General features: G+C 38.9%; 4 protein-coding genes across 5 annotated transcripts in view; 2 read left to right on the top strand and 2 right to left on the bottom strand.

Moving 5' to 3' along the window:
• The window catches only part of GLDN (gliomedin), a 17,126-nt gene extending 8,878 nt beyond the window's left edge, over positions 1 to 8,248 (bottom strand). Inside the window, exons 1-5 of the mRNA XM_064668805.1 lie at positions 7,805 to 8,248; positions 4,212 to 4,263; positions 1,992 to 2,009; positions 1,248 to 1,355; positions 562 to 708 (exon numbers count right to left, since the gene is read on the bottom strand). Of these exons, the coding sequence (XP_064524875.1) occupies positions 562 to 708; positions 1,248 to 1,355; positions 1,992 to 2,009; positions 4,212 to 4,263; positions 7,805 to 8,230 (751 nt within the window). The 5' untranslated portion in view covers positions 8,231 to 8,248. The remainder of the gene's footprint in view (positions 1 to 561; positions 709 to 1,247; positions 1,356 to 1,991; positions 2,010 to 4,211; positions 4,264 to 7,804) is intronic.
• A 17,023-nt stretch (positions 8,249 to 25,271) lies between these two features.
• LOC135420872 (aromatase) lies at positions 25,272 to 46,479 on the top strand. Its single transcript, XM_064668795.1, has 10 exons — positions 25,272 to 25,385; positions 32,966 to 33,133; positions 34,681 to 34,831; positions 37,226 to 37,380; positions 37,973 to 38,149; positions 38,838 to 38,952; positions 40,388 to 40,502; positions 41,103 to 41,265; positions 42,547 to 42,788; positions 44,715 to 46,479. Exons 2-10 carry the CDS (start codon positions 32,989 to 32,991, stop codon positions 44,964 to 44,966), a joined length of 1,515 nt encoding a protein of 504 aa, XP_064524865.1. The 5' UTR covers positions 25,272 to 25,385; positions 32,966 to 32,988; the 3' UTR covers positions 44,967 to 46,479.
• Positions 46,480 to 71,629: 25,150 nt separating this feature from the next.
• TNFAIP8L3 (TNF alpha induced protein 8 like 3) lies at positions 71,630 to 118,001 on the top strand. The gene is made up of 2 exons (XM_064668793.1): positions 71,630 to 71,901; positions 115,025 to 118,001. Exons 1-2 carry the CDS (start codon positions 71,703 to 71,705, stop codon positions 115,585 to 115,587), a joined length of 762 nt encoding a protein of 253 aa, XP_064524863.1. The 5' UTR covers positions 71,630 to 71,702; the 3' UTR covers positions 115,588 to 118,001.
• A 2,432-nt stretch (positions 118,002 to 120,433) lies between these two features.
• AP4E1 (adaptor related protein complex 4 subunit epsilon 1) lies at positions 120,434 to 140,322 on the bottom strand. Of its 2 annotated transcripts, none has more exons than XM_064668791.1 (21): positions 139,905 to 140,097; positions 139,507 to 139,578; positions 138,525 to 138,648; positions 137,296 to 137,369; positions 135,807 to 135,928; positions 134,839 to 134,998; positions 134,175 to 134,341; positions 133,497 to 133,570; positions 132,424 to 132,546; positions 132,229 to 132,338; positions 131,813 to 131,952; positions 130,412 to 130,524; positions 130,154 to 130,272; positions 129,150 to 129,452; positions 128,277 to 128,391; positions 127,768 to 127,903; positions 126,609 to 126,861; positions 125,323 to 125,898; positions 123,944 to 124,128; positions 123,091 to 123,248; positions 120,434 to 122,632 (listed from the first exon to the last, which is right to left on the bottom strand). In XM_064668791.1, exons 1-21 carry the CDS (start codon positions 140,064 to 140,066, stop codon positions 122,472 to 122,474), a joined length of 3,447 nt encoding a protein of 1,148 aa, XP_064524861.1. In that variant the 5' UTR covers positions 140,067 to 140,097; the 3' UTR covers positions 120,434 to 122,471. The 2 variants fall into 2 exon arrangements, with proteins under 2 accessions (XP_064524861.1, XP_064524862.1); XM_064668792.1 differs by having other exon boundaries at positions 122,323 to 122,632; positions 139,507 to 139,574; positions 139,905 to 140,322.
• Positions 140,323 to 144,179: the final 3,857 nt, after the last annotated feature.

Below are 144,179 nucleotides of genomic sequence, written 5' to 3'. Positions count from 1 at the left end.
CTGAGTACAGAAATACAGTGCAATACACACTGGAATGCTGGCTGTTGGAAGCTGAACCATAAAGAATTTCACAAGGTGTAGGTCATCAGTGCATTTTATCTGTCTGGATTACAGACACATTAGAGAGCTGTAAAGCACTGCTGCCCTTTACTCACTGTATTCTAAGACCTCAACTTCAGATGCTACATTGCTATAATTTTACACAGTTTATATTTGGCTGCTTCATGTATTCCTGAGTGGATATCTGACCCTCATTTTCTAATAGAGAAATAAAACCACACTGAAAGAAAGAGCAGGAGCTGTCTGGAAGTGTATTGGAAAGGGTGGAGTTCACAAACACCTCAACCTAAAGCCCAAGCAGAAAAGTTTTTGTGAAGACTTGCATTACAAAGAGAACAATCTCCTGGGCACAGCAATACTCAAACTTCACTGTGTGTGTAGACCATATTTATACTGGTTGGCCCTGCTCTTGCACATCACATTCATGCTTCAGAAGTGGAAGGTATCTTTTTCTGTCAAGCCCACTGTTGCAAGAGAACTCCCAAGAGCACTTCTTCATACCTTCTAATATCACATCATTGCTTGCATCCCCCTTTTCCCCCTTGGCTCCTCTTGCACCTTTTACTCCTGGCATACCATCCTTGCCAGGTAAACCCGTTTCTCCAGGTTCTCCTTTCTGTCCTTGATCACCTTTTGGTCCTGGTAGACCTAGAATTAAAAAGCATTTTAGTACCAAGAACTCTACTCCAGCATTAAGCACCAATTAATACATATTTTTACTGCAAACCATATTCGCTCTAGTTATTTTTTTTTCACCTGTATTTAGCTGGGTAGCTGTAATTTGTTTGGATTTCAAAGAAATGTTGTAACCCAAACTCTGGCTTTCTTTTTAAAAAGTCTGAAGTCAAGGGCTGTGATGTTGGCAGGTTGAGGGAGTAGATATATTCTTACAATAACAGCAATTACTAGTGAGTTCAGAATATGGATATTCAATTAAGTGAGTTCAGTAATTTTAGTGTGCAATATTCTATGGTGTATATATACCATCTTCCTCACTGTAGAGTAAGTCTGAATAATCTGCCAAAGCTTAATATGAGACAATGAATGTTACAGAATTCTGTAACATGCGCCTTCTTTGTAAACTTTGAAACCCTTCTCCCTGTACAAAGGTCTACAAGAAGGAACATCTGAATATAGCAGTAAAAAAAAAAAATGATTGTTTTTTAAAATAACCATTTAAAAAATACCTATTTTTCCTCTTTTTCCATTTAGTCCTGGTTCTCCCTTTTGTCCTGGTATGCCTGGGACTCCATCTGATCCATTGTAGCCAGGCAGTCCATCAAGTCCAGGAGGCCCTGATGAAACCAAAGAGCACAACTGAATTTTCACTGCTAAATGCAATTTATCCTTAAATCTACTATATTTACATGCATTATGTTTTTATATATATACTTGAAACCTGGAAAAACGTAACTCATACTTTTCTGATACAGAGAACTACTCTAAGCAGACTCACAGGTAAAGCAGCACACAAAGAAAGCAAGTACACATTCATACAGCAACACTTCAGTGAGAACAGGGAGAGGGAATTAAATAAGAAAGGAGAAAAAGCTATGGGGGAAGTATGTAGCCAGTAATCAATATTTTTAAAGAGATGTTAAATTACAATATCTGTTTATTCTGAGTTTTTTAATATATAGCCTCCTCTCTTCAGCTAAATGCTACTTAAGCACCCTTAATTCCATTTGGTTTTGATTAAATATTCTACTCCCTTCACTAGAAAATTATAATTTCTAAAACCTCCCCTGCCTCAGAAGGGGCACGAGCTGACCTATATACAAAAACTATAAAGGCAGGCATTCAACCTTCCCTCATGCTACATAGAAAAGGAAAAGTATGTTGTGAAAGATGCATTTCTACATTTCAACATTTTGTAGCAGCAACTGTTTTAATTACCTCAAAATGTTACTGAAATTATCCAAGTATCTTACCTGGGGGACCCGGAGGGCCTGCAGTAAGAAAAAAAAAAAAACACAGGAAGAAATGGTGAATTTAACCCACCAAGAAAACAAAGCAATTCCAAATTGAACTGATTAGCATTAGATCAGAACAGTAAAAGGGGAGGAAAACTCCTCAAATTTCAAAATTAACATCTAGCTATTTAACTGCTTTGTATTATAAATAACTATCTGAGCATTAGCAGTAGCTCAGACAGTGAAAGAGAATCCTTCAACACAATTACATACACACATTCTGCTTTTTTTCAGATTTCAGTTGATAAAGGTTTGACAAAAAACCTCTACAGTGAAATCTCACTGTCAGGGGCTTCAGTGCCTGCACAAAGCCATGGATGCAAGGCACTTAGCAGTCATTACATTTCCTTCATTTAAGTGTTCTCCAACAACCTGTTACAGCAGATTAGTAGCTTTGCAATACTGCTGAATGGGACGATTAAAAACCTTGTTAAAAATACACCACATGCCACACTGCTCTGTGTTTTACAGATATTTCATTGCCAGTCAGGACTCAGACTATTTAAATTTTAAAAAAAGGCAGGGGGAAGGGAATGTTTGGGGAGGGGAGATTGTATCATTCCTATTAACTACATCTAAATCCCAATCAGGCTTTTCACATGTGATTGTTCTCCAGCCTGGATTGAGCTTCCCACAGAAACTGCTTGGTGCATTAGAACTTCAACTCACTTCAGGTATTCAGCAACACTGAAACCTTAATGTCTTAATGTCTCTGACATAGCTCAGATTAAGGGCCCTAATGAGAAGCAAGCATAGCAGGCAAAAGTAAAGCAAGACTAAAAGAGAAAATGTTTCTGATGTTTCTGTAACAAGATTTATCAGATACTCAGTACACATTAAAAAAAAAAAAAAGCTTTAGGAGAATACAAAGAAAGGTGGAAGTTGCAATTAAAGAACCAAATTAGTTCTGTGAACATTGTTATCCAGCCAAAGTACTCTTGCTTCAGCAAAACTCTCTACAACAGAAAATAACAGTAATTATTAGATTTCCCTAAAGATGACCATTTTCAGCATTAATTACAAAGTAAAGTGAAAACCATCTTACAATACCATTATAACAATTATCCCTTTTAATCAGTACAGGCAGTAACATCAGTTAACATCGTTGCCGTTTCTCTAGCAAATGGCCATTTTTTCCACACTACAGTGTTACATCCTATTAGTGCATTCACTTACTTCCTCATCCCCAAAACTGAGGCTCTTTGTATAAGCAAAAGATAGATAAGAAAGGTGCTTGAAAAGCAGCAAATGACACTAGGGCCTATAGCAGAGAAAGCCGAGCTTTTAATGGTGTTCAGAGACAAGAAGATACAGGAGGCACTCAGTAATGTGAATTTACAAGTCCTAAGCCCAAAGAAGCAAACTTTTAGACTGTTTGTGTTTCAGTCTTTTACAATCAGAACTGACCCACAACTTCAGAAGCAGTATTTGACATCTGTGTGTACTGTGTAGTTCTCATTTGTGTTGAATCAGTGGAGTCAAATGGACCTTATAGCCATTTGATAACTCAAACCAGACAGCAAATGAAGCATTTTCTTTAACTCATAAAAAATTGACTTCTTCCTAATCTTCTACTTTTCAAAAATAACATGACTGATTCTGTGATAGACTTCAAAGCTGGACAGTTGCTCTTAAATTGGCTGCTCCCTGAACTCTTCACCAAATCACATCAAAACTTCTCACACCTTTTCTTGCCCCAACCATGAGCTGCTCTACTCCTCCCTGGTAAGATGTGAAACATCCTGTAGCCATGGGGCCAATGCAGCTGAGACAAGGTGCTCATCCAAGTCCCACTGCTCCACTGCAGTTGCAACAACAGGAGTGGGTTTCTATACCATCTATGTTCATCCCATGTTAGGTTTCAAGTGTGGCATACACAAAAATACCATGATTAAACCTCAATTAGTATTTTAAACACACAAGTCTGAGAGATTTGTTTATGAAAATTACATGGAAAAGAAATAGTTCCAAGTAACATCAGCAGAGCTCCTTAAATTCCAGCATTTGTATTAAATGAGTACAGATAAGTCCCAAAGTGGCACCTAGTATCTTTCTTTTTTAAATTCTGACAGAGTAAATAGCATTTGACACAGTTATTGACCTCAGGTTCTTTGAAAACACTGTATTTCTGAGTTCCTGAAGGTCACAGAGGTGCAATGCTTAAGGCAATAAACATACCTGTTAAGCATATCCCTTTTGTGCTGTTACATAAATCCACCATCACTCGGACCTAATATTGCAAAGAAAGTAAAGTTGAAAACAATGTATTTCATAAAAGTGTCTGGTTCGCTTTACCTACAGAAATAATTTCAAAAACAAAGATACAACTGGCCACTTTGTTAATAAGAATAAACTTTTCAGAATTACCTTAACACTGTGACACCATCCACCTCATCAGATTGTTTCTCTCACAGAAACCTCATATTAATCCTTACTGAAAATATGAATAAAATATTGGCCAGACAACTCCATATATCATCTAGTCATCAAATTTCACACATTACTGTAAAATATGTATTAAAACATGTATTAAAAGCCAACATCAGCCAATAAAAATTACATTAATTTTATTTTATATTTGCATCAAACGATGGAAACTTTTTCAACATGGCACATTAAGACAGAAAGGTGTCCTATGTTCCAAATAAGTGATTTCCTATCTTTGTATAACCAAGATCTGCAAATTTGAAATGGACCTTCATCCACTCAAAATAATTCACCACAACCATGACAGACTTTATAAAACCAAGCTGGAAGACACATTCATAAAGGTGCTCTTAATCTAGAGTAGAATAAAATGTATCAGTTAAAAAGTCGTCATTACAAAATACACGACTCTTGGCTGGGCAAATATCCACTTTACATGTCCTGCATGCTGAGAGTCAACACTCTAAAATATTTTGCAACTCATCAAAACAACCAGCAGGAATAAGGATACCGTGAACATGAGCACTGACAGTGCCTCAGCTCTTTTGTGGGAAAGTCTAATGTTTATAGCCAGGAAATAAAAAGGTCATTACTTCAGGGCTGTGCAATATATGATAATTTATGAACCATTTACCAAGAGTTTCACATTTATTCATCTTTGTACAACTACTCTATTTACAAATAATGGAATGGACTAGTCCCAAAGGACAGAACAAATAAGTGCAAGGCAATCTAAAAGGCAGATTGAAGTTTAATCCTAGAAAGGTTATTTGCCACTGTCAATCATAATTTTTAAAATTAATGCATCATTAGTTTCAACTGACAAATCTAACAGACTCAAAGAAAGGACAATTATTTTGATGGCAAGGATTCTTTTCCTGAAAAACCAAACCATACTTGACAATGAGTTCCTGTTCTGCCTGATACATACTGTGAAGGTACTGGATTCCAGACTGGACTGGAAAAGCTCTTACATTTAGAAATTTAGACTCAATTTAAATTAGCTGAAAAGTGCTAACTGGTTTTGAATATCAGGCTTGTTCTCTTTCCCCTCACACTCCTCAAAAATACTTGTCTCCTACCTTCTAATTTGTAAAAGATACATTGTCCTCTAATTCTAACTGCATTTTAATTAAAATAGTTCTGTTGAGGTTGATGAAGTGATCACAACTTGCTTTGGGGCCCTCCAATTATCTCAGCAGCACTACTTTTACCATTCAGTGCAACTCAGGTGACAATTAAAAGGACATGGCACTCAGGAAGTGCAAATAGACTATAGCAGAACCTCCAGCTTAGCAATGAGAGATGAGCAGACTGTTCAATCAGCCAGCATCATCACTAAGAAAAGCTACAGATGAAAGTACCTTATTCAAATGCTAGAAATTAAGTTTTCTCACAAAGAAATTGTGAAAAAAATTAAAAAGAAAAAAGACTAAACTATGAAACAACTACTCAGATAATTGGTAGCCCCCATAAGCCACCACTTCTTGCACTGTCTTAAATCACACTTTGAAACCTACTGGACTGTTACCTTTGTGTCAGTCTTTCTGCACCAACAGATTTGCCAATTTCCTATTTTTTTACAAAATAAGTATATGTAAACACAAATACAGAAACAATAGGCCCAGAACCAAAAATATACTCATGTTATCAAAGCTAAAATATGGGGCTTGATGCCTAAGGTTATTTTAAAGATCCTTGAGCAGTGGCCACACCAGATCTCCATGAGCAGTGGGACACTGACACCTGCAGAAATTGGTGCTTCCACCACAAGACAGAACCCGCTCAGGCAAAACCTCCATTCAGGGCCCACATTCAACAGAGGCTGGAACGTTGTTCCAAGACCCACCAGTGTAACAGGGGTCATCTCACCAACTCTGAGGAACTTTGTCTCACAGTACAAAAGTAGTCAAGCCTTGAAATTAACTTAGTGGGAGTTATATTCAAAACAGAAATGCAGGAGTGGGAGGAGGGGGTGCTTGAAAATTTTTCTAAGGGCACCTTTTTTCCCCTTGAGCAAGTGAGTCTGCGCACAGTCACACACTCCTCTGAGCAGCAGCCAGAAAAATGTTTGATGGGAGCTTTGTAAGAACAAAAGGCATGACCACCAACCCCAGCAACTCCCTACAGGATACATTTAAATGAAGCACATGCACACAGCAGTAGTCACAGTGGACATTTAAAGGCACAAGTGCATATTCTGGTCACATGCTGTTAAAATACACACCACGTGCTTGGTTCTATTTGGAGAGGGTAATAAAATTCATGTAATCTGTGTGTGGTACCTCATGACAGTGGAATAGCACATTTAATGGCCACTGTCAAATTATCCAGGCATCCAAGTGCCACTAAAAATCCAAAAAAGTCACTATCAAAACTCTCTGCTCTACAGTCTCGTAAGCTCTAATATTAAAGGAGTAGTTATCACTGTGAACTGATAATTACAATAATTTATTAACAAACCATGCCAACAAAACATTACTGAAGAGGTATTTTCTGCACATAATTTTTAAAACCAGTAATATTAATGACACAAGTAAGAGCCTGAGTTAACCTCTCCTGCTTTTTTTTGTGGGCCTATGCCTGCAGCCCTTACTGGGACAGAATTTCCATTAAGGTTCTCTCAATAGTAATATTTTTCTTGCATTTCTTCTGACTCAGAACGTAAAAGCTTTTCAATCTATTTAAAATTTTTCAGCTATGTGACCTGTTTCCTACTGAGAAAAGATAATCTTTTCACTGACGTGCAAAAGACTATGCCAGTTTTGCCAGAGAGAAAGGACATACAGTTCTCCTGACCCATCAAATACCACCCTAAATTTAACCCTTACTGAAAGAGCACTATCAATTTCAAAGAAATCAAAATCAAATCAAATGAAATTTCACTGATAAAGTGATGTCCAGTATCTTGCAGTGAGATGCTGAACAGCAGAAAACACAGAGGGGTTCTGCTTGTGGTGTTAATTTTAAAAACCTGAAACCTTGGAAACTGGTAACTTAGAAGCTGACTTATTGCAACTAAATTTTTCAAGTTACGCGAAATCCAAAAGTTCCCTCCATTTGTCTGTGTAACTTCGACTTGTAAAGTTTAACGGCAACCTCAGCTCTGTGGCCCATCAGCTCTGTCGTCTCAGCATTTACAGACAACAGTAGGAACCACTGGCGCGAGATTCCAAGCACCAGGTGGGTGTGTTCGCTCCAGGTAAACCCCGCCGCGGCAGGAGCGGGACGGCCCCGGCAGAGCAAACCACGGGGCTGGCGGGATCCTCCGGCTACAGCTGGGACAAGCGACTGTCCCAAATCCCCCATCCCCCGGCGGCACCCCAATCCCGGCGGGGCCGTACCGGCACCATGGAGTAGGTCAGCATCATCAGCATCTCGTCGCTCTCGGCTCGCACGGTGCCGCGGCCGCGCTCCCCGCGGCGGCTCCGCTTGGTGCGGGCGGCGGGGGCGGCGGGGCCGGGCTCGCCCGGCAGCCCCCGCACGGAGCCGTTCCCCCGCACCGCCTCCAGCTCCCGCAGCGCCGCGCCGAGCTCCCGCCACTGCGCCAGCAGGAACAGCGTGCCCGCCGCGCTCAGCGCAGACAGCAGCCCCACGGCCGCCAGCAGCGCCCGCCCGCCCGCCGCCTCCATCGCACGGGCACGGGCGGACCGCCGCCGGCGCGCATTTATCCCCAGGGATGCTGCGGGAGGGGGCCCAGGGCAGGGGAAGGGGGCACGGGGCCACCAAGCCCGGCCGCCACCGTCCCCTCCCACACCAGGGCTTGGCATCCATCCCGCAAAGCCGGCCAGGACCGGGAAGCTGCTCTCGGTCACAGCCCGTGGTCAGGCGCGACTTTTACATTGCACATGGCCTTTTCCAGCTATCAGGATTCTCCTTGACTTCATCCCCCAAAGTGGTGGTGCAAGCAATGACACTGCGTGGTAAAAGCCCCTTCGTTACACAGATCCTGTCACTCTGTAGCTCATACCAACACTTTGCTATATTAAGATCATATTGACTCATTAGGTAAGAATATCGCCTGTATTTCACTAATAATCCTTTACCTGTTGCTTTAGTTATTCAAGTACAGGCTTTTGCCCATTTACTCCTTCTAACCCTTCTGTGACATGGGATATCTCTAATACAACAAATTTTGCTACCGAATAATTCATAGCCAAGATTAATTATCCAGAATTTCACTGTTATAAGGAATAGCAGAATTAGACCAAATATAAAGACTTCATGAACAATATAGAAGTTTCTGAAATCAGAAACTTTCTTCTAAAAAGTTATATTAAAAGCTGACATTTAAATTTCAAACCAAAGCTGAGTGTTTTCTTACATCGGTACCACTTCAAATCGACCTCAAGAAATTCACAGCTTTTGAATACCAGCTTTCCTACAAGAGAGGGTTCTTGATCCTCAACACAACAGTTGTCTGCAACTGATCAAGTACAATGTTTTGCCTCCATTCTAACTAAGCTGTTGGCCTGTAATTCACACTGATCCCACAGTGGACTGATGGATGAACTATTAGGTCAAATCAAACATGAATTTCATACACATAGTTCTGCTGCAGTTGGTAAAACACAGTAGAGAAGCCAAGAAAACAATTCCATCGTATCAAAGTTCTCATCTCTCTGAAATAAAAAATTATGCAAAAAGTGTTGGTGCCCTCAGGCATTGATTGCATTGGAGACTCTTTCCTTCTGAAACTGTCACAGTAGGTGTAGGTGGAGCAGGGTGAAAGTAGGGGAAACAAACATCATTCCACCCCATCCCATGAGATAGAAGAAAATCATCATACATCCAAAGGTGTAAGGCTCACCAGCATAGAAGCAAAGAATAGTCTGGGTTAAAAGGCACCTTTAAAGGTCACCCAGTCCAACACCCTGCAATGGGCACGAATACCTTCAGCTACACCAGGATATCACAGCCCTGTCCAACCTGGCCTTGAATGTTTCCACAGATGGAGCATCTACCACCTGTGTTAGTGTTTCACCACTCTCATCATAAAAACTTTCTTCCTTATATCTAGTCTAAATCTACTTTAAGATATTCTAAAGAATAATAACAAAACCAAATATGTAAAACCTCCTGAAAAATCATTTGATGCCTTGGCAGACTACCCTGACACTATCACAAAGTTCTACCTATACATAAACAGCCTTTCTGATGTCAATGAAGGTTATAAGAGTAATTGTTTACTATGTATTATGGTTTAACCACAGCTGGAAACTAAGTAACACACAGCTGCTCAGTCACTTCCCTCAATATCTACAATGAGCAGGATGTTCCATGGTATGGAAAATCCCTCTGGCCAGTTCGGGTCAGCTGTCCTGGCTCTCAGCTTCTTGTGCATCTGCTCACTGGCAGAGCATGAGAATCTGACAAGTCCTGAACTTCAGGTAAGCACTGCCCAGCACCAACCAGGATGTCTCTGTGTTATCAACATTATTCTCGTACTAAATCCAAAACACAGCACTGCACCAACCACCAGGAAGAAAATCAACTTTATCCCAGCCAAAACCAGGAGACTCTGCTATTGATGTCCTAGCTTAACATAGAAGTGCATAATTAAGTTTTGCTTATAATATTAATCTTGTGAAGGAAAAAGAAGAAAACGAAATAAGACCTTGCAGAAGACAGTATATCTTAAGCAAGCTTAGTTTATAATTCAGAGATATAACAAAACTAGTAAGAAACTATCATACCAGCAAACTAAAACTTTCTTTACAAAAACAAATAGAACTGCACTCTGGAGACCATACAGCATAACAAACAGTAATTCTTCATCTTTATTGTCCATTTCAGAGCATAATGATTGAGTAAAATAGAGTATAATAATAATGAGCTACAATTTAGGGAATAACAAAAGCAACACAGCACTCTTGCTTCCCCTTCTGTCTAATCTTGCAAGGTTTTCTCTGCATTGCAATCAAAAAACAATTGACCATTTTTCATTAAAAAACCCAGGCCATTGGATCATGAACATCCTATCCAAGGCTGCAGTAGGGAACCTGCTTAGATGGCAGAGTAGCAGGATTCTTTCCCAGACTGTTAATTGCTCCAGAGCCGCTCCCTATAGCACAGGTTAAATGAAGATGTGTGCAGTGCTGTGCTGTGCTTGGTTTGCTAGGATGCAGTTACACCTCTGGCAAGAAATTGCCCAATTCTCGAAATTCAGACACCAGTTAACAGCACGATTTTATGGCAAAGGCATTCCCACGACTTCTTAGGAAGTTCTACTGCTGCTCCAGTGGCAGAAGCAGCTGTCCTACTGGATTGTGGACATGCCTGTCCCAGCTTTCTACTGAGTCTTCCCCCATCCCATAGAAACAGCACTTCATTCAAATATCTCATCCTCTGCTACCACCCAAAAATCCTATGTCACCTTCTGGATCTCTTGTCCCCTGAAATTTTGGCTCGTCCATATAACAATTGTCATCAGCTGCAAATCAGCTTCCCATTCAATGGCTCTGTTCCTTCTTCATGATGAAAATCAAAGGTAGAGTGATGAGCAGCAAAGCAGAATTGAGGCTTGGGAATGTTGCTGATAAATCCTATTTCCTTACCAAAAGGAGAGAAAAAATATACTCAATAGCAATTTAAACCTATGTGAGAAAACTGTTATCCCCTGTGTCCATCAGGTTTTTTTTCAGATAGGCACAATGCCAGCAAGTAGCACTTCAATAATTTCCTGGCATTTCCAGAATCTGTGTCTCTAAAGGATACCCTAACACAAGTGTCCCTCATAACTGACATGCAGTGAAGCAGGCATACAAAGATGATGTAAATCTGTCCAAGTAACATGGGAACTAGAAAGGAACTATCAATATTCAAACTGCAGATACAACATCATGTTTACGCTTTTCACAATTTCAGCTTTCTGCAGTTGAAATGAATTTTTAGGAAATACAACAGAACTTTACCACAAGAGATATTTTTGTATCCAAATTGCTCACTATGTGTATAATAAAGAATATCACTTGATTGTTCTGAAGCTCAGAATGTATTCAGATGGTGTCACACTTAACTAATGTTCCCACTGATGTTTTACTTTGTAGAAATTGTTATTACTGAAATCTCATCTATTTTGGCAGCTGCCCCAGTGATAAAGCACACTGGAGATTGGCACCTTATTTTGAGTTGGTAACTAATGCTGAACAATGGACTAAGTTGCTGAGGATGATGCTTTTACAAGACAGTTAACCAAACTGCCTCTGATCATGGCATGACAAGATTATACAGATTATAATCTTTATGAATGCTGTTAGAAAGAAGGTAATTTCTTTTCCTGAACTAGTTGAAGTGGAAACAAGGTCTTTTAAAGCTCTCACAACCTCCCATGATAATTGACAGATTTTATCTAATACCCCTTCTTCTCAGAAAATATAATAAAGGTTTAATACGTTCATTTTACAATTGCAAACCTACTCTCCTCTCCAGACCTACAAAGTAGAAGGGGAAGATCATTCTTTACACCGTCAAACTGATGAACAGTTAATGTTTTTCAGTAAATTTCTTGTGCTTTCCTTTGCAACAGCTGATACTGGTAACTGCTGCACCCTTTTGTTCAGGGTGGGTGTACTAAGGAAGGCAAGTCATAGTAAGAGCTGCAAATGCCCTTTCTCCTCATCCCTGTTATCACTGCTCAAACCATGTGATGCACCAGCAGCCGAGCAGCTGCAGAGCTGCTCCATCCAAATCACAGTTGCAATTCAATATTGGCACTGAAATCAACTTTGTTTCTGCAGCAAAGACTTAGCTTTAAAGCGTTAAGAGGCTCCTGACCACATGCAAAAAAAAGAGGCTTGATTTTGAAATTCATATTAGGTCACAGTATATTCATGTTTGGGAAAAAATGGAACACGTAGGTTTGAAATGCCTTTGCAGCAGCTGTAGGTCAGACAGAAGAGCAGACTTGGTGATTCAGAGCACACTAAGCTGTGTGATCAACATCACCCCACAGAATTACTGCAGGCTGGTGGCAGTGACACACACCAGAATGCAACCCACGCCATTTCTGCACGTACATTCCACACGGATTCTGGCATATTGGATACAGGCTTCCTTTTCAAGGGAAAAAAAATAACTATTAATAATAACTAGAAGAAAATAAAAATATACAGAAAATAGTAAAACTCATAATTTTATATCAGAGATGTGTTTTTTTCTGGAAGAAGCCTTGGATACTCCTATGGAATACTGCAGAAAGGTTAAGAAAATTAGTTTTGTATGTTGACATGAGGTGAAAGGTATTAATAAGAAGAAAGGTGTGTGTGGAATTATTTTTTTATTACTATACTTTGGCAGGAAGGCTTAAACACTAATTCAATTCCAGCAAATGGATGGGCCCTAAACAATTATGTATTATTACCAAAACAGCAGGCAATAAAAACAGTTACAAATTCAAAAATAAGTGAAATTAATGATTGGAATATTGAATTAGATAGGGCAACAGCCTTTCAAGCAGTACTTCACAGACAAATAAAGATTCTGCTTGAAAAGAGTTGGAATTGCTAGATAATGTTTGACTACTACTATCTGGAAAAACTGGAGTTATGCCCCAACTCCTTAACATGTTTTCCAGTGGTACAAGAACATAAAGCTCCTCAAGGAATCAACAAAAGACAGCTTAAGAATTACCTCTGATTTCAGGAAATTCCTACTTAATACAGAGTTGCAAGAGTAAACAAGTTTATGCAGAGCAAAAGATATACCAGCTGTTATTTTGGAATATCCGGTCTTAAGATAAATCATAAATTAAGACCCAATGAAAAAATGTTTCTTACTAGGTAAGCCAAGTTGGTGTTTAAAGTTCAAAATAAACCCCATAAATATCTGCTTATGGTGCAGCACAAAGAGCACTATTCAATGGCATGAGCAGAATGTTTCATTGTCTTTGAATGAACATTCAATAACATTGGAGGAAGATGCCTTAAAGATGCATCATTAGGGCACTGGCAGCTAAAGACTGTTTTCCCAGAAAACTGCTCAGAATTCCTCCAACACACATTAGGAAAAAAGTCAAAGCTGTACCATAGACAAAGATGACTTGAGGAGCAAAGAAACCTATGAAAACACCATGGCTGCAACCACCCATTCATAATTTAAAGTATGAGAATAAAAGCAACTGATCAAAACACAGCACAAATGGTAAGTGGCTCAACAGATCTATCAGATCTTTGTACCATCACTGAAATCTGAAAACAATGAGTAGAACTGGATAAATCCACAGACAGCTACCCTTGAAAAACAGTCTTTGCTTTTTGCCAAGGATCCTGCAGTTCAGTAAGGAACTGAAACCCAGCCAGGAACTAAATACTAAATATTCATTTTCAAACAAACCATCAAATTAAAATTTTTCTTCATATTGAGAGGCAAAACAACAAAGAATATTTTTTGGTAAAGTTATTCCAACAACAGAGAAAACAAATTGGAGTTTGTATACTATGGAAACTCTCTTACATCATCCACTGTTCAGAATTCTCTCCAAGGAGAAAGAGTGGATGTCTCTGTGACCCCAGTATACCAGACTGGAAGAAGAAAGATAATTGTATATGGAGCAGAGCAACAGTAAGATTGCCTCTTTACTTCAGAAACTTCCCTCTACATTATGTCATATGTGCATTGCATCCATTCCCCTTCCTATTGCACAGAGCTTTAGTCAGCACTTTGTTAGATTGCACTGCCTGTGGCTCTTGGTAATTTTCAATCAGGAAGCATCAAATACAAAGAGTATTCCAGCTTGTTTCACCTCAACTCTTTGTCATTCATATTTACTACTGTGGTTCACAGAGAATTAAACCTCTTTGAGCACTTTTAACATTAGGAATCAAGGCAAGAAGCAAGAGATAATATATATTAGATTTTTATTATTACTCTTTAACTTCAGGTAGGGTTTTTTAACTAGAAATTATCTAGAAGCACAGTTTTCAGAAAAGCTGCACAAGTAACAATAACAGAATGTAAAAACTATATTTTCCATATTTTGCCTTATTTAGGGAGAAAGTGTGGAAGGCACTCAGGCTTTCCCACGTGAAGGAAGGGGCACGTTCCCTTCCCCCAGGCACCCTTGTTTCAGAGCTGTGCATGTCTTAATTTTCAGAGCAGAAAATGTGCAAGTCTATGCAGATCTCGAAATGGCACATGGCTATGACACACCATTCAAATTGTTCTGGGAATACAGGATGGAGGGGGCACTGGCAGAATACTTAGTTCCTTTACAGGCATTGTAGCTGCAGCCCACGCCAACAAGTAAGCAATTTGGCACATTCCATGTCTGGGAAGAAGCATCTCAGATTGTGCTGTCTGAATATATGTTCCTTGTCTCCACAGTGAAAGATCTGGAGATACCACAAAAGGATAAGAAATGCCACAACTCATGACTCAAAAAAGAAAACCCCACTAATTTTCTAAACAAGTCAGAAGAAGTCTCAAGAAAAGAGTAATTTTTATAAGACTTTTGAATGTGAATGACAGACTGGATGCTACAGGACTGCATTCTCAAAGGTGCTGAGCATCTGCACTTTCTGCAGGTGCAGAGGCCCTCTTATATGAGGAACAGGTTGGATGTAATAATCAGATCTAGCAATATCCTTGATAGCAGTAAGAAGTTGCACTGACAGGTACATTTTACATTAGAGACAACAGCAAAATCTGGGCAGCTGAGCTCAAACTTTTCTGCTCTACAGCCTTTTGTGCTACGTGATCTTTTAGACTTAAGGTAACATTTTTTGCTCTGTAACCTCTGCTATGCTATTCAGTGTTTCCATAAAAGAACCAGCAGAGAGATAATTATAGTTGCCAGTCTTAGTTCAGCATCTCAATAACCAAGACGCAAAATGGATATACTTAGAGTTTAACAAAAAATTATTAACTAAGGACTTAATTACAGGACAAAGGCAACTGACACAGCAACACAATTCCTGTTGATTTCCACCTAAGTACTGTAATTATATTTTCTAATGTAACAGCCAATTAGTAGGTCATTCAGGAATTACTTTAGTGGAAATCACTGCAAAGTGAGTATATGATCCTCATATTGGTAATTTGAATTCCCTTCTTTGATAGTTTATATCCCTGTGGTATGTAATTGCATGCTCTTTCTGCTTTTGTTCTTACTCCTAAATCAAGATTTGGATCCTTCTGTAAAAAATAACAAATAGATCTAAAAAAAGTATTTTCCTCTCAGAAACACTTCCCAAGCTCTTTTTTATTGCTTGCCTTTAATCAGGGCTGTTGCTGCTGGTTGGTTTTTTTCTTGAAGAAAAAAAAAAGAAACTGCCTCACAAACAAGAAGTGCCCTGGATATTTATCCCGTCTATTTGTTTCCTCTGTTCCCGCAGTTTGATTTTTGTGTGGTTATTTCTGCACTGCAGCTTTGAAAATTTTGCATTGCTCCTGCATAAACTGGCATATGCACAAACTGCAATAAACCCTCTTTAATACAAGCATGTCCCACTCTGCTTTTGGTTGTTTTTTCCTGTTTGTTTAAACAAAGGAGGTGTATGGGATGCAATACTGTCTCTCTGTATGGATAAATATGATGCAAAAAAGTAAAATGGGTGTTAAACTACTACCAGATAGTGATTTCTATTTTCATGTAACAGACTTGATTATGTTTTCCTTTGCTGTTTTCCACTCAGTTTTGGATTATGTCCTGCTTGTCACCTGTTACACCCACAAACTACAGTTGGGGGGGAAAAAAAGAAGGTCACCACATTTCCTTAAAAAAGGTTTTAGCCTGTTCTCCATAACATAAATGAGCACAAAATTTAGTGTATTTGAATGTAGAGTTTACAACTAATGTTAGGATAGGTTTAATCTCAATGCAATTATACATGATTCTACAACTCCTTCAGGTGGGAAGGCTGGATATCAGTGCTTAAGTTACTAAAGGAAGTGTAGCAGTCAGGCAGAACTGTAGCATTTCCCTGGCCAAATCAGCTACTAAGAAAAAATAATGAAAAATTGACAGTTCTACAGTGATTCACCACACTCCATTGCTCTTGTAGCTGAGATGAGATGCAGTCTGATTGTGGGCTAACCCTAGGATTTATTTTTTTTTTAATATTCCATTTTTGATATTATTTGCAGGCTGTTGAGTGTTTTTGCACAGCTAACTGCTGAAAAAGATTTAGCATGCAAAGCTGCCCAGTTTGCCTATTTAGACACTAATTTTAAAGTTCATGCTCATATGCATTATGATTTACGTGCTACAGATTTAGATCAGTGGTTATTACAGGTCTGACAAGTAGAGATGAGGATTATTTAATATATAAATATTTATGTGAAACAAAGCCACAATGACTGGTTTGGTTATCCATTAAAAAAGAACATTCATAGTCTAGAACACTCTAACCTGATTTTTACTGCTTATCACTCAAGCCTTTGATCAACTATTTTTCTAGTTTTTATGGAAGATCTGCTGGACCTGGAATCTCCTGAGCCTGAGATTATAATCTAAGTCATTAAGAAAAATACAGACCAGCAGGCAGAGCACTAAACTAACACAGTTACTCTGCTGCCAAGCTGCCAGCCCTGCCAGCCTTAGCTCAGCTATTACTGTGGACTACTGCACTGCGCAGTGATGTTGTGAGACTATTTACAAAAGCTTAATTCAGAACTGCTAGTAATTCTGAGCATTTCAGGTAATAAAATAACTGAATTCCTCCAAATACTGAGGAGGATTTTGCACCATTTCCATTATGCCACTATCTTAGACATAATCTTCTGCAAACATGTGTCTTCAGGTGAATAAATTTCAGTACTGCTTCAGTTTGAGTTTAGCTTGGTATAAGTAGGTTTCTAGAAAACACAGTGTCTTTTACTTGTGTACACACACCCGTAATTGTAAGCAATTTTGTAATGGACAAGTTAACATTTCATTGTAGTTGATAAAGATAATTACAGGTGATTCAGAAGTCTTTCCTGTGCAGGCTGTGATACATCCTGCTTGGTTTGCATTTCAGAGTTTATCAGAAAGGCCCTGGATTAAGCACACTTTCCCCATGTAACTTTAAAGTAAAAAATAACTTTTTTTACAGATCACAATATTTGTGATATATTCTGCATTGTGAATTCTGAGCTCAACAACCAAAGTCAATTTTGGTTGTTTTGCTACATAATCACGAGTAACTATTTTGGTTTTGACAGCAGTTTCTTCATCAGATGATTACAATTATCACACTGTGTTGTATAGCACGAAGATATAATATTCCATCACTTACATGAGAGGGCCTAAACATATAATGTGTGTTTCTACAAAACTGACTTTCAACCTGTACAAGGTGAAGCCTTAATAACACAGGAGGTTAAAACAATACATTTCAACACAGAGAGAATTCTTTTAAAGGAAGATTTTCCTCTTTAAGTTGGATTCATTAATGCTTATGGTATTTTTTTCTCCACAGACCATCTCAAAACATTTGCTTCTTGTATTTGCCAAAACAGCACAAATGGAAAAAAACACAGCATTTTATGAGAAGCTGATAAGCCACAAAATACTTCATAACTTGGTCTGACAAACAGACAGGATTATTTAGCAATACAAAAACACTTACTGAAAAACCCTTTTGTATAAACCACGAGTCCTGTGCACAGAAAATAGTTTTGGAAACCTGTTGCACCACGAGCCTACAAGAAGTAGTTTTTGGATGATTCAAAAGCAGGTGCAAAGAGGCTGCTCTGAAGCATCTTCACTTCAGAGCTTGAGCAGCACTTGAAAAAGCAGATTAGAGGATTCAGAACAACTAGAAGTAGTTAGCAGTATTTTCATTTGATTGCCACATACCTTTTTTCCAAGCAAAACTTTAATATTGTATTTAGTGCTTTAATTCTACTGAGGAAATGCCTACAGCACCTTCAGCACTAAATATGGTCTGCTCTGCACTCTTGCAGTGGCTGTTTTGACTGGCTGGGATTACATACACTAGAGGTTTGGCTATACTTTCCTTTTAGCAGAAGTTTAACATATTTGTTTTGAACTTTTCATGCAAAACACTTGTTAAAAAAAGAAACCCTGAAACATCCCACAATATATCCAACTGACCATTAGAAAGAATTCTATGTGAAACAACAAAAGTCCAGTGGACTCACGTTCCTGCTATAATAGCCAAATAACAGAAATATGCTTGGGAAAATTAAGTGGATACTGAAGCATTTTTCTAAAAGTGGTACCAATATACAGCAGGTGTATTTGAGCTGCTGAAATCCCCACAAGAACATGAAAGTATAGTGACCTTAGTGGAGCCATTGCCTCCCTTCTGCATCTGGAATGATCCCAGGCAGTAGGGGGGTAGTGACAGCAACTGACCAACTACTTTGAATAAATTAAAATGAAAAAATGGGAGAAGTAGTTTAGAAGTGTAAAAGTTTGATATCCTCTTTATTGCAGACATTGAGTAAAAGAACACTGCTTGAGACTTTCAGAGACACAGCTGTGGCAGCAGAGCTAACTCAAAAAAAAAAAAAAAGAGAGAAAAACAAAGTACTTAACTGACAAAGAATCCTGTAACAATCTGAAGACTCATCCTAAACCACTCTGAATAGCTCACACATTTTTCCAGGACAAGAGAACAGGTTGTCTCTCAAAGCACAGTTCTCCACATCCTATCCCGATGAGTTGCTCTCAAATTAGTCTTATGTCCATGGAAAACGACAGAAAATCTGAGGTGTCCTCACTAGTTCCTGCACATCAAGGACAAAAACCTTTACACATCTCTTTTTCTCACCAGCTGAAATGCCAGTTCGGAAGGAAAATTGTAGACAAGTTGACCAGCTAACAAGCTGAAAGTGTAGATGCTCAGGCACTTAATAAATCCAGAGTTAGTTTTAGATGGCACATCCATGACCTGTTCCTATAATGCTGCATTAGAGCTGCTTCTGCCTAGGACAAGAACACACTGTCCTCATCTTCAAAATTGGTAGTACTTCTTGAACTAACAAGTGTAGTCTACCATAGTCTGAAGATTTGAACTCGTGTAGGTAGACTAATAGGAGAAAAATATCTATATTGTTAACTCTTTCCATTTTGACTTTGATTAATTTTTTTTAATGCTATTCTATCAATCTGATATGGACAAAATGAGAAGAGTGATTTTGGGGGAAATGGGACAGATGCACTTGACCCCTTAAGAGGCAGTTTGGTTACAGACACTGAAGGAGGTAAAGACCTGAACCAAAGCTGGACCCAGATCTCCTCCAGCAAACCCACAAAGGAGGGGAGTGACCCAGGGAGCACCAATGCACATTTACACATAAATGGCAGGTGGTTTTTCCAAGGCTCATTATCAAGAAACAAAGCAAGCTGTGGGTATAAGGAGTCTCATGCACACCTTTCCACTGTGAGCAATTTGACTACAAGCCAAACACTTTATTCCATAAATATAGGCCTGGCTGAATGGCAGGAATCTCCCCTTGAGCTGGGACACTTCTCAAGGTTGCTTCTCAAGACAGAGAGACCTTCTGCTAAGGACAGATCTTTGCTTGAGCCCAATTCAAGCTTTCTCTAATTGAGACTACACTCCAAGCAAGTCTCCCCTTGAGCAGGGACATGTCTCAAGATTAGAGTTTCCTCACCTAAGACTAGGAGATCCTTCCTTACAGGTTTGGTGTGACAATTACCCTCAAAAGCCAAGCTGAAGTAGCCCACTGACTCCTGTGCACCTACACACAAATGTATGATTCAGGGAAAGAATGGTTGTAATGAGGCACAGAGAACACCAACATCATATGAGACCTGATTTTAAGAAAATAAAAACACACGTACGTTAATTAAGAGGCTGCATTTGGTCATATCTCTTACAGTTTTGCCTGCATTTGTTCCAGAAAAAAGAAGTTACAGCAGAGATCTTTTTGATTGTTCAAGCGCACACAGAATATCTTTTATAAGGCACCCTCCATCAACAACAAATGCAACCAAAGAAACCCAACAAAAACATAAACACCAAACCCCAAGTCCCCAAAAGTGACACTGTCTGAAGAATTGTACCTATCTCCAGGCAGTATAGGCAGAGAGAATTTCAAGAGGCACTTATTGACTGGTTTGTACCTGGCAGTGTGAGGAGCTTCTCCTGAAGTTTTTCTTTCTTTTAACACCCAGGAAAACAGCTGAAGTTATAACAGCACTTTACTGAAACTTCGATGAGCGCGACATTCCAGATGTTGAGCATCCACACATTCCAACACCCTCTAAAGTTTGGGGGTTTGGACAATAAGCTAGAAAGTGAATTGTGAAGATCTGTTAAACAGTTGCCAAATCAGGCTGCTGTTAGAACTGCAAGCAGTGTAGATCCCCTGAAGGTGGGCATAAAAGATAAAATGTGGGCAGTATAAATGGATTCAACCAACTACATTGATGTAAGAGTACCTAGGGGACTTTTTTAAAATGACATTATCTAGAGAAGCCAAACTCTAGTTTGCATTAAGAAAATTTTGCTGGGGAGTCAAAAAAAGATCGTCTCTGCATTGAGTGTAATGTTAGAAAAGCCAAACAGGCCAGCTCCTTACAAGACACTGCAAAAGAAAAATGCGAGCACAAAATGTGAAATGAGTGATTTCCAATACTGTGTGCTACTAAATCCCTCAAAATACACCTGCCTATGTACACACTGTTCTTTGAACGGGTGAGTTTATGGCAATGAATAGATATATTCTTGTAAATGGATGAAAGAGTAACTCACAGAAACACTGATGGAGGAGATATGAACAGATTTCAGAGGGCAGTGGATGCTGGCCAAGTGAAGGAGCTGCTTAGAAGCAGCACTCAGGCATCCACCAAGGCACTGCTGCAAGTCATGAAGACAATGGCTAAAAGCAGATTGCCTGCAAACATTCTGCTGTACTTTACTAGTTCTTACTACTTTAACAGTGGGCTGAAACAGACTCAAAATAAGCAAAAATTGCAAGCAGTTCACTGATACAATTTCAAGGGATTCATAAGCTTTTACATATATAGTGTATGTTTTGTTGGACAATTTTGCTCACCAGTTCAAGACCCTGACAGTTTGAACATTAGCTGTTCCCATGGCTGATACACACTTCCAAATTATAAAGTAGTACAGGAATTATCTGAAGACAGATACTTGCAGTAGTCTCAGCTCTCTTAGTACGTGACAACTGACTTGTTTAGAGGAACAGAAAACAGCACATATGGGAGGTTAAAAGAAACAGTAGGAGTAAAATGGCTGGTTAAATTACTATGATGTCTTTCTTCAAGTTCCTTGAAAAGACAGGTGGCCATCATTGCAAACACAGGGACGGCTGAGAGTGTCCCTTCAAATTCCTGTAGCTTTGTGTAGGGAAGGGAAGGCACAGAGAGGACAGCATACACATTTGTCCACTGTTTAAACTCTCCACTTGGCATCTGGTTTTGGCCAATATCCAAGATGGATCACCAAGCTAAATGGATCTTTAGCATGACCTTGTTCTGGTAGTCTGTGTTCATACAGATGTCTTTGTTTACTTTAATCCTAAAACAACATGGAGTATATTAGGGACAGATTTACCAGTGGCTATCCATCCTTGGAGAAAGGCAGGCATTTCTCTCATACCCTCAAGACTGCAGTGAAACCACCAGGACATAAAAAGAATTAAAATCTGAGCCTGATCCCATCCTACTAGTTTCACAATACTGATTCTTACACTGATTTAATTTCTACTGATTTAATTGAATTTCTTTTCTTTCAACCTAGTTAATAGGTGAGATCCAAGTCCTTATTACTAAAACAGAACTCTAATCAATTTTATCATATAAGCCACAGGGTTCCTACAGAGTACCCTTCAGCTCAACTATGAAGAGCAAAAAAATCCTGCTTTATTTTTTTTAATGGTATAAAAAACAACTTTGTTAATTCAGTGAATGCCTACTCAGGCTCTGAAGAATTTGTAGCATTCACCCATAGACCTTTGTAGTGAACAACAAGTCCAATCATTCTGGTTGCATTATGCAAAGTTCCAGGAATTCTTTGACATGAAAGAACTTAGATACATTTTCTCTGTTATACGGAAATAGTATTTGATTTAAAGATATATTCCACAGAAGTCAGTTGGCTTCTTACCTCTGAATCACAAATTCTTTACATCAGTAAGTAGATAAACAACACTGTCAGAAGAAGGAGCTCCAACAAAAACTGTACCAGATTCTTCATTTTAGAAATGTAGTTTTGATTAAATAAATTATGATGGAGCAAGGAATAAAAATGAGTTTGTGTGAGAAACTGGCTATTCTTGGTCTCCCTAAACCTCAAGCAACACTTACTGACAAAGAAAGAAATTGGTTTCACATTCCTTATATTAACTTATTTTATGAAACTTATCATTGTGAGGCTTTTAAAACTAACATGAGTACCTAAGTAATTTAGTGTTATCAAGTGTAATAATATATACAGTAATAAGAAATATCTAAGGATAATAAAGAATATCTAAGGATATAGGTGCTTCCAAATAAAGCTATTATTTGTTTTAATTGCAATTTAGCAATAAGGAAAGTAATGCCTCAGAGGGCTCTTTTACCAATAGCCATGTTACTTTCTAATGCTACAGCCTGACTCAACACCTCTAAAACAACACATCATCTCCAAAGTCACTGAGGGATGGCTGCACACACAAGAATTTGAAGCATCTTAACTTCCTTTATATCCTTCCTAGAGAGAACATAAACACAACGATGTGTTTGGCTTTGGATAAAAATATGTGGGGAACACAAAGGAAAAACACGACAAGAAAACCATCACAGAAAGTTCAACACAAGTTGTTATTCCTCTCACCAGCTCAAACCACAGCAACACTAAATGCCATAGAACAGTTTCAAACCATGGGAAAGAGCTGGAAACTTTCTGTGGTGCCTTTCTTATACTGCTATACAAAGTTTTCTTAGTTTGGTATCTGTGAAACAATTACCCATCTGCTTCAGAACTGATCCTTCATAGTTGGTCCAGATTAACAACTGAAAAGAAACATCCTGAGAAATGGACCTAAACCAGCCTCAACACTGAGTTCCTGCGGAATGTAAATATCCCCAGTCTACAAGCAGAAAAAAACATACATTTGTGACTTGTAAAAACAAAAAAATATTAATGAGTGACTTCGCCCTAAACATTTAGGTAGGCTTAAAAATTAAAACCAACTATCCTCTCTTTTTGAAATAAAGTAATTTTAACACTTTCAGAACATCAGATACTATGCAACCAACAGGTTTCAACTATTACTGTGCCTAGTTCTAAATACAGGACACAATAGAATTGAAGTTCTGCCCATTTTTCTTGTACTGTAAACAAATCCCTGCATGATAAATAGATATGGAAGAGGGTGTGCACATGGAAAAAGAACAAGAGTTCAATTGTCAAATTGAAATTACGTTGGCTTGTGGTTGTGTAAGCTGTGTCTCTTCAGCAGGGTTGCAGTAATGCCACAAGAATTTCTGCATGAATTCAGTCCTTTTTCTCCCCAAACTTATTTAATTAATTTATTTTATTAATTAAAGAAAGGCTTCTCAAAAGAGTTTTCACATTCAATAAAATTCAAGGGCTCTTCCATCCTTCCCCAAGTTAAAAATATTCCATCACTAGAACTATTGTACATAACCTTAAATACCTTCTGCTCCAAGTGAGATCATAGTTCCCTAAATGTAAGACCCTTTTCCCCATTAGATGGTTTTTCTTATTAACACTGTTCTAATTTATTTCATTCATTCTTTTTACATGCTAATGCTAAAGCCTTGAGTGAATTCAGAAAAAGAAGAATGAAAACATTTTACAGAAATCTTTTACATTTGTGTCCTGACAGCAAGAGACAAGGAAGTCCCGTGTCTTGCTGCCAGAGGATGTAGCACAGCCTTGCTGAAAACAGAATTGAGGGACACAATTTTCTAAACTTGGGAGTACTAAGCAAAAAAAAGATGATTTTGACCTATTTCACAAGACAGTCTGTTTGGACTCATAGGAGTAAATTTATAGAAGAGGCATCTGAGCCAGCTAAGGATTTCCCATAACAGACATTGAAACAATTTGGACTTCTCTTGGTGCTTCAAACCAGTAATTAACAGGCACAAGTACCTTATTCATGCTTGTGTTAGTCTCCTCTTTTAATAACATCAACACCTTTTACTATAGGTCTTTGATCATTACTTTAATGTTTCCTGTAATCATTTAATGCAGTTCTTGAAAACAATTGGATTTTCATAAGTTAAGTTTGTCAGTTGCCCAAAGCTAGAGCAAAAAAAAAAAAAAAAAGCATCACAAAGCAGAGAAAACAGCCTTTAGTTTAGTCATTAGTCACTCTGAATGACTGCAGTTTAGTCATTATTAGTTTAGTATAGTCATTCTGAATGACTATATTATCAAACCAACTGGGAACATAAAGGAAACAGCACAAAAAGATAGTCAATTAGTCCTTTCCTGTGTCAGTGCAGGATTGTATCTTCCAACGTTATTGACAACTTTATGCATCCCAATTTTAGAGCAAAACTTTTGGACTTCCTTGCTGTTGGAAATTAAAAATACATTTAAATATGCTAAGCAAAGAATTAATATAATTTCTGCTAGTTGCACCTCCAGTTAAATGACAAATCTCTTTCTTTGTTCAGAGGTAACAAACGTAATTATAAACTTTGTTTACTTTTCTGTTTTACTCTCCAGTCACAGTTCTCATCAGCATTAGGCATGTGTGTCTCTATCACTGGCTATTTTGCAGCAGACACATTGAGATGCAGAGGTAAAATTACAAAATTTTCTTTTCAAAGCAACAGCCCCTGATCTATTACAATAAACAAACTTCCATCTCTAAGCAACTGATCTCTTAGCAACAAGAAGCACCTGCATAAAAGATGCTACAGAGAGTGATCACCAGAAAACCTATTCAGATCTTTAAAAGGAGCACATCAGTAACAAGGATAGCACTCTCCACCGGTTAAAATCCAGAAGTAACAAGAAGACACAGGTAAATTTTCAATTCATATTATAGCATTTTTCTTCAAACAGTATGAGTGGGACAGTACATAAATGGTTTTTATTTTGCTTCTGAGTGGGAAGTGCACCTTCTGGAGCTGCTTTAATCTGAGTTACTGTAATTATCTTTGTGTAAATTACATGCTGTCACTATTTAAAGAGAGATTTATTTTTTTTTTAGTAGAAAATCTGCAGGTCTTCAGCCAAATTCTTGGTATTAAAACAACAGTAATATGTTACGTGTTTTGTAAGTATTCTACAAAGTTTTATTTTAAGGAAAAATAGCACAATGTTCTTGCAGAATAGTCATCCTTAGAAAGTGTCCACTTCATTCAACCTTTCAAACTGTTTATGTTACATTAAGAAATACTAAATCACTTTAGTTTTTATAGATACAAGCTCCCCTGATTAAAACCCCAAACTTATTCATTGTTTCTGTGGTCTCTGATTTGATTCTTTTGACTCTCAAAATTTTGTTGGTGTGTATCACAACAAAGTTAGGGTAGAATACATCTCATGGGATGGACACTGCCAGCTGCTGCTGTATAGCAATGTACAACTGGTTGGAAAGTGAGTGAATTTGGACAAGCCAACATTTCCAAGCATCATTATCACAGCAGGGGAAAAATGGATTGTAAGTGAGGTCAAAAAAAGGTCATCATGTAAAACAAGTCTGGAACAGACTTGGAGAAGTTTTTTATTCTATCATAGCTTGATCTCTCTCGGTACTTGCTGTAGAAAAGTCTTGTCTTTCTTTTAGCTACTGTATCTTAGTTAACAATTATTTCTGGTTAATGAAGTCATTTGCAGGGAGAATGGTTAGAGAGTAGTCATGCATTCCTCCTTAGTCTTGTTTTTTCAAATACCCAGATGCATTTTTCTTAAGAATCAATTTACATACTTTGATAGAATAATTGATATTAAATATCTTACATAATACTTGAAAAAAATTAATTTATATTTCTTAGAGAGTCATCCCTTCTGTGTCAACTAAACTGTTGCTTCAATTGATCAAGGTATTTGCTAGCAATAAAAGTACAATAGCAGAGACATAATCATGGTAGAGAGAGCTGCCTTTTACTTGATAAATCAGAAACAAAACCCCCTACCCAGTAGCAATAAAAACTGATAGCTGCCACATACAGAAAACCCTCCTCATACAGGTCTGCTTTGCCATGGTCACAACAAGGGTGTCTGATAAAAAGCAGATTAGAGAGAAATTTCTTTCCACAACTGGTTAGTTTTGAGTTAATTAGATCTTATGGTGTTCTAAGGAAACTTTGAGGTAGACAGGCAGTAAAATCCAGTCTTACCAATACTGCAGAAGTTTGCTCATCTCCACAGCTCTTTCTGAGGCTCACAAGCACTGACACAGCTGTGCTACTTTAGGAGATGGAATGTTTCAGATGAAACTCCTTTACCATCTAACGTAGATAATACTTTTCATGGACATTATGGTAGCTTCTAAGCAGCAATGAGACTTCTTGTGAAAGGCACTAAAACTGGCAAGTGATTTTTCCAAATCACACATCAACCACTATGTAAATCACAAAAAAAGAGGCACTGCCTTTACTACAGTTATCCAAACAAATAGTAATATTCAAATGGAGTCTTACACTTATAGAAGATATTTTTGATGTTTTTTTTTCCCTGGCAAAGAGTTTATTCTGCATTGACCAGTGAAGTCCCTCTCACATGATAGTAGAAGTGGTGCTAAGAAAACTAATTGACCAAACTGACTCCAGACAACAGGAGTGTCAAAGTTTACAACAGTTCTGCAACTCCAAATTTCTCTGCACCTTGAAACTCACTGTACACTTGGAGGGGTGACAAGAAATCAAGTGTTTTGGACACTAAAACAGATACACTTGTAGCCACCACCAACACTTAACAATGCAGCAGCACTTTGTAAGTGCTACTAAAGGCAGCTGACAGAATTTAAAAACTCAGAGAAGCATCCTCTAGGGATAGATCCTGGTCAGCTGAGAGACAAAGTAATGCTGTCACAAGAAGGTTCACTAAAATGAAGAAAGCCACAATTCCAAATTAGCAGAGGCATCAAACGTAACAATATTTCTTATCTCATGGTACAGACATTTTTTCAACACCACAAAACAATGGCATGTTCTGCATTTTTGTTTCACTTGCCCTCTGACACAATATTAGGCTCCCACCTCCTCCTTCACTTGTCAAGAGCCCCTTTAGATTGCCAGGATAATTGTTACTAAATGCCCACTTCCAAGCTTCTGCTGAAAGCTGTCACCTCTTCCTTCCCTCCTCCTCCTCTTCTAACCCAAACAACAGATAAATTTGTAAGTACTATTTAGATTAGATTTCATAGTAATCAAGTGGTACAGGATTATTCCTCAAGGCTATAATAACCACTCAACACTGCTAGAATACATTTCCATAGTAATTAGATGTGATAGAGCTCTACAACTACACAAATTCCAACCCACTGACTCCAACTCTAAAAATGGTTGAAAAAGAGATTTATTCCCTAATTTTCACATTTTACCATATTTATCTTTCCTTTGAGTTGCAGAAGATTGAGTTGAAAGTAGAAAATAGACCTAAACTATAAGCCAGAGTGCTTTCAGAAACAGAGTAATATAAACACCTAACTTTCAAAAGGCTGCTCTGCACACTGTGATTGCAAATGAACCCATATATAATGTGACAGATGCCACCCGGAGCAAAGATAAGGTCACTAAAACACAGATTCAAAGCAAGTGAAAAATAATTAAGAAAAAAATACTACAAATCCAAGAAAAAAAAACATCACAAGCATAATGCCATATCAGATAAGCAATAAATTGTGATGGAAAGCTCTCTGTGACATCCCCATTGCATGCTGAGAGAATTACAGCATTAGAAGAGACCACAGAATACCAGGGAGCAAACAAACATGCAGTCTGATGCTTACAGAGTAATTTTACTGCTCAGTTTATAAGGAATGGTAAGCACTCTTAAGTTTAGAAAAGGCTTCTGAGGTGTTCTCAACTTAAAACCCCACAGGCTTTCAAGGCAAGACAATCATTCTATCAAGGATGTGATGTATGTTTTACACCTGATGATAATTATCCACTTCAAATTAATTCTTTGAAAGGAATGTAACCACACAAAAAAACCCCATAGACTGACTTTTAAAAATTGTTCTTATAATAGATTCAATGCAAATGCAACAAATTTTGCAGTAGTTCCACATATTCAACAGGTGGGAAAAGAACTTCTGACTTTGCAATAAAATCCACAATTTAAAGGCAACTTAAAAGTAATTGTATGAAACTCCTTCAACATGAGCTCTATGGAAGAGGTCTGACATGCAGCTAAGAATCAGACAGTTCTCATCCTGTGATAAATGTTATAATCCCAATACAGCTAGATACTTTTATGCCTAGAACTAATTAAACTCAACTAATTTTTCAAAGGTACTGTTTTCCTGTTCGTCTATATCAACATTGGCAAACACAGTGGTACAAGGGGAGCAGATCTGTGAAACGAAACTGTTGGTGATGATCCACTTTCTTCATGGTACACATTTCATGGGAGTTCAATATAGGTTTTGTCATTTGAATCTCCATTAAAAGCTAGTGTGTATGAGCCCATCATCACACCATGAGCTACTTCCACCCAAAAATCCCCCAGTTTGTGTGCTCTGAAATTGCTCTGGGATACCTACTGAAGTGTGGGAATGGGGATAATCTGTAGGTTTGCTGTCAAAGCACACTACTGGTGCAAACAGAAATACCAGTGCAGACACCACGAGCCACTGCCCTCCTGGATTATTGCACCTTCAGGCAGCACCCACAGAACAAATACAAGAAAACCACTATTTTTTGCCTGACCAGGCTTTCTAATTGTGAAACCCACAACAAAATCCCTCTGCATACTTAGATGTAGAAGGTTGAACTTTCACAGTCTGCATGAAACCATCAATCTTAAACGAGTGAAAGCAGGCAATATATAGAATCAGCTTCTAGAAAGAGAGGAAAGGCTACAACATTTGATTGGGAAAAATAAAGAATTACTGGGCTTATGTAAGTCAACATTTATTATCATTATTGTTATTATCATTATTATTATTATTGTGTGAAATAAGTCAATTTATTTTCCAAACTGTTTAAACCTAGATCAGTTGCTCCAGATGCTGCTAATACTGGTCACTGATATTTGGGAATTTATAAAAAGGAGCAGATTTTTTTTTCTCCGTGTCTCTCCTGACAGATGAACCACTACAAAGGAAAGAACTCCAGGACACAAGAATGGCTCTTCAACAGTTGTATGATCTCCTCCTTCTCAAAATTATCAGAGATTTTCAGCTCCAATTCTATAATATGATTCTATGAATTTACTCTTTTACTGACAGAGTCATTAACTAAGAGGACTAAGAGGAGTCAATACATCTGTCCCCCAGATATACGGGCTTTTCTCTTTACTGTGGACCTTGTCATCATTCCTCATATCACCTTTAGCAATAACAGAACCTACATTTTTCTAGGATTTTATAGTCAAGACTTAAAAATCAGTAATCCAAAGGGCCCTCTGCTGGCAGATGGTTTCCCAGCTGTTAAGGTCCATGAGTACTATCAGGCCAGACAGGCAATCATCTATTATGTCACTAAAGAACTTTCTTATTATAAATCTCTTTTCCCACACTCAACAGCGGGATTCTAAAAGCTTTTCTTTTTGCCCCATCCTTCTTCTACCATATAAGCAACAATCTGAATCAATAAATCCTTCTGATCTGACACACATCTCCACCCGCTGCCAGGAAAGGAAATGACCTATAGAGGATTTCAACACAAAATTAGCAAGAGTAGTGAAAACTTCTTTCCTGCACAATGGGCACTCTACCTTTGCTCTGTTTCTAAACTTTTTCAGTCTACTCAGTGACTACTTACTATGAAAATTTATTTGGCTGAGTTTTTATTAGGAGTGACTTACCTCATGGACAATTCCTAAAAAATACAACGGGTACAAGTAGGACAAGCAGTTCAGTTGAAATATATTTAAATGAATTTTTCCTGATCCAATTTACTTCTGAAATAAAAAAAATTAAAAAAAATTAAAAAATAAAAATTAAAAAAAAAAAGCAGTCCAAATACAAACCCAGAAATTCTGCTTGGATCATACTCACAAAAATGAAGCAAAGAAATTCTCAGTAGAGGAAGTGTAAACTGTTTGTTGTAAGACCTTGAGAAGCCACTTTGACTAAAAATAAGATTGTGTCAGATCATTTCAAGAGTATAAAAAGGAATCAAATTTAATTCATTGCCTTTAATTCTTTTATCTACGTGAGAGCACAGTCCAGGGTATAAAACTTATAAATATAACAGCAAGGTGTACACTGATGTATTGGACATACCACAGAAAAAACAAAAATTCTTTTACTAAAATGATGAAGTTGGGACAATCTAGAACCTAAAACTCAATCCATTCCTATCAGTATGTTTTGAAAAGACAGAAACCTCCCTCCATGTCTCTGTCAAAACAAAGATAAGCTTCAGCTGTGAATAACTAAAAACTGAGCAAGATCAAAACTCAGGGCTGATTTTCAGAAAATAAAAGGGGGAGTCTCATGCTTGCAAAGTACACCATGCAAACATATCAGGGCCTTGACCTCTGACAGGGTTCCACCTACGGATATAGTATTGACAGATGCACATCTGGAGGAATGAAATTGGTTTATTTCATAGCCCCCAAACGCATAACCAACTACATACTTCTCTTCATAGGGAATAGGAGGCAGAGAAACTACTGTACACACAGCAGACTCTTGGAGATGAAAAAAAAAACAAAACAAAAAACCAGTGCACATCAGAGCCTATCTGTGTCAATGGAGTACAAAGATGAAGGTGATCCAGAGAAAAAGCAAGAAAAAAAGTGAAACTGTACTCTAAATGTAGTTATTTCCTTCTATAATGTTGTAAGCTCATAATAGGGAAAGAGACTGAAGCTGATAAAAGCATTTACATACACACGCAGGCATGCTTTTTTTTGTGATAACAAATAGCATTCAAGGAAATCTAAACTAATAAACACATGGTAAAAAATACTTTTGATCACAAAACCTTTTTTTCACAACATGCAAGACAGTGTAACAGCTGGATATGTACAAGAGGTACGTGAACACTCCCAGAAGAGAAGTAGTGCTATGTATTGGAATAGCATGATGTTTCTAAAAGGTCATCTGGTAGATTGGTAACTTTGGATCACAGCAATCCCAGGAACCTGGCACAGCAATCATCCCAAACACTGGAGCATGGCATTCACCTGCAGGTTTCAAGCCGCTGCTTGCTCCCCTCCCCAGAGTTCTGCTTGTACTCAATACATTGTCTGCTTTGACCATAAACAGTCTCCTTACTGTCTAGAAAACATCTCTTCCATTCTTGACTTAGTTTAATGTAATTATAGCAGGGATGGTCACTACAAAGCAAGTGTAATCTTTTCTGCAACGTGAGACCAAAGCGCAAGACAAACAAGAAAGCACTTGCTGAAAGTAAACTGTATCAAAAAGCTTCCTGATAAGTTAATATAATCCTTCAATTTTGAAATGTAGTTGCAGAAAGAAACAAAACAAATCTGTTCTCGGCAGGGTAAACTTAAGAAGCTGTTTTATTAATAAAATACTAGGCATATGCAAGCAGTATCTTTCTGTTGTTACGAGTCCTCACTCACAGAATAAAATCTTCCTTATCAGGTACAATCACCTCTTATATTTTTTGATTTAAGTCAAAAAGTTGCAAAATAACTTTGAATGAATCCTTCTACTCCCTCTATGCATAACAGACCTGTCCATTTTCTTGGATTTTCTTTCCTGTGCCAAGTGCTGGTTCCTGCATGAGGAAAAATATAGTAACAGACAATCTATGATCCTGTTTGTTATGGCATATACTATATTTTTCAAAGTACTTAGCAGATGAACCATGAAGAAATGCAATACATTACATTCAAAGGTTGACAAAAAACCCCCAACAAACAAAAAAACAAACAAAAAAACCCCAAAACAAACAACACCCTCCCTAACATGTAATACATGTTTCAAACAAAAACCTGGGGTTTATCTGCATCATTAAAAACTACCATAGTTATTATCTAAATTCAAGAACTCTGGCACTACAGGCCTACAGGAATGGAAACAGCTAAGTAACAGAGACAAAAACTTGCAAGTGAACTCATTCACTCAGCACATCCACATGTGCTGAAAGTTTAATTTCTTGTGTTTTGGTTAGAAATTTGAGAGGAGTGAACCTCAGTATTGGCCAGCCAAGTCAACATCAGAGATAAAAGGTCTGTCAGCCAAAGTATCCAAAACTATGCTTCAACATCAAGGTCAGAAAATCTTTGTTATTCCCAAGCAAAAAGAGTGTCTGCTGCATGTCTGCTTCGGCTGGTGATGAAGCCTGTCCTGGCAAGCAGTCCCAGCAGTCGCTTCCATTATAAAATAAAGCCACGTCAAGAGCTAATTTTCTCGTTTATAAGAACTACAAAGGGGTTGAGAGGTACCTACTAAAACTGAATACATCTGACTGTTGACAACCTCTGCCTCTTTCCCCTCTCTCTCTGAAGCAAAGCAGAATCTCTTGGAAAAGATGGTCCTGGAAACTCTGAATCCAATGCACTACAACATCACCAGCCTTGTACAAGATACAATGCCAGTGGCCACAGTGCCCATACTCCTTCTCATGTGCTTTCTGTTTCTCATATGGAATCATGAAGAAACTTCATCAATACCAGGTAAATTAATTTTAGCTGTAGTGCCACCTGAAAGCTGCCAGAGTAATTTTTGTTTCTTTCTCAAGTTTAAGTGGGAAAGTAATGGTGAATAATGATTGTATGACAACAAAAGTTATTACATGCCAGTTTAAATAATACAAATTTTTAAAATGACTGATAAAAGAAATCAGGCTCATTCTAACCTCAGAGCCTCCATAATAACCCTGGCTTGGCCATATAAGTATATGACATTTAGTTTTCATCTTTATTGTGTGTATGCTAGAAAGATATAATAACATTTTACAAACTGCAGTTGTTCATATTTCATCTGCACTATAAATGACTTTTTACATGTTTTAAAGTTTAAATCTTTCTAAATTTTTTTTACTATAAAAACTATTATCTAGGAAATTATTCAGATTTTAGTAGATTATCAATTTTTTTCTCCATGTTTAGCACTGAAGACCCTCCAGAACAGAACAACATCAAATGGCTTCCCTTTCCCTTCTGTAATGTTTTGGGGGCTCATGGTAGAAATCACTGAATCAACTTATTTTTTATCAGATGTAATGCAATCACCTTCTGCACGAATGAGAACAGTGCACACATATCCTGAAGGTGTTTGACAGGAATAACCCTAAACCGGATCAGTGACTCCTGAATCAAATTCTGAGAAAAGACCCTTAGCAAAGACCCTTCAAGGAGAAAGTATTCACAGAAGGTTGTACATTCTATTTGAATGTTTGATTGCACCCACAAGAAGATAGAACTAAGTAAATATGCTCTAAGTTTTCAGGTATTTAAATAATCTGGGGTCTTGTAATTCCTATTAGTAAAAGTTGAAACCATAAGCAACTTTTAAAATTTTTAAACAGTGTACAAACTTTTGTAAGTACTTGAAGTTTTTTATGGAGTCAGATTCATATTTTACAGACCAAAGGGGCAAATATAGCTTTCCCTGAAGAAGGAAACTTCCTTTTAATGGTAATTAGGGGCAAATTTTCTCGATGTCTCCGTTCTTAGTTCCTACTTCAACATGTTTTCATAAGTTCACAACAGTAAAGTACTCTTTCCTTTAAATATCTCTTTTCTCTCTTTAGTTTAAGTGACTTTAAAAGAAATATAACAACTACATTTAATGACACCAAAAAGACACTGACTTTCGTAGATGTTACTGTGACACTTCTAGACAAAATTCAGTCAAGATCACAAAAGGGATTTGTTAAAATCACAAATTAATATATCACATGCATCTTTTCTAGATCATTTCTTCTTTCTAACTGTTGTCCCTCCAAAAGTATCTCTAAAAAGAGCAGCTAGAAGTTGTACAGGGAAGTAATGCCTGTCTTTTGTAGTACACTGAAAGCACTCCAGACTTCCACAGGTATTAAGGGAGGCTTCACCAATGTAGGTGCAAAGTTCCTCAGGCAGTTTCAGACCAGAATTGTTTGTGTGAACTGCCCGAGGCAGGCTGTGACTGCCACATTAAAAAGCTCCTTTCAAAAGGGTGATGCTCAGGGATATTTTCTTGCCAGCTGAGACCAAACTTTTCTTACCGTGTTCCTTAGGGCCGGGATACTGCATGGGAATCGGCCCCCTCATTTCTCATGGGAGATTTCTCTGGATGGGAGTAGGTAATGCCTGCAACTACTACAATAAGACATATGGAGACTTTGTGAGAGTTTGGATCAGCGGTGAAGAAACATTTATAATTAGCAAGTAAATCCTCTACTTTCTATCCTTGATAACTTGAAAAGATTTCTCATATTTTTGCAACCTCTTTGCTACTTTTTTCTAGAGTTGAACTGATGTTATTATTTTCAAAATTTATCCTAACATAAACCTTTTACTTCCTGCTATTCACAGACGCTTTCCTAATCTTTTGTTTCTTTAACAACTCTGCTATTGAAGTTTTGGTGAATTCTCCTAAATTTTTTGTGGAAAGGAAGATTAAGCACTGTGGCTCAGTCCTAAAAATAATTTACTATTTTACTATTCAATTTAATATGAGGATTACATTCTGTTCAGGAACCTAGACTGACTGCAATGAGGGATTAAGTCAAATTTTAGTTTCCTGTGTTCCTATTTCTCCTTAAAGTGGAAGTAATGCTTGAAGGTTATGGCTCCAATTCAACAATTTAATTAAGCAAATGCAGCTTTATGGGATTATGAGTAATTCAACTCCAATTAATGGGATTATTCATAGGCTTCAATTATACACAATATTAAACATAGTGCTAAACTGTAGCCTATCATTTTATTAGCTCCAGTGGATGTTTGCTTTCTTCTTGGACCTTCTGGATGCTTATGAGTTATACTATGAAAAAGGAAAAAAAAGAGTGGTAAAATGTTTACCATGTGTAATGAATAAAGAATCACAGCCTTTTTATCAGCAATATCAATCAACCCTTACTCAGCTTCCACCGTGTAAAAGCTTTTGAAAGACCATCCAGCACAGAGAACTATCACAGAATTTGCCATGTGATGCAAGTCAGCTTTGTCTGTATTTTAACCTCTGCAGAAAAAGTTAATCCTGACAGGAAAACTATTTACATTTCTATCCTACACAGATATTGCAAATTGCAGAGAAATGTTTTGATAATGCTGTGAATGCTTTGAAAATACTACAAATTCGTATTCCTGCCTTTCACTGTCTGTGCTACCAATTCATCAGAAACAAACCAGGAGTGCTGACAAACAATGCCAGAGCTGCATCAGCCTTTACAGTCAATACATCGCTTTTCTACAGATATTTTTTGCTTAAAATCATTGACTGTACATAGAAAACAAATATTTAACTTTTTTTAAAGAATGTAGAATAAAAGTTTTCAGCGGATCATAAATTCACTGCAAAACTAAATATAACCTGAATTCTGTAAAAGTATACTCTTTTCACTAATGGCATCTGAATTTTTAGCATCAATTCTAATACTGAGATGTTAGTGCAGAGAGGGAAGGACTTGTAGTGTTGGTCAAAACACATAATGCCTTTTGGGGGACTTCATTAAATAGTTTCCAGAGGAAAATCTGCTTATACAAGGCCACTTGATGAAACCCTCCCTTAAAACATTGTGATCCGTCTCCTGCGTAGAGACGTGTGGGATGGAAGGAAGCAAAATGAGCCTGCTGCACCTTTTCCTTCCTGGAGACAGCTGTTATAATTCAATAACATCTTCTCATGTTCAGGAAATTACATATGATATCCCTTGACATGCAAAAAACCTTTAAGGTTAACTTTACCTCTGGGTCAGACAAAACTGTAGTGAAAACCCAGCACTGCTGCAGTCAATAGCAAAAGTCACATTTACTTTTCCCAGTGGAAAAAATACACCAAACCCATATAAGAAGTCTGGAATTTGGTCCATAGAGTATGATACCTGACAAAGAAAGTAGCACATCATTTCATTTCAATCTCTCTTCTGATTTTCTTTCTTTTTGTTGAATTTAGTTTTGTTGGGTTTTCATCACATCCCCATTTCTGAAATGCTGGCTCCCTCTAAAGGAAATTGTATCTTAAAGCAACAATGCTGGTCACAACCTGTCTGCCAGCACCTGCAAATCAACCTCGCCAGCTGTAAAAAGAATTATACATATCATGGATTTCTCTCACATATCTATTTAAGAATATTTATCTCACACATATCTTCATACTACGATGCTGCATATTTAAGTGAACTGTGTATATTTATGCTTTCAGTATGTGTCTGGAAATGACCCAATAGCCACAAAAGTAAATATGTTATTTAGTACACATCAAATATTTTACCTTCTCCTCTGCCATGTCTGACTTTGGTCACTGCCTGAGTGTATCTTACATGCCTACATATTTCTATGTATACACCCTATTCAGTTTAAAATCTTGGTATTTTAACTAAAAAATAGTTTTAAATCTGAGCAGAATACATTATTGCTCTAATATAAATTCTGAAGGTATTTGTCATCAAGATTTTTAACTATGTAAAAGGAATATTTCTTGTTAAGCATTATACTGTCTGCTAAATTAAGAATGCAAGTCCACATTTCAGAGAAACTGTAAAATGTCAGAATAAAAATGCTGTGTACAATCTATGAAATGGTGGTTTTGTTTTGGGCTTTTTTCTCATCCTCTCCCAGATCCTCAAGTGTATTCCATGTGATGAAACACTGGCATTACGTGTCTCGATTTGGAAGCAAGCTTGGATTGCAGTGCATTGGCATGTATGAAAATGGGATCATATTTAATAACAACCCAGCACACTGGAAGGAAATTCGACCCTTTTTCACCAAAGGTAAATCAGTGTGTGCTGACACACTACACCACTCTAGCACATTCAATCTTCTCTGAAATGCTGTTTCTCCCCGGGTTCAGTATGTCCCAGTGACATTACAGGGTGCCAGCAGGTTGCTGCACAGGTACAAGGCGGTTTGAGAGCACCCAGGAGTTATAATTTGAGAAATCTCCACCATCCTCCCCACAAATCCCCAAGTTTTCTTCCCTGGCTCAGTGTCATTGCAAGCAAACGAGATGGGACATCCACAGAGCCTGTGGTACAGATGAGGCTGTGGATACCCTCCCCATCAGAAAGGCTGCCCAAATTATGCCAAATATCTTTGCATGATGTGGCACAAACCTGGCATAAAATGTGTGAGGTACGAAGTGCATGGATATAAGTAAAATTCTGGCTTTGGGTTCATAGTCATTTTAACTCAAAATGCATTCATTTTTCTTTCAGAGGATGATAAACCAGTCAAGTTTCAGACTGATTTTATACCAGTCACTGACATGATAACGTTTGCCATTTTACTGACACCACTGTCACCAACTGAGAAGTTATAAATAAGGTATTTTGAATTAACAATCATTTTGCACGTGTGTTTCAGCTCTGTCCGGTCCTGGTCTGGTTCGTATGATAGCGATTTGTGTGGAGTCGACAGTGGATCACCTGGACAGACTGGGGGAAGTGACAACTGAACTAGGAAACATCAACGTGTTGAACCTCATGAGACGGATCATGCTTGACACATCTAACAAGCTTTTTCTTGGGATCCCTTTGGATGGTACTAAAAGCTTTATTTTTATGCCTTACGATGAATCTAAAGTGCTTGCCCAGGGAAAATTCACTGACATCACTCAGAAGTATTGTTTCAAAAAACAGAGGAAGAACAGGCTCTTATATCACCATATAATTAACTGAGAATGATTTATTATCGTTTTAGTTAGAAAAGAGAATTTTATATGACCAAAAATATACATTAGGTTGTCACATACACCTTAATGAATAGTACCATTTAAAGAGATTTTTATGCACTGAGTTGGTACAATCCCAATATTATCTGCATTAAAGAACCTGAAACCTTTCCACCAAACTAAATTATTGCCTTTAAAAGTTCACCTAAAGATTTATGTCTTCTGCTATCTCTTCAGCCTCAAAGCCATATGAGAGAAATAATATTATCAGGATGTCTAAGTTACCCCATTTCAATATTCCGCAAGCATTCTGCTCCTGCTCTCCTGTGGGAGATTATCTGGCTCTGGCTGACACACCAATATGTCCTTTTAGCTAGTTAGCAAGCGTTTTCACAATGATCTATTATACCTTTTCTACAGTGTGCTACAAATATTACCTACCAGTTTTTTATCAAATTCCCATGAACTTAGAGTAGGGAACAGGACCTTATTATTAATTTTTCTGAATTATTTGTGTTCCCTGACTATTGACTTTTTTTTGTTAATGTTCATTTTCAGAAAATGCTATTGTACTGAAGATTCAGAATTACTTTGATGCTTGGCAAGCACTTTTATTAAAGCCTGACATATTTTTTAAGATTTCTTGGCTGTGCAAGAAATATGAAGATGCAGCGTAAGTGTCAAAGTTTTACAAATCATTTACATAAGACTCTTTCTTTCTTATGAAGGAGATATTCCTTGGTGCTTTCCTCTGCCTTTTAGAAACTACAAGATTGTTGCTGAAGTCCCCTGTCCACAGAGCCAAGATAGAACAAGATTTGTCACTGATGCTACAAGCAGATGATCTCAGGGGACAATTTCAAGTGTTTGTCTATTCAGTCCCAATTTATTCACCAAAATATTAGTTAATGCCAACTCAAATGTGAAACTCAGTTAAGATTACTGGTTCAGTTCAGACAAAGAAAAGCCATCATATGGGGTGAAGTTACATTTGCTGCCTAGTTGAGGACAGTCCAATAGTAGGTTACAGCTCATCAAAACAAGAAAATCCATCCACACTCAGGGCACAGTCCCAGAAAGGCATTTATTGGTTCTCTCAACGTGTATATTTGAGTCAACAACTCACTTCTGAATTAAACCTCAGTGCTCAGCGTGATAAACCTTTCCAAGGGGTTTTTCCTTAATAAGGAAAAAGTACATTTTGTCATCTTGTTCTTGGCAAAAATACAAAATGCCTCTTTCATTTTTATGATCTTGTTTGCTGTCTTTTGCCAAAAGAGGACTGGCTCTAAAAAGAACTGGTAATAATTTTTTTTTCATTTTGGATTTGTATTCCACCTAACGAAAGAAATTGCTACTTAGGAAGTATGTGTAATAAATTGTTTCGATAGTGCTATATAAAGATTTTAATGGAAAGATGGAGGTTCCTCCAAAGTAATTGACAGTTCTTGTGAACTAGGCACAAGATTTGCCTTCTCTAACATTTGCTTGCAAAGTTTATTATGGCACTGATTGCTGCTTTATCATGTAATGCAAATAATAGCCAAATGTTATGGCCCAGTTATTACTAGAAAGCCCCTGCAAGCAAATATTGATATTTCAAAAGCTATCCCATTAAAATGGATTTATTCATAAATTTCTACTGCAAAGAAAAAAGATAAAGATTGCTGGACTTAAAGTAATGCAAAGAACCACCACAGGATATGAAGACTTCTAATATTCTTCTGATAAATTTTGCAAAAAGGACCATTTGCTTTTCCTAATACATAAAAGATGTTAAAAATACTGAGAACCTTACAGGGACTGAAGTTTTAAATGCATTTACCCCTACAAACCCAGTCAAAATTTTGTAACAAATGCAAATTAAAGACTTTATTCAAAAACTTTCCAGAATACTTTTTTAAAAAGAATTGCCTTCAAATCTATATATCAAATATATATTATTATTACTACTTTGCAGAGAGCCATATAACCATTCCTAGGAATACTTAATTTTTGCCATTCTTAGATGTTTTTCCTGGTTTAATCTCTATGTTTCCAGTCATACCCTAGTGTTTACTAGAAGCCTGCAGATATTTGTCAATATGATTGATTTCATCTGTTTTCAGCAAGGATCTTAAAGGAGCAATGGAAACCTTAATAGAGCAGAAACGGCAAAAGCTTTCCACTGTTGAAAAGTTGGATGAACACATGGATTTTGCATCCCAGTTGATTTTTGCACAGGTATTGCAAATGTACTCAAAATATCTCTGAAAATCAACTGATTTTTCTGACATTCTCCTGAACACAGGTTTTGCAACTTAAACTTTGTGTACCTCTCTGAAAGTCAGGTCATCATAAAAGGATGCCAATTAGTTGGTGCTGTGGAGTCCCTAACAATGATTTAAATATGAATACTTGTATTTTGGTATCAGGTGCTTGTTGTATTTATTTTAGAATAACATCCTTAAAACTCCTGCATCTATCCCTGAATGTCCTTCAGTCTTTCTCTAACCTCAGTGTTTTATCTTGATGTATTGCCTTTTGTTTGCAAAGGTTTCAAATACTATACAAATCCTGTCTTGCATAATCTCTGCCAGCTCACAAACTCTGTGAAGAAAGGCAACAAACTAAGAAGAATCTGAGCTAAGAACAAACTCCTGCTTTTCTGTAAGATAACACACACCCATCAAAACATGAGTTTTCTATTTTTCTCTGAAAGACAAAAAACAAATGTTATTTAGCAGAAGATAGACTGTCAAGAATTTGTACAGTCTGTGGGACCTTCGTTGGCATCAGAGGTCAGCAATCAACATTTTCTCCAAAACTTCCATTTTTTTTCAGAACAGAGGGGATCTGACTGCTGAGAATGTGAACCAGTGTGTGCTGGAGATGATGATTGCTGCTCCTGATACTCTGTCTGTGACTCTCTTCTTTATGCTAATACTGATTGCAGAGCACCCCACAGTGGAAGAGGAGATGATGAGAGAAATTGAAACTGTTGTGGGTAAGCAAGAGCTGCAAAGTCAGTGATGTAGGACTATAATTTTGCTTCTGCAGTGATCTAATTTCAATAATTCAAAGGCTGAAAATTTTAAGTGTTTTCTTCTAAGAGAAGCTGTAAAACACATGAGCTACCATTATATGTAAAAGATTTTATTCAAGATCAAATGAAAGAAGATGTGCAATTTGTAAAATAAATTAAAGTAGCAATCATCAGCATTGATAGATAATCTGTTAGAAAGAATGTTCTGTATTCTCTCCTCAGCAACAGCAGTGGAAATCAGCATTCACCTCATAACTTTCATTGAATTTGCTTTCCATTTACCTTGAAATAGCAAAAGGGGACACTCAGTTCAAATATTTCTAATCACCAACATTTTTCTGTGATAAAATACAGAACTTCTCTAAGTTTCACTATGACTGTAGAAGGGAAAGACTAGAGACAATTAAAATTATATTCTGCTGTCACCCATTTTGATCTCAAATTGGTCTTCTCAAAGTACTAATTACTAACTATTCAAAACACAATCAAGATATTCCAAATTTGTATTCTTTCCTTTCTCTAGACTTCATTCAAAGCCTGACACTGAACTAATATAGAAACTAATTTCATCCACTCTTATTAGAGATTTACTTCTGGTCTGTTAAACACTGGAAAATGTATAACAAGTCCTTTACTCTTTTTCAAAGGTACTTTTAATAAACCTTATTTTATTGTCCTCATGAGAGTTGAATACTCAGCTTACTCATTTTCCCTATTTCTTTCTGATAGCCTAAGGCAGTAGAATGTTGTTGCCTTTTCCTTCAGTAGATGACCAACTGTGGGTAGCAAACTTTTATCTTGCAAACCTACTGAGCTGTACATCCAGCCAAACCCAAGCACAGGGTGAAAATTTAAGGTCCCCACAAAGTTATCTCCCATCTCCAGACTATTCCCAGGTTCTGTTTGCTGTCAGCTGTTGGAAGATTTATTTGTGTCTTGTTGCTCCCTCATACAAAAGCCAGGGAAGGACTTTCAGAGTTCTGTTGCTGACAAGAAAGGAGAACAAAGAGTCAGTGTATTAACAAGAAGGTGAGAGATCATAAAATAAACTAGGGTTTGTGCTGATGAACATTATTCAGATTTTCTGAATAACTAAGGCTACATAAAACTCCTTAAAAGCTGTTGGATCTTTCCTACCATTTCAGAACTTGAGAACCTTCCAAAAATGTTTGGATATTTCTATAATGAAGCTATTACATTTATAACCAACTAACATCTTCACCATCTGCTTTATTCCTGAAGGTGACAGAGACATACAAAGTGAGGACATGCCAAACTTAAAAATCGTGGAGAACTTTATTTATGAGAGCATGAGATACCAGCCAGTTGTGGACTTGATCATGAGGAAAGCTTTACAAGATGATGTAATTGATGGATACCCTGTGAAAAAGGGGACAAATATTATCCTCAATATCGGTCGCATGCATAAGCTTGAATTCTTTCCAAAGCCAAATGAGTTTTCTCTTGAAAATTTTGAGAAAAATGTAAGTTTTCTACCTCATTTCTTATGGAACATTGGGTATTGTTTATTGTTAGTGTCTCTTCCTCTTACTTTGATCAAGAACTTTGTGACCATAAGGCTGTTTTCCCTTTGTCTAAGTGTCTAGTTACCTATATATCCTGCTTATTATTATTATTATTTTTACCAGATTTAGGCAGATATTTTTCTATCAAAATGCCTTTTAAATAAAAAGTAATGATAATATAGAAAGCAGTTTTTTCCAGACACAATAATTTTGAATAAAAGTTTCTAATTAAATTTGCCAGGCACACATAGTTGCCTGACACTGGACAAAATAAAGAGACACAGACAGCAACTTCACTTTCAAAGAAATAAGTAGATGATCCACTTTGATACACCAAAAATGGACTTTTTAGTAAAAACAGCTGAAGAAATAGTTAAGAAAACAAAGAAACAAGCCAGAAAAACACCTGTAAGTTTTACATATTTCCTATCAAAAAAGCCAAGTGTACCACGTATGCCACACAAAAACGAACACCAATCAACCTGGTTAGCATTTCTAAACTGCTATTTTATTACCCATAAAAAAACTACTCAGTATTAAAAACAACAGCTCAAGAAAAAAAGTCTGTAGAAAATTCAAGAAGGGAGCAAGTGATGAAGTTTACTGAAATTATTATTCACTGTGAACGGATTCCATTTTGCCACCCATTATTTTCATTCTAAGTATTTCTATCAAAATGGATGTCTTGCTTATTTTATGAGTACATTTTGCTACTAAAAATATTTCCCCTTGACCAAATATTTAACCACACATTTTCTATCTGACTTGATGCATTCTCTTTGCCACATAATTATTCTGGCAGGCTCAATTTTCCCACAGTTCTCTAAGTGAATAGCAATCCACAGCATTATTTATGATAAGATGCCATTGTTAGAATCTAAACATTTTTCCATTTTCCCAGGCTGTGCATTTGCCATTGTGCTGTACTGCCAGCTGCTGTACTTGCTCTGTATGATAAACACTTGTATTTACGTATCATTTTTCAAAAAGCACAGCTCGGTTTATTTGAAAAAATTTAAACAGAAAACATTTTTCTCAGTCTGAGAATAAGGAGAAAAGGACACTTTTTTCCAGATGATTTAATATAAGCTAACCTTTTCTACTCAATAGAGTAGGTTAAATAGGAAATCAGAACACAGCTTATATCTTACTTTTTTAAAAGGAAGTTACACAGATGAAGAAAAATAATTTATTTATAGCCAGACTTTCTTTTTAACGCATCTATTCAGTGTCAATAAAAGTAACAGAAACTGGCTGTGCATTCTTCAGTAGTTCTGTGAATCCTGCCTTTCATATTTCAATTGATAGGACAGAAGACAATTTTATAAGTATTATCTCTGTATTAGATTTCAAATAAAATTTTTAACATTACCTTTTATGAGAAATTAGTTCTTGGGAACATTACCTTTATAATGACAAATGTAGTGGGTGTATGGCTTTATGATTATCTTATGATTTTCTTTAGATAAGGCATCAGCCTGTATTTCAGATATTTATGAGCTTTATAATGAACATTCTCTGATAAACTTTTTAATTAATTTTAATGCATTTGAAGAGCAGAAGCTTCACTCCATTTCACAGCTTGGGCTTAAATCCCTGTAGTTCACAGGACAAACAGGCTGCAATACACAGGTAGACTTAAATTGTTTAACTGTGCAAACCCTGCTACCTGAGCATTTCAAACATTCCATACCCCTGTCGGTGTCTGTAGTTTGGCCTGACTGGGGTGGGAGGGCTGTCCAGTGTGAAACAAGGGGTTGCTCCTAAAAAATTATTTCCACAAGTTTTTCAGAATATACCTCCTACCAACCTCCATCATAATTTTGGCTACTTTTACGAAGAAAAACTTGTCTTAAATTTTATTCCTCTTGTTATTCTGTGCAGGTCCCTTCACGCTATTTCCAACCCTTTGGATTCGGCCCCCGGAGCTGTGTAGGGAAGTTTATTGCCATGGTAATGATGAAAGCAATTCTGGTGACTCTTCTAAGGAGGTGCAGAGTACAGACAATGAAAGGAAGAGGCCTTAACAACATCCAGAAAAACAATGACTTATCCATGCACCCCATAGAAAGGCAGCCTCTGCTGGAGATGGTTTTCACACCAAGAAGAAACACGAACGAGAATCAGGGTGACTAAAATGGATCAGCATTAGTTACAGGGCTTTCTCAGCCACTGCCACTAAGAAATACTCATCACTCCTAGTTAAATACTTAGAGTAAAACATTTTGTTGCCCCTAAATGACTACAACATGAGATGACAACTTGTTCTGCCTGTACAGCAGAACCACAGGCCACAGTTCAAAAGATATGCATAATTCCTGACTACTTTTTAAAACCAAGTTGAAAGTTATGCCTTCCCTTTCAAACACTGCAAGTTCAGAGATTTGGGGTCAACAGAAGAACATGCCTGATGTAGGTTTAATTCTGGCATTACATGTGTCCTTTTCCCCCCCACCTCCCCAAAGCTTAGTGGTATTTGACTACTCCAAAAATTCCAATCATCTGTTTTTGAAAACAGCTGAATGAGTAAAATTAAAGTTAATTTTAAGACTAAGAAACACTTTAAAATATTTAGGACATATGTAAGTTACAAAAAAAATGTTTGAAGAAGAAGTCAAACATTTTTTTTTTACCCTGTTTTCCTGTCATATCAAAGACTTACAGTGTCAGACAGGTTTTACCAAAAGAAGTAATTTTCAGAGTACTGGGTAATAAGGGTAGCTGGGATAACTGCTCTATGTTTTAAAACCCAGTGTCCTGCTGCAGAACATCTGAAACATCTTAGTAAGACCAGCTGAGAATGAGGTAATGAATATGAAACATTAACATGAGTGTTACATGGAGGGGTAACGCTCACCCTCACCTCATCTGGTTAATTGCAGAAATTTCCCACCTCACTTCGGTTTAGTAGAGAAGTTTAAATTCTCTCCAAGCTAAGTTGTATCAAATCCTTTCTGACTAGATTTTAATTGCTCAATTCTACTTCAGACAGTAAGATTTGGAGTTGTTGCCCATGTTCCCACACCACAGCAGGGGAGTGTGTCCCTCCCTAATTATCCAAATAGCCCCTGTTTCTTCTCCTGTAAGAGCACTGGGCTGTATCCTGCTCTCAAGAATCTTACTTTATGCCCACTGACATAGAGAGACTCAGCAGCATAAGAAGAAAAAAAACTGTCTGAAGAGGCAAATTTCGCTGGATAAACACTTGCAGTTTTTTAGTGGCAAAGGAGAAAATTCCTGAAATAACAAGCAGATTTCTAGAGAACATTTTTAAAGGTGTTTTGCATACACAGGTTTTTGTTTTAATTATAAACTAGGCTTATGTTTATACTTAGTCCTTAGCAGGAAAAAGCTAAAAAACTATCCAAGATGTCTTGTTCAAAATTGACCTATCTTGAAATCTGTACAACCCGGGCATTGATATATCTACTTGCCTAATGATGAGTTGGTAGTTTGGTCAAGAAGGAAGATCTTCCTGGCTTAACAACAACACTCCTTGACAGAGACTTTGCATTTTCATTAAGCCTGAGTTTTTGTACTGTGTAACACAAAGAAAGGGATTTTCTGGATAAAGTGCCTTGATAAAGACAACCAACCAATGTACAATAGGATCTATATTAATCTTTTCCTTCCAAGTCATTTAAACTATAAAAAGAAGAAAAAAAAAAGGAGAAAAAAAAGGAGAAAAATTGTTCACGTCTTTTACTTTGAAAATATAATTACAATTAATTACATTAATTAATCTATTCCTTCAGACCACTGATCTCAGATGCAGGTCCAGCAGAGGAAGATCTATCCAGTAGCATATAAAAACTGCATAAACCCAACAAATAATCATTTGTTCCAACCCAGGGTAATGAATTAGGCTGATGGCCTAGGATGAGGAGAGGAGCTGCATGTTTAGATCAATTCTCAAAACAGTATGCAAATTTCCTAGAGTAATTTAAAAAAATCAGACTTGAAAGCAGAATAATTTATTGCAGCCAGGTTACTTTTAAAGCTTCCTCCATAACATTTGCATTGTACTCAAAAGTGACAACTATGAAGTGCAATCCCATACCACCTGTACATACAGATGAAATTTGGCATTTGAAGACACATAAAAATAGGATTTAATGTCTAAACTCAATGGTCTTTTACAACCTAAGGGATTCTACAATTCTAGGATTACTATTTTTTAAGGCATGAAGTGACACCGTGGTATGAATCTTTGGAATATCTAATGTAACCCCTATTTTTACATTCTCTGTATCCTTTAAACTAGGATACTGTTAGAGTAGCTGGGAGAAGAAAAAAAAAACCAACAAAAAACCCCAATCATGGTTAAATCCCATTCTTACTCATTCTGTATTATAAAACACTCCAGGGTACTTTACTGGACAAACATTTCTCATTTGTATGAGAACTGCAAAACCAAATCCACTGAAGGGAGTTTTTTTCCTTAGGATTAACTACTATTTTATACACAGGATGCATCTTTGCTTATTTCACACACAAAAGCATTTTTGTAGTGATGATTTACTCTCTGATATTCCCATCTCTTAATTATAAGTCTCTCCCAAGTAAAACTTTTCTCAAGGTTGGAATTAATAAATTCTCATTCAAATTCTGAAATAATTACATGAAATCAAATAGATAGAAAGTGCATGCTGTTCTGATTTCTTGAATGTATTACATTTTGTTGAATTTGTAGGCTGGAATTTCAGAAATCTGATTACCATAATTACTCTATGAAAGAAATGAAGCAGTATAATTTTTTACTTTTTTGTAAGCAAGCCTACAAAATTATTTCTCATTGTATTTTAAGTATATTCCTCTGATATGCTTTGCACATAGTCTTTCTGGTCTTCAGATTTCTACAGTACTTAGTTTTGTCCGCATTTGGACAGCAGACCTGTTAATGAATCCGAGCTGTTAACTAATCTGAGCCATTAGCTCATCTGAGTTCCATTCTCCCTGACTTGATTACGGCTGTTCCACAGTGGTCTATTTGCATGAATATTTGCACTAAAAGGTCCTTTTCCCCTTCCCATACACTGACATCTGCTTGAGAACTGCAGCTGGTGAAGCAGCATTTCAAAGCTGGCCATGTGGATATAAACAGTTTCCATCTTTTCAATGTACATATACCACTGTACAGAACAGAGCTCTGATTTTAAATGGTGTTTTATTACCAGGTACTGTAAAAATGTGACTTTTTAACCACACAAAGTCTACTGCCATCCAGTGACTATTCCATGAATGTTCAATACGTTGACACAGAACAAACTTGATGATTTTGTTTTATACATCACTGTGATTATGAGCTGCTCACAGGGCATAAATGTAGATGTTGTTAGAAAATAAAATAATGATCAAATAAAAGTTGTATGCACAAAACCAAGTCTAAAGTCATGTTTCATCATGTTTTCCCAACCTGAGAATCACAATATAATAATAAAGCATATGAGTGTGTCTGCATGCATGAACTGATTACTGAAGTATTAGATACAAGGATGAAATCTGGGATGTTTTGAAATCAAATTTTTCGTTGATTTTAGAGGATATATTATTGCAAAGATATTTTTCATAATAGTAAGAAAACATAGAGTAATTTAAGTTCATACAAGATTCCTTTCCTAGGAAGGCACTTTATCAAAGCCTTAAAAGAGGGGAGAAGAGGTAGGTTTTGGTGATTCTGAAGATAATAGGGATTAGTGAATGTAACAAAAACCTTGGTTTGGTAATACAAAGGGCTCAGCTATCTGTGAGAAAAGTGTCTAAAGGAATAAAAAAATGAAACAAAGAAAATAATTAAACTGACTACACAGTTCAAGGTAAATTTCATCTCTTTTTCTATTCATAACAAAACGTATGACAAATTCAGTTTGCATTCAAAACCTAATTTATTTCACTGTCAAATAAAAGCTTTCAGAGTGATAATTCTTACACCTGGCTAAGTGACAGAACTGGAAGGTAGTAAAAGGCACATTAAAGGAAAAAAAAATAAATCACAAGAACTCAATATCGCTGTAAATAGGCAGATTTTTCAGACAATAACCTGATCTTGAGACACTCTCAGTGAAAACACTTATCCTGGAATTTTATGAGCTTTGTTAGTAATTTTTAAACATTAATAAAGAATTTTGTTTCATAGATTGTTCACTTTCTGTATTCTCTGCTACAATCCAGTGTTATAGCCTCAGTTAATATCCCATCAAATTCAGTTCTAACTTAAACAGAAAGTTGCAATTGACAGTTTATAGGAGGAAAGGAATATATTACTATTTGAGACAGGAAAACAGCTAAAACGTTGGACCAAATCTGCTCAGATCTGTGGGAAAATAAGTCCTTGTGTAATTTAAAACTGCAATTTGCGATTAATTAACAAATTGCACATTTTAAACAGGTAGTTATCCGGGACTTAAGTGGTTAAGACTGTTAGGGCTCAAAACAACTTTACCTATCTACTATCATTGTAAGCCTTAAATTTTATGGTATCTATTTATAAAAGCACTAGGTTTGCATACTGTTATAACTAACGTTTTCAAACTCAGACCTCTAACTTTAAAACATAGACGAAATCTACTCTACTGTAGCACTCATTCCATTCAAATGCATCAAGGCATTAAGAAGAAAATCACGTGAACTACAGCCACTCCGAAAAACCTACTGCCTTCATAAACCAAGATGCCGTTACGCTGCCCATGTTCTTGCTATCGCATCTCTGGTTGCAGGTGACTTTATTTAGGTACCGGTTGCAGGTATTTGAGCGGGGCCCAGCAGATGGCGCGCACACAAAATTTATCCCATCACAAGCCCAGCTCAGGTTTGCCCGAGTCCCTGATGACGGACCAGAGCTAAAAGCCAAGAGACCCCTGCTCTCATTCAGTTGTTGAACACTGTTTTAGGAAGGCGTGGAGCCGTTCTGGAGCCGTTCGAAGTGTAAATGTGGAGAGAAAACTACCCACCAAGAGTGCAGAAAGAACACAACAGCATTATTCCAGTTGGTACCGGCATTAGGACATTTTCAAATATCACCTTTTGTTTACAGTGTTCTCCCAGTCTAGTCAAGTGGAATCTGTATGTATCATTTAGCATCAAGATCGATAGAACCCTACCTAGTAGGGCCCGAGAATGATTTCTGAGAAACTGTAGGACTTTGCTGGTATTTTAACTATAATTCAGCCTAACAATTAATTTGATGTATTGATACTAACACACTTTCTCTTAATATGATATTTTAATATCATATTTTCCCTGTTGCTTTCTTCATTTAATTTAGAGTGTCTATGGCATTATTCCACAGTCCACAGTAGAACAGAAATCTCTAAGGAAACATTAGGGTCTTTGAAGCAAAGTCGATTTTGTAATTGATCCTTCAATGACTAATGCAGGTCCCAACAGTTCATGCAGCCTCACCACACTTCTACAGTAGGTACAAACTTACTGGGCCAAGAATTGAGCAGATCTTCATAATAACTCTTTATTCTTTAAATAATTGCTGGTCAAATTCAAGCCAGATGCAAAAAAAAGGATGCATTTGGCACAATGTGCACAACTCCATTAAACCACCTGATTAGAGCTGAAAATACCTCCCATTGGATTTCAATCATTTAATTCCTCTTTCATTTTAGAAGGGCTGATTAGCATTTCACTCAATGCTTTATAAACTTATCTTTACCTTGTAATGATATGTAGATGGAGTTGAATTTCATTCTCCATTTAGCAGACATTGAAAGATTCTTGGCTAGTAATTATAGATCAAAATAGCTATATTCAGAAACTGCACCTTCTAGCACCTATACGCATATTTTTATTTATATTCATCTTTTTTCATTCCAACAAATGTTAGGGGATATTTTCCAGTGTTAAACAATAGTTCAAGAGAGACATGAGAAGAGTATAAACCAGTATTATTATAATATTAAATATGGTGCTAAATGCATTAAGAAAATTGCCACTTACTTCCATTTCAGAAAGCACAAATTTTGCAAAAGAATTAGATCAAGCTACTGAATGAATACTAAAGCAGCTGCAAATGGATCTTTTTCTGTTTGATGTGAAAGGTTTTCAAATGGAATTTCACCAGCTCAGACGTATAAATACAAATGAAACTGTATTCATTGGTCTTGTCTTCCTTCTTATATGGACAAGGCAAAGAAGATAAATTCATTCTACAGAAAAGTTATTATCCATTATTTTACTTCACCTGAGGATCTCAAAGCATGTTGTGAGTATCGATTAAGTCTTTGAAATGGAGCTGACTTGCTAAACCCCTGCCCCAGGGAAAGGTTACAGTAAAAAAACCAGTAACTATGTAGCTCTGAAACTTATGGTTTGTGGGCCCCTTCACTCAGACGACCTTCGGTCAAATCCCCAACACACTGGGGCCATAATCCAGGCTAAATGTCTTTGCTTAGATGCCAGGATATATTTCAGAGTCTGCATCTATGAGGATATATCCTTAGTGTGAGGAAATAAGATACAGCAAATATTCCTCTAACACAAATACAACATAACTTGTATGATCTAACAGTTCAACCAAAGGGTAGTAGAGCAGGAACTATGTCAGTGACAACACTGTGGTTCCAACCCAGAGTAAAACTCAGGGACAGCAGAAAGTTTCCCACTAAACCAAAATGAGAAGTGAAGCCAGTTGTTATTGCCAATGTGCTCAAGCCTCTACAGGGAACCTGCGAGGGAAGAAGGTGACACCATCAGCAAGAAGAACACTTCCTCTTCAGAGCTGGGGACAGGGTGTCTTGTTGTGACACTCCACTCAGAAAAGAACAGCCATCAACACTGGGACTCTACACACAACCAAAATATGAGAACACTTCAAAAGGGATCTATAACAGCCTGTTAAAATGTGCCAGTAGTGGTTTATTATTGCTTGCTTATTGTTATTAACCACTTACCAGTAAATTACTGACTCTATATTATGTGTTTCTCTTTGTTGCAGGCAAATATCCCATTTAAAATAACAAGTGCAAGAACCTCAAAGTTTGGTCGGCTTTTTTTTTTTTTTAACAGCTACTTAAAATTACATCAAGGAATGACAGCTCCCTATTTTTGGTTCCAGCTACACACTATAGCTCTTTGTCATAATAGAATGTCACCTGGCAAATACAAAGGTCTGTTGAAATTCTCTGAAATTTGAGTCTTTTATCACTAACCATTTCTAAAAGTGCCATGGAAACTGTAATATGACTCAACAAAGGATAAATTGTTTTGGAGAACTGCATCTCACAGGGTTAAAAAGATTTCCTACAGCATGCTGGTACGAAGCATTGCCATGGGATAGTGTGGTTCATGATTCACGGGACAAGGAGGTTCTTGCAGACCACACAAGAAAGTTATACTCCCTAGTGAGCATTCTCTCCTGGGCTCTCATTGTATTCTTTGGATACTGTGCTCAAAAAACCCTGGTAGAGCTCGAATTTCAGAAGCTCAAGGCTCTGCAATGTAGCTAACACTGCTGACAGTAGTCTGAGTACATGTCGTTGTAAACATTTGTAAAACAAAACAAAACAAAACCCACCAGCACACCAATCCACAAACCAACCTATTTTCTGCTAGAGGGGGCAGTGATCCAGTATGCAATACTGATGTGAAGGAACGCTCTCCAAACTTCAGAAACTATAGAAGGCCCAATTTTGTCATGTTCTTCAAACTTGTCAAGTTATGGATCATCAATTTCTGAGCAGGTTCAAGCATAATAATGGACCTACTTAAATTCCAATATTTATGAAATTTTCTGTTTAAGTCTGCTAACATGAATCTGTTTCCACATTAATTTATTATTAAATCATTAAATTCCCAAATCTCCTCTGAGAATTCAAGGAGTTCTCCACAGTACAGAGCGTAGGAACGGAGCACAAATAGAAAAATCCAATCCAATCCAAAATGTTGCTTCAGTATTCAGCTTCTGAAGAGGCTGATTAATTAGCATAGTGTTTCTGTGACACCACAGTCTTTCAAACAAAATACCACAGACTGGACTTGGATCAGAGTAAAAACCCTTAATGAATATTACTGCCGTGGAGCCTTTGTGAATCCATATATTGGTTCACAGTTTGAAAAGTTAAAAAAATAAACTGAAATGTGACATTTATTCCCCAAGCCTTTTTAGAACTTACAGTGTATGGTTTACAGGGGTTCATTTCAGTATTCTGAGCAAGTCTAATGAACCATCATGTAAAAATCAGTGGGACTTAGAAGTTTAAGTGCTACAATTGCTCCTGAGAGCAAGGGAAAATTAATTCTAAACATATTTTAAAATTAATAGCAAAGACACTATGTTCTTCTAATTGATTAGCAATAAACAGCAGTACCTATCTACAATGTAAATCCTAGATAAAATCTTCCTTTGGCCAGTTGTATGAGATACTGTACAGTTTACTTCATCTGCAAAGCATTGCCATGATTATTTTTCATAGTATTTTAATTCTGAAATATTTGTGCCACAATCTGGTTTTAGGCACATAAAACGCATTCAGATTCTGAACTTTCTTGGAGAAAAAAAGGTACTCATATGTGATATTGTGTTAAAGTCCATTTCCAGTGGATAAAAAAAAAAATAATTAAACCTTTTCAACTCTTGAAGATTTAACTTCAGGTTACATTCAGTGATGCATTTTCACAGGCTCCTATAGTAGCCAGACATCTATATTAATCTCTGTTAAAAGTATCTAGGAAAACTAAGGATTTAATTAACACCTCTTAACAGCCATTTCTGAAATTACCATCTGACCACAGGTATTTCCTAAGCCTGCAGTATAATTTTGGGCTTTGGTGTTACAGAAAATGCAGAAATGGATATGCATTAACTATGCAAGACTACAAAGCATATGGTCTCTTGATTACTTTAAATAAGCACTGAGAAGTTTAATGAAGAGAAATAATTGCCCTCCCGTTGCTAATGATGATTCTGCCAGGTTATTGAAAAGCTGTGATGCGTTGCATCTTTTGTATGTAACCTAGTAGAATATCAAAATGGAGAAACAAGGATTGCTTCAACTACTGCATACACAGATACGTGTGGAAATTGCAGAGTAACACACACACTGCTAATCCCATTCACTCCAAATGTTTTTGCTTTTCTCTTTCTGTGCAGCAGAAGTTCAACTTAGCCTACGGACAAGGAAGATTTACTGTTGTAAAAGCAGCTACACAAACTCGAACCCATAAATCTAACCACCAGTAGAACATACTTTGAGTTGTGTGTTGAGATGGATTTTTAAGAAAAAAAAAAAGGCACATTCATTTCAAAAGAAAAAAGTAACATGAGACAACAATATTTAACAGAGACACAGTGCACAGCCTGTAAGGATGGATTCCATCCAATAGGGATGGAATGTTAGATGAATCTGCATTTCTTTTTTGGTACATAGTGTCTAGTATTGCTGGCTATGTTAAGTTCAATGATTTCATCCTAAATCACAGTTCTTAGCAGTTACAACAAAAAAATCCACATGATTATCAAACCCTGCTCATAAAGATCTGAGTGAAAGGCCAAGATTTGCTTGAGATCAAGACTTGGGGGGTGAGGGGGGAAAGAAAGGAAATCACAACAGAGGTTTCACACACAGCCCACTGAAGGCACAAGAAGCTTTTCCTTTTGCACACTTTAGCTCAACTCTGTATGTTTTATAAAAATAAGAAGAGTGATGAATGACAGGGTGAAGGAAGAGTGGAAAAACATTATCTCAGATTGCAGACATTTGCTACACTGCCAAATGCTGTTTATAAAACCTGAACAAGGTTTCCCTATGACTACCATGCTGCTTGCAGGAGCAGATAATTCCAGTTCATTCCAGGAATGGGTTGCTCTCCTGTTGCTCATCTGTTAGTTTTGACAACCAGCAGTTTAGTTTTCATCTCCTCTCTAGTTGTTGACTTGTCTAACATAGCCCTTACTAAGAGTTATAACATGGTCAAGGGTTGTTCTCTGGATCTCTAGGGGACACAGGCCCTCCTCACAAGCCATCCCATTGTCAAACCAGTGGAAAGAGTACGAGTTTATTCTAAAATTTTAGCAGTTTTACCAGGCTTGTCAATCATAAAAAACAAAACAGAAATACCATCTTGATCTAATGATATTGGTTCCATCTCAGTGGACAGCTGAAGAATCAATCAGTAGTAGCTTACATTTTTTTGCTATCAAAAAGTCTTATAAGAATATCCCTGCTTTTCTATACAAAAGGGTGAGTCTCTCTGACTTCCCTACCTACAGTCTCAGAAATCAAGATCTTTTCCTATTTAACAGACTCATAGAAACCTGAGGGTCTCTAGCTGGGACATAATGTGTTATTTTCCTTTGTTCAGGTCAGCTATCAGCCAGCAGACAAAGGCTGTCTTTCAGCAGTACTAGGAAATCTTTGGAGTGTTCTCCTTCTCTTCTCTTATCAAAGTACTCCCTTATGCTACTTAGACATTTCAGACACCATAGTTCTTGACACTAGGTATTATATAGGACATATTGCACAGATCTCAAAGGCAGATGGCACTCAGACATTGTATCACCACAGCAAGTTGTGAAAGGTTATTTTATCGAAATTATTAAAAACATCCCTTAGAAGTCCTATTGAAATAACGTCACAAAAAACACCATCCCTTCTGACTGCCTGGTCCTACTCTGTCTCCTGATGAGTTTTCACAGAAAGTCTCTGGACAAAGAAAGACCAAATAATCCAAAAACTCAACAAGTCATACTTTCTAAAAATTTTTTTCTTTTTTCCAGGCAGATGTTCAAAAGTGCTGAAAGGTTAAAATTTGAAACTTCTTTGTGACGAGGTAAAACATACAAAATGATGCTGACATAGCTCCACCATCTCTGCTTGACTGTAATGAATTAACAAACTGAAAGCACTTAAGTGCTCAGAATGATTGTATCCAGGAGAAAGTCTGATTAATGCAAATTCTATAAAAGGAGTATTGGATCTTTTGATAATCAAGTTTCATTAGAAATGGAGAAGCAGAGGCATAGAATTAAATTGATTGATTAAATTGATCTATTGTTTTCTGGATGAGAAAGAACAATAGCTAATGTTTGGCACTCACAAAAGAAATCAATTTTTGAGAGACAGAAGGGTAAGACTAACAAACCTTGTTAAAAGAATGAAATCTAAAATATATTTTTTTTAAAAAAGGAAAAAAGTTTTATATTCCATTCTGAATAATCAGAATGCTTTGCTGGTCAATCACCATGATACAGTGACCACAGTACCTTCCCATTTACCAAATGTAGTAGAAATGCCAGTTTCTCAGACTAACACATAGTTAGACAGTCCACAAAGTATGAATCAAAGTACAAAATTCTGATATCCTGAATGTCAAAGGTAAATATGATTATTAATCACCCTTCCTTGGCTCTGTACATCTTAGAAAGGACTGATATTCAACAATCATTTTGATAAAGAAATCAAAAATGATTATTCCACTCTCAGGGCAGCAAAACAATTGCTCAGCTGGGAATAATTTAGCAGTATATATTTGGCTTATTCACATGAAAAAATAAAATCTGTGTGAGAAAGTTTGCTTGCGTTTCAAAGGCAACCCTCACCTGTGAGTGGTCATTGGCTTATTGTCTCTTTAGAGAAATACATACTGTAAAAAAAAAAAAAAATAAATCCTCAACAAGCCAGCAAAGATCTGCACCATCTACACATAAAAAATGACTTCTCGTGGCATCTTCTCTTCAGCATTGTCCTGTGATACTGCTGACTAAAGAGTTTAATATCAAATAAAAGAGATTTGGATATTAAATATATATGTAAATTCATTTCTGAACTGTGAGGAAGGCAAAAACCTCTAAGTTTACAAAGCTACTATCTATAAATTTCACATACTCCCAATTTTTCAGAAACTGGATACTGAGGGCTTTATTCAACCCAATACTGATTTTTCTTCTCTACATGAAATAGGACAAGTCAAACCTGAAATCATTTATCTAAACATCCTAATTTTCCAAGTTTGTTGAGTTCAAACAATAAAACAAAAATTTTATGAGATAATGGCTCAGAAATAGATCAAAGTCACAGTGTTCTGGAATAGGGATTATGCTGCAGGCCTTTATAGATTGTGTTGATGCAATTAAGAGTTGTACTTCAGAGATTAAAGGTGAGCTCAATTCATTGGCAATTATGCAAAGAAAATGGATCAGCAAATGAAATTCTTCTGCAAGATAAAAATGGACACATTGATTGAGCTTTTTTTAATCAATTTCTATTTTTATTTTGTTCCTATTTTCCTCTTTGTTCAATAATGAAGGGGAGGGGATGTAGGCATCCAAGCCTGAGACCCCATATGCAGAACAAAGTTTCCATTGCTGCACATTTTCAAACTGGGTGTTAATTTCTTCCAATTTTATCTCAACTTTGCCATGGGACATCTGTTCTTGTTATGTGTTATATTTTTAACACTTTCTACACACTGTTACAGGAACAGAACATGGACAATAAATTTGATAGAACGTCCCTGCTTTAACTAAAGAATTCTAGAATGTGCTTTTTAAAAATTAAAATGCCAGCACAGCTCTCTCATTATGGGAACAGCTGAACATCTATTTCTAAGTTGAGGGAGTAAGAAGAAACCAGATGCAGTGCAATATGCACTGCATGACAAACTTAGTTACTTAATAGTCTGTGTTGTACAGTACAAATAGGAGATACTTTGCCCTGCTGAGTGCTTGCAATTTTTGAACAATGCAGCTCCAAATCACTCCAGGTTCTTTTTAAGAGCAAAAACCCAACTACAGTACACCTTCCATCAGCAAAATCAGCCCCATTTTTCTCAAAAAGGAGATTCCCTAAAGATGGAGTCAATCCCCCAGATTCCTTTTCCATTTAAATCTAAATTAACTTCATTTTTTATAATTAAGGGTAAGCCCAAATTTTTCTGAAGCTTCAAAATTAACACTGCAAAGACAACCTTATGGTTTAATCCATCATACAGCATTAAGTTAGAGCTGGATGTCAATTTGTAGCAAAAATTTCCCTAAACTGAGCATTCTCAGAACAGCAGCATTATTTGAGAAAAGGGTAACAGTACTCCCAAAAGACTGGTTTATTTAAAGCTATTTCTCTCTGTTGGCCAAAGGTTAAAGTCTTTATCCTAATGAGTATTTTCATGTATGTTTCATAGCTAAATAGAGGTGTTAAAAGGTTTCCAGAGTAACGTGGGCTGTGCTAAAACTTAAGTCAGGGAAAACAATGACAAAATATTTTGACCAGCTTCCCAAATGTCAGTGTAAGATTTCAAACAGTTTTCACTGGTGATATCTAGAATAATTGCATTGGTAGCTGAAACCCAAGGCTGTGTGGTTTGAAATAGGTTCTGGGTTTATTACTAATGCATCACTAGTGCCACCACGTCAATGGACTTGGACAGGAAAGAGAATAAAGGTCCTTGCTTTCAAAACATCTTCCTTTGGATTCCTGAGATACCTGGCTTCAGTGTTAACTCGCTTGTGCCATGAAAGAAAGAACATATGGGCAAAAACATACATATGCCTACATTGAAATCAGTCTCTGCATTATTGTGTTGGTCTAATAATGAGGTCATGAATACAAATGTAATTCCATGATTTAGAACTGAAACAAAGCAACAAACTCTATGCTGAAACCATGAACTGTGCCACGCTGTAGAGAACCCACTTTCCGTCCTGCCTTCCTCAGCCTCTTTCTAGCTCCAAACCCAATCCACTTCTCTTCACGACACCACCACACACACTCCCAGTCACCCTTGGTGAGTCTTTTGTGCTGTGTTACTCATGCTATAGCTCAATCCTGTTTATCCTCATACACCCCAGTACAGTGCCCTGATCCTTAGTGCCAGATGTAGCTGGTCACCCTACTTCTGTCATCTGCTGGATGGCAGGGACCCTTGCAGAGGGCCAGGCAGAGCACAGCACATGCTGCCCACGTCAAGTGATTTGCTACATCAGAGGGTCACCCCTCAACAAGTCTTCTGACAGGAGCACTCTTAAGACTCCAGTTAAAGTTGTCCCACCACTCCACTCATCCCTTGAACCACTGTCCTACAGCTTTACTTCTCCCATAGAATTTCAAGTTGTTTACAAGTTGTTCTTTGGCTCTGAGCTGCAACAGTGGCTAGTGAGAGGGCTAGGAGACTCTTAACTAACTGCTTTTTGGACCTACAGTAGTTCACAATCTTCCCACCTTAGTGGCAGACCTATATTTCAAACAATTTTAGGAGCAGCTCCAGCAGAAGCTCCTGCCGCTGTCTTTACCAGAATAGCCATTGCTGTATCTAAAGGAAATTTGATAAACACTTCAAGTGATTGCACCAAACTATTGTTGTTTATTTCAACTCAGGCACCCACAGAACTTTGGGCTGGCAACAAAACCAATGAATAACAGGGCTTGTTAAAACAATTATGATACTAAGTAATGAACACTGACCATCTCAAAGTGTTATTGTGAGAAATAAGGCAAGAAATACCATTTCAGATTTCACTGTCTGATAAAGCTTTGTCTTATATTCAGGCCAAAAGAGTAACTGCAGGAGAAAACACATCTTTACATTTAAAAGCTTGGTTGTCTGTTTTAGATTGAGTGCAGAGTTGGTCAACATTCCACTGAATTAGGTTGCCAGCTCTTTGGCAGAGGAGTCAGGCCTTGTTTTGTGTCTTGTAAAGCCTCAAGTCACTATAGGCAGCAAACCTCCAAATGGTAAAAACATACTTTTATACTATTATGTCAGATATGATAAAAATGTGGCAGCAAGACCAATGCAGTATTAGGCTTAAAGTGGGTATGACTTTAAAGTACAACACCTATTACTAATGAACACATCCTGTGGACGCTTACTTTTATGTAAGAGAGATTTACCCAAAATTAGATCTGACTGAAAGAAAACATCGAAAGCTACTTTAAAATGTCAGGAGCAAAAGAAGTTTAAAGCTTTTATTAAATTCAAATAAATTTTTAACAAGTATAAAACTGAGGAATATATTCTAGGCCCTGCAAGTTCACTGGAGCTGAAGTAAGAGGAGGACAAAATAGAGAACTTTGGACCATGTATGTACAGAATGAGTGCTGATTCTCTCCACCACAGACATCCCTGCATTGATCAGTCCAGTTGTATCAAGGATGTAGGAAAATATGTACAGCACCTGACACGTGAATCAACACTTATAACATAGTCTACTCCGACTGACTTAAAGTTGATGAGTGAAATTCAATGCAATTTATCAGTGAACACTTCCATATTGCTTCTTACTGAAGGAGTTTTATTTCAGCAACTGTCACTTAAAAGCGTGGGAAGTTCTGAAAGAGTTCTCACACGCTACAAAACCCCAAAACCCTGGTACAAGACAAATGCACAGTGTGAAGAGCTAACATTTCCACTCAGAGACCCTCATCCAGACGAGAAACAAACCACTAAGATAGATATGCCTTTAATCTTGCTAGCCTGCCAATAATCCAGCTGTGTTATAATGGCAGACACAATGGTAGGGGAGTGACATCCCCATCATAATAAACAGCTAAAACAGAGACAATTTCATTACAAATCAAAATGAACATTTTGTCAGCTGTTACTATAATACACAACTGCTGAAAATAGGGTCTCACAAATAATGATAAATATTCATTAGGACATCATTACAAGGCTGTGAAAAACATGGCTCAAACAGAGCTACCATTGCTGGCATGTCCTTTTTACAAGTCACTATACCTTCTCCCTAGATGCTGACTCTCTTAACTTATTTTGAGCAATCATTTTTCCTAAACGCCAGTAGGAAACATGAATGTTTAGGATTTCATGACAGACCCTCAGGGCCTCACAGGAGTGAGCTTTTAAAGAGAAACAAAAGGAGAAGAGAGTCTACAGGCAGATGGTAGGCAGCCAGGGGAAAGTCATGCTGTGTTGGCTGACCAGTTAAAAAGAAGCAGAGGGAGATGGTCCAGCAGACCCATTGTGGAGGAGACAAGGGGAAAACCTGGGGGAGATCACAAACAGCTTGCTTCTGTTGCTGGTGCTCCTATTCCCTGAAGTGCAAGGGATCAGGACACAGTGGAAATTGGCACAGAAAATGCCACACCATCCCAACAGCACTTGGCACAACTGCCTCTTTCCTCTCACTCACTGTAACTGCTTGGGCTGTCAGAGTTTTGTACTGAAGCTGCTTTAGCCATTCAAGGAGTAAGCAGGTAACAAAATTAAGATACAAGAGAAAGTCTCAGTTTGAACATGCCTGAAATGGAGGAATTACTGTATCAACAAGTACTGTATCCATTTGACCAGGTGCAACGTGGTTCATGAGAACTTCCAGAACAATGTCTGCAGTAAACATTTATAGAAGTGCAACTGCTGTGTATATTTATGTACTTATACTGCTTCTGCAGCCTCATAATTCATCATTAACATACCATTGCAATATATTGAGACTGGCAGGTATATTTCTATTATGGATCTTTGAGTTTTCATGATGTTAAAAAGAAATCCTGCATATATTATTTATGTCCTGGCTTTGCAATGATCACCAGGTTTCTAACTACCATCACCACCCACAAAGGTTTAAATGCCACAAATGGAGCAATACATCATTATGAAGAAGAGATAGTTCAAATAATTGTAACAGGGTCCACCTTTTAAAACAGATTCTTGTTTTGAAAGAGAAATATGAAGCATCAGAACAGCAACAGCTTTCCGACAGTCAGTGGTGTGTCTGCCAGGGACAGGCAGCCAAGAACGATTTTAAGCAGCTGGTACTGCCTCCATCTGCCGGCTGCACTGAGTGTGTGCGGCTCCCAGGGCACCAACACAAAACTCAAGTGGGAACTCTGCCTGGCTTAGTCCTGTTACAAGACTAGTCACTCTTCTCGTAATTTATTCAAGGAGATTCTATCATCTGATAGATTACACAAATTACGGAATCTAAAATTTGTAACTACACAAATTCTCATTACAAATAAAAAGCAAAATACCACGCTGCAAAGTTGAACAGACTATTTCACCTCTTTTCCAAACAAGACCTAAATCACTCTAAAAACTATTTGTTCTTTTCTTCTAATTTTTGCATTCTCATTGTATTACAATTCAATTGTATTCTAATTGGTCTCTGGCTTTTCAAATAGCCTGGCAAGCTAACAAAATGGGAATACTTACTTTGAGAATGTGAAATGCAAAAAAGGCATATTTCTCTTGAAAATCCTTACCTATAAAAGCACTTTAACAATAGCATATAAAATACAACAAGAGAAGAGAGTAGGTAAAATTTCTCCATTAACTTGAGTGGTTTACAGAGAAAGGGAGTGACAAAATTAGAGTCAAAAATTCAGATCACTGCCTGGGACAGCAGGCTGAATTTTTAACAGTCAAATACCCTAGACATAAAAATCTCAGGATTGTTCCAGGAAATGAATATCCTACATTCCTCACTGAGCCCTGGATCTTCACCCATCTAAATGCACAGGAAAGAAAAGCACTTCTTCATAAACCAGAAATAAGAGAAACAGTGAATAAAGGCTGAGTCATCACAACTAAAACTTCAGCTTCCACCTACACCTCTTACACATGCACATACACAGAAGATGAACAGCATTGTTTATGAACGGTGACATATCTTAATATCAGATGAGTCATAATGCAAGGTACTTCAGGATTCACTTTTATCATAAGATGTTAGAGGGATATAAAAAATGGACTGCTTAAATCCAACCCACATATGCTTTGGCCAGTGCTGTGTAAGGTTGCCTTTTCATACAATATTTTTCAATATCAAGAACATCTCACTTTAAACAAAAGTCCATTTCTGAGCCTGAGCCAGTCATCTCAAAACAGGTTTGCCTAGTGGTCAGTGTGATACTGTGTGTTCTGTTGTGGTAATTGTAGATATCCTTGTACCTCTTATATTTATTTTAATTTCTACCTCTTAAATCTATCCCTAGCTTGAAAAACATTTTACAAGTTACATAATCATTTAACTAAGGATCTCCTCTCCTAACAGTTCCAGTAGTTCATATCAAAATTTAGTTGCAATTGTGCCCCAACTGTGAATATTTGACTCAGTCCTCATCCCCACTGTACGATGCTGTGGGGAGGTATCAGCAACACCACAGGCTCCTTCTCTCCTCCAGTGTTAAACATTGCTTATTAGACCTCTTAAACTCCTAGAGCTCATTAGAACAAAGACTTTAAGGAAAAGCATGAGTAGCCAGGCCCAGTTTTACCCCAGATAAGATATTTTTATCTCCAGAATGACATCAGCTACTACTTTAGATCCTTCTCTTTGAATTCTCAGTACACTTATAGCTTCATGGCACCTGGTTGACTTCAACTAGGCTCAGAAAGCTCTGCTTAAAGACATGTGGTCTCATTAATAAGACTGGTGTCTGCTGGGCATAATTTCTTGTCAATTATGGGGTACAGTCAGAGTTCATTGTCCTTCCAAAGGTGGAAAACTTATTTCTTTAGCCTAAAGAAATAGCATGCTTGCTTTAGCACCCTGCAGTTGTTCTCCTGCAGCATTTAAGTTCACAGACTTTGAGACGGCTTTCTATCATTCTTCAGATTCTTTTATTACAACACCTGCAGCCACTGATCTGCCCTTGGGCTTGTGCTGCCCATAATGAACCTCTGCAGTGACTCAGCTTTCTGCTCACTGTAACTGTTGGTACAGAGCTGAGAGTGGTGTTATACAACCAGCCCCACGGATATTATCTGAAATCTGTTCATTTACTTTTGTTATCAGTAATGAACTGGACTTCTTAGCCACGCACAGAGAAAGAGACCTTGGATTCTCACGTCTCAAAACACATAGTGCTGTCCTCTCTTCAGGTCTTGCACCACATGCTGCTGATCTAATCCTACTCTAGCACCCTTCACATCAGCCCTCAGGTCCCCTGTCAGTCTCCAATCCCTCTGTGGTTCTTAGTGCTCCCTGTGAGATGCTGAGCCTCCACTTCTACCTGCTTGTCTGGAAATGGGAAATATTCAGCCTCCCCTGTGACTCAAGCTTTAGTTGGCATTCCTTTCAAATCCACTAGACATTGCAATTTTAATACGACAAAAGCCTCGGTAGAAACAGTTGTTATAGTAATGGCTGGGTTATCATCTTTGGCTCTAAATTGCTTTCAGATAATGGATCTGATTCTCTCCTGCCTACGATTTCTGTTCTAATTCTTTAATTTTTATTTATGTGTTTTACAGGTGCATAACAAACCAAGACAGAATGTGCTCTGCTGACAAGTGTTGTATTCTCTTTCTTTATCACAGACAAACCTTTGGAAGAGTTCTGCTTTGACTGATTAACCTCCTGAGATGCCTTCCAATCTGAACTATCCTAGTACTTTTTCTATTACAGGCTGTTCAGACTGATTGGCAGCCATAACCACTACCCAAGTTAAATGCAGCACCCTGTATTATATGTTGTAAAATCTTGCTTTTTCCTGGTCCTTTTGTCTGCACATATTTCACAAATAAAGCATTAGAAAAGCAAAGGGAGTCCATCATGCAATGAAAGCAATTTAAGCATTTCAGTGTTAAGTGTCCCCACAGCACCTCTATCCTGAACTCTCACTTTTTAGTCGGGCTCTTTGGCAGGGAGCAGTGAAGAAAGCCAGAAAATCAGGGTATTTGTCTTTTCCTTCAAGAAGCAGACTATTATTTCTTTTTCTTGAAGTAGCAGAAACAGTAATCATGATCTCCTCATTTCCCTCATACAAACGCTTTTAGAGCAAAGAAAGAACTGGCCATGGCACTTTGTGCTTTGGGTTTGGTAGTAAGGTGGTGTTTGCTCAAAGGTTGGACTTGATCTTGAAGGTCTTTTCCAAACTTAATGATTCTATGCTGGAAATAGGTAGAAATCACATAAAATCATTGAGTAGACATCGACAGACACATCCCACAGTGCTGACCTCAGCAATGTTTAAAGAAAGATAGTCTTCCATCTCAGCTGCAAAAAGGACCCAAGATCTACAAGCCAAAAATTTAATTACACAAACGTAAAGCCTCTAGGTCTACTTGTTTAAAGATAAATTTGCATTGTCCAAGTTGAATTCAATATTCATTGATATATTGTATTATTTATGGCTACTCTGAGTCCCTCAGTGTGTGCAAGAGAAATAATTCACCTGGAAGTCATCTGGACAGCAAGTTACTAAGTAATTTCATTCTTTTTACTGGGACTGTTATAGGACTACATGTAATCCAATTGCCTATGTTGCATGTTCCCAAGACTACCTATAAAATGCAATTTTATGCCTGGGTTGATGATATTCAGTTATTTATAGATAGGTGGGCAGCAGAGGGCCTTTTGCCATGCTCTTGGAAATGGTCATGAAGTAATGCCCACGCACTGTCAGAGGAAGATGATGTTTCCATGCTGTTCTAAAAATCACATCAAGCTCTACAGAAACCACAAATGAGTGTATTAATATTCTGCCATTTGAGCTAAGTCTGTTGATGTTAGTGAATTGCTCCACAAAAAATTGATTTCTGTCTCTATGATTGCTTCTCAGAGATTATGATTCCCTTTAGTCCAAAGAATGATGCACTTCTTAGCAGAAAGTCTACACTGAGACCTATCTCAGCTGTTGCATCACTATTTCAGTCACAGGTGAACCATTCCTGGCCTGAAATCTGTCATTTTTCCAATGTGCAAATACATCCTATGGCTGTAAAATGGGAGTCACAGCATTAAATGTGAAGAAGCACCCAGAGCTAGTCAGCTCCAAAACACCGTATGCTTTAAGACTTTTCCTGATAACAATTTATTAACTAAATTAAATAAATATTTATAATATTTATTAAATAACAATCCCAATTTATTAAATTCCTACACAGGATGTGCAACTCTGGATCTCTTGTCTTTTGGGGGAGAGTGGAATCTACCATATCCTAATAACTGAGGATGTCCAGGCAACATTATCATGTGAATAAACAGTAGCCTTCCAAATGCAACATAATCTGAAATGTTTGGTAGATTGGTTTTCATGTGTTGAAGAATAAAGCTATACAGAAATAACCACAGAAAGAATGTATTTCCTAGGATATAGAAGCATGTAACAAACAGTATGACTATAGGGAAAAGATATGGATGTTTGCATAAAGAACAGGATTATAGAAGTTAATTAAATAACTGATGCTACCTATAAACATTCTGGAAAGACTCTACAGTATAGGTCCTCCAGAGTTTCCTAGCAACAAAATTTTCTCTGCTTTCTCGGAGTATTGTGAAGTTGTTGAATCCTCCTACACATAATTTGAAACCAGGGATGAAACCAAGGATGACCCATCTTCCAGACTAAAAGCAGAAAACTGTTTCAAAGTTTACAGAAACAGCTCAGTAGCAAGCATTGCTGGTTTAACTGTATTTTATTTGCATCTTAGATATGGATTTAAATGTAGTCATCGGGTAATCAACCTTTGTAATGAAGAGCATAACTCAACAACACAAGGAAAGTAAGGCATGAGGTATATTTTAAAATAACTTCAGTGACCACCACAAGAATTAAGAACAATTCCCAAAGACAGTGGCAGAAAGCAAAAAGATTTTGACTGGCAGCTCTCTCCTTGCTTTCTCTAGACAGCATCAGAATGGGAACAAAAGACAATCCTGTTTTATCCTGTATTTCACAGTGATTCCCTCAACAAAAACTCTTTAAAGTTTATTTTCTCAATCCCAGAACAGAGAAAGCAAAAATTCTTTTCAGCTAATCAGCCTTAGTCTGCAATATTATTAAATATTATTATTTCTGTAATGAAATTTAAAATTGCAATAAAATTGTTTTAAAGTCCTTTAAAGGCACTTACAGTGCCTGAATCCCTGCCCATAGAAACAAGTGAGGGTCATGGCCTAAACAATAAAATTTTCATACAAAATTTCTTCAAAAGAAAGTTCCCACCAACAGAATTAACAGGTACTTTGTGAAGGCAGCTTTCATTTCTTTAATCAGTTAGAAAACAACGTTATGAATTCAAGCATTTGCCAAACTAAAGAAAATTGCATCTATAACTTGCAAGACTGATATCTTTCTAAGCACAGGACAAATCACCATCTTACAAAAGGATGGTGAAGTATTTTTAGTAAAATAAAAGCCAATATCAGTAAAGTAGTAGAAAATGATGAAGTGCCCAGGCAATTCAAATTATAGCTTAATACAGAAAACCTTATTCTACAAGCAAAATCCTAGTATAGGTGAACAGAAGAGTAACAACATCCTCATGGCCAAAAAATGGACATAAATATTTTGTCTGTTCTGTTCTCATAAGAGTCCTGTTTCTATAAGCTAAGAGGAAGTGGGACAAGTTACTACTTTACTTTTTCACTTTGTTTCTTTTGGAATTAAAATCTTGTAAGAGCACCTTACAGAGCATTGAGGTGATTGAAGCTAAATTTCAGTCCTATCTTTAAATTGGATATTCCAAACACCACAGCATAGTTTTGCACCATTACCAGGCTGCAGTCTCAGTCTGTGACTGCTTCCTCAGCCCTTCTTTAAGAGGAGTGAACACCAGACAAAGGCAGAACATAATTCAGCAAGCCCAATGGCTAAAAATACGTCCATACTATGATAGGTATTCAGAACTGATGCCCTACATCTCCTACTGCTACTTCAAAAAAAGGGCAGGGGAGGCAAGAAATACTTCACTCTTCCTTATTTATCCTCCCAAACAGAATGTACAAGCACTGCCTACATCACTCGTTACAAAAATCAAGATCTTTGAATATCTACTGGCACATGGGTAAGAATTTAAGTAATGCAGACATCTTGTTCATTATTTGAATACTAAATCAAATAAGGAGAGTGTTTGCAGACCACCAATAGATGCATTATCGCAACTAAAATCTCCTAACAATGCATGCAAAATGTACACCTGTACACACATGCTGACTGGCTTTCAGACATCAGCAAGAATCTAACTTGCTGGCATGACAAAACTGTTGACAGAAAATCTACTGATCCTTGATGCCAGTTATTCATGTTTTGGTGCAGGATAGTTTTCTTCATTAAATATATACACACACAACCCAAAGAAATTGGGAAAAAAAATCTAAAATCTGCTACAGTACATTTAATAAGTATATTAGCCTGTGGAGATGCTTCTCTGTTTAATACATTCAGTAGCAATAACACCTGGATATGAAAGATATATTATCATAAATAGTGAAAAAAATATTGGGCAACAAGCTTAGAAACAAGGTAGACTTATTTAAATAGTGTTAAGAAATAATTTGTGAGAAAAAAATATGATCTTTACATTTGCAACCCAGAAGATACAATCCTATCCTCATGTCTGGACAGTGTAAAACAGGCAAGTCAAGCACAAAGAGGTCATGCAGCTCTGTTAGATATACCAGTGGAAAGAAAAGAGAGACTGCTTCATATGATAGGTTTTAAGGCTCAATTTGAAGGAGGAAAGCTCGAGTAGCAAACCACATAGGCAGCTCACTAATCTTTTATTTAGGAGAAATGGATAACCAAACAGTTCAGCCCATGAGATTCAGGTGAAAATCTGTGCCCCACATGTGACTTTAAATCACAGCTTCTCAGTAACTTGTTTCCCTCTCTCTGAAAAAGGAAAATACTATTATCCTTTCCTATTTCACAGCAGGCCTGCAAGGATAATTGTATTAGACATAGATGCTATGGTAGCTGGTTGACTTCAGCATTTAGAATACGATGAAATTATACTTGTGCGAACATGCAAGTGAGATTTGCCAATAGAACAGTGAAGCATGAATCCTAAAAGCTGTCACAAGCAGATCCCCAGCACTCATACTATGAGTGGGCAGAGGAGAGTTTCAGCTAAGTTCCATATGGAATGAAGATCAAGACCAGATGCAGCTGAAATGTGAATGAAGGAGCCACAGAGTACAGCTACAGAGCTGTAGCTGCTACAGGACGGCACCATGTAACTGGGAATACATGGGACATGTGGGGCAGCTCCAGTCATCTGTGTTACCCCTGGTAAGTCATATCTGTACATTTACAGACAAAAATATTAGCTGAGCCTCAAGAAAAAACATTCCAGGTTCTAAATAGCCCAATCCTTGTAATAAAGGAAACAGTCACAGAGCTACAGTCACAGGGCTTTAGCTTATAACCATGAATATGTAATTGCACTGTTTGTATTAAATACAAAAAATAAGTCATGAAATGCCAACTTTCTCCATGTGGAGTTTCATTTAACATGCATCCAGTTAGTACATACATTGCTGTTAATAAACCTTTTGTGCTTTTCTCTGCACCAGTATTATGATGAGTGGAAACTATGAAGTTCAGAGCTCTAAGCATATGGAATTTTCCAGGTCACATGTTAAACCAAGTGCTGGACTGTGCTGGGCAGAGAACATTGAGAAGGAAAAAATCTGAATTCTAACCATATGTTTTGAAATGAAACAATATGCTCATTCTGTTACAGCTGAAAACTTCTATAAATGCTTTACAGTTAGCAGCAATAAAAAGGGAAAGTAATCTTGAAACAGCATTTACTGTCAAATAGCAAGTAATTACAGCATAGTAATGAGAATGCCCGATGTAAATATCACAAGCATGACGCAATACAATATTTATTAAATTATATAATTTCCATCATAATATTTATTAATGTGGTTATACAAGGATTAAAAAACTGACAAGAATTAAAATAAGTGGGACTTAGTTTTCCTTTTAACAATTCCATCTTAAGGCTATTTTTCATGATCCTCTGAAAGATGAAAATCTCTCCTTCTACTAACTATGATCAGTAGCAGAAAAGTGTGACTATTCAAGAGTTTAAAATTTAATTGCAATTACAGAAAAGGCAATGAACCCCCCCCCCAAAAAAAATCCCACACGTAAAATAGGGTAAGGCCAGTGCCTAGGACATCTTGGAGAGGCATCCACAGTTGCAGTCTGTGACTCAAAATACACTGTACAAGACAGCCCCCTTTGCCAGTGGGGGAGCTGGAAGTGTTCTGCTGTGCACACATCCCCACTAAAAAACACTGTGCTTTTTTGCTTATCTAATCACAGTTATTGTCATTAAAAAAGTCAGAATTTGTCCGGGTTAGAAATTACCGTTAGCATTTCAAGCATTTAAAGACAGTCCAAAAAATCAGTTAATTGCACTCAAATACAAACGTGCTCTTCCTAATAGACTTAAACTGCTCTTATCAGGGAGTTTTTAGGTTGCATTTATGTTGGTAAAAAGCAAACAACAAGAACAAAAAGAGAGAGAGAGACACTAAACTCTTTCCAGTTCTCAGATTCTATACTTGGTGTGGTATCTGGGATTATTTCTGTGACTTAATATTGGGATTTTTCTGTTGCTACGTTATTTCTGTTGCTACGTTGTTTATATTACGCTTGTAGATTCCCCATATATTCTGCAGTCAGATTTTGCATTGGCATTTCACAACAGAATCCTAGAATCACTTAAATTTAGATGGTTTTCCTTATAATGTACTCATTTATGAGATTACAATCAGCAGTATTTGGAATGTCATTTTAAATTTAATGAAAACAATTACAAACAGAAGTCAGAATTTGTTTTCGTATAATAAAATCCATAAGTGTCTTAACAGTACAGGCTCAAGTTATGACAGCAAGGTTCCAAACTACTTAACAACTAACTTTTCACTCCAGAGGCTGAAGATTTTTATGACTAAATTGAACATAGCAGCCTGTATATTCCAGGGCCAGAAAGCTTGAGGTCTTCTATCTCATCAGACTCAACCTGATTTGAAGGCAGGGGAGCATGTTAAGATTCACTTTAGAACATAAGACAAACTCTGGCTTTGTTTTTAGTATTGTAGTTCTAGTTCTCACAGTTAGCATTGCACAGAATAAGCCACCACTGAAAAGAATTTGACAGGGCCCTTTCAGTTTAAAGAGAAACCTTTTTTTTAATGTCATGCTATAAGCTAACAAAGAAAGTCTTCACATTTGTCAAGAGTGCCAGGCTTAGTCTGATGTGATAGATATTTGCTGTATGCAGCCTCAAAGCAGCATCCAGACATTGCTTTCTCCAGCAACAAGGATCTATATGGTTTTGGGGGAGAAAGTTACAAAGTAAAGATATCTGTAGTCTACAGCTACAGGCATAAAACTCTGGCTGGAGTTTGAGTATGCTGCAGGCATTGGCTGGCTTTTAGGATGTGACATATCTATAGATATGCCTAATGGATCTTCAAGGTCTGTTTCAGTATAGCAGCTGGTTCCCAGTTAGAAAAGTACTCTTGCTACTACTGTCTAGGGACTTTTTGTGCTAGAATTAAGTGATTTTGGTCTATAACAGGAAGAAAAACTAGAAAATAAAGCAAAGGGGAAGAAAGATCTGCCTAACCTCAGAGCTGAAAAAGCGGCCTCAATCATCTGAATTAAGGGATGGCTCATGACTGTAGTAGCTTGTAGGGCAGAAGCAAAGCCTGCAGAGTTCAACTTATAAATTTTTCAGACTCAGGAGTTCAAAACCATCTTATGACATGGCTTTCATCTACCACATATTGCACTGTCTGCCTCAGTAAAACGTATAAACAGGCAGCAGCAGAACTGAGTCCTTCAATATACTTCTGGACACTAAAACCCAGCAAGAACTGACACTTTCCCATCGGCCTCCACTGCTCTAATCACTAATTTTTGAGGACACATCATTAAGGAGACCAAGCCAGCAAAAAGAGACAAGGTGGAAGGTCAAGGGAGATGCCCACGAGAAGACTCATGGAAAAATCAGACGGGAGATGCGCCCAGAAGTGGCTTCCCCTGGAGCGACCTGCGGGGCGGGATAGCCCCAGTTATCCCCCATCCCCGCAGGGCTCTGCGGGCGAGGGCCGGGCAGCCCAACTTGTGTAACAGCCGGGGCAGGAGCGGCTCCTCCGCCGCGCCCCCGCTGCCTCCGCCCTCGCCGCCCCGCCCGGCCCCGCTCCGCCCGCAGCCAATGGCACTGAGCGCGGTGGCCGCGTGCGGTGGCGCCGACCCAGCGCTCGGAGCGCAGGAGGAGGCAGCGGGATCCGCTCCCCGGCTCCGGGCGCTCCCCCTGCCAGCGCCGGCCCCTCGGTCCCGCAGCCCCGCCGGTACCCGCAGCATGGACTCGGACTCCGGGGAGCTCAGCGAAGGCGAGCCGGTCTCGCCCGCAGGTAAGAGGGGGCTGGACGGACGGACCGGAGCCACCCGAGCGGGGGGACCGGGGCGAGCGCGCCGAGGAACGGGTCGGGGACCCCCCACTCTGCCTCTGATGCAGCTCCGGGGCAGCGCTGCGAGGCTGATGGGACAGAGAGAGGGGAGGGCAAGCCCCGCTCCAGCGGCCCCGAGCAGCCTCCCCTCCCCTGCCCGGTCGCCGCTCGGGCACGGACATCCCGCGGGCTGGAGGGGTGCGGCTGCCCGGGGTACGGGAGAGCTGCCCTGAGGAGCTCGCCTGTGACGCGAAAGCCGGTTAAATCGCAATGCTGGCGCAATGAGATGCTTTATATCCAGAGGGTGCAAAGTTTCTGAGGTTTTGGCCATGGCTATTCCGCTGTCGCTCCAGGACCACTGCGCCTGGAGAGACCCCCCCCCCTCCGGGGCTGGCACGCAGGGCCCCCGGGCTTTCAAGTCCTAACTTGTCAGAAAAACATACTGTCTGGCTGCTGCAGCGCACACAGTTCTTAGATGAGACGGTAGAGGAAAAAAAAAAATCCCACTTAGCATTTCCAAATCTCCACGTCCTACGCAAACCAGACCGTGGCTGATGTGCCGTAGCCAAAGGCCATCCAGCACACATGGCAGGTGAGAAATACAAACTTGTGTGGAACTCAGCGCACACAGAAGCAGGTTCGCTCTACCACGACAGCACAGTCCCGGTGCTGGTCCCGAGATCTGCTGTGAGCTCACGGTCACCCCCTTCCCCACGGACACCTCGGGGTGTTCGACTCCGGGGTCGGTGGCAGTGTCACCCTGCCCGCAGCAGAGGGCCTGCGGGGGTGTCACACACACGGCTGGCACACGACAGATGCTGGGCTGTCACTGAGACCAGGTGCAGAAAGGACCTGTTTGGCCTCCGGCTTCCCATGGTGGAAGTCACAGGCATCTTCTCTGAAGCCATTTAACTGGGATCAGATGCAAGTAAGCACAACTGGAATGATGTCTGAAATAGTCCTAGTGATTATAATAAATCCAAATAGAAACTTGATGTGTTATGTTACGAGATCTTTGAGAAAAATCTTTTCACCGTGACCAGACCAGTTTAGACAAGTACTTTATCGCAGCTCATACCTCCCTGCACCCTCAAAAAGGAAAGATTTCAACACCAAACAGTTTTCTAACTACAGCAGGGGAAATATTTTAACTGTCCTATTAATATTACTTGATACTGCTGTTCATCACTGCTATGAGGTAAATAAGTGTTATCTTTTCTAGTCTCCCAGCAGAACATTTTATAGCATAATCTTAAATCCAACTCAGTTTTAAATATCAGGGGTATTTACTCTTGATATCTTGCTTTGTATTTTCTTACTTGAGATCTAGAGAATGAAATAAGACTAGCAACAGGTCACAGAGCTCCTTATATTCACAGAGCTCTGTTAGGCTGAACTTATTAGCGAAGACCACCAACAGCTATACTTTTTCATCCAAATAAATATTCCAAGATGTGCATGAAGAGCAAGTTATAAACATTAGATTTATAAACAAATTAATATAACATAGCTCCTGCCAGCAACTTACTCCTGTTCTGGATAGGTTTTTCTTTTAAATAAATTAAAAATAAACCATGCTTCGAGATTGCCATAAGTGCTTTTCATGTCATCACTTGCTAGCTGCCAAGAGATGATGTTCATCAGTCTCCTCTCCTCCTTTCTATTCCATCTTTGTGCTAAGAGAAGAAAAATCTAGTATTTTGACCAAACATGGCAGATGCCTATGCAGTAGAATAAAACTGGAATACAGTGAAAACTTGGTTGTTTTGTCTTAACCAGCTGCAATCTTTTTTTCTGCACTACAGAATTACTTGCTGTTTGCACCCCCTCCATCCTCTTTGGAAAAATACATTTTTGCTGGGTTTCATTTGGTCTTTTTTTCTGTGCTCTGCCATATGTACAGTGCAGCATCGCTCCCTACGTGGGCGTTCAGTAGTCAGGCTGTCAGTCACTGCTGCAGGCACAGAAGCTGAGGGGTTGTAGTGTGGGATTCAGTCACCACCTTGTTCAGGGAGGTGCACACCCCACAGATCCCAGTGACCAGGGTGAGTCTGCCTGCGGTTCATAGGGCAAGCACAGTACCTCAGAGGAATATTTGGGATGAACTCCTAGTAATGGTTCAATTTTGGCCACTGATTTTAGAACAGCTTGGAGTTGGTATCAAAAGTGACAGCAACTTGAATGCTCAGGTTGTTTGCTTCATTACCAGTCGTTACACTTCCCCATTTGTAAAGCAAGGACTTCATCTTAGACAGTTAAAACTCCTTTTAGTCATTGCCCACTGCTTAGATTCCCCAATTGTTCAAGCCCAGCATGATACAGTTTACTTTATCTCCAGGGCTCCATGGTGCTAATGCACCACAGATGTTTAAAACATCACCCGTTTAAGGGTTTGCACTACTCCTGCAATACTTATTCAGCCTTTTGCCATGTCCCAATGGAACGGCACCCCTGCCATTCCTGGGACTCACATGGGTGTGCATGGGGCAGGAGGCTACCTAGTACACCCCCACCTTCTGCCACACATGCTAGGCTTCCAAGAACCAGATGGAATCTTGCTCCAAGATCCCAGCAGCCTCATTTCCTTTAATAGCCCACTTAAAACCGAGTCTCCAAGGAGGCAGAAGTATTTTTTCTGTGTTTATTCTGAACATGTCACAATAGCATCTTCGTATTTCTTTGTTACAAACAAAAATCTCCTTATATGTGAGCAGTACAAAATGTTAGCTGTACTTTAAAGCAAACAAACAGTAAAAAGCACCACACCTCTAAGAACATTCAGCTCCACAGCCTTGGCTCCCACAAATCTCCCACACCCATCTATTACTGCTTTGCATCTGAGTTGTCTGTAGGGTCAAAAAGTTTTGGTTTTCAAAACGGTTACTCATGAGACAGACTCCTATTAAGAGCATTAAAGAGGTCTTCACAAATCTGAGAAATTTATGTATTGTAATGCAAAAGAAAAAAAAGTTACATGCCTATTAGCTCTACCCTCAGTGAACCTTCTTGAGTCTCACTGTAGAGGCAACTAGTCACATTCCTTTTCTTATCCTGAAGAAGAGCTTTTGAGAACTGAACAGGTAATCTTAAAATAGAACACTGTTCCCTTTTTTAATGTCCACCTATTGAGAGGCTGGTTTTTTAAAAAACCTATTCAACAGAGCAATGGTCTTCTTTTCCTCAGCTTCCTCATAGGCATCCTGCCACATGAAAGAATGATCCTCCATGTCATCTTTCAGAGTAACATTACACAAAAATCCAGGTCATCACCAAGAGCAATGATTTTGCAGTGGATTTTGGAGATTCTGCACTTAAGAGAAAAAAGGTGGCAGACCTTCATTTGATGTGTCCTGTCCTAGGTTCCCTGGCTGGAATAGGCAGGGATTTGGCCATATAGCTTTTGTGCAATATCAATTTAAGCCTAAGATACTAAGTCAAGATACAAGATACTAAGTCACAATACAGATTTCTGTTTTTATTTTCACAGAACTATTATGTTTCACTATTAACATAAGATAACTAGAGGCTCAATTGCCTGTAAGATCTTTGAAACAAGACAGATTATCTTTGTGAAGTTTAATATAACGTGGAGAGCAAATTGTCACTTGTCCCTTCTCTGGGTTTCCTCCCATGGAAGAACTCAAAAGACATTTGGCCTAGGAAGGAGAGCAGCTTATGCTCCAAGTTGAGCTCTAAACTGGTGACAGGATTTTATTTTTTTTTGTTTTAAGCATTAGCACTGTGGAGCCTACAACTCTGTATAATGTCATGGATAACAGAATGAAGACAGCCTTATCACCAGGCTTCCAGCCACAAAGGCAGTGGGAGTCTGAATATGACTTCAGCATGTCTTCAACAGGGCTAAGATCTTAATGCATTTAAATTTATTTGGTAAATTATCTGAATTCTACCTCAAACAATAAATATATACTTACTAAAAAAACCCAGCAGATTTAAACATTATTTGCTGTTGTAAAACAGCCCCAGCAGACAGGAATAATTTTTCTGGAGCTGTAATATTATTTGATTTGCAGTGCTTAGTAAATATTTTTTTCTGCAAATTATTTATCGTGCTATGGGAATGGCCAGTAGTTTTGTGATGTTAATCTTTTAAGCCTGTTACATATTTTAATTAATGTTTCACAGAGTTAAATGCCATTCAAAAGCAAACATATATATCCTTGCAAATATAAAAGGATTTCGAAAGTGTACTGAAGGCATTTAGCACTTAATTATTTGAGGCATCAGTAACACGCTTATGTGATATAGGAGTTCAAGCAGGCATTGTATAACTTTTTGCAGTATCTCACCAGTCATTTGAACCATGGTTATCACGACAAAAGGTACACTTTGCCCCAAGGAATACTTGTGTGAACAATGAGGGGTTTGATTTATCAAAGCCTGGTTTTGATTCTACATAGAAATTTCCAAGTCAGATATGCAATAGTATTAACTGGACTTCAGACAAGCCAGCAGAAGTGGTAGATAACATGTTCTAGATATGAAAGCTGGAAAAAAATTTTAAAAGTAAAAAAATTTTTTATGAAGTTATTTCTAACACCTGTCTAATAAACACCTCACCCTTCCCCTTCTGCTGGAAAATAAAGGAAAAACAAAGCTAAGTGACAAAAAGATGGACAAACAGACATGAACTAGCATGCCATGGGAACCTGTACACCAAACTCTTACAGGGCTTTTTGGATCACACTGCAGACTGAGGCAAGCACATGTCCAAGGTTCTCTGCCAAGAGAGAGTGGGCAGGAGACACCTTAGGATGAGCAGGCAGCAATTGCCTGTAAGAGCAGCAGCTGGGGCAAGCACATGAGCCAAGAGCCTGGTTGGGTGATTTATTTTTATTTTTTTTTAAATCTTTAGTGTTCCCTCCAGGAAACACCTGGGCTGCTGATTTGCATACAGACCCCTCATTAGCACAGTGTCTGCCGGTTGGGGAGCTTTGTCCAGCAGAAAAAAAGAAAAAGCAAAAGCTTTGAAAGGGAAAAATAATCTTATCATGCTGTGATGATAGTAAAGACCATAAATAATCATGCTTTGGCTAAGTTGACTGGGTACCTTGGACAAAAAAAAAAAAAATTTAGTTCAATACGTTAATTTGTTCAGACTTCTGTTTTGAAAATCAAGTGGAAATACAAGCTTGGTGAAGCTCTGGGTTGAAGCCCAAGCTCACCTGTACAACACCCTTCTCTGTGGATGAGACTGCTAAGCAGCAATAGCTGACAGTGCATGAGGCAACACTCTTTTCAGTAGCTTTGATAGATTCTCCCTGCTTTTGAGAGGATGGCCTGTGAAAACATGTGGCCTCAGAAGGACTTGTCATCAGGGGTGAAGCAGAATCTCACTCCCAGTTAGGGATAGCAGGCACATGAAGGATGTTGCATTAGGTTGTTTTAGTGCACAAATATTTTATATTCTTGTTCAGAATTACTCACTTTCAGGACAGAGTATACCAGTGCCCTCCAGACCAGACACACAAAGAGCATGCAGAAGGCAGCCATGGCCTGTTTCTCAGGCAGGGAGGCTGATTTTACACTTAAGGCAATGATGATTTTAAGGGGCTCTCCATAGCCCCAAACCCAGCTATTACCCCACCTGAAGTTTTGATCTGCTAGCAGTCAGTGAACAGAAAGTGTCTGCTTTTTCTAATAGGGGGTTAAGGACAAGCCTTGATGTGGGAATTTATGATGGCAGATGAAGTTCATAAATAGGAATATGAAGCAATATCCTGCCACACAGCAATTACTGACCATTCCTGCCTGCCTTGCCAAAGGCCTGAGATGAGAGCAAGTTCTATTTAATGTGATATTTTGGCAGTGGTTGAATGACCTGTACAAGGCAATGAGTGCATCTCCTTAAAAAGCTCACACTTCTCTTTTGAAGAACTAAATCTTTTAGCCTTTCATCTCATCTACAGCACAGACTAAAGAGTCATGGTTGGAAGGGTAAGTCACCTTATTTTGCTTCTATTAGAAGAACAAAGTTATAAATCTCCAGTAAGAACAACAGCCAGAGAGATGAGAAGGTTTTCCTGGAGACCTGACCTGTTTGAGAAGCCTTTGGTTATTTGCATTCAACCCACTGCATCAGTCTTAGGGTGAAAGGCCCTCCCAGGTCCGAGGAAAGTAGGAGAATCCTGTAACTTTCTAGGAGACCTCACTCTCTTATCTGGTAAACTAAGCAGGACCTGGCTGGGAGCCCAAGCAGTGGTACACAATCCTCTAAACTGTTTATCTATTAATATACTTACTTCCTGGCACTGTGTCAGCCCATGCCAGATAGCCTCCCACAAAATGTCCTGGCATGAGAAAGAGGATAACAGTGGCCAGTATGAATTAAACAACATTTGGAGTGTGGGAAAGAATGCAGGCTATATCCAGATGGCAGCACGATGCATGGACAACAGGTTCTGTGGCAGTTTATTTACAGACCCCATGGTCCAAGCAGGGTGCAGAGATTCTTCACTGTTACTGTGGCTTCTGGTGTCTGCTCAAGGCTGTTCAGACTGTTGAGCTGTTTGGGGACCCCACTCAGGGCAGCTGCCTTGGGCCCAGGCACGGGTTTGGAGCTTTGCCCAATTAAAAGTGTGTTATTTATGGTTTGTCTGCAGAAAACTCTCTGCCAGATAGATTCTGGGAGGTCAGTGTATAGGCTGACAAGTGTAGCTGAAGGAGACTCATGGGAAGCTGAGACTTACTTGTCGCAGTAACTATGACTGCCCAAACCTCAAACATCATCTTCAGAAGCCAAGCTGAGCTCAAGCACTAGTGGCAGCCAGTGATTTTTCTGCTCTTTAAAGCAGATATGTTTAATGAAAAAGGCTGAGAACAACAAGCAAGAGTCACTTTGCTGCCTTTTCCAGTGGTCACTCATCCCTCTTTGGTACAGATGCTAGTTTATGTCAAGCTTTATCAGTTGGTTCTGTTCAGCCTCCCTACAGAGGAACAGAGTGACCTTCTGTACAGATGTAGATTTTGGCTAACATCTGTTGATATAACAACATAAAACAGAGCAGGAAGATTATGCCATCTATGATATGAAACAAACCATGTGAAGACACACTGATCTCTTCCTAGTAAACTAGCACTAGTAAAAGTAATCTTCTGAAACACTAGTAGTAAAAATTAGAATACCTCATTACTAACAATAAGCATCTAATTTTTGGCACTAACTTTGTTTATCCAAGTGGCTCATGTTGCAGGAAAAACTAAATTTTCTGTCCTTCTATTTGGAGAAATGTATTAACACTATTATTGTGTTAGTGTTTCCTTTCCAAATAGTTTTCCATTTACTTTTAGAGCACATAGTTTACACGGTCAGATCACTGACAGATGCAGATCAAACAAATGTAAGTTTCTTGCACTTTTCAAAGTAGGGGATATTTTAATTTTTTTTAAATTAAGATAACCATCTTTCAGATTATTTTTCCAACAAAAGCTCTGTGCCATATAGTGTTATGGCAGGTGAACATCTGTAGTTTTTGTTTCCTTGAAGTTAATTTTAACTTTGTGTATTTGTGCATCATTTCCCTCTAACTCCCAGAAGTGAGATGGAAGTAGGCTAAAAGTATCAAGAGCGACCTTCATGTTCACTTCAAAGCAAGTTATAGTTGGTGCCTCACTATTTTTATATATTATTTCATTAATCATCTCCACTGTTAGGAGAAATGTTTAGTAGTAGGTACAAAAGTAATCAGCACAGTCATTATGATGCTCAGCTACTGGATTTCTTAGAAAATTATAAAGAATTTGTGAGGAAAAATACTGACTTAAATTGCAGGTTTATGAATGGGATAAAAAGTTCACTTCCACAAACTCTTAGAGTGCCACTGTGCCCCTTCTTACCAATTTGGCCTAACTGGTGCCCTTTAAATATACCAGGGTATATTTACCAGGAAGTTTCTGTTCAGTGATTAAACCTCATCTGTACCAGAAACTAGCCTCTATTGTATAAACCTAGCCTGACCTCAGCTGAGGTTTCTGTGGCTTGTCTCTTACCTGTATTTGTTTTTAAGAGTCTATTTATTTCTATGCCGGTTCTTAAAGGTCAGTATCAGATTATCCTGCATAAGAAGGAATGACATAACACTTTGCATCCTCAGGGCAGATATAGCTGAGAGTTTACTCTTGCCTGCACTCCTGTCCACCTCTTCCTCACCTGCCAAAAAAACCCCAAACTCAACCAAACACAAAAGCAACAACGAGAGAAGAAAACCAAAAAAAACCCCAGACCGTATATTCATCCAAAACAGTCACCACTGGCACTTCTCCACAAAGCACTTCCCCTTACAGAAATCATACAGAATTGATGGAAAGCCAAGAACAAATTGTCTTAAGGACAGATGAATACCAATGTTCTCCATAGTTCCATGATTTAACTTTATAGTTTGGATTAAATCAGATGCCTGAGGGCTTAGAGCACTCCCAATACTTAGTGGTTAATCAGCTGGCATCTCTTTATCCTCCAGACCAGGATATCTCCTCTAGTTTTGAGGCCAATTTCCAAACTGTGAGCTAGGGTTCTTTTTAACTAGTTGGCATCATTCACTTCAGCACAACTTTCTCTTGAGCTTTTTGATTGTACTCAGTGCTGGGTGTTTAGAAGCCTAGTTATGAAAAGCCAGAAAACAACCACTTTCAAGGCTACGGTGCCACGTGCAACAGCTTGTGCCTGTAAAAGTGAATGTTTTCACTACATCAGGAGCTGTGAGTGGCTCTGCACCCTGGGAGGACATGTGGAAATGCCTCGTGCTTTGAGAAGAGCTCTGGCACAGGACGTGTGCTGTAGCATGCAGGAGGCAGAGACAGGTCTGAAGTCTTGTTGCACCCTCCCATTCACTGCCCCCGCTACCAACAAGGCTACGTCCCTTGCAGGAAGGCAGATATCAAGATCTGGGCTATATTCTCCATCTTCTAACCTCTACAGTGTTTTTCAGTTCTTTCTCTTTCCACCCACCCTCACCTTTTACACCAACAGTTTGTGTTCCTTCTCCAGATACCCAGATCTTTCTAACATATAACTGATCTCTCATTTCCCCGTGCCTCAGCCAATATGCTGTTCTTCTCCAAGCCTCAACTCTTCCACTGTTGATCTGATTCTTCTTCCTTAATTCATTTCTGCTCAAGTACTCTTGAGTTTATGATTTCTGCCACTATGGAAGGGAGTAAATGCTGTCAGGTTATATTTCAAAAAAGGGAGGACTGATGGGAGTAAGATATTGTCTTGTCTTTCTAATTAAAGGCACTAGAAACAGCTTTGCCTTGCCAGAGGAACTAACCTGCCTCCTCTGGCAAACAATACAGACAGTGGGCTTGCAAGTGAAATCAGTGTCATCTTGATTAGTACAGCATGCTGAGAACAGGAAAGTTAATTTGATTTTGAATTACTGAAACATGTAGATGCAATATTTGCCAGAAAGTGAGAACACAATAGCATCTCCACAGATAACAAGAGCTTCCCTGTTATTTCCAGAGTATATTCCTGAACAAATAACTACTTGAAAAAACAGCATATCTTCACCCCTATAAGATCAAATCATTGGGTTTGAATAGCAGGTCCGGGGAGAGATGCATTTCTCACCAGAGCTGCCTGTGACTGTCACTAATCAAACGAGGTCAGAGGAGGACACTGTTTTCTAGTGACACAGCTTAATTACAAGGAGGAAAGGAAGACAGAGCTCAGCCATTCTGCAGAGTACTGTGATGAACCATGGCACACAGATCTCCCCTACCTGAGCATACAAATAGGTATTTCTTTAAAAGTAGCAATATCTTGTCATTAAAAAAAAAAAATTAGAAAAGAGTACACAGAAGTTGCCTCTAGAAAGTTATCAGAACCTTTAAACAGCTCTGATGAGGCAATGAAGGCAAGAGATCCTCCTGGAAAGTAAACTCTTCTTCACTTGGGACAAGAATGACTCTTGCACAGTTCTTCAGCCAATGAGGCGAGGATGAGAGCACAGAAGTACACCCAGGGAGGCTTTAGGAAAAGGGCTGAAGCACAAGAATTACCAAGAATGGGCAGGCTCACCAGAACATCAACACAGCACCTGTGTTCAGCTTTCCACTCTGCTACTGAGCTGACTGAACTGAATCAAACTCAAATTGGAGCTGAGCCCACCCTGTGGAGGGCCAGCAGCCACCCTGACACCCAAGTTTCATCTTCCATCACCAGGGTGGCTAGAAACAGTGCCCCCATTTTCCACCACAGCAGCTCTCTCTGGGTCACTAACTCTGTCAGACCCATCTCATTTGTCCTCAGTCAGCGACATCATCTGTGTGATCACCCAGAACACAGGAGGGGGACACGGTCCTGCCCAGCAGACAGGGGGAGCACAACTCTGCCCTGGTGCAGCCCTGCCCCACGTGCATGGTGTGGTGCAGCAGGACACACGCTCACATTACTTGATTCTGCAGTCAAAATACCTGTGCAGCTTTCAAATTCCCAAGAGCTGTGTCAACACTTGCCCATCCACGTACAGAAGATGAGTAACAGTTGCTCTTGAGCTGTTTAGAGCTCTGTATTTACCTTTCAGAACTTCTCAAGCAAAATATTGCCTTAGCAACAGCAGAGTAGTATTAAGAAAGAGATAAGTGGCGTGTAGGAAGAGAATTTAGGGGGATGGTGGTGGGAGAGATTATTCAATGTTTTCCATCTTTTCATATAACAGAATTTAATTTCCTTGAAGCTGCTGCAGTCAATGACAAGCAGTTAGAAGTGAGCACGTGAAATACCTCTGGCTGAGCATTGAAATAAAGCATGACTAGACAGAGCAAATAACCAACCCATGTAGGCAACCACAGACTGCAAGAGGTGGTTTTATTATATACACTTGTTACTGAGAAGCTTTTCTGTATTTGTAGAGTTCCCATTTCTTCATAGCCACATTTGATGGAATTCAGATAGCACATGTGCCATTATGTTAAACAACTGACTTTGGAATACTTCACTTCCCTCTCTTTTACTGACATTAAAGCAGTAGTTACACTTCTTAATAGGGATTATAATTTAGGGACAGTAGATGCCCATGCTTAGGCACTTCATCAATGACTAAAATGCAAACTGTCTGCTCTACAGATCCTATGTTATTAGATTGAAAACAAATCTTTAAACATGAACTTAGCTTGCTTTTAAAGCAATGTGGCTTCTTTACCATGATAAAATGATAAAAATACATACGACATCATAAAGCTCACAGTAATTTTGTTGCTGAAGAAGTTTTACAGCTATCTGCTTGAATACATTTGGTTTGAAACTTGCCTTGGTCTAGCATTTTTTTGAGTTGAAAACATTTTTTATACAAACACCATGTGATTGAATATAACTAAGGGTTTTTTATACATATGTAAAGTGGACAAAAATAATTTTCCCTAAGTAAGGAAATGCTATATATAGAAGAAAAGCTGAAGACTTTCAAGTCACAGACTTCAGTAGGTTTTTTGACATCATCCCTAGGAGGCAGAAATACAAACAATAAAAAAAGCAGTTTCCTTCAGGAGAACACACAGAACATCAGAAACCATAGGTAAAGAGAGCAGTGCTATGCAGAATGGAAGTCATTATCCTGTTGGCTCACGTTTTTCACTCTAGTAATGGCCATTCCCTGTTATCATGAATGAGAGGTGCACACATGTCAGTAGCTAACACTTTAAAGCTAAGTTTTAAATATTTTTAACAAATGTCACGACCTCAGTAAGTCAGAAAAAGTGTAGACTCTACAACTCTTGAGAGGTACAGTAACAACTCTGGGGAAGGAAAGAATGCTACAGGGCATTCTTGTACCATCAGAATTGCAGGCTGATTGGGGATAAATCAATCTCTGCCCCCCCAATTGCCCCTGGTTGCACCATGGCTGGGAAGATGCTTTCCTACAGAGATCTGCACACAAAGCTGCTGCTTCTAAGGGGGAAAAAAACCTGCATCTTGACTTTGATGAGCTTTTTCTTAGACCTTGAGAATAGCAGATCTGGACTGTGCTAGGAGCTGGAGTAGATTTTCTTGGGGTTTTTTTCCTGGTTTATTGGGTATTTTTTGTGTTGGTTTTTGGGATAAGCAAACAGACAAAATTTTTATTCAAAGTTACTTTCACTTGGGCTCATATGTAGACACAGCTTTCATGATGATAAGGGGGAAACAGAAGCTAGGTTGTATAAACCAACAAATTTACAGAGAAATAGCAGATAAAAATTAATCTCAGGACAGTACTACCTGAGCCAGGGAAAGCAGGGTGACTGATCCTGCAATAGCACAGTCACTCAGGTAGAACAGACATCACAGAGGAAATGTTAGATGGCCACAATTAGAGGGCTTAGGGAAGAGACTAGGATATGCCCAGATATGTTAGATTTCAACAGATGGAATGTTGATTGGGGTTTATGTAATTCAGAGCTGTTCTGACAGAGCACTCGGGGAGAGACATGTGCAAAATAGCAGAGAAGGGCAGTATTTAAGAAGCTTTGCCATGTTTTCACACGCTCATTTGGAAAAAGATGAAAAGAAAATATCCAAGTAAGTTTTTTTTGTCATAAAAAAAAATCCCACAAAACCCCAAAAACAAACAAAAACCAACAGTGGCAAGATTCCTTTCTTCCTGTAGCATCCTGGTAGGTAATATTATATTCATATTAAACCTGGACTTCCATATGGACAGTTTTTTCATCAGTTTAGTACATTGTGAAAGGTATCTGTCATTTGTATATCTTTAAAGTGACAAAGTTTATTTTAAGATTTCCATTAAGTAACACCTTCCTGAATTTCAAAGCAAACAGGACTGGAAATTTAAGGACATTGCAAAGATATCAGGCTAATTTCTTTGTGCAACCTCCCATATGATGACCTTTCAAAATCTGGTGGATGAAGTACTGGGCTGACAGCAGGGTCCTAATCACAGCCTTAAGCGAGTTTTTCAGTTGCATCTATTTCTCCTCCCATTCCTGGTCTTCTTTGTCTGTTTACCTTTACTATTTTTAGGTCAGAAGTGTCTATTGTTACATTTGTGCAGTAAGAACCCCAAGATGTTTTATTAAAGGCAGCTAAATTGTAATATCAATGCAGAGCATGGCCACTGAAGATATTTTTATAGGTATATTATGAGTGGACTTCCATACCCAGGGGAAAAAAAAAAAATGCACCTCTGCAGTTAATGCATAATCCTAAATATCAAAGAGATATATACATGCATTCAATAAGGTCTTTCAGAAGTCTGTGTTTTATGAAAAAGACTGCAGTTTGAGCACTAATTTATCTTAAATGCACACAACTTTTTGTCGTATTAAACAGATGACTGCAATTATTTTTTTCAATAAGCAGTGCTACTGCATATCATAAGGCAACAAAGGAATGTTACAAACAAGACTAGAAAACTCATATTTTTAGCAATTCAGCTAAAGAGAACATACTTATGTTTTCTCCTCCATTTTCCATTTGCTTCTGATTCCAACTGTTTAGCTTTCTGGCAGTGAAAATATGTTTGGAATAAAAATAGACCCCACGGTTTGAAATTATCATGTGTAGCTTTGTTTTGCTTTTCCCTTCGATATATTCTTACTGAAACGAGGAAAGCCTTTCACCCAAGGAGAATTTACCAGAAAAAAAAAAAACTTTGGCAGAATTAACCTGTTTATGACTGCTGGCATATTTTTCAAGAGAAGTCTTTCAAAACACAGTGGTGGGATCAAGCACAAAAAGATATCCTGATCAAGTGATAGGACTCAGACTGTCTTGCATAACCATCATACACACACCATGGTGAAAGGCAGCATCCCTAAGAACCCTACTGTTATTCAGAGAGTGAAAAGTATTCCTCAGAGCACATAGAGTCACTTTGCCTTATACCCCCAAGTTTCAGTTCTTGCACATAAAACAGTTTGTGTGGACTTTACATATATAACCCACCTACACCTTAATCTTTTCAAGAGGTTGCTCACTGCCAAGATAGCTTGTGTGCAGGCCAAGGAACATGGACACTTTCCAATCCTGTCTGTTAAGACTTCTCTGCAGGAAGCTGGCTTTCTAGGGTGTGAATTTGTGCTTTAAAACCATCTGCCCTATGTTGCTTTGGCTCAGTGGAAGAAATAATAAGTCCTGTTCAAAGGTGACAAGGACTGGTAACCTGTCACTAACCCTCAAATTCTAAAAAGCCAAATGAAACGTGGCCTGAAATATAACAAACTCCAAAATCGGGTCCATCCAAGGCATAGTTTTTCATTAAGAAAGCTCTGACAGTCATCTTGTCTGTAGAAACACAGGTTGAATATTTACTAGGAAACAGCTGTAGTGGATGTTGTTGTCATTATCTCACTTCTCAAGATCAGTATATTTAATCTAGAAAATAGATCACAGCAGAACAATGTTTTCTGCACACGCACATCCTGGAAGAATGCTAAAGTCTGTTACTGCACACAGGGATCGATGTCTGCTGGAGACAGAACAAGAAGTGCTCAGCATATTTGCAGCCAAGGAGATTTAGCCTGACATTAGGAAAATCTTTCTGTCAGAGTTGCAAGCACTGCATTAGACTACAAAAGAATGTTGGTCTTTAGAAATAGATCAGACAAGCATCTCTTCTAGCCTGCTAGTCTTCTCTCAGAGAAAGGAATGGATTAGATGATTGATATAAAGTTTGTTCCTTCAACTCCAGGTTCCTATGACACTGAAACAATACACAGCAATTTGAAGCTTAGCTCAGTGATGTAAAAACAAAACAAAACAACACAAACCAACTTTCTACACCAAACCTGACTTCACTTTCCACGTGGACAGAATAACCTTTGCCAAAACTCTGTCCTCAACTCCATCTCACTGTGAATACCGACAGTCTTTTAGACAGAGCCTCCAATCTTTCTGGAGAGTGCCATTACTTCAATTAATACCTGTGTAAGCAGCCCCCCTCCGATCCTAACATTGGCCAAACACCCCTTGCCAGCTGCAGCTTTAGAGCTTCTGAGCCTTGTTCATTCATCAGTTACCTAATCACCAAGTTGCAGGTCATTTTTAACACAAACATTGCTTTCCAAAGTGTAAATGCAGACAGTTCAGTTGCAGGGGCTCGTAAAAACGCAGCTGAAAAAAATGAAAGAAAACCACTTGAATATCCTTATCCCTCCTCTCTGCAGCGAGAGGAAAACCACAGACCGTGTTAAACCACACGATCAGGGTGCAGCACCTGCGTGTACTTTGTGCTGTCAGATCACTTTCACAATCCATTCTCATCTCCCTGGATTCAATTCAGACATATTCCTCCCAGCATCACCTCAGGTGTTACTGATCCTTAATTGCTACAGCAGTTGCTGCTCTGCAGACTGTGCACTGCCCTACCTCTCCGGGAGCTAATGTTCCTCCAGGTGCAGTCACCTTCTGTGCCAGCTGGCTTTAAAGCAGAAAAAGAGCCAGTCCAAATCATCAGCAAATTATACTTGGAGGTCTGTCAGTAACATTTGTATTTACACATCATATAGCCACTAGCCGTTATTGACACCTAATGGCAACCTTCCTCCTCTTAAATTATACTGAAATACAACTATCTCCCAGAGATGGCTGTAGACACAACTTGCCTAATACCCACTAGAAGCACTTTGTGGGTGTAAATTACACTTGGAAAAAAGGAATGTGGATTTCAATTAGAAGTACACCCTCTACTCCCAGCCTACAGACTGATTACACATTGTTTTACAGCTCAACAGTGCAGTGAGGCCAGGAGATGAATTAATACCAAGTGCAGTTGCTAAGGACCAGACTCACTTTCTGTCAAACCAGACAATGTAATTTTATACATTAAACATCTGGACTTTTAATTTTAATCTTGGTATAACAAAGCCATATATAGCAGAGATAAAAAAGTCTTACTAAAGTAGAACTGTTCCTGAAGTGACATAAGATAGACTAAACAAACCATTTGTCTTAGGAATCTGATTTTTAACCAGAAAAAAAAAAAAAGAACGTTAGAACCTATGAATTATAGTTAGCTTTACTCCTTTTTTCATAGTGCTATAACTTTTCCCTGGAAAAATGTAAGCCAACTGAAGGAGGTGGGAAAAAGAGTTTTCTGAAGTTTTATTGTCTACAGAGAAGACAAGGGAAAAGTAATTTTTCCTCTCAGGGAGTGTGCTACAGAGTCACTCTGGGCTGTGCAAGGAAAGCACATCAGAACAAAATTACTGAAGTACAATGCATGAACAAAACTACCAGACAAAGCAACTGGCATAATGTTTAGCTGTGCTGCTGCCAGAAATAAACTAATCAGGGCTTGATGATATTCATTTGAATATTAAAGGAGTTACACATTCATTGCTCTCTTTGATGAAAATAAAATACCTCAACAAAAGCAGCTAAAATATAATGGAATAGTATTCCCAAGGACCATGTGAACTTGCACTGCAAGAAAACACCATTTCTGTGAACACCTCTTGAGCACGGAGCACATACTTATAGTAGTTAACCCAACACTTTCCTCTTTCTTTCAGACTACTAAAGAATATCTCTGCTTTAAAAAAAGACCAGCAAAGCAATCAGAAGGAAAAAAGAAACCCAAAACAAAACACAAAAACCAAACAAACAAACCCAGAAAATCACACAACCTAAACAAGCAAAAATCCAAACACTGCCAAACTAACCTTACTTCTAAAGTCACAGAGTAAAGAGATCTCCTTTAAATCCATAGCCAAACAGGCTGGTGGATGTGTTCCCACACATAGTGCCAGCAGAGCTGATTCCTTGGTTCATGCAGGACTTTGCCAAATGCCCTGCCAGACACCCCTATAAGTTTATCACTATAGAATTACAGTGTCAAATTTTTACGTTTAGCTTCTTTCAGCAAAAAAAAAAAATCAACAATCTGTACAAGTAGCTGGATCCATTCTCAGTTCTATGAGATAATGAAACAAAACAAAACTGTAGTAACCATCCAGATAAACCCATATTCCACCTGTGCCTGCTATCAGAGCAACAAAAAGGACCACAAAACCTCGACCCTATGCAGAGCCAATAGTGCCACAAAAAATCTACTGCCTCCCACAGAGATGGTGTGCTGGGCTGGAAGGAGCCTTGGTCCCACCTGGGGACTGTTCTGTGCAGCCTGCAATAGTACCAGGGGCCTGCAGGCACAATGTCTCACTGCAGCAAAAACCCAGAAGAGAACAGAGTACATTGTGATACCAGCAGAACAATTCCTCACAGCCTCCAACAACAAACAGCCCCAAGCTCTCCCAGGCAAGAAGGCATGTCAGCAGAACCGAGGAGCCGCACACCCACCTTGCAAGTCCTGTGTCCCACGTTCCAGCCTCCTGCAGCTCCTTCTCCTGCACGGTGCCCTGCAGCAAACAGCACGCCCTGCTCTGCCTCTCTCCCCTTTTAAGCACCAGGTGAAGCTGGTCAGTGCAGCCCTTTCCCCACTGATGAGGAGCACCTGGTGCTACAGGTGAGACAGCAGCAACGTGCTTTGGCTGGGGCGCTCTCCCAGGAAGGTCCCACTGCAGAATGGCTGGCAGATGAGCACGTTGCCTCCTGGCACCACTGTTCTTCCTTTGTGCCAGATGCATTGGCCATGACAGGCTACAGCGCTGGCCTGTACAGTGGAGGTGCAGACAGGAATTCTGCCTCCTGGTTGGGGTTGTGACCCTCAGGTTACCCATGAGACTGCCAGTACTCAGGCAGACCTCCATCCCTTCCAGCTGGGGCTTTCCCAGCTCCCAGGGGCTGGGGGAAGAAGCCGTGTTACCATGTGTCTCTCCCATGACTGCACGTTCTGTCTGTCTCAGATGCACAGACCAAAATGTGACTACACAATTCATCTTATTTTGAGCCATTAATTTTTATCCCCACTTTGGTACTTTAAACTTTTTTGGTCTTCCACTTCACTCATTCCCGTGCTCAAAATGCAGAATATTAATAGGATCACTCAGACCAATCTGCCATTTCTTCTAGAATAAAAATTAAATCTGCACTATTGACATTATATGCAAGTAGCAATAGCTGAGCAGAACTACAGAGCAAGTCATAAAAAGATCCAGCAAGTATTAAAGGAATTCTATTTTTTATTGGACTTTCAGCTGTCGGACTGTTTTTTAAATTGTCAATATTTTTGAAAAGCAGCGACAGTATTGTTTGTCTTGCAGTGTAAAGTTGGTTAATAGATGAAATAAGTATCTTCAAATAAGAGTAAGGCAATATAAATGCTCAAAATACCTTATGAGCATTATGTAGAAAAAAAATAACTACCAATTTGCTATTAATAAAATAAATTTTTGTTTATTATGTAACACTGAAGCAAGGCCTAATCTTGCAGTTTTACTTTGGTAAAACACCCATCAAGTGAGGAATTAGTGCTAGACATAAGTCATTATGTGGGAAGGATGCAGGAAAATATTTTTCTAATGAAATTTTACAAGTTTTTTTGGAGTAGATACCAGGTATCATCAGCTCTGGGGAAGTTAAATGCTTAAGTGCCATCTCGCACTGCAAAAATCACACTGTGAGAGCCTGCAAGAGACACAGCACAGGAGTAGGCAAATGGAAATTTAAAATTAATTTACTGTCCCACTGGTAGGTTAGTCTAGGTGGAAGTTCTCAGTCTGGAAATGATGTTATTTGGGTCTCTGTTTCACACCCTTTACCATATCTTTCACGGTTGCTAAGAAACAGCAGCATTACAGCAGAGCAATCATTCCTACTTCAGTCTAAATTGTAGTTAATTAGCCTACGTGTGAAATGGGATTCCTACCAGGAGAAGAAAGAGATACAGTTTAAATTTAAAAACACAAACCAACACAACTGACAAACGGATGATTCCTTCTAAATCAAAATGTTCAAATGGCAAAAAGGTTTGGAAAGTTTACATTTCCCAGAATGTTTTGTGCTACTTGGGTAGAATAAAGGAGTCGTGATTAGCTGTGTCCCAAAATCTGTCCTTTTGCAGACCTTAATGAAAATTCTCAGCTTGAGTGTGAAATCTGATGGGTACAAAAAAAAAGGTGATGTGATTGGATAAATTCAAACAAAAGGGATTTGTTTTCTGACATGGGTAACGTACAGGAGGACGAGGTTTGCATCCCAGGAGAAGGTAGGAAGTAGAAGATGCTACCAGGATTTTTTATAAAATTTGAAGGTATACTTTTATATGAAAATTAGAAAAAAAGGACCAGGTACAAATTATTTGGGAGTAAAAATGTTTAGGTTGCACAAAGATAGCTGATTATCCTTGTCTTCTGCATTTCTGATTTACCTTAATAGATGTAAATATTATGGTCTTGAACAGAAATAAGTCTTGGCTGTGTCATTTGCCAGGGAAATTCTAATTAGTGCCTTTGTTGCACATAGCTGTAGTCAAAGGATTTTGTCATTTGATTTCCAAACATGAGTGAAAATTTGGTATTTCATTAGGAAAGAACAATGAACAAGTGTCTGCTATTCGAAACTCAGGACAGATCTGTCATTCTCTTTCTAGCAAATTTGAGGTAGCAGTAATACTGCTTTTTAACTGAGTCAAGTAAGAGAATTTTAAATACCTCAGAAACTGATTGCTGTGAAAGCAGTTTTTTCCTCTGCACAAATTTATATGATATACCATTTTCCTAAGTTCTGCTTGGAGAGGAAAAGAATAATTTGCTTCAGTGTCTTTTCCTATTTCTTTTCCAAATATGGATGTTATAGGGAGACATGTAACACAAATGCAATGGACCTCACTGAGCAAGACTCTCACAGACTATGTAGGTGCTAAGTGTTAACATTAATAACCATCTAGATCTATGCTCTGTTAGACAGCCTTCATTTTAGTGGTTATTTGTAAGAGCCAAAATGCTTTGTGTGGATGGTTTATTAAGCAGAATATACTCTGCAAACAAAAAGATATTTGTGTTCAGTATGCTTTGAGAGCTTTCAGATTATAAAAATATAGAAAATATGTTTTAGATCCTTTTTTGTTAAATATACAAGTATTTTTGTGCATGCATTGCTATTTCCAGACTAAGATTCAAAAGTTATTACTCTGATAGTCTCTAAAGCCTCTATTTTCCTTCCCCTCCCTAATGGTAAAAAGATTCATACATCTTGTAAGAAATCAATGTTTATTTCATTTTACTACTGACTGGGATGTCAGAGGCCTTTTAAGATGTATTATAAATAAACACTTTGACAGAGGCCACATTGTCTGTGTCCCAAAAGAGAAGCCATGGTAATTTTTGGAGCACTCAGTGCTATTTTGGAAGTGAGATGAACGATTGTCCCAGGGGCATAAAGAAGCTAAAGTGTATGATCAGGGATGGATGCAGCCTGACCTGGTAGAGGAAAATACACTGTACAGACATGGGCACATAGTGAAATGAATGAACTGAGCAGAACTGGGGGGGAAAGTGGGGTAAGACTTTCCCTTCTCCCACTCTTTCCTCTGTCCATCCCAGCTCTGGCTGAAATTCATATGGGTAAAAAAGATGTCCATAAGATACACTTCAGTAAGGACCTAAAGTCTATATACTGCTAAGGGCTTATGTGGGCCTTAAGAAGAGTTTTTCAGGGATTCCTTGTACATCCTTTTACCCCCAGATAATAAAATATGAAGAGAATCTTCAATTCGAGCCATAAAAGGTTGTCCATGGTTGATCATGGTTGGTAAGAGTTTCATAGAAGCTTGCTGGCTTGAGAGAATGCAATTTTGAAAAGCACAGTGCACATTCCACAATCTGTTTAAGGTTATGTGTTTAAAGTACATAAATACCTATTTTATAGTGCCGTTAATCTTTGAATGTTGTTTTGAAAATGTAGTGAGGTGTGGTGTAGCTCAGTGAAATGGTGAGTTTTGTTGTCGATTCCCAAATCTAATGCATCATTTGATTATAAGGAATGTTACTTGAGGGACTGACAGCCCTACCTGGGCCTAGCAGAGTGGCTTTAAATTATTTTTTATGAGATCAGGCTGTGAATAAAACTAACCATGAGTTGGAATGGCTCAACTATAATAATGACAAACTGATCCACTGTCTCATGAGTGCTCTTTGGCTAATGCCTCACAGACCACCTCTCTCCTGGCTTGCTCCTCAGGACTGCCAGAGTAAGAACTGCATTGACCAGGAGCAGCCAGGGTTCTGGCTGCCCATCTGCAGTGTAAAGGAAATTCAGGGATATTCTGCACATGGTCACAAACTGTCCTCCCCCTACCCAAGGCTTAATTCTGTCAGTCTCAGCAAGAACAGCCATTGTATGGTCTCCCACGCAGAGATGGTTGCAGTGTCCTAAAAGCATCAATTTAGGTGGTAGTTCTGTGCCCAGAAAACTTGAGGTCCTGTAACCAACCCAAAGAAACCTTTATTGAAAGCAGTAGATAGGTCTGTAAGTGCCAATCCTGTAGTATAGAGTCACACAGAGCAGCATGGCAGGGTAATCCCAGTCTGTAGGAAGGAAGGTGTGTGTCAAGCCACACTCTCCCTGCAGGTCCCAGGACTGCTTAATGTTGTTTCTGGGATGTTCTTGTAAAGGCTGGTGGAGATGTGGACGTGTGACAAACGGTTTTGGCTTCACAAATCCTCTGGCTGAAACTCCTACGTATGGCATGGGTAGCAATAGCCACTATTACAACATCTGAATTGTCCCAGCAGAAAGGGAGGAGCTGGCAGGACCTACAGACACTAGGCAAGGATTGCATTCCCGCATTCCCAGTGGCAGGCTCTGGCAGATCTCTGTGCTCCAGTGTTTCAGCTTTCAAAAGGAGCTTTTGGAAAAAGGCTACGAAACAGCCACTCGGTTTCCACTTGACAGAAAGCAGCAGTTCAGCCTAACTGTGGATTCTTTTTAGAGAACAACCCTAGAAGTGAATCAGTGAAAGGCGCAGCACAGAATAGGCTGCTGTTTCAACTGGCAACTGTGGAATACACTTGCGTTGGGCTATTTCTGTCTTCCTTGTACAAGAATAATTTCCATCATTTTAAACCATTTTTCCAAGTTACACAAGCTGGCTTCATTTTCCAGCAGTAATGGAGGAGAAACCTTTATTTAAATCTCATATATGATCATCGGCAACCAGATGAACCTGTAACAGAGCTAAATAAATATGCCAGATACACAAATGAGCTTGTGTTATCTACTCCAAAGTGCTAGAAAAAATAAATCATCCTGATTAGATCTTCGAGTGGCAAACTTCCAACCCCAGCAATAAAGGCAGGCCCTATGTACTCTGGAGCTGACATATTTCTTCAGCACAGAACAAAGTGAACTCCAGCAATGGTGACTGTAGCCAGCTATGGAAAGCCTCATCTGCCAAGGAATAAGCACTCAATAGTCTACTGCACTGTTTTCAACGTTTTGTTTCATTTTGCAGATTACTTAACCTTTCTTCAATTCAGAGTGCTTATACAGTAAGTTTAAGCTTCTGGAGACTTGAGTAGGTTTTCATATTTACCTTTTTCACTGACATCTTGCAAAAATGTTATGGGCTGCTCTGGTCTGGGTACATCCCCCAGGTCTAGAGGCTAGGACTCAGCCTGGATATGTAAGTTTCTTTAATATGCTTTAGCCAGGAAATAAACTCAATCCTCTGTAGAGAGCTGTGAAATGTTTCCTCTATCAAGAGCTGGTACCAGTGTGATACAGCACATGAGCAGTGGTGCACAACCTCGCTCTAAACATCTAGGTTTGATCACATATGAGTAGGGAAGGGAGTGCCTTATGGTTTAGTGGACTTTTTTGTTCTTTTGTTTTCTCTTTTTTTTTTTTTTAATTAATCTCTCTTTATTTCCCTGCTAATAAATTAGGCCATGGACTTTCATCCGTCTCTTTGCATAACCTGAACAACACAGGCACTACCATGGAAGTCAATGTTTTTGGCTCTGCACTCTTTCCTGCAGGTTTTTTAACACCATCATTATCAAAGATTGAACAATGCAAATATAAATAAGCCATCAGATGTTATAAGCTTTGAAGCTTTGTATAAGAACAAGTCCTAAAGAAAAGCAAGAACTTAAGCAGCACCAGCAGCACTTAAATGGACAAGAAAGGAACCTTTCATGTAGTGAGAACCTGCAGAGAGACTCCTACTGATCACCATCACATGAAAGGACACCAAAGAGGAGAAGTGTGAGACTTCAGTTGTATGGGGTTAATACATTATCTATTTCCATCATGAAAAAACAGGAGACAGAACACAGGACACTGAGAAGTTAAAAAAAACAACCCAGCCTGGTTTAATTGGAAAGCATCACTTGGCTGGCTTCTTTAGTAATTGCTGGAAGCCATCCCAACTCTTTATATATTTAGAAGTGATACAATTCAAGTCATAAATAATTTTTTAATAAGCAACAGTGGTCCCAAAGTATGTGATTTAACCCTTCAGGACATGTGAGAAATAAGGTTGTTCCCTTCACCCCTCATACATTTAGAACATTTTGTGACAACAATAATTTTTCCGTTGTATATTTTAGAAGTAGGGTATCACAATAAATGCATTTGGTATCCTATGAAATGACAAAGGCTTTGGACAGTAGGTAATAACAAATGCTGAAATAATTGATATTGTCAGTCCTATGGTGTCACAGAGATGAAATTACAACATCATTAGGGAAATCTACATAAGCATATGCAACATTAGACCTGATTAAAAGGCAGCGTTGACACTACAAAATCCAGTGCTGCTGTGTTGTCATTAAGAATGAAAAATTACCTGAGAAAATTTAAAAATACATGCATATATATATATATATGTATGCATATATATATATACATTTTTCTGCTGTGTCTTTTTTATTTTTTTGTTTGTTTGTTTTTTCCAAAAAGACACTGAATCTATAAGACCAAGGTTTTTGGGTTTTTTTGTCTACAAGACAATCAGCTCAGTTAATTTGAGCAGGAGCATTGACTTGGATTCCCTATTGCACTAAAGGAACAACTCACTTTTTCAGCCAAAATCTGTGCAGCAAAGCTAATTAAAATGGCAGACACAAAAAGAAAGGGCTGTCTGACAGCCTGGGAGATTGACAGGAAATCATATGGAATTTTAGAAAAAAATACATGCGTTTCCAGCAATATTTCAACCAGCCAATATTTGCCATCAAAATAGCTTAATAATAACAACATTGCCAGCTTACATTAACTCTAGAGATAGCCCATAACTTATGCTTTTCCCTGTTCTCCATTGCATAAGTAGATAACAGCCATAGTATTTGTATTTGTTCAGGCTTAAGTCTCATTAGGTGCAGAGTGGTTATTGTTCTTCAGTCAACCTATTAAAACTAAATCTGTTGAGGAGAGTGCTCCCTGACCGGGTATAGAACTGCACAAGTTTGTCAGTGCAGGTGTACACCGTGCCAGGATTTACACCAGAGGATTTACCTTCTTATTTTAAAGAAGAGCAAACAGTTTCAGAGCCTGGTTCTTTACCTTGGGACAGAGGATATAGGAAAGACCACAAATTATTTTTGATTCAGGGGTTATGTTTTTCTATGACTTCAGTGCAAATTTCAGCCATACTGTGACTCATCTTTGGGATATTATTCAATATGGCTATTAAACATTAGATTGCATGAACAGGGTTACCTTAGCACAGGCAAAAATTTAGGACATATTTGGAAAGATATGAGGAGATGTGGAAATCGATATTTTTTTAATTCAATTTCCCAGTAACGTCTCTTCATTTAACTCAGAACCTAATCTATAAAATGACAAAGCTATTTACATTAATAAGTTTAAGCAGGGCTTGGCTGTGAAATCCCTGGCTGTTAAAGAAGCGTGTTTTCATTAGTTTCAACTTGCTTTGGGTTTAAAAAAAGTAACAAATAGTGCTGAAAATCAATGAGGTGCCAAGGCTGGCAACGGGGAGTCCCCTGAGCCTCCAGCCATTCTAACCAGGGTACAGCTGAAAAGCACTGTTTTGAGAGCTGTTCTCTGGCAATGGAGAATGAAACGGCTTTTCATTCACTTTCTTCCCACTTCAGTGGGTTAGTCAGGACTAACCGAGGAGAAAAGGCTCATTATTGCAGCTGTTCAAAGGATAAGGATTTTATATTTTTACGTGGAAGTGGCTTTGCTGGTGTAGCCAACCACTCACAGTTAGTTACTGCTTCAAAAGTGTTACTTTGCTCTGCCTACCACCTCGATAGTTCAGATTATTTCTGCACATCTCAAGGAGGGAAAGCAGACAGAGCAGCTTTACTCTCGGGAACTCATTCATGAGTCTTCTGCAATGTTGTGTTGCAAACTCTGCAAGGAATCAGAGGAAACTTTTCTCACTGAATCTTTTAAAGGTTCCACATAAAACTTTGAAGATGAAAGTCCATTTTTCTTGTATAATAAAGAAAGGGGAAAAGATTACAGAAGCAGGACTTGAAGAACAGAGTGTGATTATAATTGCCCATATTTAACACATTCACTAGCCAATGCAATGATATAGAACTAAGAGTATCAGAGGTCTTATAAATCATGAGAGCTTGGTAGAATTAGCCTATTCTGTTTCAAAACTTTGGGGGTTTTTAATCATCCACTGCACACATTTCTTCATTCCTATCTCTGAAGCTGTTTTTTCATTTAATGTTTTGGTGACCTGTGCCTGTTGTCTCTTCACTTCTGAAGGTACAGGAAAGATAATGCCACTAAAAGTCACTCCTAAATCTAGCCATTGACACAAGTAATTTATATTCCCATATTCCAGATGATGTGTATTATTGTGTGGCAAAAAAAAAAAAAAAAAAAAAGGAGGAATGAGGCAAGGACAGATACAGGAATATTTCAGCTTGTTCTCTGTTTGAGAAGTTGTCATAGTGAAAAATAAACATAACTAAAAGAAATTGGAAAATAGCCCTTCTCTTCATTTACTGATTCAGTCCCCAGTGTGGAGGATGAGAGCCTGAGCATGACAAAGACATAATTTCTGAATTCAGAACATTAATTCAGACAGGAGCCACTGTGCAATGCATGATTATGCTCTGGTAGCTGTGGAAAATCAGGATGATAACACCAAATATCCTGTACAGAGACAATACATCCTGAGAAACATAATGCAGGGAATCAAAAGAATTATGGCTGATTGGAATATGTCCCCTTTAAAATTCTCTAAAAGAATTAGGAAAGAGAACCTGCTGGATATTAAGTCAGTTCTGGATGACAAATGGTTGGAGTCAAACCTAAGTACATCATGGAAAAATAAGTTCCGTGTCATCATACATGACATCATAATTTTACATGGCCAGTTGAGGCCACCATCGCTGATATCAGTAAAGACTTTCTTTTATGAAACTGTGAATATAGCAGAAGAATTCTGTAGGTATAATTTTCTTGTTCATATGCAACCTTAAGATCTACAGGTATTTCAGAGACAGATCCTGACACAGCAAACGTTCCTCCACAAGGTAGCATTTTCTTTACCTTTGTAAAGAAAAAAAGGACAAGTACTTTCTTTAAACATTTCGTTTTCTGTAGCTCATCCGAGCAGATATCCAGGTAACTTTCGTTACCACAACATCTCGGTCATTTATTTCAATTTTTGTGAAAGAAAATGAAGGATAGAGGTGCCTCCAAATGCATATAGCTTCATAGATTGTAAAATAAAGAGCTTTTATATGTAAATATAAAATAAGAAAGTAATTAAATGACACTAGAAGAAGCCATTACAGGCATACCCAAATGAAGACATCCAAGTGTACGCTTTTAAAATACTGAAATACGCTACATTGCCTTTATGGTGTTGCTCTGACTTTTATTCTGGAATAAAGCAGGTTGCTGTAGAATTGTCAAGCATCTCTAGAATTTTATGGACCATACTCATCACAATGTTAATGAGATTTATCGGGTTCCATTTGACCAGTTTACAAAGCAGTATCATTATTACAACTGCCTAGATTAAGAAAATCAGTGCTGCCCTGAATACATTGTGGCATATTATCACATTTATAACTTGTGTTCATAGCATTAATAGCCTCACTTCACTAAAAGTCACAGGATACAAAGCTCTCCTCAGCTACTGTCTTAGGATGATGTATCCTCTGTGTGAGTTCCAGGAAGAAAATGCCTCAGCCAGCCCTGAACATGAACACGGGACCAGACCACAGGCAATGACAGCTGACTGTCTTATTTTTACCCCACTGTCCAATTTGTCAGAAATCGTGCAAACTCCAACATGCTGCTTGGATTTCTATCTCTGCTCTATCTCCCTATAAAAGAGACAGAGTTCTGGTATTTGGAGTTTTATTTCGCCAATAAAAGCTTTCCACGAGCAATTTCTGTGTATATTAAAGTCAAATAAATGTCCACTGAAGCAACATTATGCTGTCACCACTGGGCTGCACTCAGTGAGAGTTCACAGAGTGGGAAGCAGGTCTGGCAGGGCTCACTGGGGTGTCCACTTCCCACAGGAAAATGCAGTTTTATCACAAGCATATTTTGCATTGGAGGGATGGTTGTTTAGCCTGCTGAAAGGGTAAAGCTTCTGCATGTGTTTTCTCTGTAAGCATGAGAGTATTTAATATTTGGGGAGAAAATATTGAAAAGTAGCGAGAGGTAAATCATCACCTGGCTTTGAGCTGGAAAAAAGGATGGACAGCTGGCTGATGGGGTGATGCTGGTAGCATTGCTCCTGCAACAAACCTTGAGAGACTTGTCACTAGGGAGGACCCAGTGCCAGGAGCTGAAGAAACGCACATGAGCAAAGGCAAAGGCAGCTGGAAAGCCAACATTGTGCCAGGGGGACCTCAGCAACAGCATCAGGCCCAGAGGAAGAGAGCAGATTGCTGCAAAAGAAACTATTTGAATAGGCTTGGGTGGGAAAAAGAAAAAAAAATAAAGATAAAAGAAAAGCAGGCCAGCTCTTGAGTTTGGCAGCAAAACCAGCTCCACTAAGGTGAGGCCTGCTGAGCTAAATTGCTGCTCAGTTATTTGCCAAGGAAAGCTTCAAACATATTGAAGTGTAGGGCTTAACAGCATGACACTAGCAGCTCAGATTAGCATTAGTTAAAATGAAATAAGAATAAACAAAAGGGCTTCTCTTCCAGACCTTTCCTGTTGAATATATAATGTGTGATGTCTCTATGGGGAGGACTGCAAAGGTTCTCTCTTTTGGCTTAAATCATCCTGGGAAACCTCATTAAATTAATAATGACTGTTGGTAAAAGTAAAACAATTATTTTAGAGTATCACTTAGCTTGATGATAGAGTTTATTTAAATGTTCCTGCTACCAGTTCATTCCCTGTGAGCAATACCTATGTTCAGAGCACAAACACTGGATCATCACTGTCTAGGCTCTCTGATGCAAACCCACAGGAACCTCAAGATTATTTTAGTATAAGAAATAACAAGAATGAATGACATGCATAGAGTCATTCCTTTTAAAGACTCCAGTCTCTATTTAAAAGCATAGAAATGTCTCATTTGATCAAAGGCTCTCTGCAGCAGTGATTGCTTTCTGCTCATTCCTTGTGTAATTAGATGTGGATGCCCCTGGGTTATGCTATGGCAACTGCAGCAGCACAGAGCAGGAACTACAGATAGACCTTGTTGCAGGAAAATCTGAACCCTACAAAATGCATGAGTCTTTTTTCTGTAGACAAGCATGTGATAGGGGTTGTTAGACCCACCTGCTAAAGGGAATAGGACCAGTTACCAGCACTGGGGTCCAAGTGACCTGGCCCATCCCTGCCTGAGAAACTCCTCTCTGTGGACATCAGACATGCCACAACTGTTCAAGTCTCACTTCAAGAAAGGAATTTGCATTTTTCTTCATTGTAGAAAAAGTTGAATGGGAAACATAGGATTGGGCAGAATCCATTTTTTTCCTACAGGAGTGATGAGAGCTGAGCAAGAAGTGGATTTTTTCATGCTTCTTCAGGCAGAAAGAACCCAGGAGAGCCTTAGAGCAGGACTAAGATTAATTCTCTAGGAAAGAAGGATTTACCAAGTCCTACAAAGCAGTGAGAGGAAACTAAGTAGTATTCCCCCTCAGGTGCCTGCTAGTCTATCTGAGAAAGTTCCACAGGCTGTTCACTCTTTGAATACCATGTCAAATCCAGGAGAGATAAGAAGGGTCTAAACTCACCCTTGTACTTTCTAGATCAGCCTCAAGAAGCTGCCTATGCTTAGAATGGCTCCAGAAGGACAAGTAAGTTGGTAGTAACTCTGCTTCTTCAGCATGTATCACAGACACTAAAAATTCATGCTGGAGATTACGAAACAGCAACGCTGACCAAATTCCCTTCAGAAGTAGTGGTTGTTTTGGTGAAATGAATTTTTGTTCTTAAGCACAGTTTTTCATCAGCAGTGTGGAATTGTCTATTATTCTATTACCAATAACCAGATACAAAGGCAGCAGTTTTGCTGGCAACTGGAACAGTGAGGTGATAACAACATGTGTGTTGTGCTGCATTTCTTTCTCTTAGTATCAGGCTGGACCTGATTCAGGTCTTTTGGAGTCTCTCTCTAGAGACAGTTGTGTTCAGAAGTTACATTTGTTGTGTTCAGAGGTTACATTTGTTGTATTCAGAAGTTACATTTCTGCATCACCCTGGATATTCAGCTGGATACTTTCAGTATATATGTGGTATCATCACAAATCAACTCAGTACAAATGTGCTCAGAAATTTCACAGAACGGAGACCACGAGGGATGGCACATTTTGCTTATCTGTGTTTGTTGTTGAGGCTTGTCCTTTCAGGGTTTTCTTTAGGTAACATAAAGGCAGTGATTTTTGCTTTTTTTTTCCTCTGTAAATTCAATCCTGACTCATAATAGCTGCAATGTTATATAATGAGGATACATACATACATACATATATACATACATATATATATATATATACCCCACACAACACATTGCTGTTACTCACATGCCTCAAAATAATGAAACAGACCTTCTAAGAACTGTCTTGACTATTTCAGTATTTTTCCAGCATCTTTTCCATTTCTACTTTCCTGAAATAAAGAGTTACTCTCCGAGTGAACTTCTGCGCCAAGGGTGGTCACAGCTGCTGCTGTTAAACTGTTATTATAAACTCCCTGATGACAGCAAAAGCATCCCTGTTATCAGGATATTCCTCCTGGCATGATGTGTTTTGCAGTATGTATACACACAATGAACAAGCTAAAAGTGCAAAACCAGATTATCTTCACTAGCATTTATCCTCTACAGGAGCTCTGGCTGTCAGATATTATTTACGCTGCTTGGGTCAGTTACCTCACTGTGAGGGTATTGGTGCCATGCTTAGTAATTTAATTTAAACCCATAACACGGAAACTGTTGTTTGTAGTCCAGTTTCTCTTCCTTTTTTTTTCCAGTGTAAACTCAGGATTTTTCTTTCATTGCCATAAGACATAAAGACACCAAAAGTTTTGGCAGATACTGTTAATGCAGATTTTGAACCAAGGAGGAACAGAATTGACCTGCAGATCTACATTCCCAAGTTTTCTATATTTCCAGAGGAAATAGTCTTTTGCTTGTACTGTAAGGCTCAGCTTATATTCATTAGCCTAGACTAAGGTTTTCACAATGGTCATCTTTTATGATAGGATTACAGAGGACAAGTCTGGTGGTCTGGTTCATATTGGATAGATAGATATGTATCAGTCTGTGTCTTTTCTTCCACAGGGATGGAAGTCATCACATATTCCATTGTTAGTGTTTTGTGCATCTTGATCAGATGCTTGACCTGACACTATAGTCAAGCAGTGTAGAGCAGATCACTCAAAGGACATAATAAACTCCAAATCAGGCTTCATCTTAAACAAGGTTATAGATCACATCTGGGGCATGAGGCAGCACGTGTGTTCTTCCTACCAGTAAATCCCCAATCAGATGCACAAAAACTTGTAAGAGATGGAGAGCGTGATGAATCCCAGCTGCATTGACCAGCATTAATTTTTCCTTTGGTCAGGAGTTTTCCATTCAGAATCTGGGTTGGCTATCTCCCCAGCAGCTAATCCTCCTCTAGGGACAGAGGGGAGGGAAAAAAAAAAGAAAAAAAAAATTAGTCAAGGATTCTACACAGCCTAATATTCTGCAACTGTAAAAATGTGTTTGGGGTGTTTGTTTTTTTTTCTTTTTAATAACCAGGCAAACAGTAAAGCATTGTTTAGAACAATAAGTAGATGAAGACTCTTCTAGAAGTCTTGTCCTCTTTGGGGAACAACACTAAACAGTAGACCCTTTTTTTTCTTTTTAAGTATTCATGACTTTTGTCTTTTCAGTTTCAGCCTTGCTGTTGTTAAGAAATTATTTTCTACCATTTTCAGACTGAAAACAAAGCATTGTTTTCACCCTGGATCAAAAGTATTGACATACTGAATTTAGATTTTTCTTGTAAAGGTGTGCAGAGCTCTAGGGCTCATGTGTGAGCAGCTATTTCAGTATAGCACATTCTTAATCTGTTCTCTATTGAAGAAGGGGAAAAAAATTGCTAAACTGCAAGGAAAAGGAATTTACTCATTTTCTTGTCACTCAGGAGAAGCAGATGACATTTAAAAATAAAATTATTTTCTGTTTTAAACTTGTAACACCATTAGTTTATTTACAACTATACCACTGAACTAACTCATTGTAGGTGGATTCTACAATATCCATCCTGGTTATAATCAAACAGCAAGCGGGGTTTGTTTCAGCAAGGTCAGAGTGGGATTGTCTGTTGGAAGTCTCTAAGGAAATTGTCAAACTTTTAGTAGGGGAAAAATAATACTTCAAATGAATTAAAAGAAACCAGAGCAGGCACCATTTGGATGGTGATATTATCAGCAGCTCTTACTCAGAAAGGAAGGATGCCCTTAGGTCTTTTATGGACTTGCACAAGCAACATTCCCATCTGGTATTGTGCTGGAGTCATAAAGCTGCAGCAGAGCATCAGCTGACTGGGGCTGGGTGAAACAAAACTGCTTCAACTGGCAATGAAATCCAGCAATGGAATCCTCCCTGCCATGGTGGTGCAGGCACAGCACAGGCCTGCATCCAGAACCTACTGTGTGTGCAAGGGTTTAACCCCTGGGTCAGAAGGGCTGATGTTCTGTGCACCCCACAGTGGGGCACAGAGCAGGGCACAGCCCTGGGGCAGACAGAGCAGGGATGCTCCTCAGGCAGGAGGGGGGACACTGGTAGTGGGAGTGGTGAATTAATCAAGAGCATGTTCTTTACCCCAAAAGACTTCACAAGCTGCAGTAACTCTTTCAGATATCTTGTAGCCCTTTTTTACCTCCTGCATATTTTCAGAATAGGAACTAAAATTTTGGGCTGTAGTTAGTGGTACATTAGGTGCCTTCACAAATCTAGGCCTTTGCTTTCACGGAGGGAGTGAAAACAGTATTTATACACAGTATTTATAACAAGAGACAAGTAGCACCCACATACCTTGTAAGTAATGATGCTGTGACATAGACAATATAACTAAGCATGACTCAAGAGGAGGGGTAAGAAAAACATTTCTTCAGTAAGTGACTTACACACCTGCAGAGTCTCTTCTATCAACAGATTTGGTTTGGGTTTTTTTAGTGGGATTTTTCTATTTGGTTGGGGGGTTTGTTTGGTTTGTTGGGTTTTTTTGGTGGTTGTTGTTGTTGTTTGATCTGTTTAAAAAAAAATCAGTCATAAGCCTCATTTGAAACAAAGAATGTCAAACCTGCTGCAACATGAGGGCCTGATAGAAGCATAAAGGAACTTCTTTAGTGATACTCACATCGTGATCCTCCCTTTCAGCTGTATTATAGCCACAGCTGTGTCTCTGTCAACTATCAAACACCAGGTCCAAATGGGTTATAACCTGTAAGCCCTCACCTTCCATAGCCCTGTGACTAGTAGATGATTTGGAAGCACTAATCAGCATCTTCAAAGTATTTTTTCTTTTATTTAATTAATTCTCTCTAAACACAAAAATAAAGAATAACAATGAGACAATAAATAGTCTATGCTTCAGGTTAATTAAACTTTCTTTTCTTTTCTTATTAGTTTTAAACATGTTCTGATCAGTCTAGAGTGTCTATTCCTGACTTGGGAAAGTGAAGTGCTGTCAGATACTTCTTGCCACTATTATCCTCTTCATCTTCCCCTTATTGGACTTTGTTCTCTGGTATAAACAGTTTGGAAGCATGGCTGGAATTAACTGGAGAAATTCACAGCTCCTCTGGTGTTTTATTTAGGGCCCCAGGGCATGTTTTTCCATTTGTACCTGATCTCTGACATTGTTTTATTCCCCTTCCATCCGTCACCTTCTTAATTCAAAACCAAGTGGTCAAGCAACCAAATACCAAGGTAGGAAAACAATAGCACAGTGTTCATAAAAAGAATATATCCCTCATTTGCCAGATACACAGATACCATTAACTTAAATCAAGCTTCAGTAGTCTTTCTCCTCCACCCTCCACTTCCCTTGGCCTCTCCTCATTTGCACACACCCACACAGGGTGTTACCCCAGCCCTCCCAGCGCTCACACGGCGTCCCTGCACTCAGAGCAAAGAAGACTCAGTACTATTATCAGGGAGTTTGCTTGTTTTTAAAAGACACAAACAAACAAGAAGAGTGAATTACAATTGTGCTTCCCACACCCAAAACGGCCCAGCTTGTCCCAGGGAGGGGAGTATCTGGACAGCATGGCACAGGTGTAGCTCTGTGGTGCTGGATCCTCTCCCTCTGGACTCGGGGAGCTCAGCTCACACAACTGGGCAGCCCACTTGGTCAGCAGCAGCTGGACACCTGCCACAGCTGCAGCCTAGTGTGGGTTCCTTGAAGTTTATTCACCTTGACCTTGTTTAGCAGAAATACTTTTCCCCCTCCCTTTTCTTTCAGCCTCATATTAAGCTACAGGGAAATGTCATCTCAGTTTCACAGCATCTTCAGCCCAGCTACCCTTGGGGTCCCGATTGCTTGCTTTCTCATGGAGTTTTGTACATCCCTGGAGCATAGACGTGGTTATTTTTCATGCTATTCTTAATATATTACAGTCAAAAATAGATTTATTCTATGTAAAAGGCAAGGACATTTTATCTCTGGAGAAAGAGCAGTGTACTGCAACAGCAAGCAATTTGAAGGCACAAAAATAAACCCTCAAAATTTTCTTCCTGAAAGGATGAGAAATGGGTGGGGGAAAAAATAGAAATCGGGGAAGCAGTATCAAATAGCCTGTTCCTTAGCTGCACTTTATCTGTTTAAAGCATACAGATTGCAGGGAGGGCGTGTTTAATATTTAGGGCTGATATTGCCAGGCCTTGCTTTACTAACAGCATATTATTTTGTTCCTACTGGGAATGACGAGCTCCTGCATGCTAAAGAGACTTCTGTGGACGGAATAGAAAGCATTTGAGCTGTAGAAGCACAGGGAAATCTGAACCTCCTGTTAACCAGGAGTGGTGCCTGGGGTAATTGCCAAGCACCAAGCCCACAAAAGTACAGATGCCTCCAAAGCCCTCCTCTTTCCCTCACCCTGCCAGAGGAGGGGGTAAAAGAATACATGGAAAGCCTCATTCATCCTGATCAAAAATCCAAGTCATTCATGAAATAGGACTGAAAGCCCCCAAGTGTGAGTGTCACAGTGTTCAAACACCTCTTCAAGTTTTTGTTCAAAGCAGAATCTACCAGTTTGGAAACTGGTGATGAAGTAACACTGTGAGTAAGATCATTGAAAAAGAGAAGTTGCTACAATAATTGCATCTGGATAAAACAGGACAGCTGCAAGATCTTGAGAGGTTTCACATGACTTGTGAGAGTTTCAGTGGCAAATAATACTTTGGCAGGAAAATCTTTTCTTTCCAGGATAATTTTTATTTTTGTATGGAGGAACGCAATGGTTGAATCCTTTTAAAGAAGCCTATGAGGCTTTTTTCCTTAACAAGATAATTGTTTATCATTCATTATATGCCTGATGCTCCCCCAGAGCTTCTGTCCCATCTAAGCAATAAACAGTCCCTTAGCACTTATCAAAGAACTCGTTACTGTCCTGTTGTGCAAATTACATGGCCAGACATTAAAACAAGCATAATTTTCCTATAGAGATAATCATCATTTTGTTAACTGGATATTTTTGCTACATAGTCCCCATGATAGTTTCTTTTTTCAATGCAAGAAACGTGGTAATTGTGGAGAAGGCAAAGGACACTAAACACAACATGTCAAAGACTGAAGTTAAAGTCTTCAGCAGTTACTGCCCGTGATTGGCTATAGAGCATATAATAAAAAAAAAAGAAGTCACTGACAGTTTGAAGGCCAAAAACTCCTGAACCATACAAGATGTCCCCTAGTGCCACCAAAGTGTGGTCTGTTGGGCTTGGTGAGCTGTCCATTCTTAAGTGAGACCCTGCTGTAGTGTTTTGGGTATGTCAGCATGCCTCTTTACTCTAAACGACTTCTTTTTACCAAAACTAGCATTTAAAAAAACATACTGATACAATCATAGACACCTGTCTCAAAATACAAGAACAGGATTAATAGGTCATTGCAACAGATAGTAACCAATCCTCCCTCATCAAAATCTGCTGTCAGTGTGGAGGGTTTTTGTCTTGAGTGTCAGGCAGAGCTAAATCAGAATTTTCTTGGGCAGGGTCATTCAATCTTTTCAATGTATATTGCCCATCAGCATAATGAGCTGACGTTGAAAGACTTCAAACTGTGTATAAAATACAGTGGTCAGTTTAACAAAACCTCTTTTAGTTGCACAGTAAAGCTTAGAAACCCAAATACCACAGTGTTTTACTATCACTCCTGGCAGACGGACTTGCAGCTCCTGAGCAGTTTCAGATAAGAGCAAAGCCTTGCTCCCACTTCACACATGTACCCTGGGGTGCTGTGTAAGCAAGCTCTGCATCATTTACACTCGCTGCCAGTTGCCAAGAGCTAACCAGATGTGTTCGCTGCCTTGGCAGAGCCTCCCCACACACTGCGAAATTGGCGTGAAAAGTTGAAAACGAACACTTGAAAGTCACTCCGCAGAGATGCTGTTCTCTGGGCTGCAGCCTGGTTCAGGCTTTGGTCCTGATATATGTTATCAGGTTAATAAAATTAAGAGCTTTAGTAGCCACTTCCAAAGAGGTGAGTGCTGCCTGTGTGTGCCAACTGGTCCCTGGCAGGCTGGACCCGGGACTGGGTCCTCACCAAAGCAGCTGCTGCCTGGTACAGCCGCTGGGTTTGTGGGACACAACACAGAGATGATCCTCACTGAGCCCTTTTGTCAGGGAGTGGTTTCCTCTCTCACAAGCTGGATGTGAGCTTTCAGGATATGACCAAGTGCAGTGTCTCATTTGTAATGTCAAATAGCAGCCGTACAGAATCACAGCATGGTGTCAGCTGTGCCACATATCCTAGGGAGTGCCTGTGAAGGTTTCCACACCGTGGGCCAGGCTCAGCTCTGGGACAGTGCTGTCATCCAGACACCACTCGCCAGCTATTGCCTTCAGACACAGGAGAAGAACACACCAGTGTAGTTCAATTCCCAGCCAGCTACTGGGGGCAGCAGGAGGAAAGCTCAGCCAGCCCCTTTCTTGGCAACTCCAGCAGAGCTGATGGAAACTGCAGCTGAGCTCCTCTTCCCTGGATAAGTTCCTGGAGGCATTACCCAGAGGAGGACAACAGTTTAACTGCTCAGTCTGCACAGCTACTCTTTACAGAAGGGGCCCCCCACCCTACCATCACCTCCACCAGGTATTGAAAGGCAACTCCAGTATGTAGCAATAATATAGTACTAGTGTAGTAAATGCCAGATTCAAGCCAGCTGCTGAAATAAGACTATCCATCGCAGTCTCCAGTCTGTAGGTTCCCAGACAGTGCTTTTTTTGCAGCATAATTGCTGCTCATCTAAAGCACTAAAAGGGAAAAACGGTCTCTTTTCCATTCAGTCATGTTCCCTCTGTACAGGGCCATTTCTGCCATTTCCAGCATGTCCAAGTTTTGCTTTCAGATGTTTGGATACTGGTACATTCTCCCAGGTCGTATAATTATCAGTCTGTAATCTCCTGTTCCACTGCGGATATGAGCAACCCTTTTATGTTCACAGTAACAATTTTGAAGTGTTAAAGTTTGAGCACTGGGCCCCCGGTGCTTACACATGTTTAAATTGGCCCTCCCTGAAAGCTGATATATTCCATCTGGTCTATTGGATGTCTTGGCTTAAAGTTACTGGAAACACTGAATGTTTCTTCTGCAGTGATCCTGTAGCTGTCCAAGAGTAATACACTCACAGCTCATGCCCAGGCTGCTCAGGACTAAAACACTATGGGAGAAGTGCTTTCAGAGGACTTTTTTTCCTGTCTGCTTTTAGAGCTATTTTGAAATCTGAAGTTCTGCAGTTCGCTTTTCTAATCAATCTTATAACATGTAAGTGATACTTGAAGGATAAATAAAACACACACATTTGCAGCTCATTACTGCTAACGTTTCGCCTGAATGCTACAAATTAAGCAACATGATTTTTTTGTATTTATGTCAAGAAAAAGAACCATTACAAGTAACTCTATGTTATAATGAAACAAGCTGCCACCCCACTTAATTATCAACACCAGCAGCAACACTGGATTAGCCATTCAGATATCCGCTGTAAGAGCTTCACAATACAGCTGCCTCATTGATGTTCTTCCTCATTGGCATTCCCAGACTCTCCAGACTCAGGGGCAGGTATATCACCAAATTAAAAGAGAGAGATACATTCAAACTGGGTCACAGAAGTCATTAAAACAGTCCATTCCTACAACAATTTCCACGGCCCAGCTATCTCACACTGTAGCAGACTCTGAGAGCATGCCTGGCCCTTGGCTTAGTCCACCTCCCACAAGCCTGAGCAACTGCTTGCAGCTGGAGAGGAGCCCACATCTCCAGCAGCATTGCTGACTCCTTAAAGCCTGTCTTTTGCTGCAGAAGCTGTGTTGCATTTTAAAAGTGAAGATTCAGGGGTATTAAAAATATTTTAGCCTCTTCATCATCTTTACTTTCTTATGCATTTCCGTCTTTTTCTGTTAAGATTCAGCCCTTTGCTTGCTTACAGTACAGCTGGAGCACAGGTGCAAGGACCTTTTCTGGTTCCCATCACCTCCCCTTCCTGCCAGGCTGCAGGAGCCCTCTGCAGTCCTGCAGCCTCTTCATGTTTTTATCTCAAACCTTTAACTTAAAACAGCTCAACTCACCTCTCCAGGATGTTCTCAAGATAACTCAGTGCCCCCTACATGTACATCACTTGCTGGAAAACACAGCCACCAGCAGCTGCTGGGAGATGGAGTTATGCTCACAGTGTAGGTGGGAAATAAGGAACATCTCCACATGTGTCTCGCTTTAGAGTAGATGAAGTCAATGGCTGAGGTAACTCATTACCCAGTACAAGCTGCAGCAGGCACTGGGGTAACAACTGCCTGTCTGGTATAACCACACAGGTGCCACAAAGCCAAAGAAATTCCTTTTGTGTCCCTTCTCTCCAAGCCAGCCTGCTAATACAATAAAAAATGCACTGGACAAACTCCCCAGAAACTCTTCAGATTAACTCCCTCTCTCTCCATTTTTGTGGTCAAGCCACACTCCCTCCAGAGTTCACTTCAACATGACTTTTAGCCATTTGCCAGGGGAGAAAATATCCTGGCTGCAAAATGGTATTACGGCTTTGACTAAGTGGCTGACTGGGAGAAAAATGGATTCATGTGCTCGAGGGGGTTGTTTCCATGTCCTCATAATTGCTCTCAGCCAACGTCGACCATGCTCTCCCCTGGGCATGGTGGGAGCATCTTCTGGTTGACTGGTTTTGCCGTGTTGTTTTGTACAGAGTGGCTGAATGGGTATTTACATGAAAATAGTATTGCTGAGTATTTAGTTCTGACCATTTTGTACTTGGTACAGCCATCTGCAATCAAAATATTTCGAGAATATTACAGATGTTCTTGCATTTCAGTCTCAAAAACTCCTAAAATATAAAACTCTTACATCTGCTTGCTGAAGTTGCCAAACTTTTTCCGCACTTCTGTTATTAAGCAACTCTGTTATTAAGCAATCCTGTTATTAAGTTTAGTGGATGTGAGACATCTTTGTCATGTTCAGCACCGTGTGCCAGAAGCTGGGCAGTCACTGGTGGGGAGTGGTGTGTCCTGGGCACAGGGAGCCTCTCCCCTTCCTCCTGCCCACAGCTGGGCATGTGCCATCCCCTCTGTGGGCATCACAGCAGGGGAAACACAGGGCTGAAGAGTTGCACTTCTTGAAGGGTGGAAGATTGCTGTAGGATCAACCCCATCACAAGGGGCTTTTTAAATAGCTTTTATCATACATAGCTCTCTAGATGACAGAGAGAGGGCGAGAGCAGATCTGAAGCAGAACTGGCCCTTCCTTCGGTAAAAACTAGGATGTCATATTTTCTATAATGGAAGCTAATCATTACCCAACAAAGCCGTATGCTTGGCGGGTGGTTTTTCATTTTTAGCTTTGGTGTAATGTTCCTGAAAGCTAATAGCATCTATAATGTTGTTGCTGATTTGTTTTGCTGTATGAAAGAAAGCAGAAAATAGAATTGCTGTATGTAGGAGGTGAAGATGTATTTTGTGTAGTGAGCAATGTGCTGCAGTAAGAAAAGGCTGCCACAGTAAACCTGCTGTCCCCACGAAAGCCTGAACGTAATCATGTGGCTTAAACACTTGTGATCTTTGAAAGGCAAGGCGTCACCTGGGTGTCTGGGCACGATGTGGTTTTGCAGGCAGGAATCCAGGCAATCCATCCAAACAGCCTCTCTCATTCTCCAATGCACCCTGAATTTAAGTGAAGCTGAGCAAAGCCGAGCACAGCCTTTGAGAGCAGCCCCAACGCTGCTGTCTGGGCTGCACAAATGGGCTGATGGCTGTAGTCTGCCCTCATCCCATCACACACACAGGTCTGACCCCAGCAGCAGGCGCTCAGGCAGCTGGAGGCCAGGACAAAGCTCTGCAGAGCGCCCACCCTGGCAGCTTGGAATGCACCCCTTGTCCTCCTCCTGAGCTTCTCAGCAGTTCTCTGACGTGGTGGAGGGATCACGGCAGTGGCTGCAGCTTCTGTATTTATCAGAACACCACAGTATGCTACAGATCTGTGTCCCCACCAAGCCTCTCCTGCCTGGAACTGTCGACTGGGATGGAGCACATGATTACCAGCTACTACAGATTGTACAGTACAGAGAGCAGCACAGATCATGGAAGGAGTCGGGAGAAAGCATAAAGTATTTGGATCTGCCTGGTTTCTGAGGGCTGGCTTGGCTTGGAAGCTAGAGATGCCATGGTAGGATTGGCTGGAGAGACAGGAGCACAAAGTGGGGAGGGGGCCAGAGCAGGGATAGGAGGCATGAAATTGGGGTCCTGGTTTAAGTAAGGAGAGGAAGAGCTACAAGAGGAGGGGGAGGATATAGCACAGTTGGTTAGAGCATGGTGCTAACACCAGGGTTGTGGGTTTGATCCCCATATGGGCTAGTCACTTCAGAGCTGGACTCGATGATCCTTGTGGGTCCCTTCCAGCTCAGAATATTCTATGAGATCTGTGTGTGTCAAACTCTGTTTAAAAGGTAAGAGACTTTCAGATCACTACACAGATGAATTCAGTACCTGGATATTTCAGTACCTGTGAAATTACTAGGAAAGGAGAATATACTGATGTTTAGCAGCTCCAGTGCAATAACAGATTTCTTTATTTTACTTCTAGAAAGATGAGGAGCTCAGTCTCATGATGTTAAATAGCAGATTCCACACTTGGGAATTGCCATGGAAAAACACTTCAGCCTTAAGATTCAGTTAAACTCAGCCTGATGCTTTCTGTCTGTGCTGCCCCTTTCATAGCCTGCACCTTTCACTGGGAGCTGTGTCATCGTCATCTGAGCTACCAGACCCAAAGGTGTCATGGGGAAACAAACCCACCTTTGAAGATCACACTCCATTCAGTTTTGTGGGTGAGAGAGCCAGGACTTTGAAGAGAGAAACATACATCAGAACCATGCTTTATTTCATGCCAGACAACCCTCACTTCTAATAACTTTATTAGAAGATTTTACGTGCTAATTTAGCATTTAAGTTTGTCTCAGAGATCACACAGATGGGAGGACAACTGGATGAGTGTGTGTTTCAGAAGGTGGTTGTGCTGGTCCTGGGTCCCCCAGTGATGCCCTGGTGTCCCAAAACCATGGGGTGTGTGATGGGGAATGTGGTGCTTTGCTCAAGATGACTGCTGGCTTTGCTTCGAGCTGCAGAAGTGCCACAGCTCTGCAGAGCTCTCCCTGCAGCCTGAGCCAAGCTGGGCTCTCACCTGGTGAACGTGACACAGAGACTGAAGTGTCATGAACTTCAGCAAAATTAATATTCTAAAAATCTACTGCAATTATATTCAGGTTTTGATCAAAACAGACACTGAACAACTGCATCCACTTGATTAATAGAAACACTTACTACAGAAACAGACACTAACAATCTACCATTTTACTGTGTCAAATGCACATAATTATTCATCATGGATACTATTTATATACCCACGTACTGCTAAGTGAAAGAATGCTTTCATCCTGGTTTTATCATTTCTAGATTAAATCACAGTTTTTCTATTTCCTTCAGACAGCAGCTCAGCCCCACAATTTTCTCTCCAAATGACAGGCAATTCTTTTAAGCACATTGAATTATTTTTTCCAGGTGGTGGTTCACTTGAAATTAAATGTTACTCTTTCAACATTGCTCTGCAGTACAGCTGTAGCACACAAAGAAAGATGACAACTTTAATATTCCAGCTAACTTGAAAATCAGGATTTAAACAGAGGACTTTAAATTCAGAGCGTTACTTATTTGAAGTGTGCTGGCAACCAGCATCTCTTTTTCCCCTCACACAGGGGTGGAGGGAGCACAGGGAGGAAGGAGAGGCTGCCATGGGTCAGACTGTGCCACGAGCACCAGCAGACAGCGGCTGCACTGCGGGGTGACAGTGTTCATGGGCTGAGGATTGGAAAGGGCCTTGGAGCTCACTCCACCAGCTTAAGACTCACTCAGGCTCCACAATCAAATCAGTACTGGAAGAGTTGATTTTTATTGTCATTTTTAATCCCTTAGTGGTTTGATTTCCCAGTGGCTGGTGAGCAGAGCAAGGTCTCCAGCTGGCAGGGAAACAAGGGCCCCTCCTTTGCATGAGCAGATACTGAGAGGAGATGTGAGGAAAAGGTGAGGAAGGTGTCTCGTACCAAAGAGGCCACTCTGCCATCACTCGGAACTCACCAGCTGTACACCCAATACACACACTCATCACTGCTTGGCTGCAATGACAAAGTGCCCTTTGATCCAACAGAGACTTCACTTCCCCAGTATTAACCTGGCTGATTATTTCATATCCATATTTCCTTTACTTTGTCCATGTAGGTCCAGTTAGAAGCCAACATTATTGTGAAAAACAGAGGAAGGTCAAATTAATCTGTACCAAGCACTAGAGAGACTCACGGGATAAAGCCCAGCAGGAGTAGCCTTGTGCTGGGGTGCTCTGCTGAGTGAAACTTGCACAGATGGGTAAAAGATAAAAAATCCAAGATAATTATTTGATAAATGTAGAGCAAATAGCTCAGGTATTTTTGTCTAGCAGTAATCACATGCACAGAAGCACCAATGTTTCACAAAAATCACATTCTGTAATTTCGCAAATTGGTAACAAAAGGGGAAGGAATTATTATTACTAGAGATCAAGGCAAAATAAATCCTTGCTTACGGATCTGCTTTATTAGCCCTTATGTGAGATGCTGCTTAGCATAACTGTGGCACAACAGTGCCTCCCAATGACCAAAGTGTAACTCTCTCAGGTTCATATATTGCTTGTCAGTGTCTCATTTTGCTTGTCTCTGATATTTTATGCATTATTTTGACCACAGCATCTCAGCAGATCTCTCTGCTAAGAAAGCGTTAATATTGAACTTCAAAATTAAAAGACTATCAAAGTATCAGCATAGATATCCCCTGCCAGAATATTCTGTTCTTTATGTGCAAGCAAATAAAGTGATAGCAAGACCTGAAACATGGCTATCTAAAACCCCAAGGATACCTGAAAATAATGTGTTGGAAGTGTTCCTGCTACTGCAGTCATGACTATATGTCAGTTAATCAGTGTCTCAGTTAAGCACGTAGGTACTATTTTTCTTAATTGATTGCAAAAATAATTCAACAAATAAAATAAACGTTTTCTCTTTTTTTCTATCCCAAACCAGGTCCTGATTATTTCAGTTCCAAGAATCTTGCATTGCAAGCCCAGAAAAAGATCCTGAGTAAAATGGCAACCAAAACCATGGCTAACATGCTGATCGATGACACAAGCAGTGAAATCTTCGATGAGCTGTACAAAGTAACGAAGGAACACACAAGAAACAAAAAGGAAGCCCATAAAATTATGAAAGACCTGATTAAAGTGGCAATAAAAATCGGGATCCTCTATCGAAACAATCAGTTCAACCAAGAAGAGCTGGAGATCGTAGACAAGTTCAGGAAGAAGCTGAACCAAACTGCCATGACAATCGTCAGCTTCTACGAGGTAGAGTACACTTTTGACAGGAATGTGCTTGCAGAACTTCTCAATGAGTGTAAAGATCTTGTGCATGAACTCGTAGGTCGACACCTGACCCCGCGGTCCCACGGGCGCATCAACCACGTCTTCAACCACTTCGCGGACGTGGAGTTTCTAACTGCCCTGTACAGCCTGGATGGGGATTGTCGGCCATACCTCAAAAAGATCTGCAACGGCATCAACAAACTACTTGATGAGAAGGTTCTCTGAAACTACGCTCAGAAGCAAGAAACCAAACAAAAACTTCTCTCTAGGACTGGCCACCCTTCATGAGCCGTGGTAGGCAAGCGAGCTTCCTTCCCATCAGTCTTACTACAGCCCCACAGGGTCCAGAAAGTGCTCACCAGGCTCATGATGAAGTGGAAAACTTAAATCAGAAAGCTATCAATTTAACGTTTTGTTCAGATAATTTAGTCTTTCTCAAGGAGCAGAGTGAACAAGGCTGCTGATACGTGTTGTTCAGAAAGAGATTGCTATACCCCAGGATCTTGCTAGCTTTGTGTTCAAGGCTGAACACAAGAAAAGACAGGAAACTCACATGCATGGCTATGTAAAAATAGACAGGTGAAGGCAAGAGCAACGCATGGAATTTATTCCCAGGCCCTTGGTGCATATATTTTTATTATTTCCACAATACCTGAAAAAGCTTTGACAGAAAGTAAGGCTGTAGTGGATTGAGTTCACTCCTTTCAAAGGGATCAGGAATTAATACGAGAAGACCTCTCTTAATTTAAATGGTATGTAAATCTAATAGGGGAATAACAAATCATACAAACTGAGTAGAAGTGGGAGACAATTTAAAGAACTGCTCTAGGAAGCAATATTTTCATCAGAGTTTTGTTTTATACCTGCTAATAGAAGGTTTCATTTTAATCTTGAAAATTAGCTCAGTGGTTGAAGCTCAAAGGTGACCAGAAAACTAAAGCAGTCCAGCAGTTCCCCCACGCTCAGGGTTTGTGTATTGGGTACCATCAGGCAAGTTTAGGCTGAAGGTTGTGCTGCTCTTTGTGCTCTTACTGTTCTGCCTGACAGAATAAAATACTCTTTGTGAAGATTTTGACATTCCCTTGTGAGAAGCACAACGGACACCATTTCCATCCCGTCCTCAACGTATTCAGCCTCAATACCACTCGTGGTTTAATGTGCCCATGACATTTGTGCCTACAGTAATCAGAGGTGGGATATAACAGGATGCCCATCCACTCTTCTTGCAGTGCCTCTGAGAGTAGCATATCCACAGTAGCTAAGTGAGAGCAGCCTTAGTGACTCTGGTGAGCTTCTGGAATGAGTTTTGTTCTGAATGTTTTCAGTGGCTTTTTTTTTTTTAATGTTTTCAAGCTGAAAACATTTTGCCAAGAAAGAGTGGGGTTTGTACAGTCCCTTTAGGATGAAGGGAGGATGGGAGCAGAGCAGATACACCAGCTTTGCCACTTGTAGAATCTGGGTAGGTGCTGACTGACCCAGAGTAAAGGAAGCATGTTCAGAAATCTCTCCTCTCCTTGCCTTCTGCATCTTAATCTCCTGCTCTAGCTCCTGACACTGCAGCATCAGGTACCTTCTCCTTTCATCTGGCACAGAGAGCAGAAAATGCCATTATCTAGAGGTAACACCTTCCCTTTCATGTATATATAATACAGAGATGCATGTACTTGAAATTTGACAAAGACAAGAAAATATATATGAAAGCCATTTCTCTTTTAGGGAAGCTTACAGGGTTGATCACTCACTAAGATAAGAAAAAAATATTTCATTTAAACTCTTGAATACTATGGTGGTAGAGAAAACTGTTCAAAAACTTTGTTATTCTTCTGTCTTTCCTCGCCCCAGATATTTTATCTCTTGCAACAACAGTTTTTACTATCACACCTTATTCAGTTGAGAACACACATACCCGGGTCACATATTCACTTGGGTTGTGCTAGATGGATTTGTATCTGTTCCCAGAACTCATTTGAACCACTGTAAAAATGAAAGACAGTAGCAGAGCAGTTTGTAACAATGTATATTTTCCCCACCTATTTCCTTTAACCATAAAAAGTGTATTTAGTAGCAGTGAAGGTGGACAACTCCTTTGCAAAACAGCAGTGAAATACCAACAGTTGGGGTTGCAAGTTCAGCCATGTGCAGAGCCATATTTACATGCACATTACCTGCATTTCTTCCAAGCACGTACTTGTCAAATGATGCTTTTGAACAGTATTTATCGTATCCAATGCTCCTGTCCCAGTGCACACACGTCAGATTTTGCGTGTTTCATCTGTGGCAAACAAATTTAAGTTCTTTTTTTGAAAGCCAGAAAAAGAGATTATTCAACATTCAAGATGTCCAAAGGAAAGATATAGCCTGTATCTGTGACTTTTTGTGTGTTGCAAGTATCAATATTCAGATTCTGGTATTTTAGACGCACCAGCTGAACATCTGTTGTTTTATTTATAAATAATCTGAGTAGCCTTAAAGGAAGAGGTGTTTTTAAGTATTTCTCATACTTGCACATCCTGTATATTCATTGTTTACTTTTGTAGCTTGGTATGTAATAACATTGCTAAAATATGGGCAATGTTCAGGTCACCTTAAGTATATTATGTATTATCACATTTGTGGATTAAAAATGTGTGATTACTGCCTTTTTTGTTTCCTTTTGATTCATTTATTCTAAAATCCCTATTGCATCACACACACCCAACACCAACACGTGTCAGCAGCAAACAGAATTTCTGTTTTTCCCCAATGTCCTCCAGCACTTGAGCTACCAAACGATGCTGGCTCAGTGTGTTTAGTGGAGCAGCCCCATCACTGAGCTCAGAAATTCCCTCATAAGCCACAGGGAGGAACTGGCACAGACTTCTTGCCTTCAGGTACCACTTCTCCCTGGGCTCAGCCTGAGCCGGTGCCTGGAACAGACACGAGCAGCCTGAGGCAGGGGCAGAGCACGTTGCAGGCCAAGATCTCACTATCCTTCTTGCAAGTACCTTCTTGAAAGTTTCCCATGATGTATTTAGCTCAGTTTAGCTCCATGTGATTTAAACTACATGGAAGACACATCCCTGGCAGATTTCAAAGCTGTGCCCTAAACATGGAGGTGCTAGAACCTACCAGAATGTTTTAACAACAGCAGGCACATATTCTCCCATCCTTATTCCCAGAAAAAGCAAACTGCTTTGGCTGAAGGAGCTCAGGATTTGCAAACAACTCACACAGCAATTATACTGAAAGCAATTAAAGGTTGGCACAAAGAGAAAACTGACAACTACCTTAAAATCTGAGTTTAAAGCAATCTTCCTAAGTGGTGCTTTGAACCTCCCTGCTGGTGAAGCATTGCTGTCAAGTTAATTTTATGAATCATATCATGGCAGGACACAATATTCTTTGCTTCATCACTGCCAGCTTTATGTAATAAAGAGAAAAATGTTAATGTTCAAGAAACTCTCATGGGAGTGACCACTTCTGGCACTCTAACGAAAGGGTCCCTGTACCACTGAGCAGCACTTCACACTGAACATGTGACCTGATTTGTGCTAGAGAAATGCTCTTACAGAAGGGCACATAAATAGCTGACCCTGAAGAGAACCAAGAAGTAAAGCACAATTAACTCTTACCACAGCAACTGAAATGCAAAAGCAACTTTTACCTGGATGACTTAAGTGGATCTATTTCTGTTTTTACATAAATCAATGCCAGAAAGAGACAATGCACAGTCTTACCCACAAAGAAAAAGATAATACAGCTTTTTAGGCTGAAAAACTACTGGTGGGATTCTATAGGAGATAAACACCTTTCCAATATTTAGAAACCATCAGACAATGTAATTTATGAGCTATTCACAAGTACAGGAAAACCTCAAGATAGTGCCACCCATTACACAAATTTACTCTTCTAGGTCCTTAAAGGATGAGGAGGATTTGGGAATACCTAGCAGAAAGTAATGTAACACAAGAGATTTGACCTATATTTAGGAAAATACCCTACCTCATATTGCCATGCTGCACTGCTGTCCATTTTCCTACCAAAGTATTTGTTTCATTAAAAATATCTGAAAATACTTGGGGTAAGGAAGGAGAAGCTGACAAAACAGTTGGAATATGGATCCAATATAATCACTAACCTGTTAATTCCCAGATGTTCAGAACTCCAAGCTGCCCATGGCACACAGCAGTAAAAGAGTGAGGCATCCTGGTACCCAGGGTTTGGTCCGAACGTTGTTAACCTGCCAGTTCAGAGAGGTCAGTTTATACTGACTGGCCTCTGGTTGCCTCTTGAAACCAAACTTCTTCATGCAAACTGGTTATGTGCTCTCTTCCTTCTAGACTGTTTCTATCCCTTTCCTGGAAAACAGCCTAAGCCTTCAAGATCTACCAAGTCACACAGAAAAGTAACTGGGAACACCATGGAGGAAGATAGTCACAAAAGGATTTTCAATACGGAACCAGATGGAAAAACATTCCTTTGTATAATTATCTATGCAGTCATATTTCAGAGACAGCTGGATGATGGAAGAAGATCAGAGGGATTTCCAGCACTGAATTGCTGAGGTTCTCAAGGGCCTGAGCTCCCCAGCTCAGTCAGGACTCCTGTTACACACTGGCAGCTTTTTTACACAAACCATCCCCCTGACTTAGACCAGGGCTGCAGCCACCTGCAGTTCAGCTGTTATGACCAACTCCCCAGGCTCCCAACTCTATAGCAATGCTTTCTTATGTCAGCATTGAACTGAACAAAATGCTATTCCAGTCAACTACGAATAACAAGAGATACTCAAGTCTCCTGTGATGCCTAAAACCAAAACACACAATCTGGCAGAATTCCAAAAAGAGGGTTGGACAACATAAGGGACACACAGAAGGCTGTTCCAAAGATCTATAGTGTAGTCTTGCAGTCTTCTGGTACCTCCAAGTGAGACACGGGATATTTAAATCACCAATGGACTCAAGACTTCTGTGGTGTTACATTCTTCATCACTGTCCAGATGTAAAGAGAAACAATTAAAATAGAAACTAGTTCTTAATATGCAGAAACACTGCTATATGTGGTGGCAAAGAACATGTAACAAGGATTAAGCTAATTTTTTAAATAAAACTGAATTTTATTAAACTGCAAGAAATGCAAAGATGGTGATAGATTCAGAACAACATTTGCTGGGCAATCCAAAAATAAAGACCAACACAGATACAATTCCCTGCAAACTCCTTGAAGTGGCTTTAATACCATAAAGCAATTAGAATATTGACACTTTGACAAACACTATTCATACAGTGAAAAAGGTTACAAAGAACATTACATGAACAACAGAAGGCATTGTTGTCTTTTGCTGTTCTTTTTAAACACTAAGACAGTAACATCTCATTGCTGAAATGGTTTGAATGCATAGGCCACAAACAGATACTTGTATTAATAGTTCCTATGATTACAGAAGTCCAATTGCATAACGCAATTTACCAGCAGGGAAATAGTTTGCTGGAAATTATTCCACTATAAATCAGTTTTCATTTATATAAACTGTCTTGAAGTGCCAAGTAAACATTAAAGTATGCAGAACATTAAATATATTTACAGGTTCAGTGCACTTTAAATTCCTCAGTAAGAGGGTACTGAAACAGCAATAAAAACAGCTTTGCTTGTATGATTATACTTGTGATAACACAAGTAGCATGACTTAAAAAAACCCCAAACTATCAGCACATTAACATTCTTAGGACAATTTCATCAACATTTACCAAAACATCAAAGTAACAATACTTTATTTTTCTTTACAACCAGTGCTTATCAGGTGAGAATCAGTAATGCTGAAATATAACAGAGAGTTTCCTTGTTACTATTAAACACACAAAGGAGAGAATTCCACTGTGGAATCCATTTATACCATGTCTGAACCATGTGTACAACCTTTGATGCTTTTAAATAGAAAACATGACCAGCTCTAAATAATATTAAGCAGTATTAGTTTTCATTTAGCATTTAAATAAATTAAGATTGCTCGATTTTCAAGACTGTGAGGTTATTTCAGGAAGAGAAAACAACCTCCTCAGACACAGTTTCCATGTATACTGCTCTGATTTAATCTCTCATGCCTTGCTGCAGTTCCTAGCAGTGCACACACAACATCTGTGCAAGTCAAAGGTTTGAGGAGTCATACTGAGCCTATAAATAATTAGAAGAAAAAATAAATGAAAGTTTTCCCTATGTGAATTTTTCATGGACAGAGATATTGGCCAGATTAAGTTTATAGGGTTGACTGGACAGCAATGAACATGTTTCACTACCTATGTTGACAATCAAGGTCAACATGTCCACAGCCAAGTACCCCCAGCTCAGTCACCTCAGGCTTGATCCACATCAAACTTTGCTTTAGAGATGCACAAATATTCAGTGACTGTCACAGACCCCTGTGGAAAGGGAACACAACTGAAACATGAGGCAGGAAGAACTGCAGACAGGGACTAACCTGAGGGGCCTTAGATCATCCCCCAGGAGGTGCTTCCATGGGATCTCACATGCCTGACTCCTATCAAAAACTGTTTAGATGTTACCACTTCCATGGTAAATATCAAAGATCATGGGAAGAGTTTTGTTCCCTAGAATCTTTTAACTGCTTTAAAACTGTGCATTTGTTGCTACATAAGTTACTTTATACAACCACCAGTATGGGTCTTGTTGCCAACAGTGCTTAAAAATAGCTTTAGAAAAATTACCAAAATAAAATTAGATGATCCTGATAACTGATCAAGTCTGACCCTATAATGGAAATATGTTTTCCTTTAAAATCATATTTAAGTAGTTGCCATGAGAAGTAATCATTGGCATCTATAAAAGCTGCATAATAAAAATAAATACTTTCCGTCATTTACAACAAAATTAAGAAATATACATTTCACTGAAACAGGTTACAATACTTTAATGTACTGTACAGTCCTGAGCAAGTTTTTGCAGGCGTAATTTAGGTCATTGCTCTTTCTCCACAAGTCCACATGACATATGCCAGCTGGAAGAAAACTTCTAATACTCCAAGAAGCAGTATCTTAATTTAGCTTTGGTAATTATCTGTGCAACTGTATAAATCTTTTCACACCCCAAACAGATTAAGGCAGGCACTATTGTTATTAGGATTCCCCCATCACCTTTTGACACTGATAGAGCAAACCATCTGGAAGAGCAGCACAAGGTGATCTGAACCACACAGCCAACATCCCTGAGTGAGTACGGCAGTGCAGCAGGCAGGGCACAGATGGAAGCAGCTGGCATGCCAGTATTCCCTCATTACCTTAAAACAAAAAAGACCACAGAAAAAAAAAAAGAAGTAACAAATAACAATTGCTACAGTATACTTCATAAATGTATCTTTCAAACTCCATGTGTGCTGTTCTCTTCTACTCTTCCCTCTTAACTCCTCTAACAAGTCACCACAAATCATGCTAAAATCCCAGCTTCATATTTTTCCCATAGCTTCATTCCCTTCTTTTTGTCTTGTCCAATACTCTTCGTAATGCAAGTTTCCTCCTTTGTAAAATTTACTGTTTGTTGTACACTTGTATCTTTACATCACCTTCACAAAGACCCCCAAGTAAGGCAAACAAAGTCCACAGGAAAACAGTCCCGAGTTTACTGTCCTCCCAAACATTCCCCGCCTCAAACTCTAAGATACTCACTTCCATGCACCCATTTTCGTGGGAAAAGTTGTATATATTATATGTATACCACATATAATATACTTTCACTTACCTATAATGTCAACTATATGGAGTTTCAGCTTCTGTTGCAGTGTGTTCAAGGCTGCTGAAAGGGAATCTTGGGAAGACAACATTTTTATATTCTGTTTCACATCATTGGAAAGGGACAACCACAGCTTTCCAAAGTCTTCTGTAGTCATTTCCATTGGCCTAAAAAAAGATCACCACATATTTTAGCAAAATGAGATATGTAAGTCACAAAAAAAATCATATCTGGAAGCACCTGGACAACAGAACAAGCAATGAGCAAATTCATGTTAGTTTAAACAAACTCCTCTTAGCATAGAAGTTTCTATTCCTTGCTTTAGGTTTCTAAATTTTAAAGGAATAAATATATGGATTTCACTTCAAAAGAAAAGTCTGCTGGAAAAAAGGACACTTGCTTTTTCTACTCCTGAAATAAATGCAGTGTTCCGAAATTAGAAGAATGAGCTTTCTTCTTCCCCTGCAAAAATTGTCAGCCTTTTCATATAATGCTCTGGTCCCTGCACTCAAATCACTTCTTTCAGTTTGACATGTTCACATTATGCCATATTTTAAAACAGCATGCCCTTCTGTTCACTCACTTTTCAGCCTCCTCAAAAACACATTCTGTAATTCAAGGCTATTCTAACCTGCAGCTACTGTCAATATTCTCACTGGATTTGTACTTCTTGCTGGAACTTTTCCTCTTTTTTGGAAGTGTAAAATAACCCTTTATTATCTTTAACAGTAATCTCAGATTAAAACTAGCTGCTCAAGAAGGAGTCTTATATTTTCAAAGTCAATACCCAAATCATCCTGCCCTTGTCTAATACTGAGTTGAGTACAGGTGCTTTTAAAAAAATGCAGCTTTTTTTATTTACCTGATGAAGTCCATCAGTGATAAAGTTACTGAAAATTCAAGGCGAGTTTCCATCTCTGACTGGTAACTAACAGAGCCAGAAAGAATTCCCTGGGTACAGATTTTGTTCATCCTCACACATTTCTGGCAATGTTCCAAACTTTGAGCTTCAATTACAGGAAACTGGTGGGTGGGACTCTCCAAAATCTATGTGATGTTTTAAAAGGAATATAGAACGTAAGTCTTGCTGTCGAAGTTTCGCAAGTGATAAAGATACAGCTAGAAAATTGTGTAAGTGCCTTTTATTTCCATTGATTTTTCTTGGACTATTTGACAAGTGAACAGAACTACTATTTCTCAGCCCTCATGAAGGATAAATCAATAATTAACATCTACAAGTGTTCTGTGAGAAGTAAAACAGTGGTGAAACTCATCTCTGACAATCGGCTTCCCCCACCTCTGAATAACTGCACCAAGAACCTGAATTCTGTAGTTCAGTCTCAAAATATAAGCAAGCAGCATTTGCAACATACCTCAAGCTATATGCTAAAAGTAAGAAGTTGAGAAATCCTCCCTAATAATAAGGATGATTTCAAGATTACTCAGCAGTCCCCAGCCTCTCCAAACAAACCAGTAACACAGATTCTATCCATGGTAGTGGTCTGTGTGGGAACTTAAGTGAATTACAAGAAAAAAACAGACATGAAATGCCCACTTTCTAGCAAGGACAGGTTTGATTCAAGTTAGAAAAGGAAAGGAAGGAGACTCCATAACCAATTAGCAGTTCCTTTCCTGCTTAATTCTCTTTATCCAGTTATCATTTGCTGAGTGTTTAATAACTCTGTGTTTCTTCTAGCAAAAACTGTGGATAGTCATGCTGATTGGCAATTCCTAGTCATCTTTCCAAATATTTAAATGAAGTTTCAATCAAGACTAACATGCTTTTACCAACCCTAGTTAAATCCCAGATGTAGCCAATGCAAAAAAATAAACTGACCAACTCTTCTGCACCGTCAGCTGAATGCATGAGAATGAAATATGACTGGTAGCTTTGGGGGAAAGGAGGAGGGAGGAAATCGAAGCAAGCCTACACAAATTTTATGTCAGGGAAGCAATGGAATCACACAGATTTGTTATATGGAGGCAAGCACTAGGAAACAAAACCAAGGTGAATTAAAAAAGTGAGATGCTAACTTTTAAACCAAATAACACTAAGTTTATATTGAGATTTCTCTCACCGCCCTTCAGAATATGTGTAACAGCAGTAACCACAAGTTTTAAGGAAATACTTTGGAAAAAGGCATGACTATTACATTAAAGCAAGCACTGCACAGTAAAATGCAAGAGAAAAGCGAGAAGTTTCACGTGCATTTCAAATACAATGGAAACACAGTTTCTTACCTGAAAGTGTTCTGTTTCTTCAAACACTAAGTTCACAGCATTAAGTGCAGAAGTGGTTTTATTGGAAACTAAGACAGTGAGCAACAGAGAGTCATCTGTCCACGCCTTACAAAAATACAGAGCTAAGGCATCATTCTGATGAAGTTCCAGTACCTCAGAGTGAGGAAGCTCTTCAAGTTCTTCTGGTAAGGAAGGAACCAATGGTGTTTCACTGGCACTTTCACACTGAGCACTTGGAGAAGGCTGAAAAATTTCAATATTACTATCAGCAAACAAAGGTGACTGTGACACCCTATTATCTGAAAGTCTGTCATCCAGCACAGATTTTTTAAGGGACTGAGGTGTTTCAAATGCTAAATTATCTTCTACAATATCTGAAGAGCACAGGGAGGCTTTCCTTAACCTTGTGTGTGTACTTTCCTCAGAGTCTTCTGTGTTAATAGGTACTGTATCAAGTAAGGGACCAAAATCTGAAGCAGCACTACTTTTGAAGTCTGATGCCTCCTCACTATGTTGAGTGTCATTTATCTTTGATTTCCTTTTGAACTTCTGGGTAGCTGTGTCTGCTTTCCCCATCTGAAAAGAAAAATATGGTTCTGTTGCTATTAACACAATGAAACAGTGAGCAGGGACAAGGAATCAATACAGATGACAAATACAAACAGATTCCAGACATTTTAATGGATTCCAGCTTTTGTTGTATTTCTTACAGGGTACTGAATTAGCTTATAAAGCAAGTATGACTCTAGGTTCTCTTAAACTAAAAGCTCTTAATAAAACTAAGCACAGCTAAACAGTTTCTGGTTAACCAGTGATAAATGCCAAGATGTGAGCTGGCTAATAAGATGCCAGTCTTAAAAAGACTACCTAATGGTGAATTCTTATGTTCCAGATACTATCACCGACATATTAAAAATGGTCTTGACACAGGGTGTCAAGCTCTAGCCTTACTGCCAAATGAATGGCAACAGCTCTGCAAAGCTGGGTCAAGGAACAATTGTTCAGGAAAACTGTGATTTAAACTTGAAGCACAATACATAAACAGAGGGAAGGTCTATTTACCAAACCAGATCTGCTCCAGATGTTGCTTCATCAAGTAATATCCAAGCTGTTTCATGTTCTTAACAAACTATCAGATTGCAAAAGTAATTTTCAGTAGCTTTTCAGTTACTTAAGGGAAATTTGTCTTATCACTAATTTGATCTTCATTTGCATACAAATATCTATTATTTTAGATAAGGCTATATGTAAACTATAAACTGTTGAGTCTCAGAAGAGCCACTTACCAGACTGACACCAGCACTTGATCCCAGCCCAACAAACAAAGTTGATGCTAACTGCTGCTTCTCTTTGTCTTCCTCAGTGAGGCTGGCACCTTGATCAGACCTCAACACAGGAGGGTCACCTGCCTGTCCTGCTAATAAGCTGCCACAAGGAACTGTTTGTGGCTCATTTTCTTTCCCCACTTTTTCTTTCTTTGGAAGATAACCTTCTTTTCCCCACAGCTTACGTACTCCCTCAAGTTTCAAAGTACTTGTCCTAAAAAAGCAAACAAAACAAAGCAGGATCAGCCATATGAACATCATGTTCTTAAAAACACACCAATACTCAAACACCATTCACAACTTTGGTACTTTGATAGACACAGTGAGCAGTGAAATATAAGTGAACACTTGCATCTGCATGAAGTTCTATGTTAGTAATGTTACATTACTTTTAAAATATCCCACAAATGTAAACCTGGACTGGGCTATACAGTACTTAAGTACAGACCTATATTAAGCAGCATTAAACACCTGCAACCAGTAGTACACTCTGTTTGCCACCTCCACTCAGAGTTTCAGACTACATTTATAATATATTTGAGTAATTTTTTAAAAGGTAAATATAAGCAACATGGTATCTATCTTTCTCCCCAGGAGACAGGTTCTGGGAAGACATTTTCCCATAAAGATTCTGAAAAGGTTTCCTGCAACCAATTTACAGGACTATGAATTAATTTTTTAATTTGTATGAAGTTATGGACCTGGAATAGTTTGTAGTGTTCTAAAACTTACACTGCAAATCTTAGCCTCACTTTTATCTAAAAAAAGTTCCCTTAAAAGGCACATTATTAAGTATTTTTTCTCTGTCATCTTTTTCTTACAGGTTACACTTGTTTTTAATGGGAATACAATAAATTAATTATCAGGTAATCTTGTCTCCATTTTACTGCATCTACCACCACCTAATTTGTAGTCTGTGAAGAAAGTGGAAAAAGAGTCTAACCACGTTGGTTTTTCTAGTAATTATAAAGATACCACTACCTGAATTTCTTTTTACATGACAGATGTTTCCAAGTTCAACTGCATTCTTTCTAGTTCCATGTAATGAAGCAGCAAAGACATGATACTGACAACAAACAGAAGCTTAAATGTGCTTCATTTCAAACACAGGTTAACTCACTCTTTGTGCCCTGTCTCAGCACTATTACCAGATGTATCAGAACCAAAAGATAAACCAGTGGGGGACTGTCTGCCGGTGACACCAGATGAAGACACACTTGAAGCAAAGGACAATCCATAAGGTTCAAAATTCAGAGCTGCAAGACAGACAATCTTACAATTACAATGAGGAATAAAAAAAAAAAAAAGAAAGAAAGAAATCTGTTTTCTGAAAACAGATATCCCTGTACTGCTGGACTTCTCAGGCTTTCACTTTAACAATCCCCATAAATTTCAAATCCTACAGACCAGCAGAGATTATAATAAAACTTTCTCCCATCAAGAATAACAACCTATATCCATCAGCAAGACTGATGTGGAACTAAAATCTAAACTGAATTTAGCTCTTGTTTACACACAAGAGATGTATTAAGATACTATTACTTTAAGAAAATGTATTAACTTAAACTTAAATTGTTAATACTTATCAGGTAATTTACCAGCTATTAAATAAATGCTGCAAACTTTCACCTTTTTCCTGAGAAAGTTTCTCCTCTTGCCTCTGGTGATGAGGTTTATATGGTGCTGCCCCATGACCAAGTCCTTCGGCCACAAACCCATCCAGAAAAGATAAGGAAGCATCTACCTACACAGAATTAAAAGGAACAAAAAGGCAATGAAAATATTTGCTATATCTGAGCCTGGTGTTACCAGTAGAATATTGTGTCTTATCATCAGATCAGGATCTTCACTCTCTCATCTCCCATATCTACCAGTAGAGCTGCTGTATTAACAGCAGTGGTTCAGCAAGTATGTTGAAGCAGACTTTGAGCTAGAGATTTGTAACTTAACTCCTCCACTATTTGACTTTTATATTAATTTATAAAACAGAAAAAAAAAAAAGAAAAAAAGCAGAGTTGAATCTTCCAAAAATGGTTGATACTACCATTATATGACAATACTGAATTCAAACAAACCCTCTCAAAAACCTCAGCAATATCAATCCTCTTTTCCAATATTTTTTCCATTATTTCAAGTTTAGTACTTTCTAAGTAGGAGAAAACCCTATGGATTAAAAAGCAGTACTATATCACTAAAGCAGGCCTACCATGTCTTTAAAAAAACCAAAAGACAACTACAAATAAACCACTGCATGAAATGATCATCTTGTTAAAAGCAACTCCAGCTTACTTAACACTGTGGTTCTTTATCTTTCAGTACAGAACATTATGATTCACCACATATGCCTGAAAAAGTGTTTCTGAAAACTCACTTTAAGCAGACTTAACTAACACCAGTCAGAACTGCAAATACCATTCATTTTGAAAACACGATTTTACCGAAATATTCAACCCCCTGAACTACAAAGAGGTTCATGTAAAACAAACAGTGCAGCTGTCTTACCACCATATCATTGCAACTAGCATCAAATGGAAGCAAATTTTTCATCAGTGCTTTGTCTTCACAGAGATGTTTCAATTCAAAGGCATATTGTCTTATGCAGGTATCTAGAGAGCTGCTAAATTCTTGGATTAGTTTGTCAACTGTTTCTGAACAGGAGGTATGTGATGCTATCTTGGTGACTGCAGCCATTATCCACGCTTTAGTTTCAGAATTAACATAAGTCTTCTTCAGCAGGCTGTGTAGTTTTGTCAAAATAACTTCTGGATCAACATCTGTAACAAGACTGAAATATTCTCCCAACACCTATTCACAAAGAACAGACAAAATACCCATTTAGTCACACAGAGCAGTGCTTTCAGTTTTGAAATTAGAATATAGTACTAAATAACACAATAAAATCCACCTCATGTTCAAGAAATTATTATTTTAAACATCTTCTAAATTATTTCTTTACCATTTTGTGTTTTAAATGTCAAAGGCTTGAAGTTAGCTTTGTGTTTATCTCAGCAGATTCCAACTTTTAGCTTCTTAAAAATCCAACAGTTGTTGGGAAGAAAGCTAAACATAACTAGGCCCTGAGAAAACACAATTTGCTCACACTGCAGCCTCTCCCTTGGGTGGAAGCTGAAGCTTACCCAGGTACCAGATAATACCAGCACAGTACCTGGTCAGGTTAAAAATGCATTTCAAAACCACATCTGGCCTAGTTCTGATGAAGACAGAAAGGCTCTCAACATGCAGCCAGGTTCAGGTGGCTGTTAAGCCATTCCATCAGCCACCTGCCTTAAAGGGAGCTTTCCTACAGCTTTTCTACAAACTACAAGCAGTCCTTGGTCACCAAAGAGGTCACTAAAATAGGATTGCAGCATATTAGCTTGATTTCAAGTTAAAAAAAACCCCCAAAACTCATGACTAAAAATACAAGAGTCTAATAAAAATTTATTAAAAACATCACCACCTTAGACAGTTTCCTCATATGGATTTTGACCATGTGTCTACCTTACCCAACTCATAACTTGAAGGAATTTCTGTGGATACAATGCATCTTCCTCTCCAAGTAATGATAAATAAGACTGCACTGCATACATCCGTAGCTGATGATCCTCCTTTCCATCATCAAATCCTAGATAGAAAACAATATAAGATTTCCTTGAAACACAAATAACAAATCCTACCAAATATTTTGAAGTACATTTTAAGAAAAAAACCCAGATTATCAAGGAACATGTCTGATTCTTCAGAGCATTCAGGGAGTTGCTCACCTTCAGCCAACAGCCTCAGAAAGTTGTTTGGGATATCAGGATGCACAACATCACCTCCGACTGAAAACACAGCATTCATTGTCTGGATGAACCACTCGTTGTTAGGAGCATACGTGTCCAGATGTTAAGGAATGAAGTGCTAAGGCACAACTTTATGTTTCTAAGGAACACCCATCTTAATCTCCCCAGTAAATTGGGGATCTGATGGTCAAATACCAGCTCAATCTAACTGAAGAGGAAATATTGCTGCATCTTTCAGAAAGCATTTCCCATAAATTTCATGGGAACTGGTCGTCAGGTAGAGAAGTGTTAAGTTACTGCTCTGTTGAAAAAGTTGTCAAGTAGACCTCACACAGCAGGAACAGACATGTTGACATATGTGAACTACTCTATTTTAAGCTCACACTTGTCCCGTGCTGGGCTTCCAGCATAATCTTTTGAGTTTGTTTACCCAACATCACTTGATCAATGATAGAAAAGCTGTTATTTTCAGCAGTGTTTTGCTGTTGACTCACAAATTTTATGAAAACAATGAACATTTTGAAGCACTCCACAGAAAGCATTACTGGCTTTTTAAATGCATTTAGAAGTTTTTTAATGTATTTAAAATTTGATCAGCCTCTGTTAACTTTTAAAGTTAGCTTCTGCCTTCCCTCAATCAAGTCCTGAAAATGCAGTTACTGAATAGACATTTTCAACAGTATAGAAACATTGATATTGCCTTATTTTTGCATACAGCAGGACAACACAGCTTTTTTTTGTACACTACTCTGTTCCAAGCAGTGTACAAATAGGATGGTAAGGTAGCTTTCTGTTAAAAAGCACTTACAACTCAAATTATCAGACAGAAATGCACACAGAAAATCATGCAATGGCAGGTCTAACATGCCAAATCCCTAGCCAGCACTTCCATCTTTTTGGCATTGTTAAAGAATCTTTTCTTTATTTCTATCAAAGTGTGTTATTCTTCAAATCCATATACCAATGAAGAGTTAGTTCTCTGATAGAAGATCATTTCCACAATTACAGAATAGCACTCCCTCCTGCAGTAGTGTAAGACTTCCTAGTTTGAATTTAAAAACACGAGGTTTTAATGCTAAACTCCAAAGCCAAAATAAAATATTTTGAGTGCCATTACTTTCTCTCAGTGAAATACCAGAAACACAGCAGTCATGTTTGTATATGTTTCTCTTTTGCATACTTTTTTTTTTTGAAAGAGTGGAAAGCACAGCTGTAACACTTCCTGTTTCAAAAGATCATGAAAGATGCTTTGAAAGGTATAAATGTTACATATGCCTGAGCTCTGACTTCAAAGTTTCAGAAAAATAAAAGGATATTTCTCAGCTAGTTCAGAAAAATAAAAGGATATTTCTCAGCTAGTTCAGAAAAATAAAAGGATATTTCTCAGCTAGTTCTGCTACTTTGGCAACTAGGTTGATGATAGCATATTCTTCTTTACTTTCTTTTAAGTAGTCAAGCATCTTTTGAACTATGACAATGACATTCTGTCCATTTGTAATCCTATAGAGAAGCTCTAAAGTCTGCAAGAGAAAGCAAAAAAAATCAATTGGTTCTGATGACACAAAAAAGGAAGAAGGCAAACAGTAAAATTAGTATGATGTCAAATGGAGTAACTATCTTTATTTAGCAAGTTTTAAATGAAATACACTGATTACACAGCTTGTCACATTAATATTGTTTTAACTACCCTCTCACAATAACTGAAAAATAATATCCCTTTCACACTACTAATTTCAGAAAAACTATCACCCATCTTAAAAATTAACTTAATTTTTGACATTTGGAAATTCACTCACCTCCCTTTTAATAATGGGATCTGGATGGTCCAGACATTCAATTATTGTCATCTGGTGCTGAAGGGCCAGATTAGGATCCTGCTGGATAACATAGGTCAGAGCCTTTAAACCTAGAATGTGATTGCAAGTGATATAAGACAATGCATACTACTATGGCCACATTCAAAACAGCATAATGAAATCAGGCAGCCTTACCTAAGTACTTCAAATTAATTTTGGGTGACAAAACAAATTTTCCAATGCACTTGGCAGCTTTTTCAAGTAGTTCAGATTTGGGATAAATTGTATAAATTGTTTGGACACATTCAAATAAGATGGCTGCAAGGGGGGAAGACACATTATTAGTGTGTATTAAATACTTCTATAATTCAAAATTTTTTTAACAAACAAGCTCAGTGACTGTCTCAAGGAACTGCAGTGCTGTCCCACCCCCACTGAACTGAATCACAGAGTACCCACTGACAGTACCTACAGCCTATCTCTTCTACTGTATACATATTTTTATTAGCCCTTGCCACTGTCCATACAACTTTCTGTCCTTAAAGTTCTTCCAAACTTGAAGTCTCCTATAGTTGCTCAAAGCACTGGACTGGAACAGTCTTCAGAAAAGCAATGGGCAACTCTTAAGGATTCGAGACGAAATATTTTCTGATAATTCATATGATGTCTTAGCTTCTAACAACAGCCAAAATCATCCCAAGAACAGCCTTGTTAAAAAAAAAAAGCCATCCCAAAATCAAAACACAAACAAAAAAAACTTTGTAGAGTTGTTTTAGAAAAATCTAGAAGTAAACTGAACAACACACAAAAAGTAATTAATCCTTTGTGGCAACAATCTGGGCAAAGATTCAGACCAAGTCAGTCTCCCAAGTTAATTAGGGCTTAAAATCATGATGTAATTTTCAGTTTTTCTTGTAATTCAGTACAGTAGTTCAGTAACTGAACTGTCCAGTAGACAACCCCCTACTTTTAAAGCGTTACAAAACTAAATCTGAGGAAGAGTAGCATAAGAAGAATATGCAATAATCAATTACTTCATATAAGAAAGTGTAATCACTCATAACTACATTTTTCTTTTGTCTGGATCAAATGGTTTTAAAGAACACTTAATCACTTGTTCTACTATTTACTAGTTGGACATTCAAGAATATTATTAAGAAAATAATTAGATATTTCTAAAGCACTAAGTAAGTATTTTGGCACAATCAACTACTCACAATTTTCCATCTTTTCAAAGACTGATAGTTACAGAAAATAACCTCACCCACCATATGTAATATTATGATTTATCTCTGCTCTTCTTAAAGATTCATCTAGAACATCATACATCAATTCACTTGTCCTGTTTAAGAAAAAATATTTAACATTAATTGCAGCACTAATAAGCATGTGGTCTTTTTTTGCCACACAGCTAAAAGTCTAGTATAGAAATTGGAACATTATTCATATCCACAAATTCACTTTAACACAGAGGAGCTCTATAAGATGAGCCTAAATGGCATTTAACAAGATATTTGCAGCTTTCAAATAAACATCTACCATATCACAAGAATGAAAACACTTCTCTTACTGTTGGTATAAATAAAAAGATCAACAGGAAAAGGATCACAGACAACTAGGTCCTCACAAAATGGCAGCACTTTTAAAATAGTTTTACTCTGGATATTCATACAGTCATTTGGTAACCTTGTAACAGAAGTCCCAGTAAAATATATATTTTAAGCATATTCCACAATCAATTGTTTAGCCAATCCAGAAGCTAAGAAACAAATTTTGCAGAACTAGTCTGCTCACTGTCTTGATTAATAACAAGTGTATAAGAACTTCGATGCTGAAATCCTCCTAAAAATTACCAACCAAGCAAACCCAAGCTGTCTGTGAGGTTCAGGCTGTGACTGTACTCTTTGTACCTTCAAATTATTAATTACAGAGAAAGATTTGGTTACCTTGGATCATCTTTTCCTAACAGCCCCAATATTCTTAAAAGCTGAATTTGTAACCATGGTGCTGGCACACTGTGATAGTTGAAGTCAGAAGAAAGCTTTCCTCCCACTACTTGCTTTAGGATGGTTACAAAACTCCCAGTCAAGTCCTTGTATCCAGATGAGTTTTCCTACATAATGAAGAACAAGCACAATTCCAACAGTTTGATACAGCAACTCAAAAGTAAAAACAATCCAAAACTTGTGTAGGATCAAAATATCTGTGCTGATGGTTCCATTACTTTAAATTAAACTTCTACTCTAATTCCCCAACACCCATAAGCTCTTCACTTTAAATCTATGCTCTTTTCTCACACATTTGGAAAGGGAGCAGATGTAACACATTCACAAGCAAATTCCATCAAACCCTTAAACACACCGTAGAACTGAGATCCTCCAGGCAAGGATCCAATGATGCTGAGCATTCAGATCATGCAAGAAGTGGATCTAAATGTAGAGCTGGCATAAACAAACATAACACAGATGCCCATGATCACACAAATTACCTTTTCTAATGATTACAAGTAAGTTTTTTCTGCAAAACTTCCGTACAGCACCCTGTGGATTTAAAATGAAAACACATAAAAATATCTCCCAAGTTCAGTAGTGCTTCCAATCCTTTGCCTACCTTAATCATTTGAAGATAAATATGCAGAGAAGCAGCCATGACTCCAGCATCCCTGTCACATAAGGCTTTCCGGAACTTATCGTGGATGTGCTGAACTTGGTTAGGAGCGATGAGATAGAATTTATATAAAGCCTGAACAGCTTTTCTTCGGATAATTTCCCTGAAATGAGATTTACACTCAGCAAAATGAAGCTGCTTGCGTATTTTAAGTACTTCGCAAAACAACTTGCACTTTTTATTTCTAGAGCACTGTAAGATCAAATGGCCAGCCATGATCTGCAGAGAGATGAAAACCTGTGTTTTACATATTTGGTAACAAATGGCTTGGCAATACTACCTAAGTGAGGAAGTGACAAAGCAAACTTTAAAGCCTAGGAGGGCTTGATGTCAGATTGATTATTCAAAAGAATGGCCAGCAAATAAACAATAAAATAGGCCATGACTAATCTTTTGTGGTGGTATGTGCAGCTCCAAAAAATACATGTCTACTGAGTTGATTCTACAGTTCTCTTTCTAATCAATAAAACAATTACAGTACTATCCTCTGTGTATGGGACACCATAAACTAAGATTCAAACAATATTCATATCTGTAGATATACTTTTATCAAAGTTTCTATAAAAAGCTTTATTAAGAAAAAGTATCAGTAAAGTTCAAGGATCTTAATCTGTTTCTCCACCTACTCTACAAACACTTCTTCATCCCTATTCATTAAAAGGACTCCAGGAAATAAATTCAATTACATTTACCTCCTGGCTACGAAAAAAATTAATACCCATCCAGTACTCAGTCAAGGCTGCAAATAAACGACATTATAATCCAAGAGAAAAAACTAGGAGGAACAATTTCCAAAGGTAATGATTAGAAAGACCAAATTAGAAAAGACACACCAGTTTACTAAAACTACCTACAAAATTAAGTTATTCAACCACACAAGGCCATTTGAAATTCTGTAAATGAATACATACTTAGAGTGCTGGAGCTTGTCTTCTATTAGGGGAAGAACAGCTGGAATCATTTCCCGTGGAAAGATCTGGCTGACAACGGTTAATGCCATGCAGACCTCTACTAGATTAGTGCTCTGTAAGTCCTGAAATAAGACAGTAATTTTTTACTCAGACTTTTAAATTCCACACAGACTTACCCCAAATCTTTCCCAAGCAGGCTGGATCTAGCCCACCTACACAGCCCAGCCACTGCCAGCATCCTGCTGTCTGCTCATGTTTGAGATGTGTCAGCTCCCACTGAGCTCATCAGGTTCTCTCCTTCTCTTATGCAGCAAGAAGGAACAGGCATCTCCTCACACTGGTGTTACAGAGATGTGTACATTTAAAATATGAACGTAGCATTAACACATGGAGCTACAATCAATTTTTGTTTACTCAAATAGTTGGATGATTGCAAAAATATATTGAGCCCCCAGCTGGATCAGGGAGATGAGTCACTCACAGAATTCAACAGTATTCTCTCTAGTGCCTTTGAATGAGCCAAAAGAATTAAAAAAAGAAACAAGCAAGCTCAATAATACTGTCAATTATGTATTTGTACACTAAAATACTACCTACTCCCTAAGAAGCAAATGCAAATTACATGTAGCATTCTACTAAAGAAAGAATAAAAACTCAATCTGTTCCAAATACAATTAAAACTAGTAGATATAGCTCACTGTAACCTTAAACCAAAAAAGGATGGATGAATTAAGGAAACGCAAGACTACAATTATTTTTCAAAACAAATTAAATGTGTAAGATTTCCAGTTGATATAACTTGCTCTGTCAATTTGCCCCAGATAGGTTTTAGTCCTCATTTTGTTTAATTCTTTGTGGACTCTCATTTTTTACCTTTTTCTACACACTTAGGAGTTTCAAGTCATGTTTGACAATCCTTTCAGTGAAGAAGTTTTTCCTAATATCCAATCTAAACCTTCCCGGTGCAACTTGCCATCATTTCCTCACCCTGTTGTTTATTACCTGGGAGAAGAGACCAACCCCCCTGAGCCTCCTTTTCTCCAGGCTGAGCCCCCTCAGCTGCTTCTCATCACAGTTGTGCTCTAGAGTACTTGCACCAGCTCCTCCAGTCCTCTGGGTGGATCCCACGCATCCCACAGACGTGTGTGTGTCTCAGGGGTGTAGCAGCTTGCTGACCATTTCCCCTTGGATTCATTCTGCTCCTGTCCTCCAGCTCAGGGACTGGGTACCCAGAGAACTGGTCTTACCAACAGAGACTGAGGCAAACAAGGCTTTAAGTACCTCAGCCTTTTCCTCATTCTCTCTTACTATGTAGTCCTCCCCTTCTTCCAAAGGTTGTAAACTCTCTTTTTTTTCCCCCTCAGTTCCAGATAAGGCCCTTTGTTCAACCAGATCTTCTTCCCTACCAGCTCATCTCTTGGCACATGGGAACGGCCTGTCCTGTGCCTTTAACATTTTCCTTCTTTTTTTACCTCCAAAACCACTGTACCTTCACAACTGTGTTCACAAGTAGAAGCAGCAGTTCATGATTTTCATGTAGAAATAGAGAAACTGCCAAGTAGCCTATAAAAGAAAGCAGCCTCCATTACTATTTTCAAGCAATAAGCAAACTGAAGATAGAAAACTTAAGACTGTAATACAAGACTTAAACAACTATAAAAACCCAACAAAAAAAACCCAGCTGGATGACAATTGCCCATTTTTAAATACCAAGACATGTTGGCTCTTGACACTTAGAAAAGCTTTCTTCAAAACAGCTGACAACCTGCCCTCCCAAGTTTGGTGAAGACAAAATTTCTCTATCCCTACCAGGGCATCTGTACACTGGCTTTCACTATTCAGGGGAAAGCTTTAATTCATCACTTGTATTCTCTCAGAAACTCCAATACTTAGGTAGATGATCCAGATGAAATTCAAACAAAGGATATCAAACAAGCATATCCTGCAAGACATTGCCTTCCTTCTGTGTATGCAAACATGGCATTGCTTGGAGTTAAACCATTTTCTCTGCAAATAAGAAGAAATGTCTTCACTAGGCAGCTGAATCAGCAACTGCAAGGAAATTCTCCAATGAGACAGGCTGAAAGGTCCCTCAAATTAAATCTATTGGAAACAAGTCAATAGCCACACTGGCAGGCAAGGAAATCCCAGTGGCATGGAATTTCAAGGAAATCTGAACTAAACTTTCAGATTTCCTCAGGAACTTCTGCCCCTATGTTATAAGGATCTCCCTATTTGCTTCATTCCCTACAACTGTTTCCAAAGTAAAAAAAAAAAAAAAATAATAAAAAAATAATCCTACAAGCACCAAAATAGAAAATGTGTCTGACAGATGACCGACATCACCATCTTTATCTAATCTTGTACCATAGTACTTGAAAAAAAACCCAGAGCTTGAGAGAAATTAATTCTCTGCTTGATGTGTTTAACAAACATTCTCTTAAATTATTTGTTTGCTGGTGCCGCAATTCAACACAATGAAATTGTGATGACTTAAAATAAAATTCATTTCCCCTGCCTTCTGTGCTTCAAGCACATACAAAGCATCACACAAACTAAGGATTCAGCTAATTTCAAAGATTAAGAGACCATGAAATAAGATCAAGAAAGCAGAGGAACATTTTAAGTAAGTTGTATTTTTAGATGGATTATAAATCCTGAAAAACTTCAAAAACAGAATTTGAGAACATTATTAAGGCTACAGCTCCATGCACATACCAACTCTCTTCTCCAAAAGATTTCCTTGCTGTGCAAGCTTGATTGCATGGATATATCCAAAGGAAGACTCGTACCCCAGCATTTCACAGTAGATGAGTCTCACCATACATTCTTTCATCAGTTTCTGAAATAGCAAATTTAAATTATTGAGAATTTTAAGTCAGCCATGTTTTACACTCTTCTTCACTGCTCTAATGAAGCAGAGAACTGTATCTGACAGAAACATATCTCCATTCACATATGTTTTCTAAAATCAGGGTATTCGTGATTTTTCTTTGCTATGAACCTCTTCTGAAAAATCAATATTAATTTCTGCTATAAAGGCAGAACTTCCCATATATGACCCTTAAAAAAATTCTTATTTTGATTAGCATGCATGTGATCAACAGTACATTAACTATGACCAACATAAAGAATATGAATAACCAGAAGCGTTCAGATGATTACATTGTTAACAAAAATTATTTTTCACCAATTGCTACCCTGACCCAGGATGGTTTCTCACTATGCATAGATAAAACCTGATTTTTTTCCCCTAAAAAAAGTCTCCTGTATGGGACTGAGACAAGCATTAACTAACTCAAATCAGAATATATCATCTCCCGAAACTCAGACACAATAACAGTGCATACAACAAAGCACAGCTTCTTACGGAGCACAAACTTATTATAAGAACAATGTAAGCCTGCAAAGAACATGATTTGATGGAAGCAGTTCATCTGCTTTGTTTCAGAAACTACAGAATGACAGATCCTCAGTGCCATACTGTTACAGTTTACTCACATCAAGCAGAATCACAGTGTTATCACTATTTTAAATGTGTTGCAAAATCACACATATCGGTATCTTTTAATACTGATGATTAAAGATCTATAATGCAGATAACCTGCACATCCATCTAGAAAAAAGAGTGAGAACACTGCTGTACTTCGCCTTTGGTGTGCTGTTCCCATAGCCTGTAATAACCACTAACAGAACTTACAAGTGTTGTGGTGGGGGCTGAAACTGTTGCTTTCAAACTGGTTAGTTCCTGTTGGATCAATTTTTCTTCTTCCTAGAAGAGAGAGATCAAACCTCGCATACATTTCGTAGGTAACAAGAACCACAGAAGATGTGTTAATTTAAGTGTCCCACACTCTTCCCAAAGCAGCGGGTGCCTCGCTCAGGGGCTGCTCAAGCACAGCAGTGTGGCCGTCCCTGCCCACTCCGTGCCCCCAGAGCAGGCACAACGCGGCGCGGCAAAGACTTATCGCGGGGTCCCGAGCTCAGCCAGACCCAGGTCGAGGGGAGACACCGCGCCCGGGGCCCCCAGCCCAGCACAACCCAGCCCCGCGCCGGCTCCCCGGGCAGGGAGCGGAGCCCGGCCCCCGCAGCCCGTACGTGCTTGGAGGTGAGCGCCGTGATGCTCCGGATGAGGCTGCCGAGCCGGGAGGTGGCCGACACCCTGGCGGGGCCGCCGGCGCCGCCCGGGCCGGTGCCGGGGTCGTGCTGCCCCAGCAGCCCGGGCAGGGCGCTCAGAGTCCGCTCCACCACGTCGCTCATGCCGGACCCACCGCCCCGGAAGAGACGGGCCCGGGCGGCCCTTTCCGGGGCGGGCCGGGGGCGGGAGGCGGTGCCGCGCCCTGAGGGGCGGGGGAGCACGGGCCGGCCCTCGGTCCCCGCGCACCGCCCCCGGCCGGGCCGGGAGGTGGAGCTGCAGCCCCGCGTTCGGAGCGGGCTTCGGGGGCGCCGCCGGGTGTGCCGGGCTCGGAGCCATCGCCGCCGGAGCTCCTGCTGGCAGCATCGCGGAACAAAGACATTTAAGGGTGGGTTTCGAAAGAGCAGAGTGTAGCAGCTGATCACAGAATCAGTGAGCGTGGAAAAGGCCTCTGAGATCATCGAGTCCAATCTGTGACCGACCACCACCGTGTCAATTAGACCATGGCACCAAGTGCCACATTCAGTCTTTTCTTAAACCCCTCCAGGGACGGTGCCTCCATCACCTCCCTGAGCATCCCGTTCCAATATCTAATCACCCTCTGTGTGAAGAAATTCTTCCTAGTGTCCAACCTAAACCTCCTAAATAGGACAAATACTATTCTTAAAGTGAGGGTGGGAACACTGAGAAGTCGGTCTTGCCCGATAGGCTCCCAGTGGGCTATTCCTCAGTGATTCCCACTGCCCCACCTGCAGTTTGCCCTCTTGGGAAGGTTTTCACCGGGGAGCTCCTGGGAACTGCCTCTGCATTTGCTGCTCTTGCAAATGAGACAAAGGATCTCTTACCTACAAACAGTAATGTTCAAGATTACAGGGGTTTCTGGCTCTCTAGATACCATTTTTGCCATTCTGTTATGCTGTGCCTTTCAAACGAAGGTTAGTTTTATGGCACCGTAGCTGAACAGGAGAAGTTGCTGATGCTAAATGAACAGAAGTCTTGTTACTTTTGGTCATTTGGTACCCAGAGAAGTGATTTCAATTAATAGAAAAAGCTCCTCCTTTCTTTGTCAGACACAGTCACCTCCCAGTTCTGCTCTGACACAGTGACGTGCCCTCTGGTCCGTAGCTGCTGCAGGACTGTGGCTGGGATGGAACTGGGCATTCACTGGCAAAGCAAGGAAATGAACATGTGAAAGAAGGATGACCAATCTTCTGTAGATACTTCAGACAACAAGGGGAAAAGTGCCTCTAACCCATTCATGTTTACCTGATCTGTTGGGATATGCCTTTCCAAATATGTGTAGTGAAATATTCAGCCTGTTGCAAAAGATATGTTCAGATAGTCTCTGCTGTATTTTCTAACAGAATTGGTTTTCTCTCAGCGGTTTTCTTGTGAACAAGGGGAAAGCACAGTGCCACTTAAATATGTGTGTCAGTCGTCCCACCAAAGACATCAGACTAAAATAACACTGTATCTATAGAGTTTTGTGTGCTTAATTCCATTCTGGCAACCCACATATGCCTTTTCCAGTTACATATACGTTTCTGAAACAAAATTACTTGACATTTTCTGGTTTGTCTTTCAGTTCAAAGGTGGGGGGGTGGTTTCTAGAGAAGGTGGGGAAGAAACTGAAGTAATCCCTTCTGAGCTCTGTGTTTCCAAGGAAAAAGTATTCCTCCATATCCAACATACGTCTGGCCAGAAAATCATGCTGACAACCAGAATTGTAAATTGGTTTATTATCAGAAAAAAAGCCAAAGAGGAACAAACTGAGGTCAGTAGGTTTAAAATTATGAAAAGTTGGTGTTTCCTTGAAGCTAAGGTGAAAGATTTGGACTGGTATCTTTTAAAGTTCATTTTATGAAGTGAATTGGCTAAGAATATCTCAGTTAAAAACTGTTCAAGTAAAAACATCATATTATGTTGTAGAAGCCTGAAAAGCTTGTAAGCTTTGCAGACCAAAAATGTAAGTTCGATAAGCACTGGAAAAGCTGCTGGTAAAGCTGATGAACTTGAATAAATGCTCAAAACTCCCTGGCTTTGACTTTTTTCATTATTTTTATCGATTCTAGGGTCGTTAAGTCCTTCTTTTTGCCTTAACTGTTGTAAAAATAAATGCTGCATGTAAAATGACTTGTAGAGCACAAACCCTCAGGCTTGTACGTGGTTAATTTCTCATACTGTTGATGAGTGCATTGAAATCAAGAGGACTATTCATACTGCACACATATGTGCAAAATACATGATTTATTGTCAGATGATTATAGATATACCTAATGCCTTGCATAAAGATCACCAGTAAACTTTCCAACATTTTTTTCCTTTTAAATACTAGATTATTTAGTATATAATTTACATAAAAGGAGATAAACTGAGACAAGGTAGAAAAAGGCAAATCCACAAAAGTAAGGAATATCTACCACATAGGCATAAACTTGGCAAGGTAGAGTGTTGGCTTGTTTGTTTTTTTCCTGCTTTCATCTGCCTACTGTTTTCATCAGCTAGATGAAAAACCTTGAAGTGTGGTTATAAAACAACTGCAAAAATAGCACTGAAAGGCTGATTTTCAGTTATTTCTCTAGGCTTGATATCAACTGCTCTCACCCCAGTGAGAAACATTCTAATTGTCATTCCTGCAAGTTCTCCTTGGCATCTGATAGGCAAGTGGTACTCTTTCTGGCTCATGAATCATCATTGCAAATAAATAGTTCTAGAATAGAAAATAGGTTGATTGTGTATGAGCCAAAATACAATCCAAAATAGAAGAGCTTATGCTCTGCACCGTGTTGTCTCTGTGCTGGGCAGAGGAGTGTGTAGTAGTAGATGATATAAATGATGCCAAATGAAAACAGATGTAACGAGAAACAAAGACAGCACTTTTACCCATTTTTTTCTCTGATGATTAAACCTATTTTGTCATAATTAGCAGAGATTATGTGTTATCTGTCACATGTCGCACAAGCTCACCAGGGCGCTAGCGAGGAGCTCAGAGTGCCAGAGCAGAGCGGGGCAGGGCAGGTGTGCTCTGTGCTCACAGCTGTGTCTGTGAGTGCGTTGCCTCTCTGTGTTCTCCATGAACAGGGAAAGGGGTCATGTCCAAGGTTTTAGTGATGGTGTTGCCGGTTTCCAATTCCCTTCTCTCCCCACCATCTGTCCAAGCCCTTAGAGAGTCCTTCTGCATCACTCCTTGTTAGAGAGGCTTGGCAAAGCAGGAGCTGATTTAGTGCTAAGGAAATAAACTATGGATCTGGGAAATAGCATGGAAAAGATTTCACAGAAATAGAAACATTTATCACATAAACAGAAGTATATCCTGTAAAACAAACACATTTGAACACAATAAGATGTATCATTACATAAAAAGCCATATGGAGACATATCACATAAACAGGTGTATTTTTGACCTGCACCTTCTTTGTGCTGTTGTATCCAATGAGAGTTCCTTTTCTGATCTCACGGCTTTACAGCTACCTTGATTCCAGCAAGGTTAAAATACATTTATTGCTTTTGTATTGTACAGAACTTTTGTCCAAATGACTAAATGGGCAGAGTCTTAGCAATGGATGTACATTTACAATGCATTGTGGGAAGTGTTTGAGTGGAATAGAAGTAAATACCAGGAAGGGTAAATGAAGAGAAAGTATACATTTTTGTAGCATTGATAACATTGAACAGGCAATGAACCATTGAATCAATACCAAAATGGGACAGAATATAAAGCCACATTGAAGTAAGAATTGATCTTTTCATTTGTCTATATCAGCAGTGTCCTGTAGTTTTGAATTCCTGTTGCTGTAAATACACATCTGCTAAAGATGGCAGGGGAAAAGGTTACCCTATGCTTCCTTGGAGAAGCTGCCCATCTTCTGTGCTTCTAAGGTGAGGGAATGTTTTGGTTAGTATAATAGTTTTCCTTGTAAGTTACCAAACAAGCTATTTTTTTCTTATGTACAAAACAATGCTTGAAGTGTTTTTATGCAAAATACCCTGTAATTCCTAACTCTGGTTCAGCTCCAAGAATAGAAGCCTGATGATAGGTAAGGATTATGGGGTTATCAGTACATTTCTGAGAGTTATTTTCATTGCTCTGGATCTGTGGAAGACTAATTTATAGAAGTGAGTCTGATGTAAGGTAGAGCACTATTTCATCTAAATTATATGCAAAGGCTTGACTATGAAATAGTGGTTGCTAACAGGGGAAAAAAATGCAATTTTTTTAGTGCTTGTGGTCCAGTTAA

This window comes from Pseudopipra pipra, chromosome 12 (assembly GCF_036250125.1).
Source record: "Pseudopipra pipra isolate bDixPip1 chromosome 12, bDixPip1.hap1, whole genome shotgun sequence".
Classification (NCBI taxonomy): Eukaryota; Metazoa; Chordata; class Aves; order Passeriformes; family Pipridae; genus Pseudopipra; species Pseudopipra pipra.
Note: the sequence above shows the minus strand (reverse complement) of the source record. Positions and strands in the feature narration are given on the sequence as shown.

What these genes read in the sequence shown, in the direction of transcription:
- LOC135420872 (XM_064668795.1), top strand. Translation starts at nt 32,989, where the DNA reads ATGGTCCTGGAAACTCTGAATCCAATGCACTACAACATCACCAGCCTT. An exon ending in TCTTGGGATCCCTTTGGATG is followed by an intron (nt 38,150 to 38,837) that starts GTACTAAAAGCT and finishes GTTCATTTTCAG; the next exon opens with AAAATGCTATTGTACTGAAG. An exon ending in AAGAAATATGAAGATGCAGC is followed by an intron (nt 38,953 to 40,387) that starts GTAAGTGTCAAA and finishes ATCTGTTTTCAG; the next exon opens with CAAGGATCTTAAAGGAGCAA.
- TNFAIP8L3 (XM_064668793.1), top strand. Translation starts at nt 71,703, where the DNA reads ATGGCACTGAGCGCGGTGGCCGCGTGCGGTGGCGCCGACCCAGCGCTC. An exon ending in CGAGCCGGTCTCGCCCGCAG is followed by an intron (nt 71,902 to 115,024) that starts GTAAGAGGGGGC and finishes ATCCCAAACCAG; the next exon opens with GTCCTGATTATTTCAGTTCC.
- AP4E1 (XM_064668792.1), bottom strand. Translation starts at nt 140,307, where the DNA reads ATGCTGCCAGCAGGAGCTCCGGCGGCGATGGCTCCGAGCCCGGCACAC. An exon ending in TCTTTTGGAGAAGAGAGTTG is followed by an intron (nt 137,370 to 138,524) that starts GTATGTGCATGG and finishes TTTCTTTTATAG; the next exon opens with GCTACTTGGCAGTTTCTCTA. An exon ending in AATTAATTTGAAGTACTTAG is followed by an intron (nt 132,339 to 132,423) that starts GTAAGGCTGCCT and finishes ATCACATTCTAG; the next exon opens with GTTTAAAGGCTCTGACCTAT.